This window comes from Cyprinus carpio, chromosome A17 (genome assembly GCF_018340385.1).
Source record: "Cyprinus carpio isolate SPL01 chromosome A17, ASM1834038v1, whole genome shotgun sequence".
Classification (NCBI taxonomy): Eukaryota; Metazoa; Chordata; class Actinopteri; order Cypriniformes; family Cyprinidae; genus Cyprinus; species Cyprinus carpio.
In genome coordinates, this window is record NC_056588.1 from 15,619,474 (window position 1) to 15,741,369 (window position 121,896).

The following is a 121,896-nucleotide window of genomic DNA, read 5'->3' on the forward strand; positions in this document are numbered from 1 at the left end:
TAATTTTATAGTTCTGCATTCTTACCGCATGTCATCTCATTTATGTCTAATTTTCATTTCTTACCAGAAATTTCTGCAGAAACATCTGCAGCAAAGTCGGTACTTCTATAAAGCATGACTGAGAACTCCTGAGCTTTGAAAGCAACCTCTGAGCAACAACATTTTCCTCTGGAAAGCGGAACGCAGAGGACAGAACCCGAGTTCAGCAGGATCCGGGTGGCTGTGAGGTCGGAGAGGTGCATTATTTAGTGGGACAGAAGGAGTTCACAGGCTGGAGGAGCGAGCGTGTGTTCACAGGACAGGAGGAGAGATGTGGGTGGAGGGGTATGTGTCTCAGGTGCGAGTCAAAAGTTTCAGCTCAGCAGCTCTCTGATCAGCCAACAAGCACATCACGCCGCGTTAGCACTGGGTAGGTGAACAGACTGTCGCATTGTGTAAAGGAACGGTCACTGTTTCCTGTGGTTCTAATGCCAGAACTGAGTGGGGTGCAGAAGTGCGAGAGAGAGAGAGGGAGTAAAAGAGATAGATGGTGAGAGAGAGGGGTGTTCAGCATGAGCAGACAGATGGAAATTACCCTGGCAAGGTATCAGAGAGAAGCTGCAACAAAGACCTTTGTTTAGTTGCTTTAGAATCCCATGTTTTTCGCAAACCATAAGATGATGGCCATGCATATTCATTCACTCATTTGCATGCAAACTTCTGGTCCTGTCCAGATTAGCATTACATTTTTAAAATGCTGTTTCATGTTGCAAGTAAAGAGGAGGACTACCTTAGGCAGTCTCTAGCATCTTTTCAATTAAACACGCGACAAAAGTCCTTCTTTTCAACAAAAGCCTCTCATGCCTGATGTCTGAACAGCTCTTACGCATAAGCACGCACATCAGCCATTCTGGCTAATGTGAACATTTGAATGCACTGCTTGTGAGCGTGTGCGAATACGCAGTCATATCAGAAGAACGATGTCGCGCTTTTTACTCTAAAACAATCTTCTTGCCTCCAGGGTTGTGCAATGTAAAGGCAGGCCCAGTGTACATGGCAAAACACAACAAGCTATTTCACACTACCAATTAGCAATTGTAACATGCTGGCTCTCAAAGCCCCATTAAAATCGCCTGTGGCGTAGAGTACGTCCTCCGTTTTAATAGCTTCTGAAACCCGTTTCTGTTGCAGTAGAATGAGCCATTGAAACCTTGAACAGCAGAAAGATGGACTGGATGTTGTACAGTTCTGCGGCGTACACTTGGACATCTGGTCAGTGGGACATTTGAGAGCGAGTCTGGACTGCAGAAGCAGGACACCTAGACTTCTATCCAAAGTCAAATGAGTACTGAGAGAGGCTTAATAGGAGGGTTAAAATGGCTGACTTCACTCTAATATGGCCTGCTTTACCAAGAGTCGGAAGTTGGGGACATTAGAGGAAATTGAACTGGCATGGGAACAAGAATTTGTTCAAAATAGTTTGAATCCTTTTTTTCTTTGGCCCAAAAATATTATGTTACATAGAAATGTTTCTTTTACTTATATATACATACATATATATATATATATATATATATATATATATATATATATATTTATATATATATATATATATATATATATATATATATATATATATATATAGTGTCATTTATATATATATAATAAAAATCATATTGGATTTTTTTTTTTTTTTTTTTTTATCTGTATTTGATTGTTCATTTCCACAATATTTTACATGTAGTTGTCCTTTGCCACCATCTATATTATAAATTTATAAATAATAATAATAGTAACAGTAATAAATTAAAAAATTTACTGTAGGCAATCTCAAAATGAATAATAAATTTTTCATATGTTATATTGTAATGTTGTGATGCCTTAACTTACTTGTATCATTTAAAATGATTGATTTTCATATTTAGGATTTTGTTTTTAATTTAATAAGACAAAATAGTCTACAACTGTAAAATAACTGTAATATTACTTTATATATATTATTTTTTTTTTGCATTAGATCTATGCAATTACTACTTAGATGATACATGATATTATCAATATTAATGTCCATTGATTTAGATGTGTCATTGTTGGACAATGAGCGTTAGTTTGAGGGAAATTAGGTTGTCACGTGTCATTTATGAATATTATGACAGATTAAGATATACCATAGTTCATCACAGCACTACATTTACAGTAGCCCAAAATACACATAACCAGAACTGTCCGTATTTTTTACTTTATAGAAGATATATATATATATATATAGAATATATATATATATATATATATATATATATATATATATATATATATATATATATACATATATATATATATATACATATATATATATATATATATATATATATATATATATATATATATATATATATATATATACATATATATATATATATATATACATATATATATATATATAAATATATATATATATTTGCTGTTGAACTGTCAATGTCCTGTTTCATTTTAGAGCTCTTGGATGTATTATAAAATAACTTATATTTACCATTAAGTAAATTGTGGGTATCCACCTGTATTTGTGAGTCACTGAATTTGTTCATACCCGGTGTTTAAATAGGGATTTTTGGATGAGTAATAGCAAGTGGTAAACACGCTCTCTCACATAATGCACATTTAAACATTTAGTCTGCAGTCATTGAATAAAAACCTAGGGGATATCATCTAACAAATGTTTGTGAATGCATAATGTGCTCAACTGTGATGGGGGGAAAAGAAGGTGTGAGGAGCTTTTGATTTCTCACTTTCTGATGCTCAATTCCTGTTACAATACAAAAATATGTTCACAGGCAAGTGTCCAGCTTAAAACAAAACAAAACACACATGCACACGCACACAGGAAAAATATACACCGTTTTCTCCATCCATATCCAGTAGAAGTGAACTGTAATTATTCCTTTGTAGCTAAAAACAGTATCATTAAGAATAATGGCATCATTAAGTACTAGAAGCTATTACTGTGGGTGAATTTGCTGCATTGATAATGAGGCTTCAGACAGGAAATGAAGATACTAATTATGGGATAAAACGCCTACTCAGTTAATTGGAAGCAAAGAGCGAAGTGAAAAGAAAAGCATTTGCACAGAAGGGGGTGGGGGGGGTCTGTACAAGATAAGTTCTTGACCTTTTCTAGCATGGAGTAATGGTACAGTTCAGATCACAGCCCATGATCCAGCTCTGCATCGCAGCATCACAGGGTGACAACCTCAGGTTATGCTTTTAAAATGGCACTGAACAATATGCTGTCAATATGCAGTAATTTGTCTTGTCATTAAATTCGATTGAGACATAAAATCTAAACTGATATACAGGTAACGTTAGGCTGCCATATGCTATTGGATAATGTTAATGTAATATACAGTAGTCAAGTTACTAAGGCATTATTTTAGCAACTCAGACTAGCTTATATATTTGTGTGTATATATATATATATATTATATATATATATATATATATATATATATATGTGTATACTGTATGTGTGTGTGTGTGTGTGTGTGTGTGTGTGTGTTATACTGTATGGTATAGCTTTCATCTAATATGATTTGCATGTGAATTAAAATGTATTAATTAAAAAATTAAATGAATAATCATAAGTAAAACCAAAAATTTCTTGCAATTCAAAATACATACTAGACAAGCTCTGCACTGTAAAGGACTTTGATTCTATCTGTATTTCATCTGTGCATATTTTTGCCATCCTGGAGGACCTGTTCCTGTGATAATATCTCCAAAAACCAATGACAGGTCTTCAGTCCCCATCTGTGTCCAAGCCTCTTTAAGGTGTCAGATGCTTCAAGCATTTGTCACTGCCCAAGACGGAGAACTCGTAACCTCACCTGCTCTGCCTCCTTTCTTCTTCTGTGTCACTCAGGAGAGATGTCCAGCGGTGACACATGCCAGAGGCCATCAGTGTTCTACTTAGATTTTATTTTTTGCTTCTGTCAAATACTTAAGAATGTCCTTACAGTGACAGCCTCAAAGAATACCATTTATGAAATGCCCCATATTACACATTACTCTAGTAAATGACAGATTTACTGCTCAAAATTAAGACATAAATGATTTGATTAATTTTGGGTTTTCAGTCTTTAAGAAATATCCATATCTGTTTAACTGTTTAGTCCTTTGTGACTGAGTGCTATCAGAATAACTCATAGCTTTATCTTTTTTTTTTCATTCAGTGCTTCAAAAGGATATATTTTAAACAAGAAATCTGCAATAAATAAAAATAGTTAGCACTGTTCCAAACTCGCCCCAGACCAATGCAAAACATGGCATGTGAAATGGAATGTAAAAAAAGCAAAATGAGAGAAGGTCAGCCAGGAATTCAAATGGAAGACATTTGCAGTTCCAACAAGACCGGGAGTGTGAGCAGTCCTTGCTGGAATAATTGCGGGAGCACATCTGGTGCACTTTGAAAATGAATTGGCCCAACACTGCTATGATAATGACTGCACGGTAGTTTAATAAGTTAGGGAATGCTGCATTCCAAATGTCACCCTGGGTCTGTCCAGCACTTATTTAGTTCATTTACTTGCATAGAGTTTGATTCCAGCTCCCTTCGCTACAAACTCCATTCCCTGTTGAATTTGCGTTGCAATTAAATGTACCAAAAACCCGTATTTTGCTTTTTCCCCCTTGAGTTTATTTAAACTCTCAGTAAACTGTAGTACTTGCAATATATATATATATATATATATATATATATATATATATATATATATAAATTGCAAGTACTACTATATATATATATATATATATATATATATATATATATATATATATATATATATATATATATATATATATATATATAAATAATTTTGCAACAGTAAGAAGTCTTTCACCAAGGCTGCATTTTTCTGATAAAAAAAAAAATAGTAAAAGGAGTAATATTGTGAACATTATTACAATTTAAAATCATTTTCTATTTTTATATATTTTAAAATATAATTTATCTTGTGATAAAAAGCTGCCATTACTCCAGTCTTCAGTGTAACAGTTCTTTAGAATGTTGACAACAGTTAACTTACTATTTTTGTGGAAACTATGATACATGTTTTTAAGGATGCTTTGATTAATAGAAAGTTCAAAAGTTCAAAAGAACAGTATTGCAGATTAACAAATGAAATTATAATGCTATGTGTTTTTCAAACAGTTGCAGACAGATTTTTGACATTTTGAACTTGATTAAAAGAGTCATTATTTTTGCGGTTTGTATCACTAGTGGTGTACAATCCTTTAAAACAGAGTTGTTGCCAATCATAAATTTGGTCCAAGATACATTTTTTACGGATAGGTCCTCTTCTGGAGGGCCCTTTGGGCTGACAGGGACCCTGCTTAAAGGGTTACACATCCACAAATTGCTCCTAGTCAACCGTACATTCCTTCACATCTCTTTCATATTCACTGCGCCAGTGCGAGTGAAATGCAGAGGGTTCTATTTTCATTCAAGGCCTGTAGTGAGGGCACATTTTGGCTGTTGATCTGCAGTGGGCTGGTTTCACTGTGGTGGATGCCCTAAAGGCAGTTGCAGTCCCAGTGAGTTCCACCAGTCCGCTGCGCTTTGCTTGTGCTGCCTGGCAAGCATCTTCAGCTCACTCATTATCACATCCACTGATGTATGTATTCTTGCAAGAAATCTTGTCAGGCTGTTACTCGCCATCCAATTAGACAGCTCATCTGTGCTCACTCACCAAGCAGAAGCGCTCAACAAGGCCCACGTGTGTGTGTGAGCGAGATTTGCGTGTTTACTTGCGTGTGCTAATAACGACCTGCGGTGCCACCTGCTGTAGGGAGCAGTAGCCTTGTGTCACAACGCCTTCTTTCGACAACATCTGGCTGAGCCCAAGGCGCCAGGAGAAGAGAGCAACAGAGCAGAATAAGGAGAAAGAGGGTCCCCTTGTAGCCGTGCACAGGCCTGGGCAAGAACCCCTTCTGTCAGATAGCGCTGCCATTGATGTGCCATTCCCCTTGTTGCTTCCTCGTTAGTCCATGCAGTAAATTAATACAATTAAGCACAATTTTTTCTCCAGGCCCACGTGGGTATTGTTCGGAGTGTGTGCTCACTGAAACCTCAATCCCCCAAGCTCATGTGTTTTACAAGGAGAGAGCGAGCGAGAGAGAATGGGGTATAAGGTTAGCTGAGAAGGCCAGCCGTTCGTTTTCAATGTGACACAGATGCGTTCATTTGTAAGATGAGCATTAAGTGCTCACTAATTTATCTACGTTCGGGTACATCTGGCAGACATCAAGCAGGGTAAATTAAACAGCAAAGTTGCACTCACAAACTTAGCAAAACCCTCACGCTTCACCTCATGCGAAATTGTCCACCGGTGAGGCGAACAAGCCGGCATTACGGAACAAATTTTCACCTTGACCTTCTCGCACCACGTTTGAAGTCGTTCATCGAGCTATGTGACAGTTGAGGGCGATGTCACGTTATCGGCGTGTAAATCTGGCCACAGGAACATTGTCTACAGTGCTTTGTAAGATGTGCAACCCAATCAATGAGGAATGACAGCACCTGAGCCTTTTTTCCCCCGATCGAGTCGATATCGTTGGCCGCCACTCCCTGGGTACTTAGCAGATGTAAACTATCCCACGGTCAGGCTGATGCTAACCTTAACCTTCATTTGCTCAGTGTGTATTTAAGTGTGTCTTTTTCACCCCGCCAAGAGCTATGGAAAGCGATAGCAGTCAACAAAAGACACAAACAGTGTGAAGCACTTAAAACAAGCGCTCCTTTCCAGGCGTGCACTACTTCCCCTTTGGCTAAAAGCTGCCAGGACACTGGAAGTACCAGGAGAAAGTGGTGTAAATAAAAGCCACCCCCTGAAGCCTGCAGCTTGGATCATACTGTGTCAGTTCTCTCCAAGTATAATAGAGGTGGAAACCCAACAGCAGCCGAGACCATGATACCACATAAAGTGCTTTGTGAACAAACAAGACATGTAGAAGCGGAAAACAGTGGCTGTTTAATACAGTTAAACTGGCGAGCTGCATTGTGAGGTCCTCTGAGACGATGTTGCTGTGTGGCGGCTAAACGCTGTCGTCTCCCGTGGTTGGGGAGGATGGTATTTTTTTGTCCCCGCCACCCCCTCTCTGCTGCTTCCTCTGCCCCTGACAGAGAACAAAAAGGTCAGTTGTACCCTCGGCTGCCTTTGGAGCACGCTGCGCGCCGTGTTTATCAAGCACGCTAATCTATTCTTGTTACTCTCCACTTCAGAGGCAGGCACTCATCTGCGCCCTCCCTCCGCCCTAGCCTCCACCGGTCCCCAGGGGCGGCGCTGATGGCATCTGGCCGGCGTCCAGCCAGCGCGGGAAAGATGGCACGGAGCTGCCATTAAAATCAATTACATGGGTCAATGTTTTTATTAGAGGATTTCTACTCAAACTAAGTCATCAGGATGGCAACGCAACTGCTGTTTCCCCCATCACAAAGCCCCCTCCTCACCCCATGACCTTTCTATACCCACCTCTAAAGACTCGAAAAAGTGGAAGCAGGAGGAGGATCTGAGGCCATCGAAGGTTGGGGCGTGTTTTTTTTTTTTTGTGATGCTGTGACTATGAAGCAGTGTGTGCCAGTGTCATTAGCATGTCTGGACTAGAGCTTGTGTCTTAAAGATATCATCCCTCCTTGAGGATGAAAGAATATGATTATCCCTTTTGCTGCCCTTGCGCATTGGTATGTGATATTCCAAACTTGTAAACAACTGTTGTTGTTTTTAACCTCCACCTACAGGTAAAATATGTTACATCAAACACTATTAATTAAACAAACCACACACACCGTGATATCAGAGCAGCAGTGGGGCCTTGAATTAAACATTTTACTGTTATTATAGCAACAACAGTTTTTTTCTTTTTCACATACAGATGTTGAAAGCCAATTACTCGCTATGGAGTTTCAAGAGGGTTTGCGATCACCTTCCTATTGTTCTAGACACATTCACAGAAGCACACACACATACATTCCTGGTAGGTGTGAATCCAAAGAGGCGCTTTGACCAAAAGAACACTCATGGACTATTGTGGTCCGTCTCTCTTATGTTTCTGTCCCTGAAGTACTTCTGTTGAGCAGGGACAGGTAACGCCGCTACCAGCGCCTGGATTCAAACCGCAATTATTCTTCTCTTATGTGTGTACCCATACAGTGCAATCCACAAAAAGATCAACTAGACATGTTCTTCCACACCGATGTGATATAATTGTTCTGTTATTCATTTCCTTTCAGCCCATTGTAGAGCTGTTCAGTTTATAGTCTGGGAGAGAATTAGCATTTTCGCTAAAATTTGCGGTTTTCAGTTTATGAGTAAAATAAGGTCTGTGCATTATTTTGTTCTACAAGTCAAGTGACTTTTGAACCTGTTGTATGTATCTTTAAAAGTGTCTTTTTTGGACACTCTTATGCTAACTTGTTAGCATCTTTGTGTTTTTCAAACTCCCAAAAATCCCATTTAAGTTGTGATTTTGTTAAAATTACAAAATGGGAATGTCTCTTAAAGAAATAAAGAACCCGTGTTGAATTAGCCTTCAGTGTTGGCCTAAAGATTGACAACATGATTCCATTGGAATTTCTGTCCAAAATCAAACACTTTAGTTCTGGCAACCAGGTACAATTCATGCTGCATGCTTCATGCTGAGATCTTGCATGGCTCAAACTGGACACCCAAATAGAGGGTAGTTGGATGAGGTCAAGGAAATAAATAAAAGGCACTGTTCAAGTCTTCCAAAGTCACCAGGGCCAACAGCCGGGGGTGCAGGAGCGTTCCCTTTCCCTGTGGAGATCACCCCTCCTGTGCTCTGCAGAAGGCCATGCTTCAAACAGACCCACTCAGAGCCCTGACCTTTGAGAGGGAGTAAGCTAGAGCAAAAAGGGAGCACAGGAAGTTGTGAAAGACAGGCTGATATGTAGAGAGAGGGAGCTAGGATGGACGAAAGTAAGAAAGGAGGTTAACACCATATGAGATTTCGCAGCAGTGGCAAAATTTGTCAATAACTCTACATGAAAACTCATCATTCTTCCCTGAGGCGCTGATGATGGCAATTTAGAAAGCAAATAAATTTAGATGAGTCTGATCCTCAGAGTCAACACTGCCAGACAAATTATGCTAAAGCTGAAAAATGCTACCTCTGAAAGCAGTATATGGATTTAAGAAGGAACATCTAATCAAATGTTTGCATTACATCATGTCTACAAAGATATGTCATATGTGAGTTTTATGGTGCATTTAATTGTTGATGATTTTATGCATTCCTGGATTGGATTTTTTTCTTTTTCTTGGAAACTTGTAAGCACGCGTACGTAAATTTGGTTAATGAAGAATTCAAGTTATTTGTGTTTAATGAAGAAAACACAGACTGCAAATACATTACTAAGTGTGAAGTTGTCAGTCAACAGTCATAAATATTGATATTAACAGACAGAAAAAAAACGTAACAACACCTAACAGATCCAAGCAGGAGAAAATATTTTTATTTTTTGTGATTATAAAGTTAACATTGGCTGCATATCACATTATTTATTAGGCCTGCTTATCAAAGCTGGAACACAGGAACACATTATTGTGAAATAAAAGAAGGTCAGTGTCATAAATAAAGGCAAGTCTGATATGATGGTTGCTTTTTTGAAAAGTAAAAAAAAAAAAGTAAACAAAAAAAAGTCAAACCTTTTAAAAATTCAACAATTATGTAATTAAGAATAATGTAACAAAAACTTTTAACTTTTAACTCTTTCTCCTTATTTTTGTCTGCACTTGCTTTTTTTGAATTGCACTTTTAATTTCATGTTTATCTATCATTTTAATTTATATACATTTTTATTTAAAAAAAGTTATAAATTAATTATAAATGTATATTTCTATTTAATTATTAATAAAATACAGATATATACCTTTTTTGATATAACATTTAGACTGCTGTCTTTTTGACAATCAGTTGCTTCATGGCTGATAGTGGTTTCATTGACCCTGACTGTAAGTTACACACAAAGAATAGGGTTTAGAAACTCCCACAATCATGTGTTTCAGCAGATGATTAACATTTACATTTATGCGTTTAGCAGACATTTAGTCTGAAAGAATAAACATTTGATTTGAAAGAATTAAAGCGTTAAAGGGGTCAATTTATTTATGCATGTCAGTTGTTTACAAAAAAAGTTTCCGATCAACTTGATTCAAGATATGACAATATTTATTTATTTATTTTTTTTACAGAGAAATAAGCATTTAAGTTGCTCAATATTTTCATGGCTTTCTCATGAGGTTTTTTGGCTTATCTTCACTGGCGGACTGGGCTGCTGCAGCAAAATCAAGACTTTCCTTCACTATTGCTAAAGGCATGTCCTTTATACCACCCGACTGTCTCTATCCTTGGCCCGCCCCAGTGTTTCACCCAGCTATCGGGCTGCTTATAGCATATGCAACTTTCTCCGCTCTCTGCATCTGGCCTCTGACCCATTCTGTCTCTCTTATTTTTGATTTTTCTAAACAGGTGTTCGCTAAATTATTATAAATTGGTGGCTGAGTAAACATTCATCGTGGATCCATGCAGGGCCTGGGCTAATATAATTAGAACCCAAACATCAGGACAGTGATGCCTCCCCATCTGTCCATTTTGTCCTCCGCCATGCAACTTTAAGGAAAAACGGATGAAGGGATAGAGAAAAAAGATAAGCTCCGTCCCCTGTCGCCCTCTGCCAAGGCATTGAACAGCACACTCGATTTGTGAGACGTAGCAGCTGGCCTATACCTGCAAGCATCTTGAGAAAGGACGGTAATTGTCTGGAAGAGTGTGTTCGTGAGAGTGAGCACGTGAATGTGTGCGTGAGCACAGCGATTCCAAAGGATGAGCAAGGAGATGGCAGGTTCCTAAGGGATGAGGAGGAGATCTGTCTCAAGGACACACCGCTCATCTCTCTAGCTCACCCTCCGTTTATCCCTCGCTTTGCTCCCTCATCTCAACCTCACCTTGCCTGCATTAAATTATACTCTGTCAAAAACTTATTTTGGGCCCTGCTTCCCAAAAGTGCTTGGCTTTGTAAGTCACTTTCACAACATGAGGGAATATAATTCAAACCCATCAAGCCAATTTCAAAGATTTACTTGCTTAATTGTTATGATAAGGGCAATAAAAACAGGCCATTGATAAAATAATGTTGAAAATGAAACTGAAAATAAAACCCTAGAACAGAAAGACTGGTTCAGCGGGAAACCAGCTTAAAATAGTTCAAACCAGTTGGTTTGCTAGTCTTATCTGGTCTGGTTTGTCAGTTTATGTGAAGGATTGGTTAGGTCATTAGCTAGACCAGGTTTTATTTATTTATTTTTATTTATTTATTTCTCAGCGTAATGAGCTGCTTTAAATTGTGCTTTAAAACACACATAACTGGTGGTTAAAAAATGAATGAATGGACGAATGAACGAATGAATGAATGAATTAAATTAATATATATATATATATATATATATATATATATATATATATATATATATATATATATAAATACTGTAATGTATTACTGGCTATTAACTGGCTAATTCGGTGCAAAAAAAATTCATTTATAAGTATTTTTGTCTTTTTTATAAATTATTTAAAGATTTAAACATGCATACAACAACATTTTTACTTTAGAAACTAAATTGCAAGAAAATTAAATCAATTTTAAAAATACAAATTTTTGCAGTGTAGTTTTTATAAAATGACAGCATTTTTAAACAGTTTTTCTGACAAATAATGTACTGAATATTACATTTCAAGTAATATGTTTATGTAAAACTAAGTGCACTGTTTGTGGTTTGCCAAGCAACATAGCCACTTGGTGCATTAATATACTGTAGAATTTGCAGTCATAGATAATGATTTTACAATAGCATGTAATGTGACTCGTCCAAACAGAATTTTTTTTTTTTTTTTTGCACTTTCATACTGGTTTTAACAATGCTGCATTGTGTGTAACAGATTGGAAAAAGCCAGTAAAAGAGTGTACTGGAAAACAATATGATTTAAGATAGTATAGATATTTTTGTATTATTAAACAAATAAATAAATACAAATCAGGAGATATTTTGTGTTGTTGCATTAAAGAAGGTTTATCAACTAAACATCGGTTTGTCTACAAAACAGCACTTTCATCTTCTGAAGGCATTTCAATATCTATTTCCATTTGTTTCACCCTCTGTTTCTTTTCTCGCACCAGAAGAAGCTCTTCTGCACTGCTGAGTCTTCCTCTGAAACACTCAGGCAGAAAAAAAGTTGGGAAATGAACACCAGTCTGACCAACGGAGGCCTGAAGGTCTGCCATCTGCCACCATGCCTGAGTCGCGGTGGCGGCCACCTTCAGAACATATGCATCAAAGTCCTGGGTGAGTGGACTGAAGGAGTCCTGCAGAAAGCCAGCAGAAGTCCCGCCCCAGGGCTGAGGACTGAAACCAGGCGGCTCAGCGGCGGATGAGGAGGTGGAGGAGATGATTTGGCATTTTTTTTAATGTCTTTTAAGGGGTAAGGAGGTCAGGATGACGGTGTGGCGGTGAGGGCAAAGGTGCAAAGGTGGTTGGGAGCTTGTGCTCTCTCGCTCTGTCCCTCTCTGTGTTTGTCAGGGCCTCAGGCGTTCTCCTTTAACAAAAAGCTCACAGAGGGGAAAAACACTGCAACTCTTTTATCTCTCTTTCTCTTTCTCCTGCTACCAGAATGTAGGAGGTACTGGGCATTCCATGACAGCAGTGGGTCCATTTGTTTAAATTACAAAGGGATTCTGTTATTTGTTTTTAAAGGGATAGTTTGCCCAGAAATTTTTATTTGGTCATTATTTACTCACCCTCATGCTGTTCCAAACCTGTATGCATGTTTGTTTTTGTTTTTTTGTTTTTTTTTTCATGGTACACAAAAGATTAGACAAATCTTAACACAGCTATTTTCCGTACAATGATAGATCATGACTACATCTGTCAAACTCCACAATGACCCAAAAAAGCTCCCCAAAAGTGCTCCATATGGCTATAAACTATATTCCAAGTTGTCTAAAGCAACACCATAGATTTATGTGTGGAACAGACTGAAATTACTCCCTGTAAAGCCTGAAAAATAAAAGGTTCTATTAAATTTAATAGATTTAATTCTATTAAATCTATTAAATCTATTTAATTCTACTAAATCTATTAAATTTTGCTAATAAATAACTAGTTAATAGTGAGAATTGGTCCCTAAACCAAAGTGATACTGGAATACCTTTATAGTGCATTATACATAAAGGCTTCAAGTGTTAAGAAATATATTATTTTTTATTTTCTATATTATATTTATTTTTGTATGTGTTTTTAGTTATTATACAAGGCAATAAAAAAAAATTAAATAAAAAAAATTATAGTCACAAGTTCTATCAGTGGAACTTCCAACCATAGTTAGCTAACAATACTTTTGGGAAACACACCCCAGATCTGTGAACAAATCTTTATTTTGATTCAGTTCTATTCTAGAAACCAGTTGATCTGATTTACAAAAAGCATCGTAAGCATAAGTGGATTGTTGAAACCATTGCCACCACTGGACTCTATACGATCCGTTTGTTCAGTGCCTACACACTGCTTTTGGTAAATGCAATAAAACCATGGTTTAATATTTAATAGTTGATTTAATAAAAAAATACTGTATAAAACAGCCCAATTTCAAAGTGTCATTTATCCTGACAGATTTTCTCTCTCTTTGGAGAGGGTAAAATGGTATTGGAGCATCTCCTCAGAGACAGATGGGGGTTTGTGGGTGGCAGGGCTGTGGGCAGTCCTTCCTGACTTAAGGCTTAATAGCCAGTCCACAGGGCTGATCCACCTGCTTTTTAATTAGTGTTTTCAGTGCTCACTCGCCCCTGCTTATGTGTCAAGTTTGAGTGAGTATTACAGGTTTAGCAGTCACGATTAAGTTATACACTAAATCAGTGTGACAGCTGATAATATTAAATAAATGAATAAAAAACAAATAAATATAACAATACTCATCATTGTGGATCAAAATAAAACAGCACTGTGTAGCTTTAAACAGTCCATTTTAGTACTGCCATGATTTTATTTATGTTAATTATGCCAAAGAATGCATCAACAGCTTTGGACAGCAGTCTTTATGTAAAGACAGACAGATTTTTTTTTAGCTATTATCAGCATATGAAATCATTTTGATGGAAACCATTAAAACTATTTTGCCAATTGATGATACACCAGCTCACAAGCACCAGATTACTGATTAGGGACACCTGATTCCACTTATCATAACCTTTATCAAGCTCCTCACCTCATTCCCTCGTCGACTGGTCTTAAGGTTGCAGGCCTTCGCCGAGCTCACCACTTAGCTGCCTGGATATCTGTTGCGCCATGTCTCACTCTCTCCTGTTGGTAGAGATGGCGACGCGAAGCATTCTGAACCAGCGAAGCTTTCAACACAATTGTATCGGAAAAAGGTTCATTACTCGAAGCTTTTTAAAACGGTTTATGCTATGGCCATCTAGTGGTCATAAAAATAAATAACACCTTCCAAAGTGTTACGTTCCGTCACAGCCAGTGGTTTTGCACGTGGTTCTACAACTGATTCTTGTTTTTATATTTTATATAAATTGTCAAAGTCATTTGTGTCGGTGTACTGGCACTAAAATAATTAAAATAAATAAAGCATAAATTAAATCTATGATCTGTTTGTTTTAACTCTGCCTCAGTCCTTAGACTGTTATTTCACGGCCAAAGTTCATTTTTGACAACAACAACAACAACAACAACAAAAACATTGGGCAAGGGCTTGGTGTGCCACCGCACCCCAGAGGTCATGCTCTGCATCAGATGTTTACACTCTGAGTGGATCTCGTTCCTGGTGCTGGTGGAGGCTACAGTGGGGTCCTGGGGCATCCCTGGCTTGCTCAGCATCATCCCAACATCCACTGAACTTCCAGGGAGGTGCTCAAGTGGATTGAATACTGCTTCCAGGGATGTTTAACAGATCTTCCTACACCAGTTCGAACCAGTACCACTATTACCCTCTGCTCAACCACCGTTGAAAGTCCTGCCTGCCAAAGCACAGTACAAATTCTGACAGAATACCGGGCGTTTCAGGACATATTCAGTCGACTTGCTGCCTGGGGCCAAACTACCTAAGGGACATACTGTATCTACCCACTCTCAATCCCGGAGAGAGCTGCCATGGAGGAGTACATTAAGGATGCCTTACAACAAGGGTTCATTCATCCTTCTACCTCACCTGCAGCATCCAGTTTCTTTTTTGTGGTGAAGAAGGACGGGGGCTTACGCCCCTGTATTGATTATCATGCACTCAACGCCCAGACTGTCAAATTCATCTATTCACAAAGCTATATCTACACAGTGCCTACAATCTAGTTCCTATCCGAAGAGGGGATGAATGGAAGACGGCCTTTGTAACTCCCCTCTGGGCACTACGAGTACTGGGTGATGCCTTTCAAACTCACCGTCAGTATTCCAGAATTTCATGAATGATATCTTCAGAGACATGCTCAGCCAGTTTGTCATCATCTACATCAATGATATTCTAATTTACTCCCCCAATCTCGAAGAACATCATCAGCATGTTACCCAGGTACTCCAACGTCTCCACCAGCATCACTTATATCTTAAACTAGAGAAGTGTGAATTCTATCAAACCACCATTCAGTTCCTGGGCTATATCATAACCCCAGAGGGAGTGCAATAGGACCAGAGGAAGGTGGATGCAGTGCAGAAATGGCCACAACCTACCACGGTCAAAGAGCTCAGAGATTCCTGGGGTTCACTAACTTCTATCGCTGGTTTATAGCCCATTACAGTCAGCTATCAGCTCCACTACCTCTCTCCTCTGGCGAAAGCCTAAGTCCCTCTCTTGGATACCCAAAGCCACAGAGGCTTTCCACCAGCTAAATTCTACGTTCTGCACTGCTCCTACCCTCACTCACCCAGACCCAAATCTCCATTTCGTGGTGGAGGTGGATGCCTCAACACTAGGAGTTGGTGCAGTACTGTCCCAATGGAAGGGGGAACCCCCAGTACTCCATCCATGCACATACTTCTCCAAGAAGATGTCCCCAGCGGAGCAGAATTATGACATAGAGAACCGCAAGTTACTTGCCATCAAGCTCACACTGGAGGAGTGGTGGCACTGGTTGGAAGGAGCTCAGCACCTTTTCGAGATGATAACTGACCATAAGAACCTCCAATACCTTAATGAGGCCAAGCGACTCAATCCACAATAAGCGAGATGGGCCTTGTTCTTCACTCGCTTTAAATTCACCGTATTCTACCGTCCAGGTCATAAGAACCTCAAAGCAGATGCTCTTTCTCACCTTCACCAACCTGATCCATCTCCAGAAAGCCCGGAACCCATTCTCTCGCCCACCTTGTTTGTGTGTCCTATAGTATGTAGGCCCTCGAAGATCAGATTCGTGCCGCCACTCTGATGGAACCCGCTCTGTCGGGAGGTCCAGAAGGGAAGAGTTATGTACCTACCACTCTGTGCCTCACCCTTCTGGACTCCATCCACACTTCTCCACAATTGGAAAGGCTGCAAGTTTATCCCCTTACGAGGGTTACCCATAGCTTTAGGAGCAGCTGAAACTCTCTTCCATCACGTCTTTTGAAATTATGGTATCCCAGAGTATATTGTTTCCAATAGAGGGCCACAGTTTATATCCAGAGTCTGGCATGGCTTCTTCCATCTGCTGGGTGTCTCCATCACTCTATCTTCAGGTTATCACCCTCAAACCAATGGCCAGACTGAGTGCAAGATCCAGGAGATCGGGCAATATCTCCGAGCCTATTGTTACGAACATCAGGACAATTGGAGCCAGTAACTCCCCTGGGCTGAGTATGCTCAAAATTCATTACTACAAGAGACGACTGGATTAACACCATTCCAATGTGTGCTCGGGAATCAACCGCCACTTTTCCCCTGGACTGGTGAGCCGGCAGATGTCCCGGCGATTGACTACTGGTTCCGTGAGAGCGAGGGGGTATGGGACTCAGAACACACGTCCATCTCCAGCGGGCAGTGCGGAGACATAAGGACTACGCTGATGCCCATCGCATGCACCACTACACCTACCTATCAACCGGGCAACCGAGTCTGGCTCTCCACTCGGGATATGCATCTCCGGCTGCCCTGCAGGAAGCTGAGTCCCCATTTTGTCGGTCCTTTCCCTATCACAGGACAAATCAATGAAGTCACATGTGAACTCCAACTTTCAGCCACTTATCGCATATCACCTACCATCCATGTATCCCTGTTAAAACCTTTTATTGATCCACTTCTCCCTCCTTCCACCGAACCCGACGGCGGGGTGGCCAGCTCCAATACCTCATAGAGGGGTACAGTTCTGATGAAAAATCTTGGGTGGACAGAGATGATGTTCTGGATCCATCACTCCTTTCTGATTTACATCTGTCTCACCCAGATCGTCCTGCTCCTAGGGGGCGCGGTCATCCCCGCCGTCGGTTATGGGCGCCAGAGGGGGGTACTGTCACAGACTCACCAGCCACACCAGCCACCTACACCAGATCACAATCACCAGATTACTGATTACGGACACCTGATTCCACTTACCATACCCTTTATCAAGCTCTTCACCTCATTCCCTCATCAACAGGTCTCAAGGTTGCAGGCGTTCTCTGATTTCTCCACTTACCTGCCTGGATCTCTTTTGCTCCATGGCTTGCTCTCTCCTGTTGGTATTCGAAGAAGGATTTAAGATAAGGAAAGTTATTCCGCAGTTTATGAGCTTCAGTGAATATTTATGTTTAAATTTACCATTTTGAATATACCTTCAGTTTGTGGCAATAAAGAAGCTCAGAATTTATCATTCATTGTGTGCCTCTTTATCCAGTTGTAACAGCCACAAAGTATAATCAGTCAAAATAAATCCAGAGAATATGTATTTTATCAAAGTCAAATCTTGTTCATCACATTCAGTACATTTCTTTTTCTATAGCACCATTCTTGCAAAATCAGACAATGACTTTTTTTTCTGTATAGTGCCAGAAGGGTACAGGTGAAATGCTTGCCCTATGTGGCACTAAATAAATCAGCACAACCTTTGGCTTGACCTTTTTTCATCCTGCGAACTTTCCTGACCTTACAAGACATGCTCAGATTAAAGGCTCTTTCGTCTGGCTCACTGGTGACCCAGCACCTCCGCCCCTCTGCGCCCTACCTATCTCCTTTATGACTTCACTGCCTTCCCTCCCCTGTAGGCAGATGAAGTTCAATCCATCACTACTTTAGTTTTATATCCTTTAAGATCTATCACTTCAAAAGCCGCAGCTCACTGCGACCACCACTGAACGCCGCAAGAGGCCACTCAAGAATCACCTTCATCAATGCAGTCAGGACCCTGAAGACCTTCAGCTCCACGCTGGGGGCCCCTCCGTCTGCCTCAGGAGCCACCCTAAGCCCCGTGGCACCTGGGGGCCCTGTAAAGGATATCAAAGATGAAACATCAATGAGAGCCACTTGAAGGATGCACAACAGAGCTGGAGAAAAGGCCACGCCAGAAAATATGATGCCAGAAAACTCACCGGGAATCAAAGAGAGAGGAGGCATTCTTCTTTTAAAACACCCAAATTTCATAACACAGAAACAACACTTACTAAAACAGTCCTTCAGGTAAACATAATGCTTGCATTATGCAAATTGTTAATTCATTAAATAAATTGTTACACTTTATAGTCAGTAGAATGTCTGTTGATTGACCATCAAAATAAAATTTTAGTAGATATTAAGCAGATAGTCTACTAATACTCTAATGACTGCTAGTTGACATGTAGTTGCAAAGTTTTTTATAGGTAGTTAAAAGTCTAAAGTGGACTATCAATATAAAGTGTTACCAAATAAGTTAATCTAAAGTGACAGTAAAACACATGTTACAAAATAACTTTTCTATTCATAAAAGAATAGAAGTGTTTCCAGAAAAAAAAAAATGTTTAGCAGCACAACTGTTTTAACATTAATAATAATGATAATAAATGTTTAGTGAGCATCAAATTATTATATTAGAATGATTTCTGAAGGATCATGTAACACTAAATACTGTAGTAATGGCTGCTGAAAATTCAGCTTTGCCATCACAGGAATAAATTACAATATATATCAAAAACATAAAAAAAAAAAAATCTTACTTGCCCAAAACTTTGTATGGATGTGTATATGCAATATGAAACTTTGTTTTCATGTAATACAGGATATTGTGTAATTATGATTTACAACAATAGTTTAATAAGTGTATTACTTAATATTGGGGCTGTCAATCGATTAAAATCAGATTAATTACATGACGCAATCAGAATTACTTGCATATATATATATATATATATATATATATATATATATATATATTGTCTATCGGTTGTCGTGTAGTTCCTCACCTCGCCACAATATAAAATAATTCAGCAACATGAATGTGACAGATGAAAGCAGGAATACACAAATGTCACTGGCTGACTGTCCGTTTTGCACAGCCTGAGTTCCATCTGCATTATTTTTTCATTGGTGTTTATACATATGCAGATTTTGGCTGTCGAGTCATGTCTTATACCATGAAAATTGACAGAGGCATGATTAATTGTTAATTTAACCAATGTAAAAAAATTAAATAAAATAATAATCACATTAAACTATGAATTACATTGTAAATAATTTAATAAATGTATTTTTATTATTATTATCATTTTAGTTGAATTCAATTCCAATATGTAAATTTGTAATTAATTTAAAATAAAAAAAGAATTGCAGACTTTTCTTTTGTATACAGAAGAACAAATCAACAACCATCCATCACATAAAATTAAAAGAAAATAAACAAAGAAAATCAGTCAATAAATGATTCTAAACATGGATTACATCTTCCAGAGAAAACAGGCAACTGTTCTATCCTGAAAAGGCAATCCTCTCCGTCTTTTGTGGTGGCCTAGTTTATCTGAAAGTTGTCCCCAAGCAGCACCTAAAGGAATCTGTCCAAGCATTTGGAAAACTACTAAAGGATCAGGGGCATCTGATTATGATCCTCTGCACTGTTCTACTCCAGCCTTCTGGGTCGCCCTGCTTATTTCCTTTTTTCACATTAAGGCATGTGAACAAAGCGCAGATCTGGCATTATAGATTAGCAATGTACCTTTTTGTCCTGACTTCTATTGTACCTGCAGCCTTGTGTCCTATTTAAACCGGAAGGACCAGACCTCCCCACAATCCTTTGGAGGGTGCAGGAGGATCACCGTAGAAATACACTGATTAGCCGATTGCTAACACCTTCAGGGGTGTAAGAGGGTTTCTCTGAAAGCGACTCACAGCGAATCTTCTACGTAGTCTGCTGCTGTCATGATAACATTGTTAGCCGAATTGAATGTGTCAGTAAAACCATTGCTCCAAATTTACAGAACGGCTAAATGCTCTCTACACTGCTCCTCAAAAGCAGCTCATGATTTAGTAAAGGAGGGGTGGAGGCCAAGGCCAGTGAGCGGGCCATGTGTTTGTGAGAGGAGATGGCTCCCTTCGCACTGCCACACACACAGACACACTAGCCAGCCTGCACTGGCCAGGATGAGCGGCTTTTTTGGAGCCAACGGAGAAAACATGGCACTGGCAATATGCAATATGCTGGGAAGTCTGGAGGTGACGGGAGAGCGAGCTGATAAAGGATGACCCGTGAGTTAATTCATTTGTTTGCAAACAAACACACGGCTGTTTGATAAAGCTTAGCGAAACACAGCAGGCGGGGAGAGGGAAAACAGATACTACGATCAGGCCTCTTTTTCAGTATCTATCTTGTGATGCTGAGATAAAGCTGTGCTTTATGCCCAAACTTCCAGCCAATGAGAGCAGAGCATAGTTCTACACACTGAAATTGAATCTTCTTCATTAATTGTGACATTTCAATTGTTTTCAGTGTGTGTTGGTCTGTGGCAGGGTTGGCCTACAAGGAAAATGGCCTCATAAAAATATTATAATACTCTTAAAGTCTGAAACTGCAAGAACAGTTAGATTTATGGGTACATTTTGGATACAAATATCATTAACTCATTATAAAAAAAACTACCGAAGTCAGTGGAAAGTCTGCACTATGGAAATGAAATTTCCGCAACTGAAAATAGTAAGAATTTTTAAAAAAAAAATTCAAGGGCAGAAATCATTGACGGAAACATTGACGTTTATTTACCGCTTCTCCAACTGCGTATTTTCATTATGTCAATGTCTATATTATGCAAAAACGTGGAGAAGCTACAACAGGACGTACTACATAGTGACCAAAAATTATGCTAGAGTAGCAATATGTAAATTGGTTTGGCTGAAATATAGATCTTTACTACTGTACTACAACCGTTTAATTTCTAACCTGAATACACAACACCCTTAACAGCATTCTGAGTTCAGTTCCCAGTTAGCCTACCTAAATTGCATTACCTAAACTTTGGGGTTTTAGTAAAAATTTATTTTGGTACATCCCTAAAAATCATTGTCTGAGCAAATATAATATGACAGGAAGACCCCAGTGTCTTTAAGATAATGATACCCACTAAACCCAGATCGTAAATTTGCTTTAAGGGCTACATGTCCATAACCCAGAAATGTAAAATCTAAGCAGTGCCAACGGTATCTTTCCTCCTCGTTCCTCTGGCTGCCTGCTACCTCAGCCAACATGGCTGTCATTCAGAATAGGCATGAGAGAGTAGCAATATTAGCATATTACAGACAGACGACCATTAGATGAATGTGTGTGTACCCTAATATCAACAGCTTAAAGTACAGTCACATTAACTACATTTTAGCTATATTTTGTGCAAAAAAAAATAAAAAATCAATTGTCCATTGTCAGTAGAGTAGTGATGAATGCGGAACAACTCACATATAAGTCACTCAAGTCAAAATAAGCAGCTTTTTGTTGGTCAGCACAGAGATTTCAAATGACCACCTTGATCAAAATCTGCTGGGGGAACTTTTTCACCCTCACGTGAATCTCTTTGGTCACACAGATTCCTAGGAATGAATGGATTTAAATTTCACAGAGCAACGAAGCAAACTTTAATTTACACACACATACATATAAGCAAAAATGTAAACATGTTTACAATATTACAGTAAATCCAGCAGTTCTTTTCTGCTGAATTAGCAAGGTTACTAAAATCTGTTTTACACCTTTAAAATATAAATATAAATATAAATATAAATAATAGAACTTTCACATTGAGATGATGTCTGGAAGGCTAAAAGGCACAAACTGTTTTCCTTTGTTAAGATCGGTGTTAAAACAAAGCTGTGTCCACAATCCATTTTGCCATGGGAAAAACAAAACGCTGATGGCCTGCATTGCAATTAAGATATTTTAAAAGAAAAGCAGCAATGGAAAACAACAATCCTTCAACTGTGAGGCATCATCAAGCACCTACGATTTGCACAAATAAGCATAAAAACAAACAAATAGTCCATTATCTCCTTTTGAAATCTATAATGTGTAATTTCTTTATCTTCCTGATTATGGTACTTTGTGATGCTTGAATGGGAAGCCTTGCAACCTCCCCCTTTCTCGCCACTACAACAAACCACCAAAAAACGGAGAGTGCATTGAAATCCACGTGGGTAGAAAAATTGAAGGGGTTATGCGAGGAGCAGGGTGTAATGATAACCTTGTTGGGATGATCCTTTCGCTTCGGTTCCATTTTCTCCAGCTGCATCGCTTCGCTCTCTCTGCATGAATGAAGGTAAATCTGCAAGAAACCTCCCACTTATTTTATTTTCAGCTCACTTTCCCATAATTCCTCCCCCTTAAATTGTTTGCACAACAATGCTGCAAAACATCTGCAAAAACAGATAATTAATGTGTCAAGTCAAACTAATGCATTTTATATGAAGACTATGCTTCACTGGTTGTAATTATAACACATTTCTCCCTCTCTTCCCACACACCTTCCACCCCTCTGAAATGATTGCTTGTTTGATAATGCCTGGCGTCACATGGAAGCACTTATTTATGGAGTGTGTGTGCTCAAATGTGTTAGCCACCTCCACCTTGGTGGTTCGCCGAGCAGAAAATACAGTGTCCATCTCCAAACCTGTGCTCAGTTTGGCCACCCATCAGAGAGGATGTGCTACAGTTCTTTTTGTTTGAGGAAGACACATAACCACAACCATTTTTGTAAACCATTTGAGTAATTAATTTTCATTTTAATCATTTTAATTATAGGCTATATATTAATAGTATTTATAGTAATTGAAGGAACAAAGACTTGACTTTAAAGATAAACTTTTCTGGAAAAAAATCTTAATGTGTATCATGGCAGTGTTATTTTAGTATCATTGAGATACTATTTTATTTTATTTTAAAAATGAAATCAATAAAAAATAAACAAATAATTATATACATATATATTTATTCAAACTTTTTATTTCAGCTGGTTGCCAAAGGAACATTTCTCATTGTAGTTTAGTTTAACTTCGTGTACTAAAATAACTAAAACTAAAACTGAAATAAAAAATTATAAAAACTATATAGATGAAGAAAAAACAAAAACTACTAAAATGACAAAAACAAAATGAAATTGCTAAATCTTTAACAAAAATTACAATGAAAATGGAAAATATAAAAACGGATTAAAAATATTAATAAAAAATATAACAGTATCTCAATAATACTGTAATAACACTGGAATCAGAGTTATTAGTTTTTATTTAGTTTTAGTTATAAATTTGTTGTGTGTTTTTGTGATTTTGTATCATGTTGGACAGACATTACCTTTGTATCTTTGTAACATTACAAATGTCTTTACTTTAGTGTATATACTGTATAATAATATGTAAAACTCCACAAACTGTACTTACTGTAATAACAAACCCTCATCAGCTTGATTCAAGTTTGATTCGAGTGCTACCTGCATTATTAAACACCACACAACAGTGTTTATGAAAACCTCAGATTTTCTCTACATCAAAAATGCCAATAGCTTCTCATATCGCACAAATAATAGAGTTCAGACAGAGTACAAATTCACATCTCCAGGTGTGAGAGGCATTCAGTGTGTGCAGGAATCTTTGGCGGGCAGGTCCCCAGCGAGTGGCTCCTTTTCACCCGGTCAGCAGGACAGCAGCTGAGCGAGCCAGCGGACCAGCAGGAGTGAGCCCCTCCTGGGGTAAAAAGCAGCTCCTGCTGCCCCTGCCGCGCAGCAGGGCTCCAGAGCTGGGGGCGAGAGAGAGGGAGGCCACTTCTATTGGGCAGGAGACTCACCATCAGCCAATAGGACAGCAGGGAGCAGTCTGATGCCAGGTGCCTCATCTCCAACTACAGGTGGCTGCAAATACATAATCAATTCTGTCATTTTTTTCACCTACAACTGGGAGTTTGGATCAGTGTTAGACAGCTTGAGGTTCGTGTAATGAGCTTGTTGGACAGACATTACCTTATCTGTGTGTTTTAAGATTCTTTAAGCATATTCATAATTTTCAGGCTATTGTTCTATTTATAACTATTCATGAGTATGAATAATAGAAGATTCAGAGGGTATCTGCTTCAGACCCAATTAAATGATTCTGATCTAACCTTTGAGATCATTTTTAAATTTGACAATTGTTACATTAAAGGGATAGTTTACCCAAAAATTAAAATTCTGTCATTATTTACTCACCCTCAAGTTGTTCCAAATTTGTATATTCCATTAAAAAAACAACAACATTTTAATACTTTTAAATAGTATAGTAAACACATTTATGTTGCTGGCACAATACAACAAAAATAGTTGTTCCAAAAATATGGATTTTATACATTATTTTATTTGTGCATCCTAACTAATAATATTGTATTCAGTTAATTTATAGTGTATGATGATTTAACCTCTTTAATTAATCGAAATATTATAAATCTATATTTCTATTAGTGGCCACACAATCTGCAAAGTATTCTTTAAACTAATTTGAATATTTAGATGCAAGAGAGTTGCACAACACTGTGTCAGTTTTGAAGCAATCCCGCATCAGAATATAATTCTAACATTAAATCTATACAGATAAATAAGATATAAAATTAAATCTATACAAATAAATAAGATATAAGATAAAGATTACTGTTAACTGTATGAATCCTTTTTATTTAAAAAGGAATTGTCAATTTCAAAATTATTTTGCTTTAAAATGGGTTTCAATTTTCATAATATTCTCAACTGGACTGATGTCTACACACAAGGAACCACAAATCCTGAAAAATATGAAGTAATGTCAAGCTGTGTGCTTTACTGATAATACATTGTGTTAACTCTGATGCCTGTCAACTAATGATCCGTTCTGCATCAAATACCCAAATACTGAGATCACAGGCAAATTAATGAAACACAACCTACATGTGTCAGCCAATTAAAGAAGAGGTCAACCTTGAGGGATGGCCTGTATATATTAATGGACTCCTTTGGTCTGTTGTATAATGGAGTCAATAAGCAAACCTAGACGTGCAGTGTTGAACTGGGATATTGAGATTTTTATTAAAATACACCAGGTAATGTAAAAGCAACACAAGGCATTTATAATTAGCTCAAATTTCTGATACACTTGAGAAAATTAATCGTTCACAACGCCTTCACAACTAAATGTTAAACATCTGATTGTGTAATATTTACTGAAGACATTTATTAATTATGTATATTTGAAAGCATTTTGTTTTCATTATGAATCACAGTGAACTGAGACGTGCTGTTCTATAATTAAACATGTTAACACATTCACATGTGTGATTTAAAATATCAAAACAATACAAAATACAATGATTATTTATGCACTGAAAAAAGGGCAAACCATTTAAATATATTTAATTTGTGTCCAGGAATGCTTACAGAATACAATATAATATTTACACAGCAAATAAAATAAAATCATAAAATAATTTTTAAAACAGTCAACACCCTTACGCAAAGGAACTATATCTCCTTATATATTAATGATAAATTATTTGATGTGTATTGAAAATCTACAGAATTATATATTTTGTTAATATTTTACAATTAATTGAATGATATGAAAATAATTACTGCTTCTCATAATAGCTGTAACTTATGTAATTTTATCCACATATATATATATATATATATTCACACACACATATACCATGTTGCCATGATTTGAGCAAGACCATTTGTCCAACAATCCTAAAGTTTTAATATATGTTTTCAGTAAACAATGCAAACAATATAGTTGGATAAAAATGTATGAATATGTTAAAAAGATATTACTTGAATATGAAGATATGACTTGTGTTTCAATAAAGCTATTACATGTAATAATGTAGTGCAGTTTTTTCATTGCTCTATATATTTTTTCATGTATCAGTACCCATACATGGTTCATATGTATATATTGCAGTAGTGTGAAAAATATAAGCACTTGTTTCCCATATATGGAAATGTATTAAATAGCGCATTATATTTCCCAGTATATTCCCATCAATTTTTGTTTCAGTGGCAGTGTCTCTGGATCAGTCAATGCAAAGGGAGATTTGTGATACAAAGGTCTTTGTAAGGTCACAGCTGCACACAACAAGCACACAAAAAATCACATATACATACAAATATATTTACATATGCACAAAAGCACATTTGTTTTGTACCTGTCCACAAAAGACTTTCTAAATGTATAAAAAATTATACAAAATATTTTGCTTTATTGTCTCACTTATCAGCTGCAAGGGTTTCTGTATGACTGGCTGTGAATATATTACTGTGTATAAGTTTTCATTTGCGGCAGCATTATTCTGAATGTATTGATCAGTCACCAGGATCGCTGATCAATGTTCTGAACTACAGTAGGTTCCTGCACAATAAACGTCTCTCACGAAACAAAACCCAAAGTAAATGAAACCATAATTAGTCTGCATCATTAATGCAGTATTCAAAAGCAGTGAGGAAATCCAATGGAAGAAGGGAGGGGTTTGTTTATTGAGGTTTATGATCAATATGAAAACTTTTCTTTTAAACATAACGTGGGTTGAAAAGGTTTTTTTTTTTTTTTTTTTTGGGACTTTAATGGCATTTCCACATAATTAGAACCACTTAAACATACAGCTAGATGAGGTTTGATGTATTTGCTGAAATTCTGAATGTACCTGTAAGTTAAAGGGTAATAGTGAATGGGACAAAATATTGCATAGTTTTTCTTTTCTTCTGCCAGGTTAACCTTGCAAACGAGAGACTGAACAAAATGCAACTCTATAACATATCATGTAAAATCTGATCGGATTTAATTTAGAAGTTTACAGTTTGGTTTGTAAATAACATATTCAAGAAAGAATGAACAGCATAAAATAGTCCTTATCTGGACATGCGTTTTTCATATAGAAAATAGAAAACGACCAAAACCACAGCCGTGTTACTAATTATTGATTTTGCACCAGCAAACTGCATCCATTAACCATTTAATGAAAATCTTTTCTAATCTAAATGATTGTTGATTTATTTGATGTGCATTAGCCTTTTTAATGCCAAAGGAAGAGAATACACCTGTGATGCTGTCAAAGACATCCCATTGACACAAGTGCTCTGAAACTGAACACAATGAACTTTCTGGCACACTCAAATCACCAAAAGTAATTCATAACCTCTGAACACCGAATTTTCCTTGGCAACACGAGAGCATTGATAATGAATATGCCTGGGGTAATTTGCAGGTGCGGATCTTGATTTATTCTTAGCCCTTTCAGGATTCAATACCCCTGAAAGAGCAGGGGCAAATAATCAAAGAGGGACATTTCTGAGTCAACAAATTCAGGTTATATAAAATATATATAAAGCCATTTCAGCTGAAGAACACTTTAATAAACTGACTGTCCACCCTTTATTTGGGATAATTTATTGTGATAACAGAGGTTAAGCGACACACTCAATGTTTTATTAATCAACCATATGCAGATAGTTACCAACACATTAAAAACTAGAAACAGTTCATCAAATCAAATTAAAGTGCATACTTCATCTGTTTTTGTAAGCTATTAACACCTCATAAATAATACATACTGTAGTACATGCAACTCATGCTCACAACCAGAGACTGAAAAAGACTGTGTTAGAGAGACCTCTACTGTTCTATGCACGTAAAAGCAATTTCATTTCAGTTCATGAGGTTCATTTTTACTTGTAAGAGTGAAATACAACAACAACAATCTTTAATCAGAAATGATTCTTGTAGAAATTTAGTGGATTTTTTCAGAAAATGTTAGGTATCTTCAAACACACTTTTCACTAGTTTATTTATATCCATCACAGGAGAATTTGTGATCTCTCTCTCTCTCTCTCTCTCTCTCTCAATTCCGTTTGCTTTATTGGCACGACAAAAGCACATTTAGCATTGCCAAAGCATGCATAGAAAAAAGAACATTATACAACAGTGTAATTTAGAACAATGTAGCAATTGAAATAACATTTGAACAAGTAATATTGAAAGAATGCCATTAAAACATATGGATACATATAAACATATATATGATATAGTGAAGGTTTTGTAACAAGATTATTTCTGTATTTATTCAACTAATAAACTGAATAACTGAATTCAACATTATCTACAGTCATGTGTATTGGTTGGTTTGGTGTGAACCTCTCTCTCTCCCTCTCTCTCTCTCTTTCTTTCTTTCTTTCTGAAATGTGTTTGTTGGATGAAAATAACAATTTGAACAATTTTGAAATAAAACTCTTTTGTCTTACTAAATTCGTTTTCAAAAGCTACCATTTTATGTATCCTAATAAACACATGTGAATTATAAAAAAAATAAAAACAAAATATGCTTTTTAACTCGATTTAAGCCTTAAATTTGTCAGAAACAAGTACATTCTTTGCGTAGACATCGAATATTGTCAAGTGATTCAGTTAAATATAGTTGCCAATGTGAGTGATATTTCATCATCTTTTTCTGTTGGGCAAAGTTACACACTGAGAATACACATTAACCCCGAGAGCAACAAACAAAGATCACAGAATGCAAAGGGTGTATAAAATTAGCAGCAGCCCAGACGTCCTGGAAGATCTTCCAGCACCTGCATCTATCTCTCACTGACTCTCATCTCTCCTCACTCATCTGTATTCCCACACAAGAGAGCATCTCTGTTTGGGTGTTCTCCCTTCTGTCTCTCCTCGGGCTGATGTGGAGGACAGTGAACAAAAGTGGAACACAGTCAGTACTGAGCAGCTGCTGGCATCCTGACCCCAAACCCACCCAACCCCTCTGTCTCCCACTCCCTCACTCAGACACACACACACACAAAGCCTTGAAAATGACCACATAACCTTCACCAAACTGGGAATCTCCCTAGGCAACTGAGGGAGTTCTGCTCCGGTGGGACTGTATTCCAGTAAATCATCGGTGTCATGAGCTTACATGCACACATATTCACCTACTTCATGTCTTTCAAATGTGCTTGTATTGTCTGCTCTCAACTTTAAACAAATAGACAGATATAGATAGATAAATAGACAGACAGACAGACAGACTAGATAGATAGATAGATAGATAGATAGATAGATAGATAGATAGATAGATAGATAGATAGATAGATAGATAGATTAAGAAGTTTTTTTGTTGTTGTTTTTTCGCAAAACCCAATTTTCAGCAGCCATTACTCAAGTGTAATGTGCTAATATATGATGCAAGGTGTCTGTTAAAGAGCACTTCATTTGAAAAGCATCTACTGTGTACAAACATCTGATAAACGTCTTTAAGATTGAGACGTCAGTTTTACATATATTCGAATTCATAAACATCTTAAAGACATTTTCTAAATGTCTATTTAACATCAGACAGGAAACAGCTTAGAGATATTGCAGATGAGCAAACACTCTAAAAGTGATGTCTTCCAGATGTAAACACACACATCAAATAGATGTCACTGAGATGTATGTGTATTTGTGTGTGTGTGTGTGTGTGTGTGTGTACATGATTGTTTTATATATTTATGTTTTATTATTTATTATTTACATTTATTATATTTAGATTTACATGGACAAAAATTAGTGTGCAATGCAGTGTGTGTGTGTGTGTGTATGTGTGTGTGTCTCTCTCTCTCTCTCTCTCTCTGTGTGTGTGTGTGTGTGTGTGTGTGTGTGTGTGTGTGTGTGTGTGTGTGTGTGTGTGTGTGTGTGTGTGTGTGTTTTGCACTACTGTCATAGAAAACAAGCAGAAGGCAGATGACAGCTTCCTCAAAATATCAATTGCTTACATTATAAATCTCTTTATAGGAGTTATGAGCAAAAACAAACAAGTATTAATTTACTTTAATACAAATGTCAGTGCCTCTAAACATTGTATATATATATATATATATATATATATATATATATTGTGTGTGTGTATAGCCTACTCTATTCACACAACATAGGCTAAATATAAACGGTCCAAAAATCTAAAAGGAATTCAATGGCATACGACATACGTCATTGATTAAGCGCTGAATGAAAAACACTAGCTTTGGAAATGTGACTTTACCTTTAAAGACCAGTAGATGGCGATCTTACCTCATTCTTTGTTGCAGCTTATATTTTCTATTTTTTCTCACCACTATTCCTACTCTACCAGTATAGCGTGGCAGTGGCAGTAGGCTACTCCTTCCCTGAAGAAGCCATTCCCTCAACAAACCTGCTCTGACACGCCTTAGCACTATCACAATGTTTCACTGCTACAATAACATAAGGGTTTTAAATAAAATGCTTGTGTTAAATTAAAGAGCTTAATAACTAATAAAAGTAATAATCATAATACTATCAATATATAATACGTTTTACAACATTTAAATAAATGCTGAAATCCAGTGTTTCATTGCATAATGTGTCTGTTGTTTACTTGAGCTTTACTGGGCGGTGTGTGAGTTGGAGGAAGAGCGCTGCTCCAACTGCTCAAGAAGTCACACATTTTGAGGCCAATGTGCTGAAGTTTTCCGGGTCTGAGTTAGGGAAAGAGGGCGAAACGTCTGCATTTTCAACGCCCATATCTTATTATGTGGGTCAGATAACTGGATTTTATCGAGCTATGTTTTGCTAATCGAATGCGGTCAGTGCTGCATAACACAAACAAACCCGTCATTTTCGCTTCTTTTAGGGACAGAAAGGTTTGTTTTACTACGTTTTGTTTATTTTAAGAGCTCATATCGCATGTTAATGGTGATTAAATTATTGACACCACGATGGCAGTGAAGGTAAGTTTTGGCATAACACTGGGATAAACACTAATGAAATGACGCATTTGTCTCATACGAACTGTTGCACGTTGCAGACAAAGTTCATCAGTGTTACTTTAGTAATGGACTGTACTGTTAAGTAAAATTACCACCCCGATGGTTGTATTTCATACCACCGATGAAATAGGCTGTATTACAACGAGAGTTATGTCTATGAAACGAATTCTAACGAAATGTTGAGTAGTTTAGAAGGAGTTTAGTTAATAGGTCAATGTGACTTTATTTGAACTGAAGTACACTGCTGTACACTGTTTGAAAAACCAATCCTAAACGAATTCTATTGAGTCGGTTCTTCTCAATGAATCATTTGAACCGGTTTATACAATTCATTCACTGACTGACCGGTTCTCGGATCAAGAAAACATTGACACGTCCTGAATCCCTCGAATCGAATTTGATTAATGGAGTGGAAAAAAAGTTACTTTATCAGTATAATAGGTTCCAAATGAATTATGCTCTGAATCGTTGCTGCGACAAACTAAACTGAGAATTATGACACGAAACTAGAATTAATTTAGTAAGTGGTAGGCCTATGTGCACATTTTGGGACTTAATCATTCATTAATTCATTAATTTTTCTAGCATGTATACAACACCATTGAGTCACGTTAAGTTAATTATGTCACGATGTACAGGAATGGCTCAAGTTTTTTTTTTTTTTATACAACACCATTGAGTCTTTTTTTTCTTTTTTTTTTTTCTTTTTCTTTTCACGAAGTATGTGGTACATTTTCAAAACTCTTATACAAGATTCAAACTGAACACATGGTGGTTGTTTGGTTGGTTTGCTATTCTCCTTTTTGTGGTGTATACACAGTAAAAACATGAGATTATTTTGATATGTAATAAGAGCATGTTTAGACTGTAAATGATACTGTAAGCATTTTGAAAGAAGTAAGCACTTGCACTAATTCATTGAGCATTTAAATTTTAATCCTTACTACTGTGCTGCATAGCTTGCAGACTTGCTGTTTTTCTTTATAAAATGGTCTGAACTGATAGAATACTGTAGGTGACCTTTTCAGATTGAGGTTAGTTAGAGTAAATTAGTCAATGGTTATCAAGCAGTATACTGTTAAAAGACATTATAGACTTTATTTGACGCATCAATTTCATGATGTCCATATTTTTAATGGGGCCCATGCCCACCTCCTTGGCATTTCTGATGGGCTCTTGTGCACAAGTCATTGATTGGTACCTCTCGCTTGCAGTCTTTCCTGCTCTGTGTTGACACTGCAAATCGAAACACACATTTTGAAAGTATATTGTAAACACTCAGTGGTTAGATTATGTGATAAATTGTCTTTATTGTAACAAGTATTAATTGAGAATTTTAAGACTTACAAAAAAGCATGATTTGACAATAACCATAAAGATCAGTTAGATTAAATGATTAAAATAGTTAAATTGGTTACATTTATAAAAAAAAAAAAAATGAAAGCAGATGCAAATGACAAGTTGTGCTACAGTAAGTGTATTAAGGCTGTTACTTAGAGATTGTATGTATATTGCTATTATCTGTTTGGAATTAGTATTGAAAATGTATTACTGAAAAGAGTTTTGAAAAATCACTTACACTTAATTAAAATATAAAAAACTTGCGGTGTCAAAACCTAACGAGCTGCATTAGTAGGATTCGTGGGCATTATATGGAGGTTCTGAGTCATTTGGGTACCAATATACGAAAACAGTCAGCCAACTCAAAACCTACCACAAAATGCTGTAGGTAGGAACCTCATGTCACAAAAAGACAAGCTATTTGGGACGCCTGTGTCCACCTTGTTGCTGTGAACAGGAACATGGTGCATCCTGTCAGGAACAGAACCCAAGGGAACATGTCATCCCATGTACAATGATTTGTCAGCATTATCATATAAGTAAGCACATCGTTTTGATAGAGATAAACACTCAACATGTTTACATGTTGGCTGTGTTGTGTGATGGTCGGTCATGCAGATGAGCCCTCATATGCGGAAATGAGGCTATAAAATCTTCCAGCATATAGCTTTTTTAAACATTGCTGTTTAAAAAAAAAAAAGTGTTTCATCATAATATTCTCATTTGGGACCTGTGTGCATTCATTAGCAAAAATGGAAATGTGTTTATATTATTCTTGGAGTTGATGTGGAATCACTTACAAGCTTAGCTTTATGTTTTTAATGTGATATATTGTTACACATGTAACATCTACAGACATAATTAGATTGAAGTGTTTTAGTCTTTTTCAGTATCAAAAACAGAGGTGAAAGTTTTAGCCATGCCATACTGAAATATTCATGCAGTTACTGTTCTGTGTTACCCATGTGTTTGATGTGTTCAGGCTCAGGTATTATATGACTTTACTGCTGAGCCTGGCAACAATGAGCTGACTGTTAAAGAAGGTGAAATACTCACGGTCACTAACCAGGTGAGGATATCCTAAGCTACAGCACTGTTTCAAGACAGGCACTTGGCGATAGACAAAGAAAACATTATATATGCACTACCTTTCAAAAGTTTGGTTCGGTAAGATTTTTCATTAGGAGTTTATTTTTTTTTCTTTTTATTTTTTAAAGAAATTAACACATTTATTCAGCTATAATGCATTAAATTGATCTAAAGTGACTAATGAGTATTATGTTGTTATATTATTGTTTATTGTGTAGCAAATCAGCATATTAGAATGATTTCTGAAGGATCATGTGATGCTGAATTCAGCTAGGCCATCACAGAAACAATTGACATTTTAAATGAAAAGTATTCTCTGTTGCTTTGTTTTATGTAGAATGTAGGTGGTGGCTGGGTAGAGGCTCAGAATTCCAGAGGAACTGTAGGCCTGGTGCCCGAGGACTATATTGAGGTAAAGACCATCCTAATTATCAGCTTTGTTTTCGATCTCACTTCTTTGTACAGAGCATTGGATGAAATTAGAAAATTGTGTGGGATTATTTTTAGTACCATAGAGAGGGGAAGGACAAAATGAAAGCAAACTTTATCTACTGTCTATCTAGACCACATCAGTGTGCAGAGTGTTATTCCATTTGCTGAGCTGATTTACTAAAACCAGTATTTTTCTGATTTTCTTGTGTTTTTCTAGTAGTATCACATCATTGAAATCAAGAGAAATCATTAAATGCGTGTGTGTTTTCTGAGCTGTAGTCTAATTAGAAGATATAAAATGTTACTGATTAAAGGTTTAATTACGTATTTGGCTTACTTTTATTACAGATGCAGAATATTCCCACATGTTCTGTGCAGCATGTCTATCTTTGTACCCTAATTACCAAGATGTTTAACATATTCCCAGTGTGGCCTTCATGTAAATATACAGTCAGCATGCCTCAGGCGTAATGACATTTGAATGATTTCTTGTTATTGATTCATATGGAGGGAATATTTTGAGTTATGTACTGTATGCATGGACTGTAAAAGGCACGGACAGGATTTGACAAAAAATATACATTATTTCAGAGTTTAATTTTTTACATACCAGGTTGCGTTTTTCATGAATATTTTTATTTATATATTTTTATGTTGGCAGATCAACCCTGGTTCCACACAAGCATCAAGTAACACACAAGCCACACAGCACATTGATGCTCACAATCAAGGTTACACCAGCAGTTCAGAAAACTCTCAGGTACCACATCAACTAAACCATCTGTTTTACTCTTTGTTCATAATCTTATTTGAAGAAGTTGTGGTGAGCATGTGCTGTAGGAAGTTCTACCTCAGATGTTTGAAATGTTCCACACTTCTTCAAATGAAATGTAAAGCAGGTCTCAGTAAAAATAAGTAGCCACAACCAAGAAAAATCCCACTATTCAAATATCAGTTTTGCTTCCTCATTTTCACAACCAACTTTTACTAGAAATCCATTCTCATAATGAGAATTCTTGTGAGCATAACATGCACAAAGGTCCTATGTGTCATTTGCAGTTGAAATCCATTTCCTGTGAAAGCAGGAGAATGACAGTAAATGGGCCTCATTATGGCTTGGGACATTAGGCACGAGGACCCGTCTCTCCCTCTCTCTTTGTGTCTCTTGTACTCTCTACCGCTCTTTCTCTTAGAAGGTTGTCAGATGTCCACACTTTGTGATGTGCACAGCGTCATTGTGCATGCAATAATATTTAAATGTGAAGCAGTGTGCAGATAGATGAGAAGAGAAATCTGTCTCACCATTAAACTTGGATCAGGCTCACCATCTTTTAAGGACAGAATCAAATTTTAGGAAGAATAAAATCAGGACAATGCCTAATAATGGATTTGTTTTTGTTTTTTAACCAATGAAATATATGCTAGAATGAATATCTTTTTACTTGGGGGTGAATTGGATTGTAAAGGAAAAGTTAAAATAGTATAAAATGTTTAGCATTTTTGGTTGTCATGATATTTCCATTCTTCCATTTGTGTTATTTCATAGTTTTGTATCATTATAAAAAGTGCAAAGTAATATTAAGAAAAAATGATTAAATGTGTCTAAACTAGACTGGTACTGGTCATGGATTCAGTTTTTTTTTTTCCCCCGTTAATTGTTCTTGCTATAATTTGTGGTTCTTGTGTGATTTATACAGATACTTAAAGGGATACTCCACCCCAAAATGAAAATTTTGTCATTAATCACTTACCCCCATGTCGTTCCAAACCCGTAAAAGCTCCCTTTGTCTTCAGAACAAAATTTAACATATAAAAACCGGGAGGCCTGTGACTGTCCCATAGACTGCCAAGTAAATAACACTGTCAAGGTCCATAAAAGGTATGAAAGTCGCCGTCATAAAACTCCATCTGCCATCTGGGTTATATGAAGCGACGGGAACACTTTTTGTAAGCGAAGAAAACATAAATAACGACTTTATTCAACAATTCCTTTGTCAACGGTCTCCTCTGTGTCTCTCCATATCAGCGTATGCTCTTCTGTATCATCCGTGCCACAAGGATGCACTGTTTCTACGTGTATTTATCTTTGATTTGAAAGAAAACAGCGCATCCTTGTGGCGTGGGTGATACAGAAGAGCATACACAGCATACGGTGAAATGAAGAGACACAGAGGAGACTGCTGACAAATGAATATTGAATAAAGTCATTATTTTTGTTTTCTTTGCTGACAAAAAGTGTTCCCGTCGCTTGTTATAACCCAGATTTCACGTCTGATGGCAGATGGACTATTCTGACTACAACTTTCATACTTTTTATGGACCTTGACACTGTTATTTACTTGGCAGTCTATGGGACAGTATCAAGCCTCTCGGTTTTCATCCAAAATATCTTTAATTGTGTTCAAAAGACTAATGGAGCTTTTACGGGTTTTGAACGACATGGAGGTAAGTGATTAATGACAAAATTTTCATTTTGGGGTGGAGTATCCCTTTAAATTAAAATTCAATTTTGCAATTAAATTCAATTTACTAATTGAATATACTCAACAAGGTAGTCCGGCCGTAGATGTTACTCATTGGATAGCCATATACTGAATTGACCTCCATGAGTTGAAGCTGGTCAAGAGGACAGGAACATTTGCAAAAAAACTGAGCAAATGGTACAAGTGGTGAAAAGATGTATCTAATGACTTAACGTTTCCATCAACCTTCAGTGACTCGGTGACATTTAGAGTGATCCACAACACCAAAGTACTAATAACGATAAACACATGAGTAATGTTGTGCTCAGGGAAAATTGGTATAGTGGTCTTATTTGGTGAGGCTAGGAAGCGAGACAAATGGTTTTGCGTGGCTGGGAGCTAGTCTTTAGCAGCATCAAGGTCATGTCTATTGATGGAATTGACCATTAAGTCTTAGACTAATGGACAGAGACGGACTCAAGGGCCTTTTAGTTCTTAAAACACATCCAGGCCTTTTGTTGCAGATTTGAGAGAACTTTATTTTTATACCATATATTCAATTCATTTGTGACCATCAGCCATTTAAGAATAGAAACTCATAAATTGTTGTCATTGACTTTTTCCATTATGAGTAAACATTAATGGTTTCTCCAAATGTTTTCTACGCTTTGAGAATCTCAATTAAGTAAGGTTATTTGTACTTCTTTTTAGTTATGCGATTCATGGTTTGTGAAGTAACCTCTAATATGGCAGGTTGATTCTCATTATTGCGGTTTTACACTCCCTAGTAAAAAAGTAATATATTTAAAATGTATTTATTTCATACTAAGTATAGTTCAGATCTATTAACATATTTACTTACATATCACTTGAGACTTAATGATATAATTTTATTTGGAGTACTACTTGTGCACAATACACATTTCTTAATATTATGCCTTAAGTGTGTTTTAATATCAATATTGTATGATTTTTTTAATAATTTTGTTCTTTAAATGCAAGATATTTAAAGTGTACCTAAAGTATACTTGTAATAGTTCCTTAAGCAATCAAATAAACTTCAGTATATCTTTAGTTGGACCTCGGCACAACTTCCGCACAATTAAAGTACATAAAAATTAGTTGATCCAATTAAGCAGACTTTAAGAATACCAGTTTAGTATATTAAAAAAAGTACAATTGCAGGGTATTTTTATTAAGTACATTAATATGTAAATGAATTTTAGCATGAAATAAAAGTATTTCAAATACATTTTAGGATTTTTTTTTTTTCCACTAAGGTTGTTAATTCAAAAAATGTTTCTAATTTGTTCCATGTCATGTGCTTATGCTGAGTGTAATTGTCTTGCTTTAAGCAGATGATAAATTAAAATGGAATATGCGTTATTAGCAACAGTTGTTGCAGTGACTAATTAAGGAGCATCTTGAATAGATCTTTAGTTTACAGGAATGTCTAAGTACTGAAATATCACTGCTGCATTGGTTTTAGGTGACATTGGCCAAATCTGTTTTGTATGTTATATTTCAGACATGGTGTCATGGGGTTAATGGAGACACACAAGCAAATATTATGTGAGAATTTGAATATGAACAAGGCAGCTTTATTTTGGTTATGTAGCCATCCCATCAAGAGTGAATCTCTGTAATATAGTTGTGATATATGAATGATATTGATGGAGCCTAAAAAATGAAGTCGGTGGAAGGAAGAACCTAATGTTCCTTAAATTGTAGTGAATTTGGTTATTCATCATTTGAGGAGACACTTGAACAGTTCCAGCACAGCTATCGGTAGGAGATTGTGGGAAAGAGCTGATAGAATCCAGACTCAAAATAACAACCTGTATACCAGCAACTTCACTACCTACAAAATGGCAAATCAAATGTATTAAGGGTCAGAATGGATTGTAGATTTGTTTAAAAGAATGATTTAATGTTGTATTTTATGTGCATGTAGGCAGTTAATGGGAATGAGCCTTGGAGTGCCACAGCATGGTCCAACAACAACCCTGTGAACAACTGGAACCAAGCTGAACAGGAACCCGTAGGCAATAATGGTAAGTGGAGATCATTTACAGTACAACCTCCATGAAACATTTGATTATCTGTCTATAATTATCTATACTTCCGTTCAAAAGTTTGGTGTCAATATGTATTTTTATTTAAAGAAAAGGGTGCTTTCACACTTGGTTTGATTGCATGTCCTGATGCAGGATTTATTTGATCTTTCCTCCTCCTGCCCCCACTGGATTGTGTTTAGTGTACGTTTGCATCATCAGAGTGCCAGCTGTATTATGGGTAACAACTAGATGCAGGAGAAGATGGTGAAATGGATTGATACCATGGCTTGCTTGGTACTTTTGGATTTTTTGGTTAAATTTTTTGTTTGTTTTTTTTGGATTTTTAATGTTTTGTTTCACAAGTATGAAGGATTCGAATGAAATTCTTAATTTCTCACTGCTTACAGTGCCGCAGTTCACATTATCAAAACAAACCTTACATCAAACGAACCCAGGTGTTTGAGTGCTGTGAAAGGAAGCATTACGTTTATCAAAACTGTCATTAAAGACAAATAAATATAATTCTAGACTTCAGTGACCCCGTAGACTAGAGGATAACCCTTATGGGGGATGTTGGATAAATGCTATATTTTTTGAACTTTCTATTCATCAACGAATCCTGAAAAAAAAGTGGTATAATTTCCACAAAAATATTAAGCAGCACAACTGTTTTTAGCATTCATAATAATAAGAAATGTTTTTTTAAACACTCAGCATATTAGAATGATTTCTAAAGGATCATGCAAACACTGAAACCTGGTGTAATGGCTGCGGAAAATACAGCTTTGTTATTCACAAAAAAAATTACATTTCAAAATGCATTATAATAGAAAACGGTTCAATTGTAATAATATTGCACAATTTTTAATGGTAGCCATAAAACCAAGCTCAAGTTTAAGCTCCTCCTGTGTGAAAGTGTATAGTTACGTATTTGTTATTAGGGCACATGTACATTCTGGAACAGAAGGAGCTCCTCAGCGATGTTGCTGCTTTACTGTCTACAACATTACGTCATGTTGTTTGTGTTATCAGCTTTGTTATGAAGACTTTGAACTTTCTCTTTCAGCACACCATAGATAAAGTCATAAATAAGCCCTTTATGTACTTTAGGTAGCCAAGTACTGTATGTGGAAGTAAGTGGATAATTTCAGTGGTAAGGTATAGTCATCACTACAGTTGTCTTTGTTGTCTTTGCCTGTTACACAGCAGGGTTGTTCTGCTTCGCACATTTGGTATATATACAATCGGATGTATACCATAATGGTTTATATACATTGGCACAAGGAAGCAGAACCTATTCTGGCCCTTCCATTTGCTTTCCAGTATGAATACTCTTGTGAAAAAGAAGTACACTTTAGCATACACATTTAAAAATTGTGTATTATGGAAATAATATATATCTTAATATGTCATTTCATGATAGCTTTTATAGTCTTTTTTTGAAAATGGTTAAAATGCACTGCTGAATCTTCTGAATCAGGATCTTGGAATGCAAAGGTTCTCTAGTATGGCCTCCTTGTATAAGTAGGAAATATTAATGTAAGTAGGAAAAAGGATGTTAGTTATGTTAATACTTTTGAAAAAATTAAATGCATTTCTGTATGATGTGTAAAAATTGTTTCAGGATTTTGATATACACCGAAGTTTAGTTTTTCAGTCTGTTATTCTGTTACTCTCTGTGATGGTGATTGTTGTGTCACATGACTGTAGGTTCTGTGTATTCCTTCGATGAGGAATGGGACGATGATTCCGATGATGGAAAGTCGACAGGCGGCTATGGAGGCTCACAGGTGGAAGAGGGCGGAACGATGCAACGGGCTGGGGGTCACTCTACTATGAAATTATCCCTCAACAAGTAACTTTTTACTTTTGATAACTACCAATATTAATATTTCATTAATTAAATAAACTTTACAAATGCCAATCCCATCTTTTCCCATAGGTTTCCAGGGTTCTCTAAGACTCCAAATCCAGAAGTGTATCTGCTTACAAAGCACATAGCTAAAGGAGATGAAAGACTCCCAATTTATGTAAGCTATTTGACTTCGTCATGTGATTTGATCCCATGCCTGAAGATTGATTAGATAGTTAGATAGTTCTTCTGGATAAAAGAATAATCAAACAGTCTTGGGTTTGTTTTAAGTGCTATGGTGAATGGATACATTAACAGGAGGAATGTTTATTTTGCAGACGGGCGAGGTGGGTCCAGTATGGTTGTATCCACAAACACAGTTAGATTGTGTAGTGGCTGATCCCAAAAAGGGGTCAAAAATGTACGGCCTGAAGAGCTACATTGAATACCAGGTCACACCTAATGTAAGTTCCTTTGAAGCACCTACTTAATAATAATATTGACTCACTTTAATTCTTTTGCTAACAAGTCTTGGTATTTTTTTATTTTTTTTCAGACTACAAACAGACCGGTCAATCACAGATACAAACACTTTGACTGGTTATATGAGAGGCTCGTGGAGAAGTTTGCCTGTGCTCTGCCAATCCCATGTCTACCTGACAAACAAGTTACAGGTGAATAAAGCAAAAGAGTAATAGTGGTTAGAAAAGCTTCTTGCACCACCTTGCCATTTTGTTCTTTTCATAATCACCAAAAAAGTTTTTTGGCTGGTAAACTTCCTAGCATCTGTCTTCTGTTTCTCTTTAGGCCGGTTTGAAGAGGAATTTATCAAAATGCGCATGGAACGCCTGCAGGGTTGGATGTCCCGCATGTGCCGACATCCAGTGATCTCAAACAGTGAAGTTTTCCAGCTCTTCCTTAACTACAGAGATGAGAAGGTGTGTTTGTTAAAATATGTATATTAGTAATAGACATGTACTTTAGTTTAATATACTGGTGTAAATATATATTTTTTTTTCATATATATATATATATATATATATATATATATATATATATATATATATATATATATATATATATATATATATATATATATAAACATATATAAACAGTTGAAGAGCTCTTCTGTACTTTAGTTTAATATACTGGTGTAAATGCATAGTCAAAGAATGAGAAGTGTTTTACAGTGTAATATATTAACTTTGACTAGTGAATAGTTAAGTTCAGCATAGCAGTTCGGGAGTCTTGTAAGTTATGTTTTATTTGTTGTTTCTACTAGGAGTGGAAACTAGGGAAGCGGAGAGCAGAAAAAGATGAAATAGTGGGAGTGAAAATCTTCTCCAACATAGATCCAGAGCTCCCAGAGTTAGATCCAGCTCAAGTGTGAGACTATATTTAACTCCTTTGATTACTTTATCCTAAAATTAATTCAATAATTTTTTTTTCATATTTTTAATTTGATAAAATTATTGTCTATTATTTATATAATATTTTAACATTAATAATAATTTAAAATTGTTGTAAAAATAACAAATTATGATTAATTATAAATAAATATATACTGCCATTCAAACGTATGAGGTAAGTAAGATTTTTCTTTTTAAAAAAGTAATGATATGTTTATTCAGAATTAAATTGGTCAAAAGTGACAGTAAAGACTATTATGTTGTATTAATAAAAATATATATATGTAAAAAAAATGCTGCTCTTTTGACCTTTCTAATTATCTGAAGAAATTTTTTTTATGTATAAAAAATGCTGCTCTTTTGACCTTTCTAATTATATGTATTATATTATTTTATATTTTTTTATATTATATTATATTATATTATATTATATTATATTATATTATATTATATTATATTATATTATATTATATTTAATAAAACAATTGTCTTATATGATGTGATTTTAGGGAGCAGAAATATGAAATGTACAGCCAGTTTACTAGATCTATGGACAACAGTGTTAAAGAACTACTGGCTGTTGGGCATCTTCACTGGAAGAGATGTACTGGCCGTGAGTTCACATACTAGATTTTCTCATTGCCACAGTACTGTTACCATCTTGAGATTTGTCCATAGTAAAAATTTTCTGCTTTTAAACCAACAGCATTACAAAAGGAGTATCGGCAGATTGGAAAAGCATTTCAGAACCTTTCATCAGTTTTCAACACTAGTGCATACCCAAGTAGGAAACTGGAAAACTTTCAAATGCCCTCATAGACATGTTCTCAGCTTAAATATTACATTTACAAATATTTTTGATTACCTAATGATTATCTAATCATGTTTTGATGATGTGTTTTTTTTTTTGTACCTTATTTTAAGGGGAATCAACTCTGACGGAAGCATTGACTGCAACAGGAAAAACGTATGAGGAAATAGCAGAAATTGTTGCAGAACAGGTATCAGAAGTACAGTATTTCCTCAAATAAATACTTCAACAAACCGTTCAGTCCTTGAACTTCTACCAGTGCCATTCACTCATCATTAGCAAGTTTCCTCACATCCTGTGCTGCTATTTTCACAGTTTGATAGAATTGTAACCACAAGGCTACCCAGTGATAGCAACATCTATGATTGCTGTATTTAGCATTGTCCACAAGTTTAAGCTTTTGTTTCAATAAGATAAACCTTGTCTCTCAGCCAAAAAAAGATCTACACTTCCTGATGGAAACAAACCTTGAATACAAGGGACTACTGGGCTGCTTCCCTGACACAATAACAGTTCACAAGGTATAAACCGCTCACCTTTTACGTTTTTACATTTAGTGTTTTACTGTTTGTTTTATTTAAATGAAAAAGTAATGTATGTAGTAAATGTATGTATGTGTATGTGTATATATACTGTATATATATATATATATATATAGAGAGAGAGAGAGAGAGAGAGAGAGAGAGAGAGAGAGAGAGAGAGAGAGAGAGAGAGAGAGAGAGAGAGAGAGAGAGAGAGAGAGAGAGAGAGAGAGAGAGAGAGAGAGAGAGAGAGAGAGAGAGTGTGTGTGTGTGATGTATATATATATTTTTAATTAGTGTTTAAGCAATTTGTTTTTTCCGCAGGCTGCCATTGATAAAGTAAAAGAGGCTGATCATTTGGTGGTGATGAATAAGATTAGCCAACAAGATAAACTCATCATGGAAAAGAACCTCAGCACCATGTCTTATGCATTGCAGGGTATGTTAGTAAAGTGTTGTCTATCAGTGAAAGACCCTTTGTCAAAGTGATCTTTTATATGTGCACCTGTGTGCTTAATTGTAGTGTTTGTCACACACATGTAATCTTAGACTTGCCATCTGTTTCTCTAGCCGAGATGAATCACTTCCATAGCAACCGTATCTATGACTACAACAGACTCATGCAGTTCTACCTGGAGGAACAGGTGAAATTCTATGAAACGGTGAGTGATGGGATACCAGTTTGTACGGACACCATAAACATTGAATACGTAATGCAACATACTATATGTAACATTCTTGTTTGTTCTTTTTGGATAGATTGCTGAAAAGCTGAAGAAAACGCTTGGTCAGTATACCACCATGTGAGGGCTCGCTCTGAACGTCAATACTCATCAAACTGTGTCAGTTCTGTGGAATTTTAAAAAAGACTGCTGCTTTTGCTTTTTATAACATTAATTCACAATTAACAATCTTGTTTCCATAAAATTCTGTATTGCTGCATTGTGTCATATATAAAATATAGGTTATAAGGGAACACACAATTTTTGATGTGCAAATCATCATTTACCAAATATCTTGTTCAAAGAAACAGGTGAAATACAAATCTTAACTGTAAGTTAATGTAACACTTCCCGACATTAAAAGAATAGTTTATGCAAAAATGCTTAAACTTTGCTCACCCTCAGACCACCCAAGATATAGGTGAGTTTGTTTCTTCATCGGAACAGATTTGGAGAAATTTAGCATTAAAGTATATCACTTGCTTTTACTTCACAAAATGTTAATTGATGAACTGGAGTGATGTGGATGCTGAATTATGAGGACTCTTATTCTGACGGCACCCATTCACTACACAGGGAATCCATTGGAGGACAAGTGATATAATGCTAAATTTCTCAAAATCTGTTCCACTAAAGAAACAAACTCATCTACCGTACATCTTGGATATCCTGACGGTGAGTACATTTTTAGCAAATTTTTCATTTATGAGTGAACTACTCCTTAATTTTCTCTATGTAAATTGAGGTCTCTCAGGGACGCGTTCGCTTAGACTGGGCCATCTAAACCAAATGAGTTTATTAACATCTTAAATTGTCTGACATGATTTTATTTTCTTGTAGTATGTGAAATTAAATATGACAGATGTTTAGTGGTATGTATTGGATGAAAGCAATAAGGACATTGTCTTTTACCTGTGGTAAAATGTTCTATGCAAAACAAAACTAAAAATGTCTCATTGTTACACTCAGTGTATAAAATGTGTTTTTAACTAGCCATCCAGTGTGTAATAAATTTTTCTTTATAACTTTCCAAGTCTGTGAGGAGAGTTGTGATGGCCATGAATGCTCTGCATTTTTTGGCCTTGTGTCAAAATTGGTTTTGCAGTTCTATTAAGAGCACAAAAATGTCCTTTTTGAGAAAATGGTAGAATTATCCAGTATTTATGCTAGCTCAGGGTTAGCTTTCTTTGAAAGAGGAAACAAATCTTTGGCCTTAGAAATTAAGATGAGGAAATGAGCTTGATGACCTCATTGTGTGTGAGAGTTCATGTGAGCGTGACCTCAAACAAAGAAACATTTTCTCCTCCAAAACTATATCCTTCCCTTAAACATAAGGCAGCTTCAGTTTTGACTTTTTCCATGTTTTGACCATAAGGAGTCCCTTACTTTGTCTGGGACTTTGTAATGCAAACAATCATCAAATTATGTGATACCCCTCAAAACCTCTTTTATTCCAGTGCCACGTTCATTTGCTGGTCCGTTCCACCCTTCCTGTTAGTGTGTGATAGGCACAAAGAGTCTTTATGGATGGTGCAGATATGTTTATCTCATGGTAAAGTAGTCTGAAGCTTAAAGCAGAGAGGTAGAACTTGGAAAGATAACATAGCAGGACATTTGTCAAAAACTAAGACATTTTTATACATTCTCAAAGTAGTTACAAAATGTAAACAATGTTGTGAAACATACATTTAGGCATTAAAAGGCTGTACATTTGGGGATTATCTGAGCACCCGTTGCCTCTAAATTACACAGAATTACTGAGGCTTAAACAGCAAACATATTTGCATGTGCCATGTGTGGAAGGATATCTATTAATAGAGCTTTCTCAAATGTTCTCATGAAATACAGAGACTGGCTGCAACAAACCCTGGCTGCAAATATAGATGTATAGATATATATACAGTGTGTGTGTGTGTGTATATATATGTGTGTGTGTGTGTGTGTGTGTGTGTGTGTGTGTATGTGTGTGTGTGTGTGTGTGTGTGTGTGTGTGTGTGTGTGTGTGTGTGTGTGTGTATATATGTATATATATATATATATAATATATATAAAATATAGGCCCCCTTGGTAAATATGATCAAAAAAGGCTGTGAAAATTCATCTGCATTGTTAATCCTTTTGGTCTTTTATTTAAAAAATTCACAAAAATGTATCCTTTCATTGGATAATAAGAATTTAAAATGGAGGGGAAATATTATTATGAAATAAATGTTTTTTCTCAAATACTTGTTGGTCACAATTATTGGCACCCCTATAAATTCTTATGAGTAAAATATCTTATATTTTATAAGTATATTCCCATTCATATTCACAATTTTGAACACTCCAGCATGATTATAAACATGAAATCATCCAGCTCTGGCTTCCTGTTTCACAGAAATATAAAGAGGAGGAAAAACAAAGCCCAAATTCCCTTAATCATCCATCACAATGAGAAAAACCAAAGAATCAGGGCAATAATTAAGAATTAACAAAAAACCAACAGAAAATGTTACAAAACTGCCTGGAAGAGGACGTGTGTCTATATCGTCCTAATCTGCGGAGATGGGGAGAGTTTGAGTAGCTAAAGACTCTCCAAGGACCACAGCTGGAGAATTGCAGAAAATAGTTGAGTCTCTGGTTCAGAAATCCTTTTAAAAAAACTGTCAAACAGAACCTACATCAACACGTTGTTTGGGAGGGTTACAAGAAAAATTTTCCTAGCTCATTCAAAAACAAACTAAAGCATATTCAGTTATCAGCCATGACTGGAACTTTAAATGGGAATGGCTTCTATGATCAGATGAAACTAAGAAATGAGCTTTTTAGCAGCAAACACTTAAGATGGGTTTGGTGAACACAGAGGGAAAAAGTACCCCATGTGTACAATGTAATATACTGCTGTATTTTTGATGTTGTGGGCCTATATTTCTGCTGGAGGTCCTGGACATCTTGTTTAGATACATGGCATCATGGATTCTATCAAATACCAACAGATAAAAAAAAATCAGTAAGTGACTGACTCTGTTAGAAAAATTATAATGGGCCATGTATGGATCTTCCAACCGTACAATAACCCAAACACAAACCTCAAAAACAACAAATGGGTCACTGAGCTCAAAACCAAGCTTCTGCTATAGCCATTCCAGTCCTTTGACCTGAACCCTACGGAACATGAGAGGAGTGAACTGAAGAGGAGAAGCACCAACATGGAGCTGGGAATCTAAAGGGTCTGGAGAGATTCTGGATGAAGGAATGGTCTCTGATCTCTTGTCAGGTGTTCTCTAACCTCACCAGGCATTATAGGAGAAAATTTAGACCTGTTAAACTGGCAAAAGGAGGTTTAAAAAAGTATTGAATAAAAGGGGGCCATTAATTGTGGCCAATGAGTATTAGAGAAAAACATTTATTTCATAATGATATTTCCCCCCATTTTAAATTCTTATTATCCAATGAAAGGATACATTTTTGTGATTTTTTTAAAATAAAAAAAAACAAAAGGATTAACATTGCAGATGAATTTTCACAGCCTTTTTTGATCATATTTACCAAGGGGGCCAGTATTTTTTGGCCACGACTGTATATATATATATATATATATATATATATATATATATATATATATATATATATATATATATTTATATATATATATATATATATATATAATTTTTTTCATTATTTCTTTAATTGAGAATACCCTTACAATTATTATTATTATTTTAAATAATCAAGGTTGGTTTAATCCTTTTAAATATTAAGTCATTTAAATCAAGTCATTAAAAAATTCTAATATTAAGAATCAATTTCATTTCATTTAAAAAAATAGAATAAAATCATAATGAATTAAAAAGGTTTTCTGAAAGTAGTTCACCCAAAATGAAAAAATCTGCCATCATTTACTCCATTTCCACTTGTTCCAAACCTGTATGTGTGGTTTTTTATATATATATTTTGAAGAATGTTGGTAACCAAACAATTTCACGGTAGCCACTGACTAATATTTAATATAGTACAGAAAATACTATAGAAGTCGATGGCTACTATCAACTGTTTGATTACCAACATTCTTCAAAGTGTCTTTTTTTGAAGAACACCTCTGAATATTTCTAGCCAATGAAGTGTAACAGTAACATCAATTAACATAAACAAAGTATATGTATCAATTATATTAAGTTATGAATTATTTCTATTTAATTAATAACGATTATCCAAATCAAATACAATTGTTTTTGTACATGTTAAAAGTTATCCATTAAAACCTAATAATGCATGTTGTTTTATAATTTGATTATATTAGTTACAATACATAGAATGCTTCAGAATGTCAAAGACCAAGATCATAAGACAAGTTTGACCAAAACGAGTCCAGATGAGACTTTCCCTTTAACCACAGTTAAGTAATTGCTTAGCCACGGAGAATTAACAATGACCTGATGATGTCACTGCAGCATTGTTTTACACAGGTCCTAAAGCTGTGTTGTTATGGGGAGAGGCGCGGCCTGTAGGTCCGTGGGCGGATCATCATGCTCACCTTCTTCAAGGAGTAGTAATCTGAGTCCTTCCAAGAATACCACACAATCCCATCAGGCCCCAGAAGATTCATCCCTTTGGCAGAGTAACGCCCCCCCTGGTGGTCAAGATAAACATAGGACACAGTTAAGATGGTTGGGCTCATATTTTATATCTTGAAATGGTTTAATTTTTCCTTCATTTGTATAAGACCTTATAATACACTCCATTGAGGTTGGCAAAGAAGCACTGATGGTACCACCAGCCTCCGTGAGATATCTCAGCACAGATGTCACCTGTGTCTGGAGTGCTGAAGCTTTGCTTGTCATGGTACCAGCCAAACGAGTCCTCAACTGTACCACTGAATCCCGATACATGGAGACGGTAGAGGTTGTCCTCGTTCTCAATCCTACAAAAGCAAGCATTTTTGGTTGAGTGGATTAGAAAAATGCAGCCCATTCAAGATGTATATGAGTTTTTTTTTTTTTTTTTTCTTCTTCTTTCATCTGAACAGATCTGGAGAAATTTAGCATTACATCACTTGCTCACTAATAGATTCTCTGCAGTGAATGGGTGCCATCAGAATGAGAGTCCAAACATCTGATAAAAGCATCACAATAATCCAAAAGTAATTCACACTGCTCCACACCATTAATTAAAGTCTTGTGAAGTGAGAAACTGCATGTTTGTAATAAAGAACTTTTAACTTTAAACGATTCATTCTGATGGCACCCTTTCACTTCAAAGAATCCACTGGTTAGCAACTTTATCTGTTCAGATGAAGAGAAAAACTTGTCTATCTTGGATGGCCTGAGGGTGATTTTAAAATTACAGCAAATTTTAATTTTTTGGCTGAACTATTCCTTTAATTTTGGAGCATCTGTAAGGATTTTCTCCTAAGGAAATTTAAGAGATGAAAACAATATGATGCAACATTTTGGACCAGGTTCAGAAAAAAAAATCAAACCTGCATTAATTTAATATTAATATTTTATATTTAAATAATGAATATTTATATGTATATTTAGTATTTTATATGTTTTATATATAATGGAATTTAATACTACTGTATTAAATGTATATAATATGTCAGACATTTTAATATTAATACAGCATATCTGATTTTAAGAATAACTGTTTTTTATTAAATATTTTCATTTATTAAAATATTTATGAATTTAAATGTATTAATAATATTAAATATTACAGAAATGTGATTAAATTATTTTATTACAGTATATTGAAAACAAAAAAAATAAAAATAACTAAGTGGTATTCTAAGAACTTAATCTTTCCAAATGTTTACCAGAAGTTCTGGTACAGTGCATGTTTGTGCTTGCCATTCCAGTCCTCGAGGTCAATGCGGAGGGAATACTCTCCCTGGCTGGAGATACCATGGATATGGTCATTTCCTAGCCAGAATTCTGCATGCAGATCTCCGAAGCCATCCCTATATTCTGTCCATTTGCGGTTGAAATTGACCTTTCCATCCTGTCGACGCTGAAACATGGTCCATCCACCTCCTGGTCCAAAGAATGATTCTTTAATCCCAATTAACATCCACTAATGCTCCTAATTTAACCCAAACTTCCTGTCTATAAACACAGAAATGCAAACCTTGGGTCTCCATATCACAATAAACTTCTACAGGAGTCGATCCTATTGAAGGGACAACTGTAAAAATCCCAGATCTATGGACTCCATTGTAGAAAAGGGATGCACAGTCAATTGGACAGTTTCGTACATGCTGAACCTCTGAGGAAACAAATATAAAAAAAAAAAAAACATGTCCAAATATGTCAGTATGAGTTCTGAGATGCCAATGACCTTGTAGTATTATTGTTCCTTATTTGAGTTATACTTTTTGATTAGCAGTAGTTCACCCAATAATTACACCTCAGTCATCATTTACTCACCCAGTGAAGATTGTAAAAAATTTCTTAGTCTTTTTTTTATTTATTAATTCTTTCTATCCATATAATGAAAGTCACTGGGGTTCACTGTTGTTTTGACTTTCATTTGATTGACAGAAACTAAAGTCATACCATTTTGGAATTACATCAGGGTGAGTAAGTGATGTCACAATTTAAATTTTTTTGGTGAACTATCCCTTTAATGATCAAATAACCACTTTAAAAATCTTCAGTACCTAGTCATGCTGACCTGGGTGAAGGGTATCCTGAGCGCTGAGGAGCGGGCTTGTGCGGATGATATTGATCATACAGCCAGGATTGCGCCTCACACGCTCTACTATCATAGTGAGATTGCGAATCTGTCTTTGCATGTCGTAGATGAGTGATCTGTGGATGTGCAGCAGTGCATTGGCCTCTTCGTAGAACTCCATCAGCATGTAGAAACGATGCTCTAAAGATGAGTTCATTCCATACTTCTCCTCACGCTGCCAGCACAGGAAAACAACATTCAGCAATTCAAAGCACAGTGCACTTTGAGGACACAGCACATCTATTATTTGCAAACAGGAAAACAAATGGAAAACTAAAACAGATTAGCTTAATCCGGTAACTCAGTTAATTTAGGGATTTGAAAGTGACCCAACAAAACAATATTATTCACAGGGGTTTAAAAAGTTAACAGAAAACTGCATTGAAATTAAAAAGTGTGCAGTCATAAAAATTCATATTAAACATACTTTCAAACAAAAAGTTTTTTTAAACTTTTGGAATAAAGAAGACAAAAGATGTGTGGTCTAAATGTACTAAAAGGTGTAAACAAAATTGTGGGAAGAAAATGTATGCTTTGTGCTTGGATGAGTTAATTAAGTAAGAGCACAAGTGTTTAGTTTAAGCAGTGCATTAGTAAAGGACTCAAATACACACAATCTCAGAAATATATATATATATATTTTTAATAAAAAGATGTTTATGTCACAATGAACTGAGAAATATGTGCGGTCTAAATGTACTAAAAAGGTCTAAATGAAACTGTAGAGAGAGAAAAATGTATGCCTTGTGCTTGGATGAGTTATAAGTAAAAGTATAGCATTCAGTTAGGCTACTTAAGTAAATAACCCAAATTATCCAGTAAAATAGTAGAAGAATAACTACCAAAGTAGACACTTTATAAATTTTATTTCAGCTTTGTTAATGAAAGAATGATGATAGAAAATACCTTATATTAGAAAATAATAAACCTCTGTTATAACTTTGAATCTTTGTGTTGCAATCTTACGAGGCACTAGATAATTGACATTGAAAAGAAACTACATTGGTTTGTGTTGCCAATTTATAGATAAGTAACAGCTCATAGGCTACATATTTTTCGTAGTTCATGGATGTAAAGCATTGTTGACAATGGCTATGTGTCTCTGGGACAGGTTCCAGCTCTAATCCAGTAACTGATCAGGGTTAAGAAGGCATTAGTGCAGAAACAGTGCACTACTTCAACATCCGTCTCTAGATTCCTGTATAAGGCAGAGCTGCAGCACACCTGTTAATATGTAATCTGTGCTGTAAAGACAAAGACTTCGCCTACTAAATAAACAATGAAAAAAAATTGTAAAGCATGTCAGAAATTCATCCAACCATCCAATTGTAGCCGACTGTATTGTACTGTATTTACAGCCATTTGCATCAAGCTGGTCTCTGCTTCTGTACCTCACAACTTTGCACTCCATAAAAAATCTTATTGTATACACACACAAACACACATATATATATATATATACTCACTGGCCACTTTATTAGGTACACATATTCAATTGCTTGGTAACACAAATTGCTAATCAGCCAATCACATGGCACCAACTCGATTTGGTGAGTGCAGCAATGGCAGCATGGCAACAACTAGATGTTGTGAAGACGACTTGCTGAAGTTCAAACCGAGCATCAGAATGGGGAAGAAAGGGGATTTAAGTGACTTTGATCGTGGAATGGTTGTTGGTGCCAGACGGGTTGGTTTGAGTATTTCAAAAACTGCTGATCTACTGGGATTTTCACGCACAACGATCTCTAGTGTTTACAGAGAATGGTCCGAAAAAGAGAAAATATCCAGTGAGCGGCAGTTGTGTGGACAAAAATGCCTTGTTGATGTCAGAGGTCAGAGGAGAATGGGCAGACTGGTTAGAGATGATAGAAAGGCAACAGTAACTCAAGTAACCACTCGTTACAACCAAGATATGCAGAATATCATCTCTGAACGCACAACACGTCGAACCCTGAAGCAGATGGGCTACAGCAGCAGAATACTACAGCGGGTGCCGCTCCTGTCAGCTAAGAACAGGAAATGGAGGCTACAATTCGCTCAGGCTCACCAAAATTGGATAATAGGAGATTGGAAAAACTTTGCCTGGTCTGATGAGTCTCGATTTCTGCTGCGACATTCAGACCGTAGGGTCAGAAATTGGCGTAAAGAACATGAAAGCATGTATCCATCCTGCCTTGTCTCAACGGTTCAGGCTGGTGGTGGTGGTGGTTTAATAGTGTGGGGGATATTTTCTTGGCACACTTTGGGTCCCTTAGAACCAACTGAGCATTGTTTAAATGCCACAGCCAACCTGAGTATTGTTGCTGACCATGTCCATCCCTTTATGATTACAGTGTACCCATCTTCTGATGGCTACTTTCAGCAGGATAATGCAACGTCACAACGCTCAAATCATCTCGGACTGGTTTCTTAAACATGACAATGAGTTCACTTTACTCAAATGGCCTCCACAGTCATCAGATCTCAATCCAATAGAGCAGCTTTGGAATGTGGTGGAATGGGAGATTCGCATCATGGATGTGCAGCCGACAAATCTGAAGCATCTGTGTGATGCTTTCACGTCAATATGGCCCAAACTCTCTGAGGAATGTTTCCAACACCTTGTTGAATCTATGCCACAAAGAATTAAGGCAGTTCTGAAGGCAAAAGGGGGTCCAATCCGGTACTAGCTAGATGTACCTAATAAAGTGGCCAGTGAGTGTGTGTGTGTATGTATATATATATATATATATAAATATATATATATATATATATATATATATATATATAAATATATATATTAGTGCTGTCAAAATTAATGCGTTAATGCATGCCTTTATTTTTTCCAGTTCAACGTGTTAAAAATATTTAATGCTTTTAAAGCAGGGGTGGAGCTAGGGTTGGCTACCCCATGCACAACTGCTGCTGGTTTCTGGGCCCCCTGAACAGCATATTGACTATCGACTGGGGATGGAGGGAAGTCCCCCTTGGTAAAAATCACATTCCGGGCCCTCTCTCCCTTTCCAGCCCTTTGAATTGTCCTAACATTCCCCCCCGTTACGGCACCCTTGTATGTTTACATAGAAAAACAATGGAAAAGCAGCACAGAAGAATGTAAAAATGCACTTTGTTCATATTGTTTCAGGTTATTAGACTAAATTAAAAAAGCTGTGCCATGCATGAGATGCTATAAAAGAGAATACATCGCAATAGTCATTGTTTACACAATAAAACAGTTCACACTACAAACCATTTTGTACATAATTAAGATAAAACATTCAAATAATATGGTAAGACACAGCAGTTTGCAATATCAAGCAGCAAAATGAGCTGTTTTGTACAGCTAAAAATATCTGGAAGCAGATGACACCGGAAGCCAGACCCATTCATTTTAAAAATGGCTGCGCCTGCTCTTACGGGAAAATAAGGTGGATAACTCTTACCTGCAGCTCCAGCACTTTGATACGGTGTCTGTGATTCCTCAGCTCTTCTTGAAGCTCTGAAATGGTCTCTTTCAGGTCCTGCATTTGCTGCTTGCGCTCTTCGTTCTCACGCAGCCAGTAGGAGACTTCATCTGTACAGCGGAACATGTCCGGACACCTCTGCTCCTCCAGCTGAGGTAATGTGGCTATTAAACGACATTGACCGTTTGGCATCACTTCATTGCTGTATTCACCACACTGCATTAAGCCACTGCTAACTCGATGTGTGTTAGTCTGAGAAGTGTCTGTTTTGTCTGTGGTTTTAGACTCTTCAACAACCTCTTTGGTTTTGACAACAGGAAATTGAGCCCATGCTGTCCAGAGTAACAAAGCATACAGTAGAGATACCATTCTGCAATAGACTGAAGTTCTCCAGAAGTAAGGACTAGAGAGTGAAATCCTTATCAGACCCTGAAACCTGTTTGGGTCCTTAGATTGGCAAAGCTTATTTCCTTATAGTTTAATGCTGTCACTAGATCTCTCCAGGGCAGATGGGATGTAAATGAGATGGAGGAAGCTGATTGGCCGGACATTTGCCAAATCTTCAACAAATTGCCACCCAGCATTCTGCATAAAGAAATAATAGAATTGATGGGTCTATGACATGGCACTCATTAATTTATTCAGTACATAAAAAATGTAATTCATACATGCCAAACATGCCTCATGCATGTCTTCAATAAACAGTACATTTTTGAATTAAAATTCATTTTGACATTTTTGTGGGGCTTAATGTCAAACATGTCAGAAAAATATATATATATATATATAATATAATAGTAATATATATTACTATATATTACTATATTATAATATATAGTAATATATATATATTACTATTATTTCTTAAAAAAAAAAATAATAATAATCCTATTAATATTTGTCATGTGAAAGAGAGGACAATGCCAATAAGTCTCTTAACATATCAGATAATTTAGCCTTTTTATGGTGAGGTCAGTTCAGATTGCAAAACTGTGGAATGACTCCCCCAAAATATAATATCACTCACATGTATTCATGGTGTGAAGAAAAATTGTTGATTATTAATTGTTAAACTACAACATTTCTAGATAGAGTCACTAAATTTCTTGTTCTTGAAAATGATATTAATGGTATAAAAGTTTTTCAAAGTCATGAAACCACGAATACAAAGTATACATTTCTAAAAAAAAAAAAACTGGGCACATGACATTTCTTTATCTTGAACATTCTTATTTGCCATTTTCTAGACTAGTTTACTGAATGTTTGTCACTTAACATTTTTTTTTTTTAATCAATTGATATTTGTAGATGTACAAATAATAATAAAAAAAGCTAGATTCTATGTTAGTTATGTACATGTGCTAATAATATACAATCCATTCTAAAAAGCACTTATAACGATGGACGATCTGTGATTCTGCATTCATAACACTTGTGATAATGGTACAGGGCCTGCATGTTATTGCTTACTTCCATATGCAGTTGTGTAGCCCAGCAGCCTTTAGGAACTGATTTAACTGGTTAACAGTAATGTTACGTTCTGTTGTGTCAGAATTCTTATTTGATTTGCATGTTGAAGGTTTGTAAGGAGATTACCTAAATGCTCACTCCATATTTATTGACTCATGTTGCCCACTGAGTCTAAATTGAGTTTATTTGACAAAAGTAGCAATAAAACAGTTACAACTTTTTTGTCAAGGATAACACAATCATATTCATCAAACATTTTGCCTTACAAGTGCATTTAGAGGACATTCAAGGAAAACAGATGCAACTTAACAGATGCACACATCAAACATGTGCATAATAAATCCTGAAATTCCAAAGGCTAAAATAAAAGCCTCTGTAAAGCCAGCAAATAAAAAAATATTAAATGAATGAAAAGGCAAATTAACAAATGATATGCAAAGTTACCTTTAACCAGACGGGCAAATCCCTTTGTCATTATGAATGTGGCAAGAAAGTATTTCATCCTTTCGCTCACTCACTGTTAGTAGGAAATGCTGTGCTATTAACAGTGTCACTATGGGTTGACCGACATCTTATCCTCTAAATCTTTTCTAATAGGATTACATTCACTGTGCAATGTGGGTGAGTAGCCTGCAAAGAGACAGGAAATTATAAAATAAAATATGAAGATAAAATAGAGATATGATTACAATTTACTAATTGGATGTTACCATTCCCTTAAATTAAACATCATAGTGTGTCCAAATGTATGATTTTATAATTGACATGACCACTTTCTTTCACCATTTATGTTTGTTATTAGCTATAAATAACAGATATCTGGAAAATTACATATGATGAATAACATTTCATTGAACTTTTCATTTTATTTATAAATACATGGGCAAAGCTTACTCACACACTTCTGAATCTAAATCTCTTTTTTCCCCCCATTTAACTCCAGTATACTCATCTATATCTTTCTGTGTCTGAGAACCCTGCAATAACATAAACAAAAGCCAGCATCTCCAGTATAATGATGTGGCCTTAATGGAAAATCCCCCTCAGAATCGTTTTGCTTCAGGCGGTAGTTCCCAATTTAGAAACCCTATTCTCAAATGAACAGAATCACTCAGCTGAGAGAGCAAGCCTGTGTGATTGAAATTTAGCGTTTCATTCCTAAGATCTAAAAAAAAATGTCTTTTGTATAAAAAAGATTTAATAACGTAAAAGCAGGAATAATATTTTCATGTTGCAGTTTAAGGCACACAAGATAAGATTAAAATTTGCACTAAAATTGACAGCTAGAGTTTCCAGAAGATTTTACAAACATCAGGGTGCCATTTTGTAACTTGTCATTAAATGATATGTTAATATAATAACTGAACTAAGACATATTATTAAAATAATTGCAATTCTAAATTATTTTTTCAAAAATACAAAAAAAAAAAAAAAAAAAACCTTTAAAATAAATTAGCATAATTTTTTGTAAAGCTAAACAGTCATGGCCAAAAGTTTTGGCAGTGACAAATGTTGTGTTTTGCAGAGTTTGCTGCTTTAGTATGTAGATTATTTTTCCACATGTTTCTATGGTATACTGAAAAACAATGATAATCATATCATAAGTTTTAAAGACTTTTATTGGCAATATACAGTGGGTACGGAAAGTATTCAGACCCCCTTAAATTTTTCACTATTTGTTATATAGCAGCCATTTGCTAAAATCATTTAAGTTCATTTTTTTCCTCGTTAATGTACACACAGCACCCCATATTGACAGAAAAACACACAGAATTGTTTACATTTTTGCACATTTATTAAAAAAAGAAAAACTGAAATATCACATAGTCCTAAGTATTCAGACCCTTTGCTCAGTATTTAGTAGAAGCACCCTTTTGATCTAATACAGCCTTGAGTCTTTTTGGGAAAGATGCGAAAGGTTTTCACACCTGGATTTGGGGATCCTCTGCCATTCCTCCTTGCAGATCATCTCCAGTTCTGTCAGGTTGGATGGTAAACGTTGGTGGACAGCCATTTTCAGGTCTCTCCAGAGATGCTCAATTGGGTTTAAGTCAGGGCTCTGGCTGGGCCATTCAAGAACAGTCACGGAGTTGTTGTGAAGCCACTCCTTCGTTATTTTAGCTGTGTGCTTAGGGTCATTGTCTTGTTGGAAGGTTAACCTTCGGCCCAGTCTGAGGTCCTGAGCACTCTGGAAAAGGTTTTCGTCCAGGATATCCCTGTACTTGGCCGCATTCATCTTTCCCTGGATTGCAACCAGCCATTCTTTCCCTGCAGCTAAAAAAACACCCCCACAGCATGATGCTGCCAGCACCATGCTTCACTGTTGGGACTGTTTTGGACAGGTGATGAGCAGTGCCTGGTTTTCTTCACACATACCGCTTAGAATTAAGGCCAAAAAGTTCTATCTTGGTCTCATCAGACCAGAGAATCTTATTTCTCTGTTTTTTTAGCAAACTCCATGCGGGCTTTCATGTGTCTTGCACTGAGGAGAGGCTTCCGTCGGGCCACTCTGCCATAAAGCCCCGACTGGTGGAGGGCTGCAGTGATGGTTGACTTTCTACAACTTTCTCCAATTACCCGACTGCATCTCTGGAGCTCAGCCACAGTGATCTTTGGGTTCTTCTTTACCTCTCTCACCAAGGCTCTTCTCCCCTGATAGCTTAGTTTGGCCAGACGGCCAGCTCTAGGAAGGGTTCTGGTCGTCCCAAACGTCTTCCATTTAAGGATTATGGAGGCCACATCCATGAACCTCCTCTTTGGTCTTCCGCATCTCCTCATGCCTGGTGGCTCCATCGTCAACATTCTTCTCGTGACATACCCTGCATCCCTCCTCTGCACATCTTAGTCTTGCCTCCCTCACTTTGTCTACAAATCTTCCTACCTGCGCTGTCCCTCTAATATGCTCATTTCTGATCCTGTCCATTCTTGTCACTCCCAAAGAAAATCGTAGCATCATCAACTCTGCCACCTCCAGCTCCTTCTCCTGTCTTTTTGTCAGTGCCACCACCTCCAAGACATACAACATAGCTGGTCTCACTACCGTCTTGTAAATGTTCTCTTTTACTCTTGCAGGTACCCTTCTATTGTAAATTACTCCTGACACTATCCTCCACCCACTCCACACTGCCTGCACACACTTCTTTACTTTTCTACCACACTCTCCATTACTTTGGACAACTGACCCCAAGTATTTAAACTTATGCACCTTCTCCACTTCTGTTCTTTGCAACTCTACAGTTCTGCTGCCCTCTCTCCCATTAATGCACATGTCTTGCTCCTACTGTCTTTCAGTCCCCTTCTCTCCAGTGCGTACCTCCAACTCTCCAAACTCACTACTCCCTACTCTCACTACAAATCACAATATCATCCACAAACATCATAGTCCATGGGGGTTCCTGCCTGATCCCATCTGTCAGCCTGTCTATCACCATTCCAAACAAGAAAGGGCTTAGAGCTGATCCTTGATGCAGTCCCACCTTCACACTGTCCTCATACATATCCTGCACCACTCTCACATACTTCTCTGCCAGTCCTGACTTCCTCATACAGTACCACAACTCTTCTCTCATCATAAGCCTTCTCTAAATCCACAAACACACAATGCAACTCTTTCTGGCCTTCTCTATACTTTTCCAACAACACTCTTAAAGCAAACATTGCATCCATGGTGCTCTTTCCTGGCATGAACCGATACTGCTGCTCACAGATCATCACCTCTCCTCTCAGTCTAGCTTCCACTACTCTTTACCATAACTTCATGGTCTGGTTGATCAACTTTAAACCCCTGTAGTTACTGAGGCTCTGCACATATCCTTTGTTCTTATAAATTAGGTACCAGTACACCTCTTCTCTGCTCTTCGGGCATGCTCTCACTTTCCAAGATTTTATTAAACAACCAGGTTAAAACCTTCACTGCCATCTCTCCTAAGCATCTCCATGCCTACACTGATATCTCACCTGGACCAACCACCTTCCCACTCCTCATCTTTTTCATAGCTGCCCTCACTTTATCCTCACTAATCCCCTGTACTTCCTGATTAACTATTTCCACATCATCCAACCTTCTCTCTCTTTCATTTTCTACATTCATCAGTTCCTCAAAATACTCCATCCACCTTCTCAACACTATCTCCTCACTTGTCAGCACATTTCCAGTTGTATCCTTTATCACCCTAACCTGTAGCACATCATTCCCAGCTCTATGTCTCTGTCTAGCCAATCAGTACAGGTCCTTAAACCCTTCCTCAGTGTCCAACTTCTAATCCAGCTTGTCATACGCGATTTCTTTAACGCTTCGCCACCTCTTCCTAAGATTTACACCGCATCTCCTTGTACTTCTGCCTACTCTCTTCTTCCCTCTGATTATCCCAATTCTTGTTTGCCAACTTCTTTCTCATTATGCTTTCCTGTACTTCCTCATTCCACCACCAAGCCTCTTTGTCTTCCTTCCTCTGTCCAGATGTCATACCAAGTACCTTCCTAGCTGTCTCCCTCACCACTTCTGCAGTGGTCACCCAGTCATTCGGTAACTCTTCACCGCCACCGAGTGCCTGTCTCACTACCTCCCTGAATTTCAAGCAACAGTCTTCCTCCATCAGTTTCCACCATTCTATCCTTAGTTGAGTCCTCAATCTCTTCCTTCTCTTCACCTTCAAAGTCATCCTACAAACCACCATCATAGCTACACAATCCCCTGCCACCACCTTACAGTCTTTGATCTCATTCAGGTTTCATCTCCTGCATAGAACATAGTCCCATAGTGTGCACCTTCCTCCACTCTTATACGTCACCCTGTGCTTCTCCTTCTTCTGCATACTCATATGAGGACATTATATTTTAGTGAATTTCTCTGAGACTATACATGCCACTTTTAAGTCTGGATGTCCTGTAGAGCACATTCAGGGCTTTACAGAGATACTAAATGTTTGGATGTTTCACCATGACCACTCCCTCTCCTCGGTCATCAAAAATGTCTGATATTAATTTAGTGACACTCTTATGGAAATATGATAATATTTTATAACTATCATTTAAATCTGACTTATTTTTTAACTGTGTATCATAAATTAACATCCCAGGAAAATGTTATGGGGTTTCAAATCAAAATATGACTTTCTGTTACAAAACAGGATGTTGATTTCATACATGTCCTCATATGAGGACACAGGGACTAAAATCATGTTTAATAGGGAAAGAAATTATATTTCAATATTCCTATGAAATATTATGAAATTTTGTAAATTATTTCTCCCATTATTACACTTCTTTTTTCATTACGTTGCCCCAAAAACACAATAATATGCAAATTAGATTTAGTTTATAGATACATTATATATAATGAGAAAACCTGTTTATGGCCATTTTACACACGTTTTGCATAAAGAAAAATGGTATATCAAATCATTCTGTTATAACATAGTTGAGAATTATCTTTATACAAAGTTTGGTAAAAAAAAAAAAAAAAAAAAAACCTTGTTTTTGTCTATGCATTCATGTCTTTTTATTTTATTTTTCTTTAATTGAGTACCGATGTCCTCTACCAAGGACGTAGTATAACTCATGAATGAAATATCATTTTTAATTTTTATTATTATTAGTGGCTCAGTGGTTCATGTAGGTTGTCTACAAACCGGAAGGTTGGTGGTTCAATCCCTGGCTCCACCTGACCAAGTGTCGAGGTCTCCTTGAGCAAGACACCCAACCCCAGCTACTCCCGACGAGCTGGATGGCGCCTGGCATGGCTGACACCATTGCCGTCGGTGTATGAATGAGTGAGTGAATGGGTGAATGTGAGGCAACTTGTAAAGCACTTTGGATGGCCATGGGTCTGTTGAAAGCGCTATATAAACGCAGTCCATTTACCATTATTATTAATGCTCTAAACAATGTAATGACGTACTAATTTTTTCCTAAAATGTTTTGCTGGGTCTCAAGTGGTTAAAATATGTATTTATCACTGCCATTTCCGTTATTTTTGTAAAATGACCACCATCTGCCCTTCCACTTTCCATTCCTTGACACTGTACCTACCCATCACCTCTCTTCCCTTCTCCAGCTTGCCCATTGAAGTCCGCTCCAAACACAACTCTTTCTTTTTACCACTACTTCGTCCATCTTACTCCAGAAATCTTCTTTCTCATCCATCCCACACCCCACTTGCGGGACATATGCACTGATGACATTTATCATCACTCCTTCAATTTCCAGCTTTACACTTATCATTCTGTCACTATATTCACCACCAATATATTCTTTACATAGTCTTTACATACTATTCACCTCCAATACATACTTTACATTTACAAGGTACAGCAATGCACAATGCATTTTCTGCTCAACCTAATCTGTTATTGGCATTCAATCCTATCAAAACATGGTAATTTTGTATTATGAGCTTTTGTTCTGCTTCTACCACGCAGACTTTAAATGTACCCGGATGGCTTCCCTGTTCAAATCCCTCACCTTCCAATTAATTTCAACACAAGATTAGCACCTATGTGCCCTTACACACACAAAAACATGCCCCATAATTGATTTGAACTGAATTAAACCTTTTTGAAATGAGTCACCTAAGTCATGTAAACTGACACGTATGCCCTTAAACATAATAAGAAAGACCATCATGGTTTGATAAGCCAGACACCTGAGTGAAGATCTCATCCTAATCCCACACTCATTCACAACTGATTTTTCGCTGTTGACTGACGGTCTTTGATGGATTATTCATCCGTACCATTGATGATGCGCCGGGTTTCCTTCCTGCACCACCCATTAAAAGTGACAGAGTTTGGTGGCCTTAAGAAAATGACGCACAGGTAGCTTATAAAAGAAGACTAGATGAGGGTTTTAGACATCAGAGACAAGCAAACACACACATAAGCAGACAGATCAGAGATCCTCAGAGAGAAGAACCTTGGACAGCTGACTTTTTTCTGCACAACAGGTGGGTAAGAAATTCATCCAGTGAGGGTCAGCTATTTTTTTTTTTTTTTTTTTTTTTTTTTTTTGCAATGTCTAATCATTAATGTATTCATGTTTATTTTCTTAATTTAAAGTTTTATTTAACAAACATGCATTCCATTCACAATATTGTATTTGTTCTTATAATTCTTGCATGCAATGAAATAATGCTTTGCATAACTACACATGCATTAAATGTGATTGAGTGTGCATAAATGTGAATATTGATATGATATGATATTAATATTGACATGAACCATTGTGTTCTGTCAGATATGGTGAGGGGAGTGAGGATGTTGTGTCCTGCTTGGCTCTTGGCTCTGGCTGTTCTGTGTGCGGGTGGATCTGAAGTCAGAGCTCAGTGTTGGGAGGACGCCCGCTGCAGAGACCTCACCACTGATGAGAACATCTTGGTGAGCTACAATATTACTTGCACAAATGACTGCTTAGACATTTTAAAAAGTCAGTATTCATTTAACATTTTGGTTAAGTGACCTTTGTCAATAATTTACAAGCAGAGTGTGATGTGGCCGCGGGTAAATGTTTTGTCATGGTTTAAGTAATCTTTCTAATTTTCTGCTGTTTTTCTTTTCAGTTTTGTTTGCATTTGATATGTTCTATGTCTTCATATTGACCATTTTATGAATAATTCCACCATTTTCCAGTTTATTTTTCAGTTATAATGCATAGCTTGTTTTTTGGCCTTGTCATTACATGCCCTTATTTTACTAATTTACAAACACCTTTTTTTCTGATACTGTAAATTGTTGCAGCATCTTTTCACCCTCTGCCTCTAAAAAAATGTTCATATCTCTTTAAAGCTCACATTTTCCAAAAAAGAAAAAAAAAAGGCTTCAGGAGGAGCTCTAGCAGTATTGTATCCAGTGGTATCTGTATTGAAAGTCCATACAATCTTTTTTTGCCCTCGCAGTGAGAGAGAGAGAGAGAGAGAGAGAGAGAGAGAGAGAGAGAGAGAGAGAGAGAATCTCCGTGAAGTAGCGAATTCACTTACCCCAGCTGTTCTTTGAATGCAGACCAAAGCAGCAAGTAGGCAGGCATTATGCAAATGTTTAACAATGTTGCGGTAGTCACAGAAATAATGTCAGGACTACAAAACCAAACATTTCGTTTTTTGTTGTTCGTGTTTTCTGTTGGAGAAAACTCAATTTGGTGTGGACTTTGTGCTGTGTAACTTTGCAGATATATTACACACTAAAGAAAAGGTTTAAATAAAAAAACACAACATGATAGGTGCCCTTTAAATAGCTTCTCTTGTTGGTCTTTTTGTATATTACTTATGCCGAAGAAGGCATGACCGAAAAGTTTAGTAGGCTAAATACAGTTTGGTTTTGAAAAATGAGCCCAGCAACTCTCTAGTTTCTTCTTTTGCTCTTCCTAAGAACTGCATACAGCTATGCAGGTCTGATCTGACAGATGAAACCCCAGTCTACCCCGGAGAAAGCCATTTGCAGCCTCCCTCGGAACTGGAGCAAGCCGAGGTCCTCGAACCCCTGTCCCCTGCTGCCCTCGCTCCTGCTGAGCAAATGGACCCTGAGTCCAGCCCTCGACACGAGCTCAAGCGCTCTTATTCCATGGAGCATTTCCGTTGGGGAAAGCCAGTGGGTCGCAAGCGCCGGCCTATCAAGGTGTACACGAACGGCGTGGAGGAGGAATCCGCCGAGTCTCTCCCAGCCGAGATGAGGCGCGAGCTGGCCACCAACGAGGTCAACTATCCTCAAGAGGATAGCGCTTTAATCCAGCAGAAGAAGAAGGACGGCTCCTACAAAATGAAGCATTTCCGCTGGAGCAGTCCGCCTGCTGGCAAGCGCTACGGAGGCTTCATGAAGTCCTGGGACGAGCGCAGTCAGAAACCCCTTCTCACACTCTTCAAAAACGTCATAAACAAAGAGCATCAGAAGAAAGACCAGTGAGGGGGTTTTAATGGGATGAGTGGATAGGGGATTGTTTTTAATATACTTTCTTCCCAGCAAACCTATCATGCATAGTCAACAAAAAGAGGTTGGGTGGTGTTGCCAGTAGCACTTAATTCTTGACGCTTAGTTTATTCACATTGTATTCAACAATAAATTCTGTATTCTGTACATAGAAATGCTGTGGTGATTAAATACTTTTTAGATTATTTATTGAAATCTATTATACTGTAATTTTTGAAAATGTGATACAAAATGATTGTTTCAAGCAGAAAATAACAAAATCGTTCCTTTCTGAGAAATAAGCAGACATCAGAATCATTCTGCAGTATGTGCAGTTGCCAATAAAGCTATAAACACAGGTCAGACTTTGAATTTATAAAAGTAGTCTTTAATTGATATTCTTATTATTCATACCACATATGTACATCACTTAATGATTTCATGTAGGCAAACATTCACAGAACACAGCTCTGAAGTCTCCTCATTTTACAGTGACAGTATCTAACACATAACAGGAACTAAGTTGACTAATTACGGTCCACAGTGTTGTAATGATCTCACTTAAATGAAAAATGGTGGAAGCACAGACAAAACACCCAGTGCATGCAGCAGCTGACAAGGAAAGACTAAACTCTGATATTTCATACATGCAAAATCACCTCACATTAAGCAGCCTAGAATATTCCATCAGATGAACATCATAGCTATATTGACAGAGAAAAAACCCACTTGTTTTTTTATGCTTGCAAATAAATTCAAGGTATCACCAAAAATATATATAAAATAAAACATGAAAAATGACTTCATGAGCTAAAAAACAAACAAAACAGAAAAGACCATGGGTTTTTATGACAGAAAAAAAACATGGTGGATGTGTTTTAATGTGGAACTGGAACAATATGACATGACAACAGATAACACACCATAAGATTTTAGACAAGAACACATCAAGATGAAATTAACACAACATGAAGTATTTTTCAGCATACACCACATTTACACAGTGAGCTTTAAAGTGCCGCATTTAAATCCAGGATAACAAATTCTTGATGTAAACTTGAAATTATTTACAAATTTAAGTAAAATAAAGGACTTGTTACTGTACAAGTGACAAATGAAACACACAAATTATGATTAAAAAAAAGCAGGTAGATAATCGATCCCTTTAGACCCTAAAGGTAATGTCTGAAAAGTTGTGGTGGCATTTTCTGGAAAGGTGTCATTGTGATTGAGAATTTCCCGTGAGATGGCATGTGTTGACCAACAGAAAGCTGCTTGGTTTGAAAGTGAAAATAGCAAAATAACAATAGGAATACATATTATCTTGAGTTTGAATGTGTTGAAAAATATTTTCCCAAGCAGAAATTTAAAGGAAAGCTGCTTGGTTTGAAAGCGATTTCTGTGTGTACTGTGCTTTAAACATCATGACACCTGCACGTATGAAACTGCATTAATAAGAGTATAATGAATAATGATACAGATCTGACTTTAATATGTGAATGTAACACATTCACTTTCTTACACACAGCGATATTAAGCCATCAGTTCTGACTGGAATACTGCATTGAGTTAAACTAGAAACTAAGTATTAACTGTAAGTTTCCTCAGCTTCTACCCAAGAGGTTTTATTTTTTTAATTCAATAATTATTGCTTTAAATACAGCTGTTATTGCAGCATGTAGAGATAGTTTAAACATGCGATCAAAGCTTGTATTTAGTTAAACTATCCATACCCACACACGCACAAAAAGCTTTGTTTTTGGAAACACATCTGGGACATTTTTGGACAAATTTTCTTAACTTAAGATACAAAATTTAAGGCAGCTTTACACTTTAGTAGTACAAGAAAACCAATCACTTGCTCTGAACAACAGACTGTACACACTTACACAGTAACCTGAACATGATAACCTCATTCTGCTCTCTACGCTATCAGACAAGATACAAGCATTTGTCGATTAATTCTGGTCTTTTTCATCTAGACTAAGTATTAAAGTGCATATATAACCAACATATGGTATATTCTCTTGCTTCGTTGGCATAAATAGACTATAGGATAAAGTACAGCCTTAATCCTTATCTAAAGTCAGATATTACACTAGAGAACACATTTTGAAAAGGAGTGATAATAGTGGGATGAAAACAGCTGTATGCGGTGACTAGGGCTCCTGGGTCTCTCAGTATACACAGAGGTCTGGAAACTTCATTTCATAGACTGGTATGGAGCGGCTCGGGCCGTGACCGTTTCCGACAGAGCCAGATGGACTCGGTGGAGGCCTATCCAACAGAGAGAGAGAGAAAGACAGATGGAACAAGTGTCAATCACATTAGATAGACAATACAGCCTTTTTCCACTGTAGTGGTTTCCTACTCTACATATTTTTATATGGCCATTACTTAAAATATTTGTCCTCTATGCACAATTGAATGATTAGGAAAGCTAATTTATAAAATGTTATGTACCTGATTGTGATTTCGAAGATTTGGTTGAGTTTACTCTGCAACAGGGAAGCCTAGAGAGAAACAGTACAGGCGGAGAGTTCATATACAAAGTAAAAAGAAATGAACAGATGTAGGAGCTGAACAGAAGAGCTGTGTTTGTGCTTTTTGATGATAAAATTAGTGTGTGTATGCTAGCTAGGCATGGACTCACCCTGGCCCCACAGTGGGCTGCTATCTCCTCAAACGGGGCGGTCTGAAACCTCTCCACCACCTGCCTTCTGCGCTCTCTCTCCAGCTCCTCTACATTCACGCTGTCTACTGAACAAACAAACACACACACAAACAAACACAGGTGATTCTGTGCTAAATGTCATAGACCAGACTAGAAAATGTCCCTTTCAAATTTACCATTTAAGCTCAATTTATGGATATTGCTACTATCAACATTTTTTGGTACATTTTCTTCTCCAGTCATTACTGAATAAAGATTATTTAAAATCATCATTAATCAGAGTGACAGTTCTGCACCAATACTATAACTACACTATAAAAGTCAATATAAAAGAATGACTTAAAAATTACAGTAACAAGTTTGGGATTGGTAAGATTTTTTTTATGTTTTAAAATTATGTTTTAAATACAGTAAATACAGAAATATTGTGAAATAATATAACAATTTAAAATAAATGCTGTATTTTCAGCTGCCATTACTCCAGTCTTCAATGTCAATACTTTTTCAGGATTCTTTGGTGCATATACAGAATAGAATATATTATATATAAGATATAAATTACACACACATACTTACTGACCCCAAACTTTTGAACAGGTAGTGTATGTACAATGCTAATGTAAGTATACCCTTAAATCATGCAAGACTTACCAACGGCTTGTTTAAGAGTTTCAAATGTTATCTGCTCTGCTGTGGATCTCTGTAAAGACACCGAACATAGGTTAAAAAATACAGCTGATAGTAGATAGGATTCTAAGAGGTGGACACACACGTACAGACACTCAGCAGTGTAATGAAGACGAGGATGTTTTACCTGCTCTTTCTCTGGACTGTTTCTTGACTCCATCTCTAACTGCAGGGAGACAGTGTCTCCAATACTCTTCCTCTTGGACAGTCGGTCTTCATCTGCGTTAGTTACAAAAATAATATTTTCATAATATACTGTGTTATGGAGAATTCCAGAAAAAAGCTCAGCTGTACTATAACATTTAAATGTGAAATGCCCTCACTGTATGTGTCTAATGACGTATAACTGTATCAAAAAAAATCAAACATACGACAGGACATCCAGTGTATTTAAAGCTCAGGCTGAGGGTCAGACCTGTGATCTGTGGGATGTATGCAGTGGCCAGTCTCTCTGTGTTGTATCCGCTGCCGCCCAGTATCTCTGCTATCTTAGTCTGCACAAACAGCACCTCTCCCTCCACCTTCTCCAGCTTCTCTGGGATCCTGAAAGAGAAAGAGACTAAAGATATTCTTCAGCTTTATATGGGTACACTTTTCTGAGCTAGTAGAAATCAGACAAATAAGAGATCTCTGAATGTGTTGTGGGTTTAATGCCTTTCATAACCATTTGTTCAGCACATCACAGTTGAAAATATCCCAAGATGATCTTACATTGAACTGAAAGACACTGAACTGAGTAAAAACTGTACAGTATGTTCTCTACCCAGTACATACGTTTGTAAGAACTGAGACAGAACTATGCATTTCTGTTGGTTTATTAGTGTAAACGACGGCAGAAAAGCGGTGTCTCTCATAATGGTGAGAAGAACATTACAGTAGTTTGAACAGTCTACGTAAGTGTTGCTTACTTTGAGCTCTCAACAAGAACATCCTCTGGCAGCAGGAAAGGAACGAGTTTCTTTCTTGACTCAATCACCTGTGGGGAAAAAACCCAGAAAGACAGATAGATAGATCTATAGATACAGTAGAGAGATTCACAGACAGACAGATAAATGGATCGATGAAAGGACGGACGGACAGACAGACAGTTGGTCTCACCTCATGGACATGTTGGCAGAAGGTAGGCACAGTGGTCAGCTGACAGATGAGGTTCAGGTACACAGCTGACAGAGCATGGATGGCACAGCGGGTATATACAGGAAGAGCTTCTTCAGTCAAGGCCAGGTCCTGCATAAAAGGACACATCAGGGGAAATGAAAAAGGCTGAGAACTATTGTGATGACACTTTTATGACTTATAATTGAATATTATACAGTGAGTACTTGAGCATAATGTAAAGAGATGCTGACGTAAAGGTCGACTTGTGTTAGGTTTATTAATTAACATATATCATTATGCCGTCCCTATGTGTCCATTGGCATATTTATTCAGCCCCACAGCCATGTATCGTAGAGCTGAGAGAAATTACCTGTAATGCCAAAGCCAGTCGGATCAGGTCCACCACCACCTCCTCATTGGCCAGCTCCACACAGATCAACGCCAGCAGTGTATAAAGAGACTCAAAATGCCGCTGGACGCTGCTCTCCTCTTTGCAAGCTAGGTAAATGTGGCGGTATAGCCTCTGGCTGTGTTTCTTCATGAACAGGTTATCCTGCCTTGAGCACTTGTCTACTTTCAGCTTCAGTACTGAGATATCTGAGATAATTCTGTTGAAAACGATAGCAAAATGCACTGTTAAATCTTTTGTCAGGTAACTCTAAGGGACCTACTGTAGCAAAACATACTGTAGCAAAACACTTTGTGCAATTAAATAATATCAATTTTGTATAAATGTATGATAGCAAGTAATGCCTAAATTAACCCACCAAAACAGTATAAACGTATATCAGTATAACACAAAAAAAAAAGTATATTGTGTTTTTTAATTAAAAAATATAAAAAAAAATTGTAAGGGTCAAAATAAATCATTAAGTGTTTAGTTATTTTAATTGGTCATGCAATGTTAAATATCCTTAGGCTTTATCTTAAAGATATGCAAAAGAAAACTACAGGCACCACAACATCAAAATGTTCATTCTATATTTCGTAGCATTAATCATTTATTAAGAAGTAAATTGTAGATTGCTAGATTTCTCTTGAGTTTGTCAGTGCACCCCAACCTGACAGGGGAGAATTTGTGCCGGTTGTCATGGCGATCAATGATGCCGATGAGGATGTCAAGAACGAGTAGACGGATCTCTGCATCTTCCATCAGAGTGAAGGACAAGAGAGGGTCCAGGAATGAGGTGGGAAGTGCTGTCAAAATGTTTGTAGACTGGAATCCTGCTGTTACCTAAAGGAGAAACAGAGAGACTGACATTTAAAGGCACACAAGACCATCAGAAGGTTTAGACTGCATCAGCAACTCTGGATATCATGGAACAGCAGGGGGAGTAAATGGCCTCCGCATGGCACAGTGTGAAATTATAACTGACACAAACCAGCTCACCTGCAGCAAAGACTTTAGCAGCATAACCTGGATCATCCTACTGCCCTCAACCCTAAAGCCAGAAACAGACACTTATTGACAAAATAGAATATTCTTGCTTACGCTAGCATTTATCTAATTAAACACTTGCTATGTTAGCGTTTACGCTATATTCCTCAGCTAATTTGCATTTCTTCTTGGGCCAGCAGAAAATACATCGTAAACATGTCTAATTGATAAAGTCTAGGTTGTAACCCTGTCTCACCCGGTGTTGGCCGAGCCCAGAGCTGGATACATGCCTGGCACAGGAATTTTACCGATGATGAACAACATGACTTCTGAGCGCTGGTAGGGGGGCAGTGTGTATGCAAATGAGCCTGAAAACAAAAAAAGATAGAGGGATCATGCACGACTGATAAATCTATCTATCTATCTATTTAAAAGGCTTAAATACTGAGATAAAATTGTTATAATTTGAAGAATGAAAATGTGGGCTGATATGAAACTGAGCGCAGCTATGTAGGAAATCAGTTGCCTGAGAAAAGCCAATTATACAGTTTAGCCACGGTCATCTTACAAACATATTTGAGTGCCACGACTGCAGGATTTACTCACAAACATTCATTGTTTACCCACCGACAGTTTTGATGACGGCTTCTTGGAGTTGTCTCTCCTCGTGTACTTTAATGACCTTGGAGCCCATATTTGCAAAAGAGTCGTAGGATCCTGTAAGCTCGTAGTCCACACTGAGTCTGAGCTGCTTTAGTAGAGTATTAAACACTTCCAGTACTGTGGGCCCTGTGGAGAGGTACGGCACAGAGCCAAAACTAAATTAAGGAACACCATATGATTTCTAGAGTATAAAATCAAATTATTTGTCAAACATATAAACACTGATACATATGAAATAAGCAGTGTGTATATCACTTTTCTTCAGAAAGAAAAAGATAATAAAATAACAAAAAAGCACAAGTATTATCAGACTAATGCGATGGTTTTAGTGCTCCCTCTAGTGGTCTAAAGATGATCTGGTACCTATGGATCCACTGGCCTCTATAACAGCTGCCTCTGAGATCACCTCCACTATCCCAGCACGCACTCGGGCTGAATTCTTACTGTTGGCATCCAAGTGGCCCAATAGCTGCTGAATCACCAGATGTGAATGTTGGGACTGAGAAGGAGCAGTAGACGAGTTAATAGTACAGTAACACAGATCAACAAATATATATATTTTTTTTTATTAAAAAAAGAAATGTTATAATGTCAAGTCAATAAGAAATAGTAATACATTCATGAGATTTTTAACTCCAACTGTTGAGCTGATAAGATAATTTGTAGAAAATATGTAATAATGCAAATATAGAAATAGTTTCACTACTGTTCTGAGACTTTCAAAGCGAAGATTTTTTAAATATGTTTAAATATGTCCTCAAATACATAATTATTTAGTAGCAATAGGCCATGCTCCTCAAAAGTGCATCTTGCATTGTATTTTGTTTCAGATACTTTTACAAACAAATTTCAGCACAGTTGTTTGTATCTACCTGAATGGAGTACATAACGATTTTGAAACAGCGGACTGCAAATGTTTTGCTCTCCCAAAGTGAATGGTTATCCAGGTGCCTGGAAATGTACAAGTGAATTAATGATTAGCTTCAGCAAACAGAACTAGAGCAGCAATGAGCAGAAAGAGTAGGTCAAAAAATACATTGGTGTAACAGATACTACAGTTACTTTTACTGTCTAGATTGTATTAGGCTAACAATGACGACAACTTGTTTAATTCTTTTTCTTCATTCCCTTTCCAATGCTATATTTCTATACTGCCCCTAATGAAAACTAAATGTACTAAAATGTATTTGAAATACATTTATTTCATGTTAAGTTTACTACAAACACATTTACATATTTATATACTTAATAAAAATACTCCGCAGTTGTACTTTTAGTACACTAAACTGGTATACTAAATGTGTCTCTGTGTGCTGGCCTCTTGTGTTTAATCAGGGTAGTGCATAAACACTCACATGAGCACAGGTTTCACAGCATTCTTGATGTTGCCGTAGGCCGCTCGTCCTAGCAGCTCTCGAAAGCATCTCTCTGTCAGCTCCACTGGACTCTCCCTCTCCTTCTCTGTCTCTGGGGAAGGAGACCTATCAATAGGAATCAAACACATAAGACAAACATAAACCAGGGCTGAATCAATAGGACGATTGTTGGTCAGCTATTTCCACAGAGGTGAAGATGTGAAGAGTTTTATAGTTCCGTTTAGATTTCTTGGTCTGCTTCTGACCCTCGGGCTTTGGGTTTATCAGGTTTACAGCAGTAAAGCAGCTTCACTTGAAAGTCTGACACCTCAGTTGTAGTCAGTCTACTGTTATCACAGTTTTCATTAGCATTCGATTAGGAGTTCATTAGGTTAATCACACAGACTGGCTAATAGCTATTAGCAAGATGCTGTTTCTCGGAAAGAAAATTCACACTTCCATTAGACTAAAAGTGTCCATTTCTCTTCACGTGTGATTGTGTGTGTGAGCATGTAAGTGTGTTTCAGACCTCTCTACGCCTTCTTCCTGTTGGAGGTTGAACAAGAGAGATGGCACGATTTTGTCCATGTGTTGAGGGTCCCAAATATTTGCCTGCAGTTCATCATTGACAGTTTTCCTCACCACCCCCTGAAGACCCCTGATCCCTGCCATACGAATCCTTACACACAACCCAAACAGACTTCAGTCACATTTAGACATGGATTTATATATCGCTATTTTTATTAATGTGCACTGCATGGTGCAATTCTGATGCATGAATTATTAAATCATAAAGGATTTTTTTTTTCCTTTTATATCAAAAGCAGATTTCATTTCTAATCCTGTTCTACATAATCCCTTAGCAGAAAATATTAAATTGTATCAGTATGTGGCAAAATCTCTCTCTCTCACACACACACTGTTGTACATGGATGTGCACATACTCGTGCATTTCCTTTAAGAATATCCCTATTGCTCTATTTACACAAAGCCTTGATGTTCACAGTAAATCTTATAATTATAAATAATACTGTTTAATTCACTGCATATGAATTTAACATTCTTATTATTCATAATATAATTTAATATTTGTATTATTATAATATTGTAATATATTTAATTTCAAGTCTAAGAAATTATAAGTAAGAGTAATTAATAAGAGATTACTCTTGTAAAAAATAATAATTATTATTATTATATTCTACAAGTTCTTGGGGCTTTATCACTTTTGACAGAAATGTTGCACATATGTTGTCTTAAAAAAAACAATGACATTTCAAGAGGACAGTCATACAGTACACTTAATTTTTTTTTCTTTCTTTTTGAATTGCATATATAATTTCCATCCATTTAGATTACACAGTTTTAACATAATCTAGTGATGGAGACATGAACATGTAAAGTCACATGTAGTCATTTTTAAAGTGTTATCTATTGATTCTATAGCTTATTTATCTTACATATTATCTGTATATATTAAAATTCATTTAAAATAAATGCTTTTTAATAATTGTTAAACTAAATATGCTTGTGTGTAATGGATTAATAATAATATAAAACATATAAAATAATTCTGAGTAATTATCATTTTACTAAATACCCTTTAATTTTGAGAGAGAGAAACTGGGGGAGTGGCTTTTTGTGTCAGGCATGTGTCAAGTTGTGTAAGGGATTAATAATAATATAAATCATATATAAATCTGATGTCAGACATATGTGACTTGTGTAAGGTTAGCTGTGGAGTGTAAGTTACTACGTAATGAACGCCGCTAAAAGCCAAGTCACTTTCATGGTACCAAAAACCCAGGATTGGTGCAAACTAAACTGAAATTTACCTAATCCGGTTTCATGGTACAGGCCCCAGGTCATTGTAAAAACAATTACATTTATTTAATTTAAAAGAGTGAACATGATTAAAAATATGGCTAGCTGTGGAGAAAGTAATATTCAATGAGTTAAAATGTATGAGATTTCAAAAAAAAAAAAATAGGATATTTTGATAATTAATATGTGTTTGATAATAAATGTGTATTTAAAGGGATACTCCATCCCAAAATTAAAATTTTGTCATTAATCACTTCCCCCCATGTTGTTACAGACCCGTAAAAGCTCTGTTTGTCATCCGGACACAATTTAAGATATTTTGGATGAAAACCTGGAGGCTTGTGAATGTCCCATAGACTGCCAAATAAATAACAGTGTCAAGGTCCATAAAAGGTATTAAAGTTGTCATCAGAATACTCCATCTGCCATCAGACGTGCAATCTGGGTTATATGAAGCGACAGGAACAGTTTTTGTAAGCGAAGAAAACTAAAATAACGACTTTATTCAATAATTCCTTTGTCAACGGTCTCTGTGTCTCTCCATATCACTGTATGCTGTGTATGCTCTTCTGTGTCATCCGTGCCACAAAGATGCGCTGTTTCTACATGTATTTAGCTTTGATTTGAAATAAAACAGCACATCCTTGTGGCATGGATGACACAGAAGAGCATACACACCATAAGGTGATAATGAGAGACAGAGGAGACCGTTGACAAAGGAATTATTGAATAAAGTCATTATTTTTGTTTTCTTCGCTTACAAAAAGTGTTTCCATCACTTCATATAACCTAGATTGAACGTCTGATGGCAGATGGAGTATTCTGATGACGACTTTCATTTTTTTTTTTTTTGGAACAACATGGAGGTTAGTGATTAATGACAAAATTTTACATTTTGGGGTGGAGTATCCCTTTAACTAGTTGCTTATTAACATGCATATTACCAACATGGTAATATGCATGTACTTATAAAGCACATATTCTGTGTGACCATAATATAAATCCTTAATCCTACACAATACCTAAACCTAACAACCACCTTACTAACTATTAATATACAGTAAATAAGAGTTTACTGAGGCAAAAGTCATAGTTAATTGTTAATTGTTAATGAGAACTGGACGTTAAATTAAAGTGTGACTGATTATACTTACTAGTTTATGTATAATCCAAAAAACTAGATTTTCAACATTCATAATTTTGGGTGTAAAAATTATTTGAAAAAATGGAAAGAGGTGCTCACTTTGTGCGAATATCTGGATCCTCGTAACTGGAATGACACATCTCACTGAAGCGTGAGACAAAGAAATCGTAGCTACGATGGTATGATGGTGTGTCCTCCTCTATGTTCGCAAACTTCACAAACTTAAAGAGAAAGAGCAGAAAAATATAGAAAAACTGGTCACATATTTTTACTGCTAATGAGTTTGAGGTATGGTTAGCTAAGAGTTGGGTTACGGTTAGGTGCAATGTTAAATGTTAATTAAATGCATGTACTTTAAATGTAATTACAATGCACCAAAATGTTTGTATATTAAGTACTGGCTGCCAAGAACATGAAACAATCAAAATTCAAGGGCATTTAGAGGCCAAACAACCAATATTGCAGAAGATTGATTATGCAAATTTGCATATTGATGGACTTATGCAGTACTACTGACCACACTGAGTACCACACCAACACAAAACCTACAGAGTACCTTCACGCTGTTAAACTCAGATGAAGACACTGCATAACCCATAAATTCTGCAAACATGCGCACAGCTTTCAACATTTATGGGCAACATGCTTTAAGCCCTGCCCCGCCTTTATCTGCGAAAGTAATCTCTTTTTAATCTTTAAGCCTTTATATTTCAGAAGCATCAGATGTGAGCGGTTTGAACTTGAGAACTCTATATATTCCCATAAGCAATTGAGTTGGCCTGGTGCTAAGCTTTCAGGGACCATGTTGAAGTTTCACATTACTGTACAGAGGATACATTTATCTTTGTTTTGAAAGCTTGTCATGTAAAATGAAATAACATTATCTGGAATGGGATTATAATGAATGAAGAGGGCCTGTATATTTCAGGTAAAGGGGAAGGTATGACATGAAGTAATGGAATAAGTGCAATATTTAAATATGGAACTAATAAAATAAAGTACATATAATAAGTTCAAACATACAATAAATGTATAGAGAAAAAAACAGGCAAAACAATGTAATTCCAGTATTAAAATACTATAGATAAAATAAAAAAGTTATGGAGCCATGGAGGAGTAATGGCCGCCGAGTATGGGGGCCGACCAATGGTGGCGGAGCAGGTGGAGGAGGAGCGCGATGAGAAGATGGAGAGCCGAAGAGCTTGGGCAACGGGGAGGATCCAGAGGTCCTAGGCAGAGCCGATGGCGCCGGCGACCGACACAAAGATGTGGATCAAGGATCAAGGAGTTGAGGGGATGAAGGAGCCTGACAGAGCCGGAGGGATGGAGGGACGAGGTGAAGCCAGAGGAGTGGAGTCCCGAGGCTCAGGATGGTCAATGCCAGACCAAGGTGGAGCCGGAGGGACGAGGGGGCCAGGCGGAGCTTGTGGACAGCCAGGCCACGAGGGAGAGGAGGGAGCTAGGAGCCATGGTGGAGCCGACGGATCAACAGATCGAGGCGGAGTCCAGGCCTCGGAGGCTGGAGGTGAAGGTGAGGGAGACTCCGACCACGGCGACGCTGGAGGATGGCAGTCTCGCGGGGCTCGCACCACAATGATGTTGGGCTGAGGGCAAGCAGAGGGGCTGCCAGACAACAGCGGTGGAGAAGGGTGGAGCGGGTGGGAGGTCGGGCATTTTCGAGGAGCGGGCAATGGAGGGTGTATTCTAGGAGCAGGCAGTGGAGGGCTCTTTCTAGGAGCAGGCACTGGAGAATCAAAAGCCCCCTCAGGGCTGGACGGGGGAACCATGTACGAAGGAGGGCTGGACAGGACCAGCGGAGACAACGGAGAGAAGAGAGGGGGCAGTTCGATCTCCAGATCAGATTCACAGTCAATGAGACCTCCTCCTCGTTTTTGGCCCTATTGCCATGCCATAGTCAGCTCACCATCAGCTGCGATGCAGGGGGCAGGGCTCCTCTCCACGCTCACACCGTCCGTGGCTTTCTCCCTCGTGGCAGGCGGTGTTGCCGGACATACACCTGGACTGACGTCACGGGGAGTGGCACTGGCAACTAGCTTCTGGGAACCAGTGGGGAACGGAGGTGAAATTCGCTCGGGGACCGTCCTCGGACGACACCGCTCTGTACATGATGGTCAAACTAGTGTCGTAGAATGCACAGAGCGCATCATCCAGGTAGCTGGTAAGCTTGCCAGAACCATGAACAGTCTAGTATGGGCCCCGAGCGATTTCTCCCCCTGCTCCAGCAGGAGGAAGAGGTATTCTGGGCAAAGGAGGGGATCCATGGGACACATTACGGAAACAAAAAACTGAGAGAAAAAACACGGAAACAAAACGGAGGGGAGACACGCAGTTTAAACTGTTTGGGTCAGTTATTCTGTCATAATTCAAAGGAGAGGCACGAGGAACGAGGAGTCACTGGAGTAATACGAACAATAGTCTTTAATAATCCACAGGAAACAGAGAACAAGGAGGACATTCAACAAGTATAACCGACAAATGCAAACTGAAAGGACTGGGGCTTTTGAACACAGGATAATTGGGAAGACACATGTGCAAGGAATGACTAATTAAAAGGGAACACGGCACACATGGGGAGGAAAAACACAACTAAATGAGTCCAGGGGCGTGACAATTTCACAGTATTACTATTTCTACTGTATTAATTCTTAATTTGTAACTGAATTTAACTAGATTGAAAGCGCCAGTATATTTAGGAGCTGTAACACTATGGGGCTTCGATTGGCAAGGAGGGCTTTATATTTAATATAATTTGGATGAGCTTGACTGAGGTGAAGCCAAAATGTTACAACTTTGCACTCTGTGTAATCAAGTGGATTGAGCTTTTGAAACTTCTTAGTTCTGGTCTGTTCCTCCAAGATCACTGCAAGACTGAAAGCTTAACCTGTGGTGTTGATGCATCAGCCACATTTCCCTTTGTACTGCAGAGACACCCGATCATTTTCACATGGCATTCTAAATCAGTAACTACATCAATAGGGTGTGTAAGTGATTTTCACTAGAGACTAAAGGCAGTAAATTTCACTCACTGAGTTAGTGCCCAGGATCTGTAAATTGGGTTTGTCTGCCTCCAGCAGCTTGCGCACCATAGTAAGGAAACTCTCCACAAAAAGGTTTATAGTCTGACAGTGACAGGCCATCAATAGCTGGTCCAAAGCCTCCATAGCAATACAAACATACCTGTGAGACACAAACATGATACTGCCCAGTGATGATCACAGATTATTATAGCAGGTACAAATCACAGAGCTAGATAGAAACAATCACTGCACTTTCTTCCAATTTTTGTTTTTACCCATATCTATGCCGGGCAACGTCTCTGGATAGTCTCTCTGACAGGTAGGCACCGATACGGTCTAGTTTCTCCGGAGCGGACAAGGCATAAAAAGTAAGCTTCTCCATGTTAGCTTTCACCAAACCATCCTTTACACAAAAAGACAAGATGGCAGACAGACAGAGAGCAAGAGAACATTAAAAAGAGGCCTATTAGAGAAGGACATAAAAAGATTTATTTTAAACTTTTCTCCACCAAAAAAGAATCTTCCACAGATGATTCATCTTCTAATCTGAGTCTAATGCAGATCCTAATATAGATTCTTAAGCTTGCTGAAGAGAGACAGATTCAAATACTTTCCAGTTTCGTGCTTTAACCTTACATGGTGAAATACGAGACAAGGAGTTCTTTCTAAAATTAAATAATAGGCTTGTATTTGTCAACTGGAAAATTATTTCATTTTTGCATGCTTTTTAATGTGTTACTTGTCACTTCTTTGTAATTATGTGTTTAATGTACTAGCATATTCTGAGTGAAAATTATTTCAAAATAAATCCTACATCAAACTTTATTTCAGAGTAAGCTAAAGATGAAAATGTATGTATACATTGCAAGCAATTAAAACACACACACACACACTTTTTTATTTCTTAAACAAGTTTTAAAATAGAATTTATAAATTATTTTTATTTTCTCTCATATTTTCCAAACCCGGGTATGAAAATCCCTGATACAGACAACTAGTCTGTAAAAACAGCTGAAAGCAATTGGGTGAGCATGCAGCAGATGCTACGCCACAGTGGTTCTAAAACTAATGAATGTCACTGAAAGCCTATGTCTACATCACTGCATTGATCACTGATGACTGATAACCACTCGAAGCCTAGTGACGCATCCCTTTCTCTGGCTCAGCGGCTTTTATTTCATCTGACCTTACCTCAGGGTCTTCAGGGAAGATGTTATCCACCAGCCTCTTATAACGGGGTCTTAGTGCCCCACAGCATCCACAAACACCTGAAACAATGGGAGAAAGTGAATTAGACCGGCAGTAATACAAAAGAAGACCCGAACACAATAACTGAGCACACAAGGACAGAAATAATATACGTGAAGGAAAAGGAAGTTTGAAAGGTTATCTCTCCAGACCCCTTTGTTTACCTCATCTCCAGTATGTAGGGCAGTATTGATCAAGAGTCTTTGTAATTATACTCAATGTGAGGGTTTTTTATTGCATCGACACATTAAATATAGTAGACCTGTGTGCTGTAATCTAGTAAGTGAGGCCAGTCGATTCAGGGGAAGGGCATTAATCTGTATTTAGGAAACGTCTGCAGCTTGGTGTGCCAGTTAAATGGATTTGAAAAGAATCTGTTGAAAGCATTTAGAATTGTTTTGGTTTTACACCGACAATTGAAAAAACTCATTCAGACATATAAAGGGACGCACTGTAAATCACAGGAAAAAGTGGTAACAAGGATAATTCATCAATTGTCATCAATTTGTTGCAAATGATTTCAGGAGAATAACAATATTTTAATTTTAAAATAAGATTGAATATGTTTACATTAGTTACTGCAGGTAATATGAACTTTTGATAAACATTAGTTTTTTTTCCAGCATTTATTGGTCAAGTTTAGTGTTATTTTAGTATTATTTATATACCAATATAGTATATCATTTTGGTATTTAATTTGACATTTAGATTTATTTATTTATTTATTTTGGTATTTAATTTAGTATTTATTATTTTAAATCAGCTTTTATTTTTAACTTTTCATTTTACATTTAAATTTTAGTTTAAGTTTTAGTAATTTTGTTATTTAAAAAAAAAAAAATCTACTTTTAGTTCTATTTCTATTTAGTTTTAAATTATTTGTAAGTTTTCATTTTATTAATCTTAGCACTGCAACTTAAACTTATTTCATTTAATTGCCAAGGCAACATTTTTAAGTTTTTCATCTAATATTTACATTTTATTTCAGCTTAATATCAATGACCGAAAATAATTTGAATAGATTTTTTTTTAGTTAACAATAGCATCACTGAGGTTAATGTTCATAACCTTATTGTAAGCTGTAGCTATACTCTACTCCATCCATCTATACTCTGTAACTATACCCCATCCATCCATTTTAAACATATTTTTTTATTTAATTGTATTTATTTATTATTTAATTATACATGTGTTTTTAATGAGTTCATATTAACTAAAAGAGGCTACATGGATGCAATATATGTTATCTAGTTAAAAATGAATATTTCACACTGCAGTGCAGGATGATTTAAGCAACCTGAGGAAGGTTAAAGGTGATTAAAATTGTGAAAAACCTGACCAGTCACTGCATCTAAAATACATACTTCTCCTTATACATTCATATAACTATTAAACTAAAATACTAATGCTGATTAAAAACAGTTCATATCCATGTTGTTTGTCAAATATCCAATTAAAACTCCACAAACATGGTTTTTCAGACACACACAAACCCCTTTCTGGGTGGATGAGTCCGAGACAGCACCTTGGAAGGACCCCTGGGAAGGACAAGGCTGTTTACAGCATTACCATAGTGAAAGAGCTTCGTCACGGAGGAAAGTAAACAAACCAGAGCAAGTGGAGCGATCAGACAGCAGTGTTCAACCACCCACACAAAACTGACACAGGCTTTCATTCTAGTCAACAAATATTAAGGATCACATCACACACAATACATAATAGTGTGCATAGAGCAGACAGATATTAAACTATATCAGTAAGAGCATCAGTCTACAAAACTCACTTAACTTTGTATTTTAAATGCAACACAAGGTCAGCGTATGTTTATTGACTCAAGCCTGCAGTCCTGAGATTGTGATTGGCAATTACACTGTGATTGGATGGATGGGAGAGGAGCTAGGGTGTGAGTCACACATTGGCCTACCTGCTAGTGTTTTGACACATCAGCGTGACACCTCTACGCCTAAAGCAACTGAAGCAGAAGCTAAAGAGAAAACCCCTGACAGTCGACACTGAAAATTTCCACCCACACACTCAAGACTGCAGTGAATCAGCTCACGCTCTCCCCGTTTCTCACTCCCAGAGTGATTCTGCAGTTTAAAAAGAGGGTCATTAATGACTGCAAAGTGTAATCACTTAAAAATGACACAAACAAACAGCCACGTACTGCTGTGCATTTTAATTGATGTGGTTTTACTGTTGAGTTTTCGTTTTGGAAAATACTTTCAAAACAATAGATTTAATTGGTTTTGACTGATAGCCATCTCTTACAAATAAACAGATATATACAGTATATAAAATACAAAATAAATAAATAAATATTTTTTTAATTAATTTTATTAAATTATTTGTAATAATAAAATAATACTACTAGTAAAAGTTGTTTTGTTTTTATTTATTAATTATATTTATTAATATTTTGTTTTATTTAATAATAATATAAACTGAATAAACTGATTCAAACTGGTAAAATTTCAGTGCATTAAAACAAGAAATTTATATTAAAAAAAATATTTAATTATTATTATTATTATTATTATTATTATTATTATTATTATTATTATTTAATTGTTGTCATTTTTGAACCATGTAGCTTAGTCTAGCTCAATTTCCAGGGAGTTAATTATGATCAAATGTAAAGAGTGAATTCTCTTAAAATATTTTGGAGCGTCTGCTAAATGCATGAATGTACCGTAAATAAATCATTAGGCAATTTTAAGACAAGGAGAAGACAAAAAATAAAGAGTAAACATTTACATTTAAGTTTTCAACAAACAAGTGATTTGCAAGAAATCAAAATCATCTGTCCCGAGCATTTGTGGTCCTAATACCGAAGATCTTGATGAGCATTCCTTCAACATAATCATAAGTATAGCAAGAAGTAAATATTGAGTTCATAAATCGGAGCTCCATACAAGAGCAGCGACAGGAACTGCTTTACTAGTACTGTATTAGCAACATTTATTAAACGCAACCGCTTTGGCATTCTGTTTCTTGGACAGGGTGGTAAATATAACCTTCACAGTTCCCTCTGGTTTACAACCCTCATAATTCTCTCATGGCTGTGTACCCACCTCTATCATTCACCTGGCACAATCTACTGACAATGACTAAGCCCAGGGGCAAAAATATCTGCTTTTAGTTTGATTATTTTAACTTGCTATATCATAATGCTGTACATCTAATGACAATGTTAATAAATAGATGTAAAATGCTCAGGAAGCAAAAACAACTAAATAATTTAAACCAGGAGTGTATCAACACTATGAAAGTAAGTACTTTGTTGCCAAGAACAACTCTTATTGTTGACACGCACATCTACCATCTGCATACGCTGCAAAACAAAGGCTATAGCTGGCACTGTGACAAAGATTACGTCATAATAAAGAACTAGTCGTGCTGGGATGTACTACTATGGCTGATATGATACCCTCCAAGCTGGCATAGGCATACTAGAAGACATCCAGCTTTAATAGGGCTTTACATAACACTCAACTCACTATGCATGTAAATGAATCAAACTCCATGTTGTGGCGGCCACGGTATGGAAAATCAATCTCTCCGAAACACAGACTCTGGGCACTGTCTCTCTCGTCATGACGCAGTCACTCTAAATACATTTCCCCTGAATTGTGAGAGCTTCTTGAAATTACAACTATATTTAGCACATCAGTCACCACAGATGCCATATCCCTTCAGATTGCCCAAAACGGGACAAAATATCAAAGACACACACTCTAATACGTTAGTGTCAGGGAAAAAGCAGAAATACAGAAAGGGAACTTTATGCTAGGTCAGACAATGTAATCTATTCATTTACTTCCTTAACCTTGTCACTGTCAGCTCTACTTCCATGAGCATCTAGTTAATCTAAAACTATCATTTGCATGCTCAGGACTCTGTATGAGAATAATCTTGTGCCTTTTTGAAGAAGCTTTAAGATATAGTTAAATTGTTTCAGTATTGCTAATAAAACATTACATATTATCCCCCAAAATAGTTTTTTAGTTGAGGACAAAATGTAAATCTAAATAACACGCAGTGAGGTCCAAATGTCTGAAAATATATTGAAAATCTGGGGTTAAAAATCTCATTTAAACTTGGATCAACAGAAAAATGTAGGATTAAGAAAAAATTTTAAATTAAAAAACATTGATGCATAACATACTAATGATCTAAAATTTAGGGGTCTGTAAGTTTTTTTTATGTTTTTAAAAGAAATCTCTTATGCTTACTAAGGCTGCATTTATTTGATCACAAATAAAAAAATATTATAATTTTAAATGACTATTGTCTTTTTAATATATTTTAAAATGCAGTTTATTTCTGTGCAAAGCTGTATTTTCAGCAGTCATTACACCAGACTTCAGTGTCACATGATCCTTCAGAAATCATTCTATTATGCTGATTTGCTGCAAAGTATTTCTCATTACTATCAATGTTAAAAACAGTTGGGCAACTTAATATTGTTGTGGAAACATTGTGTTACATATTTTTTTCAAGATTCTTTAATGAATAGAAAGTTCAAAATAACAGCTTTTATTTTAAATAAAAATCTTTGCTAACATTGTAAACATTGTACACTTTTTAGAAGTTTAATACATCCTTGTTGATTGAAAGTATTCATTTCTTAAAAAAAAAAAAAAAAAAAAAAAAATTCTAACTGACCCTAACCGACTTGGTACAAAAGTCAGAATTTCTTGCTTCCATTGAAGCACAAATCACAGAAAAAAAAGTTAATATATCAGTTAAACTTTTCACTCAGTGTCATTCTGATTTTAATTTTTAAAAAAAATCTTAATCTCTCTCTCTCTCTCTCCCTCTCGCTATATATATATACACACACACACACACACACACACATACAGATACATACATACAGTATATAAAGTCAAATCAATCAGTTTTGTTATTCTAGTCTACTGGGAAAATATTAAATGATATGTCATTGCTGATTAATCTTTTGAACTCCTTAAGTATAAAATGCATAGCATAATAGATCAGCATACGGAACTGACTTAATCCTATTCTCTCAAAAAGCTGTTTTTTCCTAGCATGTGTGGAGAAATCTGGCTGAAAAATTCTCAGGCTGTAAAAAATGCAATTGCTCTGGTTTTGAAGTGCTAAAGCCAGTCGCACATCTCTAAGGCATCCACGCTGTGAGAAATCAAAGTCGCAGCCTGACTGCCTGTAGTTTGTTTGAAACATCCTCAACAAGCTGGTCAGATGAAATAATATGAATACAGCAGGAAATATAATATGTGTACATGCATTAGAGTAAATAACTGAATGTTGCAGTAGATCTGTATGTTTTAGTACTGTGTGTTTGAGTATTCGGTGCAAAGTAGTGTGGATGAAGCTAAATCGGTAATGACTGTAATGAAATATGCACAATAAATACAGCAGAGCTGCAATACTGCATGCAATCTGTTGCTTCAGCATCATTCTACTGCCATTGCCATAATCTCCTGTGATGCACATGAATCTTTCCTTCCTAAACACAGGCAGGGAATTATCATATATACAGAAAATCATGTATACTCACACAATCACCCTTACCGTACATTGATGGAAAACCTGATGAAATTCTCTGTTCTTTGCCTGAAGCCTCTTTCTCTGTCACATAGCCAGAGAGAGAGGGAGAGAGAGAGACACACGCGCTCACAGACACTCAATCACACATGCACGCTCTCATACGGTGCATGTGACCGGGCTCCAATGACCTTGGATTTTCTAAACAGCGTGGCACAGCTTTCCCTCTATCTGGAACAATGCTGGTTTAACACACAGGTGCACTCACACACACACATGCATACGAATATGAATACACATTCACACACACTCCTGCACGCATGCAGCCCCTCCTCAGCAAAGATGAATACATTCACACACCTCCTGACCATTCAACAATGAGAAAGGCAGAGGGGGAGGGAGATGAGGAGGGCGTTAGAGAGATGGAAAATGTGAAAGCACAGGATGAGAGAGGGAAGGAATCAATTGGTGCAGCCATGTGTCAGTCAACTAACCCCGCCTCCTGTTGCCCACTCTCTCTAGTAGTATTTGATTGTTGCCTCTTATTTTCTGTTGCCTTTTTTGTTTTTATAATGAATAAAACATGCATGATTTTTTTTACTGCTATAGAGTCTAATAAAAGATTGATTTTTGTCTAGAGGTTTTAATATTTTATCTGATTTAAAGAGAAAAATTAATATTTTGTACAGAAGAAAATTCCATTTTGAGTTATTAAATTATAATGCATGTTGTTTTAGTTTTACTATTATGTACTATTTTTAGCAGTAAATAAATAAATAAATAATAAATCATTATTTAAAAGAAACCTAAATCTACATCAGGATACTGTGCTTTTTTTTTTGTCTGGCCTGATGAGAGAAGCTCTAGCGTCTTATTCGTGGCATGTGAAATGTTAATCTGAACGTTTTAATCTGAACTGTGAATTATTCATGAAAACATAAAGATGGTTGAATTATAGCAGCATATTACCAAAGACCATTTACTGTTTTTTTTTTTTTTTTGCAGTTGCAAAATGTTGTATGAGCATTCCTATATCAAAAATGAATGGATCAAATTACTGACTAATCTATTTCAAAACATCAAATGTAATTAAAGTGCTATAAATGAAAACAATAGCATGGAGAAAAAAGGGGGATTTATATATATATATATATATATATATATAGATATATATATATATATATATAAAATGAGCTTACCACCTCCAACTTGATGGTCCAACAGTGTACTGCAATCCATGAGTAGTTGTCTTGGAAAATCTGGGAGACCTAATAAATTTGGAAAACTTGGAAGTGGCATCTTCTTGACTATTCTCACCAGAATAACTAATGAGAATAATATATACTCTTATAATCAAATCTATTCTATATCTGAATCCTTTTTGGAAAGCATGGGAGTGCTTGGCTATTAATTTTAGAGCTGTAAAGTTATATCCACTGTAGGCTATTAATGAGACTCTATAACCACCTCCTTCCCTTCCTGCCTATTGGTTTTTTGCACTCTCTCTCTCCATCCCATTGTCACTCACTTTGCTCAAGAACTTTTTATAGTGTTCCAGCAGTTTTTTATATTCCTTTCCTTCCCTCTCCCTCCTATTTTAGGACATTAAATGAATTGTCAGTTTGACATAATTTTTTTTTAATGTATTTAGAATTTTCTTCTGATTGACTGATTTCCGCGAATCGGTTCTTCTGAACAATTAGTTACTGTCATTACATTCTCCATGTAATTACTCTACGCATATTCACTAGTCTACAATTACAATAAAGCAGGGGTCGGCAACCTTTTCGGCATGACGTGCCATTTTTAATTTTTATGGTTGCTGTGCCAACATCGCCCAAACAGCCCGATAAGACCATACTGAACACCACTGTATGTGTGTGTGAGAGACAAGGCTAATGCATTAAAACCGTTCAGTTTAATCACTGTTCTATTAATTCGCTGTATTAATTGATGCGCGCATGCGCGCACACACACCACGCGCGCACAGAGATCTGAGATCAATGTGCAAAAAGTAACATTCAAAAGCTCAGAAACTTTTGCTCGCTGTTTGCACGCGTGCCGTAGGTTTCCGACCTAAGTAACCTTTAAAAGTAACCTAACTTACTTTTCGCCCCATATGTTAAATTTTCGGTTCACTGAAAATTCTCGTAATCAGCTTAGTTCATCGTTTCTCGACACATTACGAGTCGGACATGCTAGAAAGAGTTTTTGATTCAGTCGGTAAGTGAGTCGAGAACCGCTTGTGAACCGATTCAGCCGATTCATCCTCTTCAAATTAATGATTCGTTCACGGATCGGACATCACCAACAATGATGTCACTTTGTAGGCAAAAACCCAGAAACGAGTTAGCATTTTAGCACTTTCGGTTCCATCGTCCCAGTCAATGGGTTTTTTGAATGGGATTTTGGTTAAATCCCTAAAATAATAATCTAATAATCAAGATACTTTCACGTTTTATTCTACGACATAAAACACACCAGTTACACCCTACCCCACTGATGCGGAGACTCTGGGTTCGTGGTAAACTCATATTACGATTATTCCATGTAAACACCACATTTATTAGTCACGGTGAAAGTGAAACTTTAACGATGCATTGTGCTTAAAGCCACTGCGGCCACATATGAAGCTGTTACAGAGCATATAGATTTAGGATTTTCTAGAAGCAAGGAAAAAATAACATTTCGTGTATTTACCTACCTTAACAAAGCTGAAACGTGGTACTTTATTCACTAAAATAAGTTTAATATTACCATATCCAAAAGCTCGCTCACTCTGCTGTTATTTAATAGATTAAATGCACTAGAATTTTATTGAATAGTTCGTCGAGACACGTTTTTAATTAAAATATTCATATTAATCAAAGATTTATTGACTTCTAATGCAACTTATTTCGAAATGTACAGAAATACGAGCTTTCATATGTCCTTTAGTTATGGTCATTTCATTTATTCACTATACTATTTATTATTAATGTCTCATTTCAGTTTAGTTTTGTATTTATTCCAGTTTATATGAAAAGGTTCATGTAGCGTTGTTTATTATTCATATACAGACTAAACCCTTTTGACTGAACACATTAAAATTAAATTAAATTAAATTTATGCATTTAGCAGACGCTTTTATCCAAAGCGACTTACAATGCACTTACAGTGCATTCAGGCTATAAATTTTTACCTATCATGTGTTCTCGGGGAATCAAACCCCCAACCTTGCGCTTCGTAACGCAATGCTCTACCACTTGAGCTACAGGAACATACGAAATAAAAATAAGAATAATAAATAATAACACACATTAAAAATAAGTTTGAAACAGTTGTGGGAACACAGTCTATGTGCGGTCAGTGTGGTGGTGGTGACGCTGAAGTCGAGCGACCTTGGTGCTGTAGTTCGTTTATAGCCTATTTGATGCAATCCCTACAGGTTCACTTCAAATTCTAAAACACATATCATTCACAGATATTAGTGCTGAATTTAATAGAATTTTTATTGGAGATACAGACATTACAAAGAAAGAATACACCAATAAATATATTAGAAATCAAAATTTGTGCTCGGTTCCACCTGCAAAGTTTTTTTTTAATTTCAACCATGGGTGATTTAAAATTAGGAAAAGGCTAACACTACTATTTATGAATACTGCATTAATAATAAAATAAAAGAAGTTTTATTTAAAATTTTACATCAAATTTATCCTGATAAAGATATGCTAAGAAGATTTAAAATAAACATAGAAGAGTCCTGTGTCTTTTGCCAATCAAATAGGGAGACTATTTTTCATTTATTTTATCACTGTATGTACACAAAAAAAAATTTGGTCTGATTTGGAAGAATTTATAATCACAAAATTGAATGTAAACATCAGAATCAATATTTATGAAGTCATGTTATACTTGATTTATGTGGTTTGTATAAAAATAAAATTTTAGTTATTCAACTGTTTATTATCTTCGGAAAATACCATTTTCACGTGTTCTCTGTACCTATTGTCCTGTGCATTGTTCATAATAAAGTTCGTTAAAAAAAAAAAAAAGTTCGTTTATAGCCTAAGTTTAGCTTTTAAGTTCTGGCGCTTTTATTTAGGCTTCAAAATTCATCAAAGTTATATTATCTTATGAAGATTATCTTTATGGACAAAACGTGTAAGTTTCATGAACTATGGTTGAACACAGAGCTTATGTTTTGCGATAATCCAAAAGCCTATGGGAAAATCCTATAGGCTTTTTGTCGAGTGAACCAGTGCTACGCTAACCGCCGATCCGCCTACAAAGTGACGTCATCTCTCGAATCTGTGTATGAAGGTTGCTGTCGCCATAGAAACCCTCATCTGTTTGCTATAAATTGCCCCAATTTTTTGATTACACAGAATATTCTTATTTCTCATAATTGCCATTAACGTGTTTATGAAATATATAATATAAAACGCTGTTTTAAAACCATTTCTTTATATATATTTTTTTACAAGTCTTTGTTGAATCTGTGCTTTTAATCGTGAAGCTAAGCAAACAGTCGTTGCTAGGGCAGCTAGCCCGTTAGCATGTCGAAATTAAATAATTCTACCTCCTAAAATATATGCGGTGTTTGTCCGCGGTAAAACATGCATGAAATGTAGCTTACTCTCGGTTTATGAAAAAATGTTCTCCGTAATATTCCGTGACCCACCGGCTCTCTGTTAGCCAGCTGCTCACTGTGTCTACGGACCGACTCAGACATAAACAAACGTGGATTCTAGAGATATTTCATCTTCTCCTTTGGACGAGGTTTGCGAATAAGTGCAATATGGACACGAATGTTCAGAAGAGGCGAGAAAACAAGAAGTCTTTACGGGTTAAGGTCATTAGTCTGGGAAATGCAGAGGTGGGGAAGGTAAGAATGGACTGTTTTAAACCATACAGACATCAAACTTCAGATATCAGGTGGTTCTTTACATGTGTTTATTAAGATGATCTTGAGTTAATGATATATATGTTTGATTGATCAGTAGTTCATGTTCACTTAATGTTCTCTCTAAGAACTAACTGCTTTCCCCTTATACATGTTTTGTTGTGTATTTGATGTAACGTTTCATGGATACTGATACTGTAAATATTTTTTTGCTAGTAATCTATTTGTTTCATTTAGGAGCTATTCATTCAGTATGATATTTTTTTAGGTTAGCCTGCACAATAGGTATAGTAGCATACTAGGTTACCTAAAGCATGTAATATTTCATAATATTTCTGTTTATTGTTTCAGAGCTGTATTATTAAACGGTACTGTGAGAAGCGGTTTGTGCCCAAGTATCTAGCCACTATTGGGATAGATTATGGTGTAACCAAGTAAGTGATGCGGGTTTGACAAATGATTTCTCTTTGTCATATCTTTTTTTCAAATATGAGTTTCAAAAGGCAGCAAACAAGAATTTCATCCAACTCTGATCATATTAATGACACATGGGCACCTTGTTCTTCTAGCTGGAAGTATTATCACTTAATTGTATTATTTATTTATTAATTCATTGATTGTATCTACCATTTTGCTGGGATGTTTAATATTAAAAAAGCAATAATAACCTTATAATAATTTTCAAGCATATGACTGTAGTGGTTGTTTTGTCAGTTATTGGTGCAATGGCACATATTTTTCAATGCAAAGCCAGTTATGTCTATTAATAAAGCACAATTAGAGCAAATCACTAATGGAATGTAAATGAAAGGTTTTTTTTTGTTTACTTCCTCAAGGGTTCAGGTTCGAGACAGGGAGATAAAAGTAAACATTTTTGATATGGCTGGACATCCGTTCTTTTATGAGGTATTGCTTGATTTATTTTATATTTGTATGTGTATGCACATAATTAAGTGTGTTTCAAATTATTGTTAAAAAAATGTGTAAACAAATTTTTTTTTTTTATTACACAATGAAATCAAGAGTTTTTAATTCTTTTTATTTTTTTATTGCTCTAGTACATCGAACTAACCACAGTGTGGTAGTATTGAGCTGCTGTCCATGTAATGGTCTCCCTGAAGAACCTTATTGCATCAGCATTTAGCATTTTTCTTATTGCCATGTATAGAAATTGGTCACAGGTTATTTGCTTGTGATGGCTGTGAGAGTCTGATGTTGGAGGGAATTGATGCTGTGTGTTTTACAGGTCCGCAATGAGTTTTATAAGGACTCTCAGGGGGTGATTCTGGTCTATGATGTTGGACTGAGGGAGAGTTTTGATGCTCTGGACAGCTGGCTTACAGAGATGAAGCAGGAAATGGGCTCACAGGCCAACATGGAGAACATAATCTTCGTCGTGTGTGCCAACAAGGTGCCACTGGCGCTTAAATGTATAATCTATGATGTACATAAGAGAGAGACTGTTATAAAGTGTGGTCTCTCACCCATAAAGGTTGACCTGACGAAAAGACGAGTTGTGGATGAGAGTGAGGGGAAACTTTGGGCTGAGAGCAGAGGATTTCATTACTTTGAAACTTCTGCCCAGAGTGGTGAAGGCATCAATGAAATGTTTCAGGTATTTGCTCTCATGTGACTCTACAGTTTACAGCCCTGTCATTCTGTTGACTGTTGTTTATGTGATATGTGTCCCCCTCCACAGTCCTTTTTCTCATCCATAACTGACATGTGTGAAAATGGAGGGAAGAGACCCACTCCAGAGGTCAATGTAGGTTTTACAAAAGAGCAGGCCGACACCATCAGACGCATCCGCAACAGCAAAGACAGCTGGGATATGCTGGGGGTTAAACCTGGGGCCACAAGGTAAATCGCATGCTAAATGTGTCTGCTAGTGCTGCTGAACTTTTGTATATCATACTCTGGATTAATGGCTATTTAGGTATTGACTATTGCTCTGTATAATAGGCTCTGTTGCACAGTATCTGGTTAATGAACTGAATGATAGCTTTCCTACACTAGTCTACAGCATGCCAGTAAACATCTTGAATCCATGCAGTATACACTACATTCAAAAGTTTTGGGTCGGAAAGATTTTTAAAATGTTTTTGAAAGAAGCCCCTTATGCTCACCAAGAGGCTTTTGTGTTCGCATGATCCTTCAGAAATCATTCTAATATGCTTATTTGGGGCTTAGGAAACATTTCTTATTATTATTGATGTTGAAAACAGTTGTGCTGCTTAATATTTTTGTAGAAACTAGAATCTTTTTTTTCAGGATGATGAATAGAAAGTTCAGAAGAACAGCATTTATTGTAAATAGAAATAGAAACCTTTTATAGCAGTATAAATGTCTCTACTGTCATTTTGATCAGTTTAATGCATCCTTGCTAAATAAAAGTATTATTAAAAAAAAAATAAAAATCGAACGGACGCCAAACTTTTAAACAGCAGTGTATGTATATATGGTGTATATATGAATTTGTCTGATGCAGGGCATCACATTTTTCTTAATGCCTGACAGCATTGATTTGACGATGTTATACCACTGATTTGTTGTAAATTTCAGAGTTTTTGTATAATATAAATTTATCTGTGTGGATGTTTATGGAATGATTGAATGTTTGTTGATGTCTGATAAAATGCTTTAATTGTGGTTTATGGCTTATTTTATTAATTATAAAATATATATTAAATATTAAATGTACTCTATTATATACAGTAGGCCACTGGGCTTTGTTCTTTAAAGTTTTAACCAGCCATAAACAGCTGTGTTGTTTGTAAACTATGTACTCCAGACATCATGCTGTCAAAAATCATGATTACAGCACTAATCTGCACTTTTTTACTGTCCATTGCACTAGTGTAAATAATGTTCATATGTTCATAGTTTCTGCTTATAGTGTGCATACACTTATAACGTAATCCATCTGTATAGTATGTTCATAGTACACCTATCTGTATATCAAGCTGATAGTATTTAAAAATCTGTAAATTATGTCCATAGTACTCCCTTATCTGTATATTTATTGTAATTTTTTTAACATATTGTAGACACTGTATATCCTGTACTTACTGCTTATTGCACTTCTGGTTAGATGTTAACTGCATTTCGTTGCCTTGTACCTTACATGTGCAATGAGGATAAAGTTGAATCTAATCTAATCTATACATTTTTGGGCAATCATTTAAAAATGAATTGTGTTGCATGTTGATTTGGCTCTGTTTTATTAAAGCCCCACTTAACCTCTCTTAAGTTATAAGAGTCAACTGATGTTAATAGGTTAGTGTGTTCCCATCTTTAGCACATACGCAATGCCCACCAGTGACAGAGGACATACTGTGTTTTAAGTTGCTTTAATAACCATTAAGAAAGCCAAAGCTAGTATTTACTCTCCAGTTCTCTGAAATATTTAACAGAATGTCAGATGCTTAAAAGCAAGCAACAAATAGTTGATACAGTTTGATACTGTTATTTCCCATTGAATTCTATTGTCTCAGTATTATTGATGCAACATTGCCGGTTGTGTTCGCTTGGCTGGTTTAATCATGTGGGTCAGATCATTAGAGAATGCCTTCAATCCAATTACCATCCTTAAATTCTCTCCTGCCAGCTTAATTAACCTCTTTGAGATTTCCCCAACACCCTGAGAAACCAATCATGAGCTTGTGTCATTTCTCATTCCCAGCCAATCACAATCCTTCTTCCTTGGCTGATTCTTCACTGTGATCCCTCTTTATTGGGACCACAGTGGTTTGCCATATCAGCATTTTAAAGGCCTGTTTGATATGTGCAAACTGAGACTAATAGGTTTTTCTCATTTTGTGCTTGTAGGGAGGAAGTCAACAAGGCATACAGGAAGTTGGCTGTACTGTTGCACCCGGACAAGTGTGTGGCCCCAGGCAGTGAGGATGCCTTCAAAGCAGTGGTTAATGCTCGCACATCGCTGCTCAAGAATATCAAGTAGGACCGTATGCTCACACACAAGTGCATCTCACATGGTTTCCATTACAAACACACCCTCCACATCATGTCTGAGATATGCCATAAACAGATTGTTTTCATCTTCATTGTGCCATCTAAATATTCTTCTTTTTTTTTCAAATGAACGTTCTTTTTGTTTGTTTCGATTGCTTGCTGTGGTGTTTTGTTTGTTGAATTTGTATTAATTATATATTTATTTACTTTTTTGATTATTAAATGTGCATTAAAAACTATTTCAGGGCAGTTTAAATATGCTATCAGAATGTCTGAAGTACAAATATCATTGTCGCACCACAAAAGTGTTTTCACTCCCAAGATTTCATCAAAAACCAACAAATGACTCTTTAAGGCCGAAACTTAACTTTGTTCCCTTGTTTTAAGTTGATCAGCTTCACATTGCCATTAGTTGGAGTTGGAGAGTTACCTCGCATTTGCAGAGTTCCCTTCTCCCAGTGAAGATTACGCTTAAGACACATGGAGAAGCCTCTGGACTCCAACAAAGACTTAGTAACAGCTGAGTTTGACATACAGCTATGACACTGTGTTTACTATGACATACAGCTGTCCTGTTTATAATGTAAAATACATGTTGCTGTCAAAAGTTGTAGTAGGGAAACAACTATAATGCTGTAAGGTTTCAGCCCAAATCATGTGCATGTCACATTGTCTTGGAGCATGAGGATGAAATTGGTGGATCCTTCTTTTCCCAGTCTGCCCTGTGACTGTTGTGCTGCTTTGCTACCATAGATGTACAAGTGAAAGACCACTTATTTACCAACTGATTTGTGAGTCTTAGCATTCTAATGCTGTTGTTTAATCCCGATGCACCTCACAGGGATGCTATGACCTACATGATTCCCAGTTTTTCACCTTAGCTCTCTCCAAAGAGGAGGAAAAGCATGAGCAGAAAATGTAACATGTCCAATATCTTTGCATCAGTGCAATATCATTTATTTAAAATTGATTTATTTACAAAAATGTACAGTACATTTTTGTTACAAAAAAATTAATTAAATGTCTTTTTTATGTAAGTCTACTCACATTTAACATCTGCTTTCTAGAATGTCGCTTGTCTTTTGATGAGAATTAAATTTTAATAGATAGTATGTAAATCAACCAGTTCAAGAAATATGGTATGTGTCATGCACATGCATTTTGTTAATTTAACTTAAGTTATGCCCTTATGGGTACTATATATATAGTTTGTGTAATAATAGACTTACCAAACATACACTACTATTCAAAAGTTTGGACTTAGTAAGATTTAATTTATTTATTTTTTAAAGAAAATACTTTTATTCAGCAAGGTTTTGTTAAATTGATCAACCGTGCAAAGACAATAACATTGTTACAAAATTTTATGTTATATTTTATGTTAATAAGGAATGTTTGTTGCGCACCAAATTAGTATCCTGGAATAATATAATATAATATTAAACAGGTATTTTAAATTGTAATAATATTTTATAATTTACTGTTTTGGTTAAAATGTAACCTTGGTGAGCATAAGAAACTTTTAAGAAACATTAAAAACTTGTACCAACCCCAAACTTTTGAACAGTACTCTAGTATAGGTTGTGGTCACTAGTGCCAAACTATATTAAAGTGTATAAGAGTGCTGTTTACCAGTCATTACACAACATTTAGGGGTTTTGCTAAGTGCAAAACTAAAAATCTAGCTATTATTGATGTTGAGACAGTAGCTTTAAATATATAAAGAATATATGAAAGAAACTATCTTTAAATCTGCCACAGTAATGATATCTGGTCCAAGAAAAACACAAGAACAAAGGGGCTTTGTTTACACCAACACTGGAATAAATATAACTAAGATAAAACTGTTACATTAGCAGAGCTGTGTAGATGTGCCAACATGCATTAGTTCAACAATGATTTATTTGGCCCTTGTATATTAACACTTCTATGTAGGTAACAATCACTGTAATGCAAGTATATCAGATATTGTATATTTTTTTTTGAACTGTGGTGTTTACAACACAATGTGAGTCTATATAATGTAACCATTATTTATATTTTAAAATATTTATCTGAAAGTACACGTTTTGTGATCTTTATTACATTTGTTTATTTTCAATGGCATTTGATATTGAGCTGCCTTGAACGTTATGTTGAACTATGTAACATTTACCCAAACAATGTTAGTTACATCATCCGTAATGTTGTACTCCTAAAAGTTTCATTAGCTACACTCACTACATAATAGTGAATCTTTTAACTGGAGGCACTTTTGTTTTCTTTTGTTTCAGTCTGTGACATTGATTTGTCTGAGTGTGAAATGCGTCATGGCATGAGTAAGAAGCATGTTTGTAATTTTGCAGAATACAAAGATAAGGCCTGTTTACATGAATGCCAAGGCCACTGCTCAATGGGAAAAGTGTCTCTGTTTTATGCACAGAAGCATTTACTTTCTCCATTCGGCTTATATAGCGAAATAAAGGAATAACTGTAAATCACTTTTGCCTTTTGGTTTTGAAAATTGCATTATAACCACAACATTACAAACTAAAACAGTTTCACAAAAGCTACAAAATGATGGGCCATTTGTGTTTAAAAAATTGAGATTCAGAGCACTGAAGTGAAAAAACAACCTGCAGAGTCTAGAGGTGTGTTTACATAAAAGTTGAATTCTTTCATGCCACGTTTCAATCAAGTGCCACGTTTTTAGAATGCCATGACACGCGAGATACTTCAACAGACACAACAATCAAATTTGACCATTTAGCGAATATTTACATAGAAAAACAATGGAAAAGCAGTACAATGGAATGCAAAAACACATTCTGTGTAAATGGCCTTTTAGGCTATTACATTATATAAATACTGTAAAAATTAAGCCAGCAGGTAAAGGCAACTTAACCTTTTTTAGCCCAAGTCATCCACTCAAGTGAAAAGCATGATTATTTATGTGTTAAAGGAAACAGATGGTTCAGTCACTTTCTGACCTGGCACATATTGTTGGTAACCAGATCAGTGAGAAGCACTTTATCCAGCTTACTTCCCACATTCCCTGAATCAGCGGCCTAGCCTGCTAACTAAAACCCTTCACTGTGTCTGCTCAAGAGCATATGTCAGCCAATCACAAACGATCACATTTTCTCCTTACAATATCTAGCCTATAATAACTAATCTATACACATATTTAATCTATATATATAGTATAACAATGGGGCAAGATGGCCTGTAGATATTGTGAAAAAATATATATAAGACTTATCAATTTTTGAAACATGGAATAAACAAACAGCTTTCAAAAAATAGATTTTAAGAGCAATTAAATTTTAACCTAGCAATTACCTCCACACATAAACTCACCTGTCACAGACTTTATCCTGTTAGCTGTGCCCATGAGACCTTAATGGATCACGTGCACCTTTGCTGAGTAGATAATCCCTTATATTTCAACCTATTACTGTGTGTGTGTGTGTGTGTGTGTGTGTGTGTGTGTGTGTGTGTGTGTGTGTGTGTGTGTGTGTGTGTGTGCGTGCATGTGCATTAGATCCCAAGCCCCTTTGTCACTGCCTTAGTGCGGAGTTCAAGTCCACTTATTTTTGCCTCTAAACATTTTCATTAAGAGTCGGGATTCTTCCATAGGATAAGCTTCAGCAGATTGTGCTCTGCTACCTCTCGGAAGGGTCAGGGCAGCTTTTCAGACCATCTGGCCAAGCAGTCACTTCATTACCTGAAGACAGTGCTGCTCAAAACTGAGTCAATCAGCCGCAGACAGGACTTGGGTGGCCTTGACGTTATCCAATGCCAAGGAGTTTTTTTTTTTTTTTAAGGCAAAGTGATGGATAACATGGTTGGAAGGTATCAGGACAAATAATTTACTATGCAAAGCATAGTTATGATGAATGGCATGGCAGACAGGAAAACTGTCAAAGAAGACTCATTCTGCACTCAGATGCCAAGTATCCCACCTTTGAGGGACAAGAATGTACCGTATTAGATATTTGCTGGGGTCTGGATCAGTTTAACTGGGCTACTGTTTATGGAGGAGCAGATGCATGCATCGTTACAAGATTTATCAAGCTTGCAGCACCACATTAATGGCAAGTATCCTTCCATTTACTTTTACTTTTATTGCATTTGTATGCACAGTATAAATCCATAATGTCTTCTGCAAACCATTCTGAATTAATAGTCTGACCTTTTGCAGCAATATTTCTTATTTTAATATGCAGTTTAGTGCACACATTACATGCATTGTGTACAGTTGTATTTATTAAATTATAGGGATATATGTGGGAGTGAACTTATTTTGGAGGGAAATTGTGAAAATTCATTTGTTTTAAAGGTATTTTGAGGGTAACTTGTTTTGGTGTACTCTTGGGGTACTGACCTTGTTTTGATAATTGTTAAGGGGTATTGGATTTGTTTTAGGGGTATTTTGGGGAGTATAATTTTTTTTTTTAGGGTATTCTTGGGGGTAAAAGCAACTAATTTTGGGGGTACTCTGGGCAGTATTAAACTTGTTTAGAGTGTATTCTGGGGGTATTTTAAGGGCACTGTAAAAAAAAAAAAAAAAATATGTGACATTTATTTACAGTAAAATACAGGTGTGTTTGTTTGTTATTAATTGTCAGTAAATATTGTTGTAGCATTTTTTGTTTTTTTGAATTATTTTATTTTCACTATAAAATACCATATTTCATTAACTGATCATTAATGATAATAAACCAAAATATTGAAGTACTAATATCTGTTTTTAACCACTGGAATGCACAGATAACCACCAAAACCTGGTGGTGATGAGAAAGTCACATGATGAACCAAAGCTCATCACAAACAGCTTTTCTACGAGCTGAGGAGGGCAATACTTATATATAGAAGGTGCACAGTGTCATTCACACAAACACTAAACCCCATCATAGTGGCACACATGATACTGAAATAATGCAATTAACACTATTTTAACAACATTAGATGTAAGATTAAACCATAATGTACACAACTAATAAGAACAAACTAAGAAGAAACATGTTATTTCAACAACAACCAAATGTGTCCCTGTGGCTCTGTGGGAGAACATTGCGTTAGCAGTGCAGAAGGTCATGGGTTTGATTCCCAGGGAACACACATACTGGTAAAAAAAAATTATAGCCCTGAATGCACTGTAAGTTGCTTTGGATAAAAGTGTCTGCTAAATGCATAAATAAATGTGTGTGTGTGTATATATATATATATATATATATATATATATATATATATATATATATATATAATGAAGTGTCATGCAGGGAATTCTGGGAGTATCAATTTACGGTTTGTCACTGTAAATTATACAATGAATTTTTCTTTTTCACTTCCAAAAACCGTATTTTACGTGTAATTACATTTATTCACCGAATATAGTATGAAAACTTACTGTTAACCAGTTAACAGGTTTTTACTGTAGCATTTTACAGTCTTTTACTGTTAAAATCAAATTTATTTTTTTTTTTTCACAGTGTACTGTGCTTATTGTCATTTTCATGTTAAAGTTTGTTTATGGGTTTCATTCTGATACAACTTCAAATTTCCATCCAGACTATTAAACCTTTTTCTTTTCTGTCTTGTTTTAGGTTTGTGCAGTTGATAGAGGTCTTGAGCTGAGTTTTGGGATCTAAAGCCTGTTTAAATCAGGTTCAGATCATGGCTTTGAGTTCCACAGAAGTCACTCTTCCGCCTAAGGTATGCCTAGCTATGCCTCCCCCCCACAACCTGAAACGCAAGCAACTAATGTGGCAGAATGCAGTACGTCACATTATCGACCAACGAGGAATGCACCATGAGGGGCGAGCAGCCAGTTCTCACAAAATCATTGTTACTGATGCTTACATCGATGACATCAACAGGCAGATTCGTAGCAAAGCTGTGCGGGGCAACGCAGGCACGCATAAGCGGCGTTCCTCGGCAGCCCGCGTTCACCCATTAAGAGAGCGCAACTCCACCTGCACACGTAAGTCCACCGACTCACTCAGTGATGCTGACTTCTTCGTAAGCTGGGGCTCCACGGTGCGTGGCATTTTCCTTCCGGTTCTCCACCACAAGTTTAAATCTCATGATCTTGAGCATCTGTACCAGCAGCACTCGTCTGGTCAGCGCAGAACTTCGCTAGTAGTCACTAATGTTATTGATATCCTTACCAAACTCCATATTCTCTTCATCTACCTGGCTGTGGCACCAGAGATGGTGGACTCTCAACAAGGATGGTTGGCTGGGCTCTTCATGGGACTTGGAGCAGTCATATGTGTCTTAGTTCTAACCTGTAAAGGATTGATGTCTCCAGATTACCTGCGCTATGCTGGGCTGGCAAGCTGGTTGTCCCAGACTGTGCAGGCGCTGGGTGGTTTGGCATATGGGTTGGAGAACCAGTCCTGGTATGTGCTCTTCACCCTTTTCGCCACCTACACACTATTGCCCCTACCTCTACTGTGGTCCATCTTCATCGGGTTCTTCACCGCTGCTTTGCACCTGTTGGTGGATGCCCTTAGGAACTACAATGACACGGCCATTGTAAGAAAGGTAAAGAAGATTCCATGCTCAAGCTCAAAGCTCATCTATCTTCAAAGTTCACTTTCGATTCTCACCTGTGTCAAAAAATAGGAAATCAATGTTTCTTTAAAATCAAAGATCACCACAAGAACTATCCTTGAAATATGGAGCCAGTCAGTTTCAGACTTTTTATATGTCTATTGAGTTGTACTTGGTCTTCTTTTTGATAAATGCTCCATTATTAGGACATACAGTATGAATAAACCATCATCTCAAGACAATCTTCAACCATTTGTCAACTTGAAAGATAAATACAAGAATGAAAGAAGCTGGTCTTGTTCATTTCAGTAACTGTGCTAACTTTTACTCTTGGTTTTCTTTCAGTTACTAGCAAAAGGTCTGTTGTACATGGGTATGAATACTGCAGGGCTGTTCATCCACTACTTGTCGGATCGCGCTCAAAGGCAGGCATTCCTTGAGACACGGCGTTGCATTGAAGGACGAGTCAAAATGGAACGAGAGAACCAGAGACAGGTTTGAGATTCTTGATTTAATAAGATATTCTTTGATCATTAATATGAAACTTCAAAAGAAAAGAGGAATCATTTTGCATTAGGAGCGTTTGGTGATGTCCATTCTTCCTCGATTTATTGCTATGGAGATGATTGGTGATATGACTGCTATGGAAGATGAATTGCTTCCTCAACAGTTCCATAAAACCTACATTCATCAATACAAAGACGTCAGGTACACGTAGCTCTCTGTGCAGTACTTTTTCCAGTACATTTAGGTTGCAAGAATGGTGCATGAAATGAATGTGTGTGGTCTTGTCTCAGTATCCTGTTTGCTGATATAAAAGGCTTCACCTCTCTCTCAATGACCATGTCAGCTCAGGAATTGGTGCGCACACTCAATGAGCTGTTCGGTCGCTTTGATCGCCTAGCTGAGGTGAGAAAGATTAACTTTTGAGGTTCACAGACAGCTGGAGACAGTTTTAGTGTCAAAGGTATGCAATGTTGGAAGCTAATTGAAAGATATCTTTTGATATTTCAGGAGAATCACTGCATGAGGATAAAGATTCTTGGAGATTGTTATTACTGTGTGTCTGGGGTCCCAGAGCCCCAAACTGCACATGCTCGCTGCTGTGTAGAGATGGGTCTGGCAATGATCAACACTATACGGTGTGTATGTTACGTATTTTGTCCATCTACCTAAAGGTTTCTCCCAGTTTAATGTGCAAAGATTGTAAGCAAGCCTTCTATGCATTTATTTCTACTCTGTGGCGCTATCATAACTGTACTTTCATAGATCTTTTGCAGGTGTGTCCAATCCTGCTCCTGGAGGTCCACTGTCCTGCAAAGTTCAGGCCCAACCCTAATTAAGTACACCTGAAACAGCTAGTCAAGGTCTTCTGGATTACTGGAAACATCATGTTGGGGCAGGCTGGAGCTGAACTCTGTAGGACGTTGACCCTCCTGGAGCAGGATTGGACATGTCTGATATTTTGGAACATTCGTATTATACTTTTCCTGCATTGTTATTGATGCTCTATGGGGATTTACATCTAATTCTTCTGAAGAAAACAAAAGAGATTATGATGTTAAGCTTTCCTCTTTCTTTGTCAGTTGTGTACGTAAGGAGCTGAAAAGAGATATGGACATGCGTATTGGCATTCACTCTGGCTCGGTTCTGTGTGGGGTTTTGGGTCTGCAGAAATGGCAATTTGATGTGTGGTCTTGGGACGTAGATGTTGCCAACATGCTAGAAGCTGGAGGAGTCCCAGGGCAAGTACACCAGATCATTAGCATGGTCACATTTTTAGCCAAATAAAATTGATATTAGAATAATGTATCAAATTGTATAATAATAGGAGGATTCATATATCACGAGCAACCCTGGAATGTCTAGATGGGGCATATGAGACAGAAGAAGGTCGAGGCTATCAGCGGAATGAGTTTTTACGCAAACACAAGATCGACACTTTTCTGATCTGCCATACGCCACAGGAAGACAAGGAGCCCCCTAAAGTCCGGAAGACCAGCAAAGATGAGACGACATGGAGTGCTGAGCTTCCTTTTGATAACATCATTGGAATGAACTGCGTGAGTCTGTGTTAACCTCACTCATAAACCTCACTTAGATCTGAATGTCCTCTCTAGTTAGTCATAAGATGTGAAGTTATCAAACCTGTTAAATAGTGCCACAATTTGTTATTAAGTGAACCCTTTAGTAACTTTATCACCAGCATCAGTGTTATGGTCCATTACATTAGAAAATAATTTATAATAAGATGTCTCTTGAATGGAAATCCAAATGGAAATCATGTTTACAGCAAGCATTTAAAGGGACAGTTCAGTTTTTTTAAATAATTAAAAAAGTTGAGCTCTTAAGTAATGCACTGATGTTAAAACTTTAATGCATAAAAATGATACTGATACTTAAAAAAAGCAATATATTATTATTATTTTAACAATAATTTTACGATTTGCTAAAGAAATGTACAATATATACAATATAGTATATACAATATTGACCAATATGATTTAAAACAAACAAACAAACTTATAACCATCATCTATCTCTATTAATAATAGTTATATAATTTGTTTCCCCACTTGAAATAGATGCAATGCTTTTGTATTGTCATCTTTTAGATCTTAGCCACTTTCACCAATGGCTCCCTAGTGCAGTTGCCCAATCAAATTACTCCTCATGGTGCTGGGTCTCGAGAAATCAACAAGAGAATCAAGCAAGCCATCGAGGTGCGCAGTAGTGAGCGAATGCGCAAAGAACACATCACACCCATCACACTAGTCTTCAAAGACAGACACATCGAGGGAAAGGTATGGACCGCCGAGGAACAGTTTTTATATTTTCTATAGCATTTTTGCTTAAAGATTTGAACTTTCAGTTTTCTCAGATGAGAGATGAGATGTTCAAATCCAACTTGGCCTGCTCATTCCTAATGCTCCTCTTCATCATGGCCGTTCAGGTCCTCGTCCCCTCACCACAGTGAGCTATTACTATTCTCTCAATACTAATGTGCATTTTTTTGATTTTTGAAATGTAGCAGTATTACGTATTCATTTTTGTTATTTCTCTGTGAATCTGTATTTTTGTTATGGTGATTTTTTTTTTTGTTTTTTTTCTTGTTTATGTTGTTTTTGTTCTGGTAACACTGGCTGAGGAATTTAAGCACTCTCCACCGTACTTACAACATCTGTGCTGCTGGATACACGAGACCAAGTATATCCGTAACCTGCTCACCCTCACCGCTATTGCTATTAACTTTGGTGTGGCCTCCTGTGATATTGTGAGTGCCAGAATTTATAGTTGTTTGGGCCAAATTAAAATGCTTCTCTAAACCTGTCTGTCTTTTTTATTTCTTTTATCTATTTGTACAGTTGTGGTGTAAAATGGTTGGAGAGGCTAAAGAAAGTAACAAGAACTCAGAACAAGGTGCACAGTGGCCAGTAAACATCTGCACTCATCCTGAGGTACAGTAGATACACATTGAATATAAATGTGTCACAAGTGAGACAACTTCCAGTAATGCTTATTCTGATACAGCCATCCTAATTTTACCCCATTTCATTAATGCCATGCTTGTAACTACACTAAATTCAGTAAAAATGTCCGTCTCTCTGCAGTTCTTTGTTTTGAGTGGTATGGTGGCCATGGTGACATGTGCTGTGTTCCTGAGGCTCAGCTGTCTGTTGAAATTGGCAGTCCTTATGTTAGTCATTGCAGTTTACACATACCTCATTGAGGTAGCCTTCCATGTGCTCTTTGTCCGCCAACACCAAAACGGCCAAATTCAGAGGTACAATATTTAAATGTTTTATCAAAGAGGTTATATCAAACAATCTTCCTTAATGTGGTACTGTGTATGACTTCTAGACATCGACAATCCAAAATTTTTTGAACAAGACATTTTTGAATTATTATTTTTTAAATTTTATTTAGAGGAAATTTTGAGTTTTGAAAGTTACAGTATATTTCCAGGTCAAATATCAAAATTATACTTTTTTAAATGAAAAAGCAAGATTAGTTGAGGTCAAATAACACCAAGAAAACATGGTGATATTAATAACTTGACAATATTCTTAAATCAAAAAGTAAATATTAAAACAATATTAAATATAATAAGTATGGTTTTGTGATTTTTTTTTTTTATATATATTATTTAACGTAGACTCAAGTGCATTCAAAATGTAAGGTTTCTGTGATTTATTTTTTATTTTTTTGCTTTTTTCAAAAGTGTAACATTTCTAAGAACTAGATTTTTAAAAGATTTATTCTTTCAATCGTAGTCATTATTATTTTTCATATACTACATCAAACTTGTTTAGAAAGTCAAGAAAACAAATGACTTCCTGGACTGTTGAATTGTTGTGGCCCTGCTAATGTAAGCTTTATATGTGTGTGTTTTGCCCAGAAATCAGTACCTCAGACGCAAAGGCGTTTCTGTGTTGCTAATGGCCATGTTTGTTGTGGTTGTCCTCTACAACAGTAGACAGGTATTATAATTAAATTCTTATTCAAGTATTTAATCATAGGAATTCAGTATCATATGCTGTTGCTAGTGATTTAAATAATAATGTAGAATCATAACATATTTTACAATTAATGAATATTTTTAATTATATCAGTGAATAATAATCAAACCACCACTTAGCTATGATAATCATCCTGTTGTAAAAATAAATAAATAAAAACAATTCTATTCATAACTGAAGCAATCAAAACTGACATACAGTTTTATATTTATCTTTACTTTTTTTTTTCAGTAAGATTCAAGAAATTATTTCTGTTTAATCTTACAGTTAGAAACTACAGCCAGGCTTGACTTCCTGTGGCGTCTTCAGGCCAGACAGGAAGTGGAGGACATGAAGGAACTGAGGGAGCATAACGAGTGTCTGCTGTACAACATCCTTCCTGCCCATGTCGCACGCCACTTTCTTGAGAGAGACAGGAACAATGAGGTAGTTGCGTGATTATTAATGACAGATCTCAATAGTTTGGTTAAACTTTGTTTAGAAAATAAGAAATAATAACATATGCAATCAAATTATCCAGCTGTTTGTTTTCAAATTGAGGCTTATTTGAAGCATTTCAATCATTTCAGTAGTTATGGAGCACTTTTATTTATCCATAAGTATAAATAAAGTAATAGTAACACTTCTTGATTTTCTCTGTATAAATTCTTTGGCTCCAAGGACCTGTTCTCTGAATCCTACGAGCGAGTTGGGGTGATGTTTGCTTCCATTCCAGGCTTTACAGATTATTACGAGAAGAAAGAGTTGATTCATCAAGATGTGGAGTGTCTGCGTCTTCTTAATGAGATCATCGCTGACTTTGATGAGGTGTGTGGAATTGTGCAAAATGTCGAAGCCCAAGACCATACATGCTCATAGTTTTAACGGCTTATAGCAGCTCTGATGTTACTAATGGAATGTATTTCAAATGTGCAAATGCTGACTTAGTTGTAGTGTGAAATTTCAAATCCAGGCAGACATTTCAAGACAGGCTTACTTCATCTTTTTCCCTGTTGTCCCCTTAGCTACTGGAAGAGCCTTACTTCCAGGACTTGGAGAAAATCAAAACCATTGGCAGCTGCTACATGGCTGCATCTGGCCTGTCTCCTAGAAAACAGGTCTGTGCTACATTTGACATGTATGCCTGACAATATAACTAGATGCATGATATATGCTGGTGACCAAATCAGTATCAGCCAGTGTTGCTGATAGAGGCATCCGTTTGATTAGATCGATATTGGAATCTGATTTTTTGAAAGAAATAAAATCTTGATAATTAATAAATAATAATAATAATATTAATAATAAAAAATAAAGGGATAGTTCACCCAGAAAATAAAAATTAGCACATGATTTACTTACCCTCAAGCCATCCTAGGTGTATAAGTCTTTCTTCTTTCAGACGAAATACTGTACAGTCGACGTTATATTAAAAATGTCTTAAGTTCTTCCAAACTTTATAATGGCAGTGAATGGTGGTTGAGATTTTGAAGCCCAAAAAAGTGTATACATCCATCATAAGAAGTACTCCACACAGCTCCAGGGGGTGAATAAAGGTAGAGATTATGGTTTATAAAGTTGTAAATAAGGATGTTTTTCAATTTATATTTTTCACACAAACACATCACTTCAATTCAAAAGGATTTAGGAATTTACTAACCGCTGGAGCCATGGGGTGCATTTGATGGATGGATGCACTTTATTTTGCTTCAAAATCTTGACCACCATTCACTGCCATTATAAAGCTTGGAAGAGCCAGGTCATTTTTAATATAACTCCGATTGTATTCTTCTGAAAGAATACACCTAGGATGGATCACATTTCATTTTTGGGTGAACTATCCCTTCAATTCTGGCCAGGTCGGTCAGGATAAAACATAAAAAAGTATTCATACATATTAAAAATGTATAAATATAACTAGTAATTAAGTAGTAGTTAAGTAGTAACTGAGAAGTTAGATTTTTATAAATTAAGGCTCAATTTTATTCATGTGTATTTTATAGGAATGTGAAGATGAGTGGGCTCACCTAAGCACGCTGGTTCTATTCGCTTTGGCCATGCAAGAAACTCTGAAACAAATAAACAAACGTACCTCAAACAACTTCCAGTTGCGTGTCGGTAAGATTGTGCTATTTTTGTATTTAGCAACTCTACTAGTAATAAACAAAAATGTAATGGAAATTAACATATCAGTTTAAATAGGATTAGCTTTATCTGATTTTTTTTTTTATTATTATTCTTTCACCTGTGCATGTTTGATGACTACCTGCTATGAAGGGAAGTAATTTAACCTGCTCGGCGCCAGTTCAGACACACTAATGAGCTTAAATAAAACCATCAGTATGATTTTCATGTGATTGGATTGGGCTATTATAACAATAATACAATCTTTGAATTTAAATTTAAAATTACAATGTTGCTTTGGCAAACATGAAATCAAAATTGACCCTGTTTTACTTTCTTGATGCACCTTTCTGGTCTTATTGTATACAACTGATGTATTTTATTCCAAGAGAAAATGTTTGCTTTGTAATCTTAAAAATAAAATTAGTAACTTACTCTTCTCCTGAAACAACTTTAATATGCATAAAACTGCTTTTCTATCGTACAGGTATTTCTCATGGGCCTGTAGTCGCCGGAGTGATTGGTGCCACTAAACCCCAGTATGATATCTGGGGCATGACTGTGAATCTTGCTAGCCGAATGGACAGCACAGGTCTCAGCGGGCGTATTCAGGTCCCAGAGGGCACAAGCCGTATCCTGGCTGACCGCGGCTTTGTGCTACAGCTTAGAGGAGATATCTACGTCAAAGGGGTTAGCGAACAGCGGGGAGGGGTCCGCACGTACTTTGTTAGCAGCAGGGAACAGAGCTCAAGCTACGCTGAGAGAAGCACCAGCAGAGGGATCTCTCTCGGGAGGAACACCCTTGCTGCTGTGGTCTTTTCCCTGGTTCAGGCCCGCAAGAAAGAGGAATTACGAGAGGCCAATGGAGGCTTTCATCTTATGGAGATCACATGAATTTTGATTGAAAACTGGACAGGAACCGTATTTAATACCTCTTTTAGAGACTCTTATGTCTCTTTCATGAGTCATTGCCTTCAAGAGATTTTCCACATTATCTGTTATTTTTTCTGAATAGTAACAACTTAATTTTTCTTGTATGACCAGATTTCTATTGATTTTCAAAGTTGCTTATTATGGAAGACCATTTCCGCCACAGAATTTAAAAAAGGTGATTTTGACTCTTTTTAACAGTTCTGACTCTTTTTGATATTATAAAACAAAAGTCAGAATTGCAAGACATAAACTCAGAATTGCAGGATTTAAACTCACAGTTCTGAATTGTGAGATATAAACTTGCAATTGCAGAGAAAAAAGTTAATTGTGAGAATGCGCAATTACCTTTTTAATTTTAATTCTGAAGAAGAAAAAAAGCCAGATATAAACTCAAAATTCAGAATTGCGTGGTGTAAACTCGGAATTGTGAGAAAAAAATCTGAATCCTGAATCATGAGATAAAAAGTCACATATTATGATGTAGGAATGTCTTATCTCAATGGAAACCATGGAAAACATTTAAAAGTCATGTTTCTTTTGTTCCTGTGGCTCAGTGGTAGAGCATTGTGTTAGCAGCGCAAAAGGTTGTGGGTTCGATTCCCAGGGAAGAGATTTTAGGTGAATTATGTTAGCCTGAATGCACTGTAAGTCGCTTTGGATAAAAGCGTCTGCTAAATGCATAAATGTAAATGTCCCGGAGTTGGTATCATTGTTTTTTTTTTAAACCTTAAATGTTAGAAATTTTAAAGCGTAAAAATAACCAAACAAGTCCAAAATAGTGTCACTGACAAATTAAACAATGAGATCAACCATGCTAAGCTAATTAGCTGATTGTCTGACACATTTGTATTATTCATTAACACCCTGGAGAAGCTATAAATCCCAGGATTATTGTTCCAACATAAAAACTTATTGTTCCAGCATTCTATGAAAAGTATAACACAAAATTTCTGGGACACACTACCACAAAAGGCCACCAAACGATGTTGCTGCTGAGTTTCTGCCAAGTGTGGATAACATCTCGGTTAAGTATGTAACCACAGTTCCCTGAATAGGGAACGAGATGCTGCGGTGACGTCACCGTATGGGAACACCCCTTGGTGTGACGAATGTCTGAAGCCCTGTACCATCCCGCCAATTTTATTCAACCATCAAGGTACGGAACGGCCCGAACCGCAGCATCTCGTACGTAACCGAGATGTTCCCTTTCATAGGTCACTTCGATGCTGCAGTCACCGTATGGGAACCCTATACCATCACGCCTGACGTACCTGAGATAGCTGGGATCCAAGGATAGCATCTGCTCAAGCGGAGAGAACCCGGGAGCCAGGGGCCGTCCTCACATCCAGACTGTAAAATTTGACAAAAGTGCTCGGTAAAGACCATCCTGCCGCAGCACATATATCGTCCATCGAAGATCCACTGAGGAAGGCTTGCGATGAAGCCACTGCCCTCGTGGAATGAGCTTGAATTCCTAAGGACGAAGCGAGTCCGTGCACTTCATAGGCTAAGGATATAGCCTAAAACCAGCCAATGGGACATGTGTTGCTTTGTGCACGGCCTTTATTTTTATATCCAAAACAGATGAACAGCTGGTCGGACTCACGCCATGGGGCTGTGCGATCAACATAGATCCTCAGCTCTCTCACAGAACAAAGGCTTAGATCTCCTAGCCCTGCCTCTGTAGGGGAGAAAGCCTCCAAGACCACCTGCTGGAAGCGAAAAGGGTTTGAAGCGACCTTTGGGACATAACCAGGTCTCGGTCGCAGGAAAACTTTCACGAATCCTGGTGCAAAATCCATGCACAAAGGTGAAACAGAAAGAGCTTGTAAATCCCCAACTTTCTTGAGGGAGGATAAAGCCAAAAGAAGGACTTTTTTCAGACACAGTTTCCAAGGGCTCAAACGGATGTCCTGGTAATCTTCGCAATTCAATAGATAGATCCCACCATGGAACTCGTGCAGGGTGGAATGGCCTCAGCCGTCGCGAACCCTGCATAAAGCGAGAGACCAGGGGATGATGGCCCACTGAAACGCCATCTATATACAGTATGTGTGGTTAGCTGATATGGCTGCCACATACACTTTAAGTGTGGCTGGTGTTACTCCTTGAAGAACCTCCAGTACTGAAGCGACAGGGCAGTAACCTGGATCCATATTACGAATTCCACACCAGGTAGTAAACAGTTTCCATTTGAAGGCATATAAGCGTCTTGTAGAAACTGCCCTAGAATTAATTATAGTCTCGGTGGTCTCTACTGAGAGACCGGGACACATTAACTCACCCCACTCAGCGGCCACGCCCACAGCTTCCATAGATCTGGCCTTGGGTGCCAAATCATTCCCTGTGCTTGTGACAGCAAGTCCTGTCTGAGGGGAATCTTCCATGGAGAGCCCGCTAACAGGTTGATCAGTTCCGCAAACCATGGCTGAGTGGGCAACCACGAAGCCACCAACAACAGTTGTTCCACTCTGTCCAGCCGTATTCTGGATAGCACCGCTGGAATTAGCCGAATCGGAGGAAAAGCATACAAACTGGTCCTGGGCCATTCGTGTGCTAGAGCGTCCAGTCCCAGAGGCGATGGGGGGATAGGGAGAACCGTAGTGGGTAATGCGTAGTCATGCTCAATGTGAATAAGTCCACTTCCGCTTCTCCAAACGCTCGCCATATAAGGCTCACCGTTTGGGGGTGCAACCTCCATTCCCCCTCCTCTAGGCTCTGTCACGAGAGCAAATCCATTCCGAAGTTCAAGTGTCCGGGGACATGAACCACTCGGATCGACAGAAATCTGTTCTGAGACCAAAGAAGGATGTTCCTCGCCAGCCTGCACAGGGGGCGAGAGTGTAATCCTCCTTGGTGATTCAAATACGATACAACCGCTATGTTGTCCGACCTGATTAACACATGATGGCCAAACAACAGTTTTGAAAAATATTGGAGAGCCAGAAAGACAGTAACTCCAATCTGTTTATATGCCAGCCCCATTGTGCCTCTGCCCAAGTCCCGTGAGCTGGGCGTCCTTGACAAACAGCTCCCCAACCTGCCAATGAAGCGTCCAACAGTCTCGCAGCAAAAACAGGCCCCCAGCTAAACACCATTCCGAAGGAATTTGCTCGACATCCAATTTTTTATCATCATAACACAACTACATGTCACCGAAATCGTTCGATTCAGATAACAACGGGGTGAAATCCTTTGGCTTTTCGCCCACCATCGAAATGGCCACATGTGAAGTAAGCCCAGACGGATTTCGGGGGACGCTGCTGCCATTAGACCCAAAAGTCTGAGGCACAAACTCACCGTCACTGAGCGGCCTGCTCTGAAGTGGCGGAGGCATGACACGAAAGACTGAATGCGCAGGAGAGAAAATCTTGCCATCATTGTGCGAGAGTCCAGGTCTATTCCCAAAAAGGTTATCCGCTGAGAGGGGATCAAAACACTCTTTTGGAAATTTGTGCGTAAGCCCAGTCTGCTTAGATGATTCAGCACAAGATCTTGATGAGAGTGTGCTTGAGTCTGTGATTGTGCTAACACCAGCCAATCGTCCAGGTAATTTAACACACAAACGCCCTGGAGCTGCAACGGGGCCAGAACTGCGTCCATGCATTTCGTGAAAGTCCGTGAAGCCAGGGCTAAGCCGAAGGGAAGAACACGGAATTGATATGCTTTGCCCTCTAAAGCGAATCTGAGGAACTTCCTGTGTCTCTTGTTGATCTGAATATGAAAATATAAATCCTGAGACAGAATAGATTTTACCGTCAACATCTTGAATTTGCTCGTCCTGAGTGCAAGATTCAAACGGCGTAAATCCAATATTGGTCGTAAACCGCCATCTTTTTTTGGCACAACAAAATAACGGCTGTAAAAACCTGACTTCATCTGAGAGGGGTGTACTTCTTCTATATGCCCTTTTCTCAGCAGAGATGACATCTTTTGGCGCAGCAATACAGTTTCTTCTGAACTCACAATTGTGGGAAGAACTCTGCGAAAAGGAGGCGGGTCTTTTCGAAACTGAATGGTGTATCCGTGCCGAATTGTGCATAACACCCATTGCAGAATGCCAGGCAAGCGTTCCCACATGGCCTGAAAAAGCGTTAATGGCCTCAAAACCTCCGCCTGCGGCTGTGATGTCTCCATGTGTGTTAGAATGTCAGAGCATGGAAAGCTTGCGCCGTCCGTAAGCACGAAATGCATGTGTCAAAGTCGCTGCATTTCATTGTATATAATCCTGAAGCGTGTTCACAGCAGGATTTATTCCAACAGGATGAACATCGGGCCCCGCTGCTAGTGAGAACGCGGCAGCTGCGTGGGCCATCATAAACGGGCTGTCTTTGCCAGACCCTTAGGCTGTCTCTTGAACCCTGAAGGCTGAATAGCGCAGAGTGTCTGAGGGGGTGCTCGAAGTGGTAGCTCGATCCAATGCTTTTCGAGGCGCCTTTTTCGGTGATACAGTCAAAGTTAGAGTGTAGGGACTGCAGTGAGAGGGTTGGATGCGCATCAGTGGTCCAACGGCGCTCTCTAATGGAGGACGAGCAGCAGGAGTATCAGGAACTGCTGTTAGGGGCCTGAGGACGAGAGGTCTTTGCTGTCGAACTCTGGTCTATCCTTTTTCGTTGTCGCTGGTGAGCCAGTGGATAAACTCCAATCCTTACGAGGGGGTACCATAGGTGAAGGCTCTTCCCGTGAAGCGACCCATTGGTGGTGAGGATGATTAATTCGATCGCACCGTCGGTGACTGACGTTGCTCTGTCTCTCTGGGTCTGCAAGTAATCAGCTGGCTGAAAGCGGCTGATTGCTGCTTCGCTGCCCTAAATTTCTCCACCACCGAGGTGACCGCCTCTCCAACGAGACCATCCTTGGAAATTGGGGCATCCATAAGAAAAGATTTATCATTTTCTTTGATATCCGTGAGATTAAACCAGAGGTGGCGCTCAACCGTTAACATCCCTGCCATAGAACAGCCCACAGCTCGGGCAGTATGTTTGGTAGCATGTAGCGCCAAATCTGTTGCCTGTTGCAGCTCTTTCACAGCCTCTGGTGTGATACCTTCTCCCTCGTCAAGCTCTTTCAAGAGCTCCGCTTGGTAAGCTTGAAGTACAGCCATCGAGTGGAGAGTGGCAGCCGCTTGACCTGCGGCTAGGTAAGACTTACCGACGAGGTTGGACATGACTCGACATGCCTTCGAAGGAAGGAGGGGGCGAGACTTCCAAGTCGTGGCCGAATTTGGCACAAGATGTTCGGCAAGTGTCTCTTCCACTGGCGGCATCACTGTATAGCAATGGTCCACCATGTCAGAAATGGTGGCGAAATCCGCAGCCGCAGCGTTTGTAATTCGCGACGAGTAAGGCTATTTCCAAGACCTTGAAACCTCTTGGTGGAGGTCCAGGAAAAAGGGCAACGGCCTACGGGGCTGTGCAGGTGTACGACTGGTTAGAAAACGGTCGTCCAGCTTGGATAAAGATTGGGCCTTGGCCGTCTCCACTTTCCCATCTAGCCCTAGTTTATCCACTGCGCGAGTAACCATGTCCAACAGCTCACTGTAGGAAGGGGAAGTGCGTTTCTCCTGTCCGCTCGGAGGGAGAGAACTGCATGTGTCAGCCATAAAGTCCTCTGACTCCGAAGCCACGGTGGACAAAACGTCATCGTCGTGCAACCCACAACCGAAGGAAACAGCATTGCAGGCATCCGGGGTGGGCCGCTGATCCACATTCGCAAAAACAATGGGTTCCACAAAGTTTTTGCCGATTTCTTGCACTCAAGTTGGGGAAAGTGAGCGAAATGTGGAAACCTCCAGCGCAGCACTGTCCTCGTTATCCATGTCGCACATGTCACCCCAAGCCATTGCCTCCTGTGGTGCCTCGGCAAACGCAGAAGTGACACGGCGGGGGTTTGACACGGGGGCGACCTTAGAAAAGACTTCTACTCTCAAGCGCAGCACTATTAGCCATAGGCTATTACAGTGAGGACGAGAAGAAAGGCCACTAAGCGCTGCCTGTGCATAATGCAGGCCCAAGCACACTACGCACCTTTCATGGGTATACCCCCCCCCCCCCCCCCCCCCCCTCCCCCGGGAAGGAACCAGTTACACGGCTCCTTGCACTTCCGATGATTCATCGCGTCCGTGAAGAGGAGCTGAACACTGCTCGTTGTAGAAATTGCTGAGAATGCGAGATGCTTTCTTAGGGCACAGAAAATTTGCTTTCCTGAAGGAAATGAAATCTGACCGGAATAGCGCGAGGCACACAGGTATACTATGCGTACGCATACGTAGGGCGGTGCCAAGCGCTATTTGGCCGATAAAATTGGCGGGATGGTACAGGGCTTCAGACATTCATCACACCAAGGGGTGTTCCCATACGGTGAAGTCACCGCAGCATCGAAGTGACCTATGAAAGGGAACTGCACGCTGGAGCAGTGGGTGTGGCAATAGGTAGGGGGCGTGTATAAAGGTCTTTCTAATTGATTAGGGTTAGGGTTAGGGGTTAGTTTCTATTGTAGCATTAACCTTTCTGCACGCTATGTTTTGCCACTCCCATTACTCCAACCTGCAGCTACCCCGTCTCAGTTTCTAAGTATACAAGAGTGTGTACAATTTTGAAAGATATAACGAGAGACATATTTGTGACGGGTACATAATCAGTATTTGCCAATATTGTCTTTTTTTTCTTAATATTCGTCTAATTAGGTAATTATTGAAACCATGTAAAATAAGGCAAAGAATGGAAAAAAATACTTATAATAGAGTATCATATTAGTCTTTAGCCAACATTAAAACAATTATTTGTTATCAGCATAGTCAATACTTTTATATTTGTATATCAATGCACAACTGTAATGCATGTTATGAAGTTTATAAATGTTGTATGTCATAGGAATGTGAAAATAAGACCTAACTTACCTCAGTACGCTGGTTCTGTTCGCTTTGGCCATGTAAGAAACTCTGGAAAAAATAAACAGCAAACATATAGGCTACCTCAAACAGTTTGTAGTTGTGTGTTGGTAAGATGAGCTATTCTTGTTTCTGGAGATGAAATCTCATGTCATAACTGATCAAACCTCACTTTTTATGAAAAAGTTATATAACAAAAGCAACAACAGAGCTTGCTTGCTACATGTTGGTTACATCAAACAGACGAACGTTTTTGAAATATGAATTTTGTTTTAAATCTTACTGTGTGTGTTTGCTTATATTATAATACAATATCAGTTTACTTCAAAATTACGTTTAATTCAATGTGTTATAGCCTAGCTACTTGCCGTTTCTTTTTAATTGTTTATGGCCATTTTGTAAGTGAAAATTGATTCTACACACTGATCTATAATATATATATATATATATATATATATATATATATATATATATATATATATATATATATATATATTTTTTTATTTATGATTGATTCTACACACTGATCTTTATTTTTTTATGTGTATATATTTGTTTGTGCAAGAGGAACCTCAAAATATTGCGCAATGAAGAAATAAAAACATAAAAAAACCCGGAAAAAATGTGCAAAGGCATTTTAGCTATGTTTCGTTTCGCAATGCTTATAACAGCCCCATTAAACTTAGCCTAACATAATGTGTATATTGTGTGAGCTTAATATCTTCTTGTTAACTACAGTTGTCATGATTGTCAGGTTTTGGATATTGAACTCAAGTTCATAAGTTTTCACAAAGGGAAGGAATCAATTTTCTCGTCTTATGAGGTTTCGTGTAGCATACTACCCCTCCTGCATGTCATTCTCCAAACAACGGCACTCCTTGGGAACTAGGAACCTATTGACGTGACGCTGTTCGCTCATCTCACGGATATGTTTTCAGGAACAGTGGGCATTAAAATGTCGTTCACAGTGGAAGAGACTAAAATCAAACTTCAGTCTACAGGGGATGACCTTGTTTTTTTCGTTAATGGAAAAAAGGTAATTGTGTGGAAATTGCAGTAATTTGCAAGGGACAACTTCTCACTTTGAGCACACAAATGCGTGTCTCGTTTATTTTTCAAAAGACCAAACAGAAAACTCCAACCATGGCGCTGACCGGTGTTTTACGTCATCACGCATTCCGAACATTTAAAGGGACCACGATCCCTGAACAGTTATGCAGAACACAGTGTACAGAACTACACTTAACAATGGTGAATTATGTCTGTCACATTCACTACAATTGGATAATTTCATAATTACATTGTTTAATGTGTTGCATCTTTTTTGCCAGTATAGCCAATAAAATGTTTTCCATTATTAATTCTTTGCAGATCACTGAAAAGAATGCTGAGCCTGAGATAACACTTTTGACATATCTTAGGAGAAGCTGTATCCTTTTGATCTTCTGTTCTGTTGAACAGCCTCTGTGTTAGATTTGAATGCTGCTTTTCTCAAATAAATAAATAAATAAATTATAAAATAGTAGACCGTAACTACAATATTTATGAGATACTGATATTCCTGTCTTCTGGAGTTATGTTGTTGGTTAAACTGAACTGTTTGCTGCCTGCTGGGGTTTGGGTCACTTAATATTCATGTGGTTTGCTCACATGTACATGTCACAGTCAGTCAGTTTATTTCTTAATATCATATATTAATGTTATATATTAATTATAATAATAATTCAGTCAGTATTTGCAGCAGGGGCAATTTCAGGTCTTTCATTTTAGGGGGGCTCAGCCCCCAATGAGGGTGTGTATATATATATATTTATATACATGTATGTGTGTGTGTGTGTGTGTGTGTGTATATATATATATATATATATATATATATATATATATATATATATATACACACACACACAATGTATATATAATATGTATGTATATATATATATATATATATATATATATATATATATATATATATATATATATACATTTATATACATTTATATACATGTATGTATGTACAGTATGTATGTGTAGGGGAATTTACAGTTAAAACCCAAGGACCAGATATGATGAATGAAGACCAGGAGTCAGAGATGCATTCAATTAAAGAAAAATTTACTGAAGAACATGGTTTGCAGTTTCATCAGCAGAAGTCAGTACTCTCGATGTAGTTCGTAGGCCGCTCTGCGTACAACTCAAAATCACCAACAATTATACTCTTGGCAGAGAACTAATTGCGTCAATGCATAAGTCAGCAAAATTCTGATTGGTTCCAAAACCTAGATAAACTTAGACAGTTTCCACATATGGACACAAGCTTGAAGCATATCTTCTGACGACTATTCTGGTGACAAGTCGCTCCAAGGACGTATATCTGATATGCTGGACATCGGCAGTTGAACGTTTGTCCTGGGACTGTCTGAGCTTTTCCCTGTACAGACAGATACTAACACACATACGCAGAGAACTTATCAGAACTTCAAGGCTGCCTAGCCCTAGCTAGAATTTTATCAGTATGGTTTGTTACACACACACTATGCAAGTCTCATCTTAGAGAGATTTCTTAATATCAAGCAGATACATTAATATCACAGTCTGTTGTCCAATCTCTCGTGTCTCACATAGATGGGAGGTCATCCTGACTTCTTTGACATGGCCCTGTGACCTGGGAAGGAAACAGACTCAGCCCTGTAAAGGCTTACTGTTACGCTTTCCACTCTTGCATCAAACCAAGTGGTTAAATACTGATCAATAACTTAATAAATAATCACACACTATATTAATGAAATAATTAATATAGAGAAGGAAGGATATGATCATCCAAGATCATCCACTTCATCCTCTCCTTCAGCACAATACATACCGCTGCCTGACACTTTAAGAGCTATTCTAAAAGATCCTGTTGTGTGGCAAGAGTGTGTTGAGTCTCACAATCATCTTGTTTCTGATGGCATCTTAATGGATGTTTGTGATGGCTCAGTCTTTAAATCCAACGAGCTATTTCTGCAAGCAGGTGACATAATCTTAAAACTGATCTTGTATCAGGACGCTTTTGAAGTGGTCAACCCACTTGGGTCAGCCAGAAAAAAACATAAGCTTGTTGGAGTATACTTCACACTTGCTGACTTTGAGCCATTCTATCGTTCCAGTATTGACAATATGCAGTTAGTACTGTTGTGCAAAGAGACAGACTTCAAATACTTTGGTCAGGACACAGTGTTTTCTAGAATGTTGTCAGACCTGAGACAGCTCGAAAACACGGAATTGTTACCACGTCTGGTCATGTGGTTCGAGCAACACTTTTATCTATTGTAGGTGACAATTTGGGGTCACACTGCATTGGTGGCTACACACAGAATTTCAGCACTTCCAAATACTTCTGCAGGTACTGTGAGGTGCAAAGAGACCAACTTGACAATGTAAGTCAGTGTTTTCCTGTACGAACAGTTGATACCTACAACGAAGCAGTGCAGATATTTCAGCAGAGTAATGTTGATGAAGTTAAAGGAATATATTGTGACTCAGTCTTTAACTCCCTGAAACATTTCCATGTATGTCAGCCAGGCTTTCCTCCATGCATAGGGCATGATTTGTTTGAGGGAGTTGTAGCTTATGACTTAGCTATTTACCTGCGCTACTTCATAAAGGTTAAGCACTGGTTCACTTACACTCAGCTAAACAGACGTATCACACAATTTGCCTACAAGGACTCTGATTGCAACTCATGTCCCACTCTGGTGAGTGAAAAAGCCAACACAATAGGTGGTCAAGCAGCTGAGAACTGGTGTCTCCTTAGACTTCTGCCTGTCATTATTGGGGACAAAGTTGATCCTCATGACCCAGTGTGGCAACTAGTGATTGCTTTGAAAGAACTTGTTGAACTAGTGTGTGCTCCCTCAATCACCACTGCCCAGATAGCTTACCTCAACATTGTTGTGTCTGAATATCTAGAAACAAGGAAAGCAGTGTTTTCTTCTGATCGTTTAAAACCCAAGCACCACTATCTTCTCCATTACGCATCATTGATCCTCAAACTTGGCCCCCTAATATGACTATGGACAATGAGGTTTGAGAGTAAACACTCCTACTTCAAGAGGTGTGTAAGAAGAACTCAAACTTTAAGAATGTATGCCAGTCACTCGCCAACCAGCACCAACTCCTCCAAGCGACCCTCAGCTCAAACTCCTTTTTTGCACCAGTGCTGAGGGCAAGAAACTCAACTCCATATCATGCTCACCTGTATAGTGATGCAGTGCGCAATGCACTTCAAGCCCACATGGTTACAGAACCAGATTCTGTATCCCATGAGGTAAACTTTAAGGGAACCCTTTACAAAAAGGGATCTTTTCTCTGCCTAAAACGGGAGTCTGATGAGTCAATCAAGTTTGGTCAGATTGAGCTTCTTTTGATAGAACAGGAGAAACAGATGTGCTTTTTGGTGACACCTTACACTTCAATGTATTTGGCAGAGTTTGGACTTTATGAAGTCAAACAAGCAGATGAGGATATGCACTGCATAAATGCAGAGCACTGCATGGATTTCTATCCATTGCCTCTGTACAGTCTGAACAGATGTAACGTCATATCTCTTAGGCACAGTGTTGTTAATTAGGGTTGAGGTCTGCAGTTATTTTCAGTGCTAGTCTGATATTCACTCAACAATAACCCATTTTTTCCTCCTCCTTTCAGTCATGGATGAATGGGTAAGCAACCTAACATCATCCCTCAGTTCCATATTCAGCCAGGAGGATGTTATAAAGCGAGTGGTCGAGGTGATTAAAGACCTTGGAGTTTCTTCAGCTGAGGACCTGAAGTTTTTGGAGGCAGATGACCTCGCAGGAGTCCTTAGGCCAATAGAAACCAGAAAAGTCATTGCCCACTTTAAATGTAAGTAAATTAATAATCCATGAGCAACTTTGTAAGAAAGTTTCAGTTTCATACTGTGTATAAAGTTCTAAGCAGCATGTATGACAAGTTTAAGAGACTTACAGAATACATTAATCTATGTCTCTTACTCGTTCTACTTGATTTATCTAGTTGTGTAGTGTGGCATTTTAATTAAAGTAAAAATTCTCAAAGTCTGGGACCATTTAATGTGTAATTGCAACAAGATTATGATTCTCACAAGCCCGAAAAATAAGGCAATTTTATGTGAATCATATTTCCTAATATGAATGTGTCTATTGTTTTGGTTCATCCTCAGTGATGGGAATGTTGAATGATTCCTCCTCACAAGCTACTACTCCAATTGAAGAGTCAAGCACTGGTGACATTGATGATTACTTCACCAGCAATAACTCCACACTAAAAACCACTGCTGCAAGGAGCTCAAATTTGGTCATGTCAAAGACAAGTCAAGTCTCACCCATTATGCCAAGTCAAGCCTCACTCATAATGCCAAGTCAAGCCTCACTCATTATGCCAAGTCAAGCCTCACCCAGTGTGTCAAGTCGAGCCTCACCCAGTGTGTCAAGTCGAGCCTCACCCAGTGTGTCAAGTTGAGCCTCACCCAGTGTGTCAAGTCGAGCATTATTTTCTGCATCAGAGAGTGGGTCCTCCCCTTTATCCAGGGAAAATAATAGCTGGCATTACAGCTTTGATATACCATGGAGTAAGTTGCCCTCAAGTACAAGACAGGTATTAGATAATGAGCAGAGGCCATCTGCAGCCATCTGCATCTGACTCCAAGCTCCTACCAAGAAAAGGTTTTCTGAAAGTGGTAGCCCTGAGAACGTAAAGAAAGTGCGTAAAGATGCATATGGCTGCATTAATCCTGACCCAGAGCTTCCTACTGGTGAAACAAAACAGTTGCAAGAGCAAAAACAAGAAGAGCTAATTAATATGTTTAAAAACAAAGATAAAGATGAAAAGAAAATGGAAAAATTGATGTTGGAAACATTTCCATTACAGAGAAGAGATATATTATCTGGACTGAAGGAGACCGAAGAGCTATTTAAGGTGTGGCCTTTCCTGTTCCAGGAATTTGGAATGAGGCTTCATTTCAGAGAACTAACAGGCATCTAGATTGATGACACCTTTGAAGAGTCCACAGCTTCCAAGATCAGGAGAATCCTGCGGTACTTTCAGTTTGCCCAAACTGATCCATCAAGCAGAGTAGGCACTGTTCTTAACCAAACTCTGGAAGGAGGTGATGAAACTTCTGCAGCTATTCTGATGCTTCTAGCCCATTTCAAAGAGCAACAAGACAAGATGTTTCTAATTGTCGATGACACTGCCATTGCAACTGATGTTGACACCACTAAGCTTCCTTGGAACTCCTGCATTGAAGTTTGTGGTAGGCTGTGCAAATAACTTTGATTTGTTGGTTCAGTAACTTATTTTGAAATTATTTACATAAGTAACAGGTCAAGAAGGGTGTATTGTACAATGCTAAACAAATGTCTTAAGCGAAAGAAATCATGTAACAATTTTTTTAAATTCAGTTTTAATGGTTTACATCGCACAGTTTTTTTGTTTTGCAGTATATATACACAATATGGGGCTGTTCAAGAATTAAGCTAACTAAGCAGTATGCAGAACAGCTTCTGGCTTGCATAATGTCATTGAATCCATATACTTGAAGCAAGATATTTACTGGCCATTTTAATCAAACTCTGATTGCACTGTTTACAGGAAACAGCCCACTCACTGCCAAGGTGTTCATGGTTGCAGTGGACCAGTTCATAGTAAATGATCAGCTTCCCAGCTTCAACAAAGCATTGCAGATGATGTTCTGTTCATATTACCTGCACAACATTGACTATCCAGTGGAAATTGCAGCTACGCTGGAGTTCTTACAGAGGTATCTATTCATTATGCATTACACATTAAAAATATATAATTTATACTGTAGTTAAACTTGATCTTGTTTTTATATTTGTATAATTGTCATCTTAAAGGGTTAGTTCACCCAAAAATAAATATTCTGTCAGTAATTACTCACCCTCATGTTGTT

At 37.2% G+C, this 121,896-nt stretch overlaps 6 protein-coding genes and 1 long non-coding RNA gene across 9 annotated transcripts; 5 read left to right on the forward strand and 2 right to left on the reverse strand.

Annotated features, from left to right (window-relative positions):
* The first annotated feature begins 30,850 nt into the window (after positions 1-30,850).
* Positions 30,851-44,970, forward strand: LOC109047266 (sorting nexin-9-like). The gene is made up of 18 exons (XM_042774201.1): positions 30,851-31,202; positions 33,565-33,651; positions 34,009-34,083; positions 34,765-34,863; positions 38,520-38,619; positions 40,333-40,477; positions 40,565-40,652; positions 40,813-40,938; positions 41,031-41,148; positions 41,282-41,412; positions 41,757-41,860; positions 42,393-42,496; positions 42,590-42,667; positions 42,808-42,884; positions 43,126-43,215; positions 43,540-43,654; positions 43,786-43,877; positions 43,975-44,970. The coding sequence occupies exons 1-18, from the start codon at positions 31,191-31,193 to the stop codon at positions 44,020-44,022; spliced, it is 1,689 nt and encodes a 562-aa protein (XP_042630135.1). The 5' UTR covers positions 30,851-31,190; the 3' UTR covers positions 44,023-44,970.
* Positions 44,971-48,177: 3,207 nt separating this feature from the next.
* On the reverse strand, positions 48,178-56,267 carry LOC109047629 (fibroleukin). Its single transcript, XM_042774202.1, has 7 exons — positions 56,009-56,267; positions 54,074-54,679; positions 50,592-50,826; positions 50,046-50,183; positions 49,735-49,951; positions 48,642-48,837; positions 48,178-48,546 (listed from the first exon to the last, which is right to left on the reverse strand). The coding sequence occupies exons 2-7, from the start codon at positions 54,461-54,463 to the stop codon at positions 48,400-48,402; spliced, it is 1,323 nt and encodes a 440-aa protein (XP_042630136.1). The 5' UTR covers positions 54,464-54,679; positions 56,009-56,267; the 3' UTR covers positions 48,178-48,399.
* A 6,104-nt stretch (positions 56,268-62,371) lies between these two features.
* On the forward strand, positions 62,372-64,634 carry LOC109047265 (pro-opiomelanocortin-2-like). The gene is made up of 3 exons (XM_042774203.1): positions 62,372-62,507; positions 62,798-62,937; positions 63,925-64,634. Exons 2-3 carry the CDS (start codon positions 62,800-62,802, stop codon positions 64,453-64,455), a joined length of 669 nt encoding a protein of 222 aa, XP_042630137.1. The 5' UTR covers positions 62,372-62,507; positions 62,798-62,799; the 3' UTR covers positions 64,456-64,634.
* A 1,173-nt stretch (positions 64,635-65,807) lies between these two features.
* LOC109053961 (protein EFR3 homolog B-like) lies at positions 65,808-85,572 on the reverse strand. 3 transcript variants are annotated; one of them, XM_019071266.2, is made up of 22 exons: positions 85,127-85,572; positions 79,511-79,587; positions 78,595-78,722; positions 78,329-78,479; positions 75,381-75,502; positions 72,843-72,992; positions 72,314-72,439; positions 71,831-71,909; positions 71,322-71,457; positions 70,923-71,084; positions 70,552-70,663; positions 70,308-70,359; positions 69,979-70,151; positions 69,288-69,525; positions 68,918-69,046; positions 68,728-68,795; positions 68,235-68,362; positions 67,947-68,038; positions 67,784-67,832; positions 67,112-67,215; positions 66,922-66,971; positions 65,808-66,735 (listed from the first exon to the last, which is right to left on the reverse strand). In XM_019071266.2, exons 1-22 carry the CDS (start codon positions 85,131-85,133, stop codon positions 66,636-66,638), a joined length of 2,433 nt encoding a protein of 810 aa, XP_018926811.1. In that variant the 5' UTR covers positions 85,134-85,572; the 3' UTR covers positions 65,808-66,635. The 3 variants fall into 3 exon arrangements, with proteins under 3 accessions (XP_018926811.1, XP_018926810.1, XP_018926812.1); XM_019071265.2 differs by having other exon boundaries at positions 67,112-67,218; positions 85,127-85,571; XM_019071267.2 differs by having other exon boundaries at positions 67,112-67,218; positions 85,113-85,570.
* A 3,881-nt stretch (positions 85,573-89,453) lies between these two features.
* On the forward strand, positions 89,454-96,439 carry LOC109047264 (dnaJ homolog subfamily C member 27-like). Its single transcript, XM_019064965.2, has 8 exons — positions 89,454-89,969; positions 90,339-90,421; positions 90,824-90,893; positions 91,234-91,398; positions 91,480-91,602; positions 91,687-91,847; positions 93,816-93,944; positions 94,347-96,439. Exons 1-8 carry the CDS (start codon positions 89,883-89,885, stop codon positions 94,348-94,350), a joined length of 822 nt encoding a protein of 273 aa, XP_018920510.1. The 5' UTR covers positions 89,454-89,882; the 3' UTR covers positions 94,351-96,439.
* Positions 96,440-99,371: 2,932 nt separating this feature from the next.
* On the forward strand, positions 99,372-108,388 carry LOC109053960 (adenylate cyclase type 8-like). Its single transcript, XM_042774204.1, has 18 exons — positions 99,372-100,490; positions 100,845-100,994; positions 101,077-101,207; positions 101,297-101,408; positions 101,514-101,641; positions 102,086-102,244; positions 102,331-102,562; positions 103,115-103,303; positions 103,372-103,474; positions 103,574-103,773; positions 103,865-103,957; positions 104,111-104,283; positions 104,899-104,980; positions 105,287-105,445; positions 105,680-105,826; positions 106,024-106,116; positions 107,002-107,116; positions 107,610-108,388. The coding sequence occupies exons 1-18, from the start codon at positions 99,618-99,620 to the stop codon at positions 108,014-108,016; spliced, it is 3,546 nt and encodes a 1,181-aa protein (XP_042630138.1). The 5' UTR covers positions 99,372-99,617; the 3' UTR covers positions 108,017-108,388.
* Positions 108,389-115,830: 7,442 nt separating this feature from the next.
* LOC109070753 lies at positions 115,831-116,440 on the forward strand. Its single transcript, XR_002014435.2, has 2 exons — positions 115,831-115,980; positions 116,316-116,440. It is a non-coding gene; the product is annotated as an uncharacterized LOC109070753 (long non-coding RNA).
* The last annotated feature ends 5,456 nt before the right edge of the window (positions 116,441-121,896 follow it).

Excerpts from the sequence above, each read along its gene's own strand:
- LOC109047265 (XM_042774203.1), top strand. The coding sequence starts at position 62,800 with ATGGTGAGGGGAGTGAGGATGTTGTGTCCTGCTTGGCTCTTGGCTCTG. Across the intron at positions 62,938-63,924 it reads CCACTGATGAGAACATCTTG|AACTGCATACAGCTATGCAG; the intron begins GTGAGCTACAAT and ends GCTCTTCCTAAG.
- LOC109053961 (XM_019071265.2), bottom strand. Across the intron at positions 71,085-71,321 it reads AGAGGCCAGTGGATCCATAG|GGCCCACAGTACTGGAAGTG; the intron begins GTACCAGATCAT and ends ACCTCTCCACAG. Across the intron at positions 69,047-69,287 it reads GACTGGCTTTGGCATTACAG|GACCTGGCCTTGACTGAAGA; the intron begins GTAATTTCTCTC and ends CCTTTTATGCAG.
- LOC109047629 (XM_042774202.1), bottom strand. The coding sequence starts at position 54,463 with ATGGTATCTCTACTGTATGCTTTGTTACTCTGGACAGCATGGGCTCAA. Across the intron at positions 49,952-50,045 it reads TTGTGATATGGAGACCCAAG|GAGGTGGATGGACCATGTTT; the intron begins GTTTGCATTTCT and ends TCTTTGGACCAG. Across the intron at positions 48,547-48,641 it reads TCAATGGAGTGTATTATAAG|GGGGGGCGTTACTCTGCCAA; the intron begins GTCTTATACAAA and ends CTTGACCACCAG.
- LOC109053960 (XM_042774204.1), top strand. The coding sequence starts at position 99,618 with ATGGCTTTGAGTTCCACAGAAGTCACTCTTCCGCCTAAGGTATGCCTA. Across the intron at positions 101,208-101,296 it reads CATCAATACAAAGACGTCAG|TATCCTGTTTGCTGATATAA; the intron begins GTACACGTAGCT and ends GTCTTGTCTCAG. Across the intron at positions 106,117-107,001 it reads GCCTGTCTCCTAGAAAACAG|GAATGTGAAGATGAGTGGGC; the intron begins GTCTGTGCTACA and ends TGTATTTTATAG.
- LOC109047266 (XM_042774201.1), top strand. Across the intron at positions 34,864-38,519 it reads GCAGTTCAGAAAACTCTCAG|GCAGTTAATGGGAATGAGCC; the intron begins GTACCACATCAA and ends ATGTGCATGTAG. Across the intron at positions 40,939-41,030 it reads AATACCAGGTCACACCTAAT|ACTACAAACAGACCGGTCAA; the intron begins GTAAGTTCCTTT and ends ATTTTTTTTCAG.
- LOC109047264 (XM_019064965.2), top strand. The coding sequence starts at position 89,883 with ATGGACACGAATGTTCAGAAGAGGCGAGAAAACAAGAAGTCTTTACGG. Across the intron at positions 90,422-90,823 it reads ATAGATTATGGTGTAACCAA|GGTTCAGGTTCGAGACAGGG; the intron begins GTAAGTGATGCG and ends TACTTCCTCAAG. Across the intron at positions 91,399-91,479 it reads TCGTCGTGTGTGCCAACAAG|GTTGACCTGACGAAAAGACG; the intron begins GTGCCACTGGCG and ends TCACCCATAAAG.